The sequence below is a fragment of the Rhinolophus ferrumequinum genome, chromosome 22 (assembly GCF_004115265.2).
Source record: "Rhinolophus ferrumequinum isolate MPI-CBG mRhiFer1 chromosome 22, mRhiFer1_v1.p, whole genome shotgun sequence".
Classification (NCBI taxonomy): Eukaryota; Metazoa; Chordata; class Mammalia; order Chiroptera; family Rhinolophidae; genus Rhinolophus; species Rhinolophus ferrumequinum.
In genome coordinates, this window is record NC_046305.1 from 51,186,513 (window position 1) to 51,300,302 (window position 113,790).

General features: G+C 48.7%; 8 protein-coding genes and 1 pseudogene across 22 annotated transcripts; 4 read left to right on the top strand and 5 right to left on the bottom strand.

Moving 5' to 3' along the window:
* Positions 1-1,252: 1,252 nt before the first annotated feature.
* SEMA6C (semaphorin 6C) lies at positions 1,253-16,451 on the bottom strand. Of its 5 annotated transcripts, none has more exons than XM_033093765.1 (20): positions 16,186-16,451; positions 14,132-14,181; positions 12,297-12,468; positions 10,532-10,646; positions 10,184-10,247; positions 9,977-10,033; positions 9,523-9,624; positions 9,212-9,302; positions 8,885-9,004; positions 8,601-8,689; positions 8,065-8,282; positions 7,644-7,775; positions 7,222-7,374; positions 6,821-6,994; positions 6,381-6,527; positions 6,032-6,109; positions 5,850-5,905; positions 5,646-5,690; positions 5,208-5,303; positions 1,253-4,777 (listed from the first exon to the last, which is right to left on the bottom strand). In XM_033093765.1, exons 3-20 carry the CDS (start codon positions 12,412-12,414, stop codon positions 3,753-3,755), a joined length of 2,880 nt encoding a protein of 959 aa, XP_032949656.1. In that variant the 5' UTR covers positions 12,415-12,468; positions 14,132-14,181; positions 16,186-16,451; the 3' UTR covers positions 1,253-3,752. The 5 variants fall into 5 exon arrangements, with proteins under 5 accessions (XP_032949656.1, XP_032949655.1, XP_032949657.1 ...); XM_033093764.1 differs by having other exon boundaries at positions 16,041-16,451; XM_033093766.1 differs by lacking the exon at positions 16,186-16,451 and adding an exon at positions 15,888-16,026.
* Positions 16,452-23,214: 6,763 nt separating this feature from the next.
* On the bottom strand, positions 23,215-23,681 carry LOC117015088 (60S ribosomal protein L23a-like; annotated as a pseudogene).
* Positions 23,682-24,649: 968 nt separating this feature from the next.
* On the top strand, positions 24,650-27,437 carry TNFAIP8L2 (TNF alpha induced protein 8 like 2). 4 transcript variants are annotated; one of them, XM_033092927.1, is made up of 2 exons: positions 24,650-24,728; positions 26,364-27,437. In XM_033092927.1, exon 2 carries the CDS (start codon positions 26,369-26,371, stop codon positions 26,921-26,923), a length of 555 nt encoding a protein of 184 aa, XP_032948818.1. In that variant the 5' UTR covers positions 24,650-24,728; positions 26,364-26,368; the 3' UTR covers positions 26,924-27,437. The 4 variants fall into 4 exon arrangements, with proteins under 4 accessions (XP_032948818.1, XP_032948819.1, XP_032948816.1 ...); XM_033092928.1 differs by having other exon boundaries at positions 24,660-24,728; positions 26,340-27,437; XM_033092925.1 differs by lacking the exon at positions 24,650-24,728 and adding an exon at positions 24,802-25,309 and having other exon boundaries at positions 26,340-27,437.
* Positions 27,438-27,442: 5 nt separating this feature from the next.
* LYSMD1 (LysM domain containing 1) lies at positions 27,443-34,132 on the bottom strand. 5 transcript variants are annotated; one of them, XM_033092933.1, is made up of 4 exons: positions 33,832-34,132; positions 33,226-33,480; positions 29,056-29,420; positions 27,443-28,656 (listed from the first exon to the last, which is right to left on the bottom strand). In XM_033092933.1, exons 2-4 carry the CDS (start codon positions 33,403-33,405, stop codon positions 28,518-28,520), a joined length of 684 nt encoding a protein of 227 aa, XP_032948824.1. In that variant the 5' UTR covers positions 33,406-33,480; positions 33,832-34,132; the 3' UTR covers positions 27,443-28,517. The 5 variants fall into 5 exon arrangements, with proteins under 5 accessions (XP_032948824.1, XP_032948825.1, XP_032948823.1 ...); XM_033092934.1 differs by having other exon boundaries at positions 33,226-33,483; XM_033092932.1 differs by having other exon boundaries at positions 33,691-34,132.
* Positions 34,133-34,150: 18 nt separating this feature from the next.
* SCNM1 (sodium channel modifier 1) lies at positions 34,151-36,272 on the top strand. The gene is made up of 7 exons (XM_033092929.1): positions 34,151-34,314; positions 34,580-34,650; positions 34,862-34,950; positions 35,050-35,147; positions 35,248-35,336; positions 35,775-35,969; positions 36,113-36,272. Exons 1-7 carry the CDS (start codon positions 34,264-34,266, stop codon positions 36,210-36,212), a joined length of 693 nt encoding a protein of 230 aa, XP_032948820.1. The 5' UTR covers positions 34,151-34,263; the 3' UTR covers positions 36,213-36,272.
* A 518-nt stretch (positions 36,273-36,790) lies between these two features.
* Positions 36,791-41,281, bottom strand: TMOD4 (tropomodulin 4). The gene is made up of 10 exons (XM_033092924.1): positions 41,182-41,281; positions 39,974-40,138; positions 39,628-39,784; positions 39,234-39,350; positions 38,717-38,806; positions 38,405-38,535; positions 38,218-38,325; positions 37,693-37,836; positions 37,297-37,441; positions 36,791-36,895 (listed from the first exon to the last, which is right to left on the bottom strand). The coding sequence occupies exons 2-10, from the start codon at positions 40,094-40,096 to the stop codon at positions 36,873-36,875; spliced, it is 1,038 nt and encodes a 345-aa protein (XP_032948815.1). The 5' UTR covers positions 40,097-40,138; positions 41,182-41,281; the 3' UTR covers positions 36,791-36,872.
* Positions 41,282-41,682: 401 nt separating this feature from the next.
* VPS72 (vacuolar protein sorting 72 homolog) lies at positions 41,683-49,629 on the bottom strand. Its single transcript, XM_033094002.1, has 6 exons — positions 49,413-49,629; positions 46,003-46,155; positions 45,713-45,827; positions 45,128-45,304; positions 42,599-42,743; positions 41,683-42,244 (listed from the first exon to the last, which is right to left on the bottom strand). Exons 1-6 carry the CDS (start codon positions 49,527-49,529, stop codon positions 41,857-41,859), a joined length of 1,095 nt encoding a protein of 364 aa, XP_032949893.1. The 5' UTR covers positions 49,530-49,629; the 3' UTR covers positions 41,683-41,856.
* Positions 49,630-52,942: 3,313 nt separating this feature from the next.
* On the top strand, positions 52,943-85,536 carry PIP5K1A (phosphatidylinositol-4-phosphate 5-kinase type 1 alpha). Of its 4 annotated transcripts, none has more exons than XM_033092099.1 (15): positions 52,944-53,469; positions 68,494-68,525; positions 70,107-70,187; positions 72,000-72,130; positions 72,540-72,657; positions 72,840-72,992; positions 73,705-74,004; positions 76,647-76,852; positions 77,563-77,646; positions 78,464-78,512; positions 78,699-78,783; positions 79,801-79,947; positions 80,140-80,269; positions 83,371-83,419; positions 83,920-85,536. In XM_033092099.1, exons 1-15 carry the CDS (start codon positions 53,388-53,390, stop codon positions 83,920-83,922), a joined length of 1,650 nt encoding a protein of 549 aa, XP_032947990.1. In that variant the 5' UTR covers positions 52,944-53,387; the 3' UTR covers positions 83,923-85,536. The 4 variants fall into 4 exon arrangements, 3 of the variants coding, with proteins under 3 accessions (XP_032947992.1, XP_032947990.1, XP_032947991.1); XM_033092100.1 differs by lacking the exon at positions 52,944-53,469 and adding an exon at positions 66,606-66,627; XR_004421497.1 differs by lacking the exon at positions 83,920-85,536 and having other exon boundaries at positions 52,943-53,469; positions 79,806-79,947.
* Positions 85,537-91,095: 5,559 nt separating this feature from the next.
* PSMD4 (proteasome 26S subunit ubiquitin receptor, non-ATPase 4) lies at positions 91,096-98,884 on the top strand. The gene is made up of 10 exons (XM_033092102.1): positions 91,096-91,179; positions 94,652-94,792; positions 95,970-96,084; positions 96,422-96,508; positions 96,664-96,732; positions 96,890-97,105; positions 97,478-97,586; positions 97,748-97,879; positions 97,962-98,029; positions 98,597-98,884. The coding sequence occupies exons 1-10, from the start codon at positions 91,154-91,156 to the stop codon at positions 98,765-98,767; spliced, it is 1,134 nt and encodes a 377-aa protein (XP_032947993.1). The 5' UTR covers positions 91,096-91,153; the 3' UTR covers positions 98,768-98,884.
* The last annotated feature ends 14,906 nt before the right edge of the window (positions 98,885-113,790 follow it).

The following is a 113,790-nucleotide window of genomic DNA, read 5'->3' on the forward strand; positions in this document are numbered from 1 at the left end:
TCCTCTAAAACTACCGTTTCCACATAGAGTTTGAGTGTTCTTCCCTCTGCAGCTCATCCGTTAATCAGAGTGCTCGCTTACTGGGCTTTGGGCGGCTGAATTCATCTCCAGCTGCAGTTAAGAACCTGGGGGGAAGTAAATTCTCCAAGCAGCCTTTCCTGCAAACTCCCCAAAGTAAACTTTGCTCCAAAACGAATTCAGGAGGTATCTCCTTAAAGTTGCTGGCCACCAGTACTTAAGCAGGGAGAGTCAAAAATAACCTTGTGGGGCATGCATGGGGTTTTCATCTCGAGGTAATGCTGGGTATTTTCTCTTTCCTTCCAGATTACTCTCCTCTTTCCTGTATCTTATTCTCTATCCTGGGAGGCTGGTCTGCATGTATTTAATCAATGGGCTCCCTGCACTTTGACTTCCGGTGGGATCCAACAAATTGGGAGCTCTGGCAGGAGACTGGAGGGAGAGAAAAGACTGACTGACCCCTCCATTGGGGTCACCTGGGCCTCATTGTATCCTTTGAGTAAAGGTCACTGCTCCTCTCAAGGCAAACTCTCCTTCCAGGTCCCAGTAACCACTTCCTTTGTCCTCTCAGGCCTAAGGCTGTTACTAGCCTCCAGTTACTGGCCTAACCCTTGCCCACACTTTTCAAAAATAACCCTTGATTATTTTGAGCATGTCATCTATTTCCTGTTGGGACCCTAACACACCTGGTAAAGGTAGGTGATCTTTTGGATTCATAGACTTCATATTTTATCCCTGTACTTGAACTTTACTCTCATACTTGTAACTTTACATTCTTAGGAGTCCCCAGTATTGAAAGGTCAACTGCTGAGTTAAGTAGCAGTGAGTGACTCATAGCTGTGTGGCTCCCAAGTGTGGGGCAGTGGCATCGAGGAGACACAAATCTGAGAGACAGTAATAGCTCAGGCCCTTGTGACTTAGCCCCCAAAGAACCCATGAGGCTGAACAGCTTTTCAAGCTCTGTGGCTGTGAAACCTTCAGGTCCCCAAAGCCTTACACAAGCTGATGGACTCTGCCTACTGGGGCCCTGGTTTCTCCATAACCTCCCAAAATCCCTCTGAGAAATCAGCTTAGAATTCCCTCAGGATGACAGCTTCATACTCCTTTTGGCACATTCTGGTTTTTCTAAAAACAAAGTTTGAGTTAATATCCTAATTTTTTTTTTTTTTTGTAGAAAAAAGGACTATCAGCAGATGCCTTAATTGGGACCATGTTTATCTCTTTGTTGTCAGTGAAAATAATTTCTTTGAATTCACCGCCTTAATTTACTATTCACTGCTCTCTGTCAGGGTATTTCAGGTATTTCATGAGTACGAATGAATTGCATACTTGGGAGTAGTCGACTTTATTTTGAGCAAATAACCATTTCCCACGAAGCACTTAATTTAAACCCATAATTTCTATGGTGCTTTATAAACTCCTGTTGGGCATATGTTCTTTCCATATTTACAAAAGAAACTGAGATTCAGAGAGGGCAACTGAATTGGCAAGGTCACACACAAAACTATTAAGTGGCAGAGTCCAAGGACTGTTACTCTCACTGCAATATAGTTGTTTTCAGTAGCCCTCAGAAGGTTCTGAGAGTCCAGCTTAGGCACTCTCCGTTAGAGAAGTGGCCATACTTTATAAATACTGAGAAATGAACACCTTTCACAATTAAACGGCAACCAGGACTTTAACCTGTAAATTGCTGCTGCCTGCAAAGTCACAAGGTTAAATTTCTATTGTACTTCTCTTTTGGGTCTATATTTAAACCTGAGGATCATTTACCCCTTTCCTTGTGACCACCTTAGAGCAAGGACTAAGTATTTGTGAGACTTGGCCCTCGAGAGGACAGTAAAAGGCTGCAGCTTTAAAATCTTTTCTTTGTCCTGGCTTTCTTACTTTGGTTTGAAGAGGATTCTCTACTCCTAGCTCTCTCTCCTCTACCATCTAGGAAACGATCAATGCTTTCAAATCATCTTGGTTTAAGAAAGGCATCCGAGGAGGGGGAAACAGACTGAAAGGACCTCTCCAACCTGGTGAAACAAGCTCAGATGTGGCGATCAAGCTGAAGTGGGAGGAATGTTCAGAGGGCATTTCAAACCCTTGAGGGTAAAATCCGTAAAGGAAGCTTACGAGGACACACAGGGAAACGGATTGCTTAGAAGATCGCAAAGTGAGGAACAGCCTAAGCCTGAGTTTGGAGGAACCACCAGCTCCCAAGCTACCATGCTTTCTCCTTTAGAAAGTGTTTTTACATATGTGATCCCACTTGAGTGTCTCAACCCCATTTTCCAGATAAGGGAACGCAAACAGGGTGGAGCTTTGACTTGTCAGGATCACAAGTAGTAAAGGGCGGAGTTAGAAACAATTCTAGGGTTCTTCAACAAATTGTTCTAAGTGGTTTCCCGCCCAAGGCATTTAGGCAGCGAACTGGGGGGCGACTGGGCAGTGGTCCTTATCTGCAGGGTTTGGTCCGGCCTCCAGGCGGTGCCAGCGGGAGGATGGCCTGGGGCCCCAACTGGGCGGACACGCGCCGGCAAAAAACCCGACTTGTAAATCCGCAAAAGCAGCCACAGCTGGCGCGAGGCCTTAAGTGTCCTCATTGCGAGGTAGTGGGCGGGGCATGCGGTCACGTTCGTCCCTCCCATTGGTCCCCGGCGTGACGGACAGGTATTTGCAGCCAGCCCCAGACAGAGGAACATCACGACGGCCGCACGCTTGCAGATCTTCGGCGCGCGGGGCTGAGTGCGACCCCGGGCGCCTCGAGGCCACGCATGCGCGCGATGACATGCCTTCTCGAACCCCCCCTCGCGCTCCGCGAAGGGGAACTTTTCCTTAGGGAACAGCTGGGGCCGACCCTTTCCACCAACAGGGCTGAATCCTTTCCTGTTTTGGTAGTCTACCCCTCATGCAACCCAAACACCCCTGATTCTCTTTAGGACAAGATTTCCTGATGTGAAACTTACGCTGCGGCTTCATTTTATTTCCCCTAAAGTACCCTCCCCCACCCCATGGAACAGGCTGTGGAAAAAAGTCCTTCTTCCCTCAATCGAGAAACGTGCTCCGAATGCCCCAACCCCTCCTAAACTCTACCGTGGGTCTCTTGGGCCCTGGTTCATCTCCACACCCTTTCTTCCCTCGTCTCCTTCAGGAAACCTTTCCTGATTAACCCCGGTGGGACTGCAGCCTTCCCAATTACTCAGGAGAGCTCAAGGCCAAGATGAAGGCAGAGATTCAGGGGCGAAGGCGCTGGGAGCTGGGCGACCGACTCCCGCCCCGCCCCGCCCCTGCACGAGTGAAGTCAGGCAGCGGTTCGGGGACACAGCTGTATTGGGAAGCAGAGGCTCCTACACAGTAGGAGGAGGCACGTCCCAGGAGGCCCGAGGACTCTGTACACACGCACGTGGCCCCAACCCCATCCGTCTGTCCGCCTGCGGCCCACCTGGGGCCCAGTCCAGGGAGGAAGCCCAGAGGGGCAAATTAAGGCAGCTTGGCTGAGGGAGGGGGGAGTGGGAGTGTGCCGGTCCCCCCCGAAAAGCTGGCTCACTGAGGGGGCAAGCTTCTCATCTCCCACTCCTCTCTCGAGGGACAGAGGGAAAGACAGTCAATAAATAAACCCGAGGCGGGCAGGGACCCCAGGAGACTCTCAGAGTCCAGGAAGGCTGGAGGTGTGGGACAAGGAGAGAGGGAGGTGACCTGTCCTTGGAGACGTGTCCCCACTCATGGCCAAGGTCGCGGAGCAGGTCCTTTTAAAAGTTAAAATGGCTGCCGTTGGGGACAGCCGGCTGGGAGGAGGGCCCGACCAGGGGGAGCTTCGGAGGCAGCTGGGGCTTTTCAACATCCACCCTCTTCAGGGAGCGGCCCCGGTAACCTTCAGGGCGGCCCAGGTACAGGAGGTGTCTCCCGGGCCCCCCGGAATACCTAGAGGGGCCTCCCGAGGGGACTCGAGTGAGCAGGGCGGGGGGCACACGGTGAGCGGAGAAAGGCAACCTCCGGCTGCCCCCGACCCCCAGGCGGGGAGCCGGGACCGGCCGGCCAGGGGCTGCCGGGAGCTTGTCTGGGGGTACGTCCAGGCGCAGCGGTGGGGCGCATTCCCGGGGCAGGAGGCTGGAGCCGGCCAAGAGGGCGGGGGGCGGGGCGGGCTCCGGGAGCGCCCGTGGGGTCAGGGGGCCCGAGGGCTCAGAGCCCCTCCGGGGCGGCTGGGGGGCGTGCAGGTAGCGCAGCAGTTCCTCCAGGGTGGTCACTTCCACAGCCTGCCCCGGACAGCCGGGGGGTGGCGGCCTCACCAGCACGCGCGGAACCGGGCCGCTCAGCGCGTTCCCACCACGTGCCCGGCCCGGGCCCTCCTTGGCGTTGTTCCCATTCTGGTTCCACTCCCAGGGACCCCCGGCGTTGCGGAGGTGCTTGACCGGCAGCTCTGGCGTGGACTCCGGGGTGGGCAAGCAGGCCAGCTCCGGCGGGGGCCCGGCCTCGGGTGGAGGCAGAAAGGTGGTGTAGAGCTGGGGCGTCTGTGCCGCGTCTGCGTCCTTGGACGGTGGCGGCGGCTCAGCGCTTGGCCCGTGCAACCGGGCCAAGCTGCGAAGAGAGAGAGGGCGTGGGAGCCCCGGGGTCTCGATGTCCTTGTTCCGACGTCGGTGGGCACGGCGACAAGCGCAGGAGACCAGGAGGCCAGAGACTGAGGCGCCCAGGGCGAAGGCTGCGGCCACACAGGCCAGGAGCAGTGGGATGGGGACGGAGCGGGAGGCTGAGGCTGCGGGGAGGTCCCGGCGCACGCCTGCCGACCGAGAGGGTGGAGGCTCAGCGAAGGCAGGGCAGGTCGGGATGGCGTGGGCTGGGATGTCAAGTTTCCGGAACCTTCCACTCTCGCCTCCTGCTGCTCAGCTTCTCTCCAGGACAGCCTTGACTCTCAGCTCCCCCCCCCTCCCCAGGTCCGCCCCACACACAGCCCATCACACCACCCCTCACACGCAGGCTAGAGCTTGGGCCTGGGGTGTCCCCATCCCAGCTCTGGCCCCTTGTAGCCAAGCCAAGAGCAATGGCCAAACTGCCTGGGCAGAAGGCTGGACTGGAATGCCTAACTCTGGGGAGGGGAGGCTCCAAACACGCATTAGTGAGCACCAAACACGGGTCAGTGAGGGCTTAGAATTCTTCCAGAACCAGCAGCCCCACACTTCACTCCTGTCCCTCCCAGCCAGCCCCCTTACCCTCAGTGTGAGCTCCAAGAGTGGAAGACTGGGGCCGGGGGTGGGCATCACTGGGGGGACTGGGGGTCTCAGGGGAAGGGCCAGGACCCAGAAGCACTGGTGACAGAGACCAGGTCAGGGCCAGTGAGGCTCCTGCTCTCCACCTCTGACACCCATTTAGTGGGTCCCCCCCACCCGCCCCTTTAGAACCCAAAGATCCAGAACTCCAGCCTCTACTTTCTTCTGGGTGTGGGGAAGGGCTCACCATGCAGGACATTCATTGATTTGTTCCAAAACTATTTATTAAGCACCCTCCAGTGTATATGCTGGCTATTTGGAAGATGGAACCCTGTTCTGAGACTCAGGGTATCCAGAGTGCTGCTCTGTTGCTGCCACGGGCACAGATTGGGTGAGTGTGGGATGAGCAACGGAAGGTGAAGTTAGGACGAGAGGACTCACCATAAGCAGAATTCCCTGTGCCAGACTGACTCCCGGTAGCTCCATCTGTGAAGAAGGGACAGAGGCTAAAGATGGGGGAAGAGGAAGCTTCATGAAGAACTGAGGAGGGTGACTGGGCCACAGAAGGAAGACAAAAATCCATGCCTGGGATGGCATCTGTGACCATCACAGCCATGTGCAGCTGCAGCCTCCCCTTCTGTTTACCTTGGCAGTCACCGTGCTCCATGGATTCCTGGTTCCCAGCGGGGTCCACGTCAGTCCTAGGAGGACACAGAGGGGGCTCGATGCACTTGTACACCTTGCCCCACCCCTAACCCGGCCCTCCGCTTCCTCTCTTAGTGGTGGGGAACTTTGTCCTCAGGAGATATGGGGTGCCCCTCACTTACCCACCAGGTCCCCTGATATCCACACAGCCTCTGGAGCTGTGCCATCCACAGTACGGGTCCTGAGAAGCCAGACAGCTCCTAGGGAAAACTGAGTCATGTGAGGCTGGGACACTCTCTGTTCTAATCACATTCCATTCCCGGCCTCTTCTACTCTCAGGAGACTCCTGGCCATCCTATGCACCCCAATCCCTATTCCAGACCCTGGTCACTGCCCACCAGCAGAACCCAGGAGGCAGCGCCCCACCAACCATCCCCTACCTTTTTTCCCCTGCCCCCCCAATGCCTGTGTCCCTGAGCTGCTGGCCCAGGGAGACGGCCCAGACAGGGCCTAGCCTCAGGCCCCTCTCACCTCCGACAGGCCCCATGGCGGGCACACCGACTGAGAGGGAGGTAGATGATGCAGCCAGAAAAAGCCACAAAGAGCCTGTGACCTTCCGTGTCCAGCTCCAGCCCTACGATGCGCCGCGCTGTTTGGGCTGCCCGCTTCCCACTGCACCTAGGGGGAGGCCAGAAGGAGTCAGAAGGGGCAGGCCTGGCGAGGTCCCTTTTTCCCTGGGTGGGTTAAAGAATGGAAGATGGGAGGCGCCCAAGCAACTGAGTATAGCTCATGGGGCAGGGGTTCCTGAGTGACCACGCTGCCCCACCACGCTGTCTGGCCTCTCATCAAGCCCCTCTCTCCATCCCATAGTTTCTGCCCTGCAGAAGCCAATGTTGGAGTTCCCATCCCATCCCCACACCCCATCCCTGCTCTGCAGGGGGACCTGCAGGACAAAGGCCTCCTGTTCTTACCGGGCGGGGTTGTAGGCATCGATCTCTTCCAACAGGATGGGCTCCTGTCCCCCAGCTTGCTCCCCCTGGGGCAGCACCTTCAGCACTGTCCCATCGTTGGAGCCGAGGAACAGGACAGTGGTGTTACTGTAGGGACCAGCCGTGCCATCCACAGCTACCTGGGTCAGTAGAGCCCTGGAGGGATAGGACTTGGGTCAGGGCAACCTGACTGGTGGAAGCTTGTGTATTTCAAGGACAGCCCATGTGCCATTCCCCCAGCCCAGAGTTTCCTTCTTAGCTCTCTCCCTTCCCCTTTCATTGGTTCTTCCTCCCACCAATATCATTTACCTTGGGGGGGGGGCGGTCAGAGAAGGAGGGTGGCAGAGAGGGGAGGGCAGTGGCCAGCGTTTTTTAGCGCATACCTGCTGGTGAGGGTGAGCAGAGGCTGGTGGGTGGCGGGTGGCACGGCGGGGTCCAGCAGTGGGTGAGCCTTGATGAAGGTCAGGACATCATCAGGGAGATCTCGGGAAGAGGGGAACAAGGCAGCTACCCCTACTCCTGCACAGGATCCTGGCCTGGGGGCACAGGGGAAGGGGCCGCCTTAGGGCAGGGAGCTGGGCTGAGTTAGGCTCTGGGCCTCACTCCCCAAACACGATCAGTAGCCCTTGCTCCCCTCCACACACACACTACTGCTTTCCTTCCCAAGGGCAGCTCCCCAGTCCCACTGCCACCCCAGGACGGCCCTCTCCCCAGGCCCGGACACATTTCTCTTTCCTTACAATCCCATCTTGGGAGCAGACACTGCTTGCTTCTGCCCCACACAATCCACCCCCATCCTGGGTACCTGGGGGAGGGGACCCTGTCCTCAGACACAGGGGTCCAGGCTCCATCCAGACTCCTCTGTTCCTTGAACTTGCCCTCAAACCCACGCTCAATATCATCCAGGTAGAAGGCGCAGACCGCAGAGCCAGGGATGCTGAGGGAGCCAGAAAGGGCTAGGTGTTGGAAGGCACAGCACAGCCCTCCCAGGTAAGACATGGCAGCTAGCCTTCATGCTCCATATTAGGTGGGTGAGGGGGAGCCTGAAAGGGTGGGGCTACGCCTGGGGGCTACGCTAGGAGAAAACAAGAAAAGGTGGGCAGAACAGCAAGTGGCTTTGAAAGGAGCTCCCCCGCACTGACCCCATCAGTAAACTTTGTGAGGAGAGCTTGGACGCTGCTGGGGCAGGGGACAGACTGGGCCACATTGGTTAGTCTGGTACCAACCTATTGGTCTGGGTGGTGAAGACTCCAAAGAGGGCAGAGCGGCCGTACAAGTTCACGGGCCCAGTCAAGGCCTGTAAGACGTCAAAATAGAAGGCAGAGTCCCCAGGGACGGAGCAGTTGAGCCGCAGCTTCAGGAAGGATGTCCAGTGCCGGTCCAAGGCCCGAGGTGAGCCGCCCATGTCACGCTTACACACACGGGCCACCCGGGAGAACTGCACCTGCCAGGGGAGACTCGGGGTAAGAACAGTGAGACAGCCTCCGGGCCAGCAGGGTGAGAGGAAGGCAGTGAGGTAAAGCACTGGACATAATGTTAGGGGCGCAGCAAAGAAAGGGTGTGGCATAGTGTGCTGGGTCAGTCTGAGTCAAGAAGAGGGTCATCGCAGGATGTGGGGGCAGAGGGCTGGGGGCTACTCCAAGTTGGGGGCTCCGAGTCAAGGGGATTGTGTTGTGGAGATTTGCGACCTGTCCCCTGACTCTGCCTCTGAAGGACCCAGCAGAAGCTCCCAGCTCCCCACCCCTGGTGCCCACCTCCTTACCCGCCCCAGCCGGGCATCTTCCACAGAGACCTCTCGGAAGAAGAAGTAGACATGGTCTCCATATTCCAAGGCATGGACAAAGTGTGGCTCTGCGTGGCAGTGACAGGAAAGCGTGTGGCAGAGTATGTGTACCTGCTCAGAAATTCCTGGCCCCACACGGCCTCTCCCCTTGGGATGCATGCACACCGCCACCACCGTCTGCCTGCTCCCAGCCACAGACCCCTCCCACCTGCCCCCCGCACCTCCACCCCAAGGGCAGCCGCCCTCCCCAGGCCAGCCCTGACCTCGGAGCCACTTGGAGTCGTACTTGGCGGAGCGGAGTGGGGGCTGAGGCCCAAGGCTTCTGTAAACTACAGCATCACTGGCCTGGAAATCTGCAGCTGTGGCCGAGTACAGGCTGCCCTCTGGAGGGGTGGCCGGTAGGGGTCAGGGGAGGGCTCAGGAATCTGTATCCTGACTCTTCTTGGGCCCCCCACACCCATACGTCAGCCTGACCCTACCCCTCCCTCAGCCCTCCACTCCGGAGCATGGGGGAAGACCAAACTGGGAGAGGGACTAAGATGGGGGCTCCCTCCAGCCACATGCCTGCTTCTCGCTACTCAGGTGCTCACCTGCAAAGACGGCCACATTAGACTGGGTGGTGTCAAAGGGGCATCGAGCCTGCCCGCTCAGCTCCTCACCCTCCTGCTCCAGCGAAGTGACCTGGAGGCAGAGGGAGCAGGTTCGTGGAATCCTTGGGGTCTGGGAGTCTGGTCCCATAGCCCACTTCCTGTGTCCTCTTGCTTCCTTCCCTCACCCCTCCTGGACCCTGTACTCTGGCCACTCCCAGTCCCCCACCCCTGCTGGTCTGTCCCCACCAAACCGTCCGCTTGGGCTCCCCTCCCACGCCTGGCCTGACTCCACACCCTTGCCTTCTTCATACCCCATAGCTGCGGCACACAGGGCTGAAAGAGTTGGTTCCACAGGCAAGGAGTGTCTGCGAGTCCCAGGGGACCAGAACACGAATGTAGTTGTAGCACTCGTCCTGGAGAACCCAAAGCTCAAGGTCAGCGCCACGGTCCCTGGGACTGGACGGGGGTCAGTCACAGGAAGTAAGGCTACTCCCCCTGAGCCAGTCAGAGCAATGGTGGGTAACACCCCAACTAAGCTACTTCTAACCCTGTGGCCTCGGGCAGGTTCTTTGGCCTCCTGTTGGAGCCCCACTTTTCTGTGACGCATGTTAAGGAAGCTAAAACTCATTCATTCCCTTTCCTGCACATTTTCCTCTGTGGCCTGAGATGAGAGAAGGGGGTGGGAAACTGGACACAGCAGAGGACAGCTTGGACAGAGCCTGGAGGTGCGTCATCTCCCCTTGAAATTCTCATTCCACTTCTCACCGTCAACTTCCCCCGCACAGCGCAGTTCTCCACGTCTTGGCTCCTCCATGTTAGATACTGAAGGGAGAAAGGGAAGAGGGAAAATCATGGGGCACCACCTAAGTAGTGCCCCTTTTGGATTCTGCTGCCCACCCCCTTTCACCCCGTTAGACCTTCCTTCCCCAGACTCGTCTCCATGCCTGAACCCCCTCCCACCCAGCCCCTCACCTTGTTGGGTACCAGCCCCTCCCCTTCTTCTTGAGCTTGAAGATCGAAGGAGAAAACGTGGTCCCTGAAGGGGCAGGTAAAGAGGGATCAGAGGCAGGCCAGGGCACCCCACCTGGGCTCCTTAGCCCCTGCCTTTCCCATGTTCAGCTGCTCAGGGACAAACAGTACAGACCTCTTGCCCCCTACCCTTCCCCTTATTCCATTTGTGCTCTGGGTGCCAGCATTTCCATGTCCCATGGCTCGGACACCTGCACATGTCCCCTGCAAGAACCTGCAGTGGCCCTGCAGGTCCCATGTCTATCCAGCAGCATGCATGTCAGCCCCACAACTGTGCCGTGGCCAGTTTACCGGGCAGCCACTAGCAAGGTCCGGTTCAAGGTCAGGAATCTCTGAAAGTCCAGCCCAAGTTCTGCAACCACAGCGTCATCCTCCAGGCCCCGGAACCAGGATAATGGGGAAGTACCTAGAAAGCACAGAGAGGGGATGCTGAGGGCCAGCCATGATACCTCCCTCAGCACCCTTTCCAACCAGAGGAAACCCAGCCCGGGACATCGTAGGACGTGAGATGAATGGTGAGGAATGAATGAAGCTGTTGATAAAAACGCTATTAGCTAACTCTGAGCACTGCGTTAACACCGTAGATGCATCGTCTCATTTCATACAACAACCCTAAGAGGTAGGTACTAATATTGGCCCATTTTACAGGCGAGAAGCCTGGGGCTTAAAGCCATTAAGCAATTTGCATCACTCATTTGGCTTAGATGCGCCAGGCCCCCGGATTCAGATCCGGATCTACCTGATTCCAGAGCTGAGCTGGTCTCTTCTTGGGGCTGCCTTGGGGCTGGCGATTCCCTTCTGCCCCCACAACGTACACTGTCCGCTCCCGGCCCTCTCCTTGCACCCTCCCCTCAAGGTTCTTCACAGGCCACCTCCACCTCCAAGGTTTCTGCCTCCTCTGACCCACTCCAGCACCTGCCCTGGCTGATCATGGAACCCAGATATCAGCGCTCAGAGGGAGCCCAGAGTTCGGGAGAGATGGTTTAACATTCGCACAGAACTTAGAACTGCGTCTGGCACATATGTTTGCTGTTCTTATCTACCCCCCAACAGTGACTCCCAATAACCCAACTGCAGTTCCTTCATCCCTAAAACTACCCTAAATCCTACATACCTCACAGGAACCTGCAAATCGATAAAATTCTTCTCAGAAAAAGTGGGTTCGTGATGTCCCTCCCGGTGGGACGTGGCTCAATAGCGGTGCAAGTAGAGAGGGAGGTAAGAGGCGCTGGGCACCAGTGAAGTAGCCCCACGCCTTCCTTTTGTCACTAACAATAACGGCAAACACATATAAAGCATTCGCGTTGGGCCAGTGTCCTCAGCACTTTTCCTGTATTACCTCACTTAAGCCCTAAATAAGTCCATGAGGTATTAGGTTGCTGCAAAAGTAATTGCGGTTTAAAAGGTTAAAAATAATTGCAAACCGCAATTACTTGTGCACCAACTTAATAGAATACTATGAAGATCTTTGTTTTGCAGATGAGGAGACTGAGGTAAAGAAAGAAAAAATGAGGGTGGCCGGATGGCTCTGTTGGTTGGAGGGCGAGCTCTCAACAAGGTTGCCGGTTCATATGGGATGGTGGGCTGCACTCCCTGCAACTAAGATTGAAAACGGCAACTGGACTTGGAGCTGAGCTGCGCCCTCCCCAACTAGATTGAAGGACAACGACTTGGGGCTGATGGGCCCTGGAGAAACACACTGTTCCCCAATATTAAAAAAAAAATAAAAACAGAAAGGGTACATGACCAGGCCAAGGTCACACTGCTAGTAAGCAGCTTCGCAGGGGTTCGCACCGGCTATGGTTCGGTCTGCTGAGTCCATGTTCTTACCACCACATGATGCTGCCTCGAAACGAAGGAAGTTGCCCCAGTGGTGAGAAGCGACTGACCTGAGGGGCCAGCTCTCTCCACCTGCCTGCTCCTTGGTCAGTCAGGCTCTGGACTTCCTCGAGGCTGAGCGCCTGCCTGCACCTTCCCTCCCTCACAGGGAGTCTGGTGTCTAATTGCTGAGGCTGGTGCTGAACTCACACACCGGGGCTCAGTGCTGGGCACTCACCTTGCAGGTCAGAGGTCAGCAGAGGGCGGGGGTCCCGGGGAAAGGCGGCCTGGGTTTGGGGAAGTGAGAGCAGCAGCAGCAGTAGCAGCAAGGGCAGGAAGTGGGGGGCGCGGGGCATTCTGTGCGGGGCAGCTCAGGCCCCAGGGGGTGCCCCCTCACCCATATGCTGGCCCTAAAAGAGGACACAGGAGAGTGGGAGAAGGGGCCAAATTCCATCCCCCCTTGAAGCAGGCAGGCTCCTCCCCTGTCTATCCCCAGAAGACCCTGTGGAGTGGGGGAAAGAACTTTCTCTCTCGGGTACTGCCTCGGTCTGGTCCCAACCAACTGTCAGTGTCACTCAAGGCCCTTCCCTCTCCAACTGGCCCAATCTGGCTGGTGTGAGGCCTGCTCGAATGACCCCAGGTAAGGACAGGCCACACCCGCTCCCCTCCCAGCCGTCTCCCTCAGCCTTTCCTCCTCTCTCCTGACTGGGCCTGAGACATTCGGTAGGTGACACCTCCTAGCCCCCCTCTTACTAACCCCTTCTCGGCTATAATTAGACACTGAAGCCTTAAAATTATAAATAGTGACTCCTTGGCACTGGGAGGAGGAAGAGGCCACGGTGTTTGCCTCCCCCTCCCTCTCAGACCCCCACGGCACCCAGGCAGAGGCAGGCGGCTGTGAGGCAGCCACCATCCTGGCTAGGGTTGAGGAAGAATGGGGAATCGGGGGAGGCAGCCTAGGGGTCATTGTCCTGGTCCAAGCTCATGCTTCAGGGGCCCTTCCTAGCGCTAGGGAGAAGCTGGGGGGGAGGGGTGCTGTCTTAGCCAAAAATGAATCTCATCAAAGCCAGATCAGAGGCTAAATTTAGCTCTGGCTGCAGCTGTCTGCCCGACCACTGTGCCCCCTCCCAGCCTCTCTAGCCCCCTGTTCCCTCCCTGGCTCCTAAGAACCAGTGCCTGTACTTGATGGGGGGGGGGGGGAAGCTGACCCACCCTCTATGAGGATCTGGAGATAGAAGGGGCGACAGTGGTGAGGAGAAATGGCTGCACATGTCCCTCTTTCCCTTCCTCGAAATGGAAATATAAATAATTTAATGACAGGCAGCAATCGTAGCCCAAAGTCCAGGAAAAGATGGGTATGGTGGAAGGGATGGTGAGACAGCCCTCCTTCTCACCGGCCCTCCCACCCCCCCAGGCTGGGACCCACAGTGGGAGGTGTACACCAGCTTCCCGCCTTCCTTCCCATGAAGTGAGGGCCTAAGCAGGCTCTGGAAAGCAGGTCAGAAAAGGGGGAGAATCCTTTCTGTGAACAAACAGCTAGCCTTCACCAATCCTTATTTGCCCATCCCACAGTAACCCCTGAAAAGGCCCTGGGCAATGAGGCTCAGCTCATTACATCTCCCCAACAATTCCACTCTTGGAGCCAGGACCCAAGTGTACTGCACCCCCAACCCAGCGTCACTGGTGGGGAGGCTGACGTCAGATGGGGTCTCAAGAGAGCTGGAGGAGGAGAGGGGTAAGATTGCCTAATGATGACCCCCGTCCCCAGGGGCAGAACAGTCAGCTAGCTAACGACCCTCTGGTACAGAAAGGCCAAGCCTCCCTCCCCCAATCCCCCACCCCCCACCATGTTTCCGGATGCTGATGCTCCCAGGGGAAGAGAAAGGGACACAGCTTGTCTCCTAACCTCCCCCTCCTACTCCCCCCTCCCAAGTTGCCCTGGGCAACTGGTATCTTCACCCAGGAAACATCTTTGGTCTCTGGCAAGTGGGGAGAACAGCCAGACCCTCTGCCTGCTCCCAGACCATGCCAACTTCAATCCCCTGCCCTCAGGAGCTGCTGCCCTTTCCTTACCTGGGGTGGTGACTCCGGTGGGGGTTTGAGGGGGATCGGAGACCTTTGACCTGATGGAAGGAGGGACAGAAGGAGGAAGAGACTGAGTTACACTTCCTTACCACATCGGTTAAAAGTAAATGTGAAAATTCAGGAGCAGTCTACTGAGGCTGGGGTAGGGGAGTGCTACCCTGGAGGGGAGTGTGTGCGTGCGTGTGTGTGTGTGTGTGTGTGTGTGTGTGTGTGTGTGTGTGTTGCCATTGAGCTTGGTTCCGAAGGTGCTGGCAGCTTCATGCCCAAAGAAGTGAGTGAGGGCAGGGCCTGGCACTGGCCCCTGGCCAGAAACTCCTGGAACTGCAGGACCAGTCTTGGGAAAACGGTGACTGGGAGAGTTTGTGGGGCATGAGGACCACTCCCACGTTAAAACCCTTAGAATCCGGTAGTCTTCTTAGCAAAAGCGTCCTAGCTGGGGACAATAGAGGCTAATTTGCATCTCATTTACATGCTCTTCATTTCTAGGCAAAACGCTGATAGCAAGAACCCCCCACCACCCCTTCCTTCATCCCTGAGAGAGCAGGCCCTGCATCCTTCTCACCCCATTTCTCTCCAGCCTGCCCCCCAGCTAGATGCAGCCTCTAAAAACACTTGGTTGGCCTTTGCATGGGCCCCCTATGACTTAACTGTGATATATCTTTAAGAGGGCTTCCATCGCTGTTTTGGGGGAGCAGCGGCTGAGCAGCCTGGGGAAAGGCTTACCCTCGTGGCCCAAACCCAGCTGCTCCATATGCCCCATCTGAAGCAAATGGGGAAGGCCTGGCCGGCTTTTTCTCCCCTTCCTAGGTTCCCCCCTCTCTGGGAAGAGGAAACATCTCTCTTCTCTCCTGGCCCTGCAACAACCTCTGGGGAGTGGCCAGGGTCATTGCCAGAGTCCAGCGGGGGCTGGGAAAAGGATGGAGAAGGGGAGACCAGGCTAGGGACAATAGCAGGAAGCCCTCTAGCTGGTCGCCCGCCCCAGTACACCTTCCTCCGGGGGAGCAGGGGGCGCGCCGAAGAGCCTCGCAGAACAGGCGCGTTCCCATCTCCAAGACGTTTCCCCCACCCTTAGCTCTCAGAGCCAGGTTCACACCTACCCTCCCTCCCACCCAGCCCCCAGCTAGGATAATCCAGGTGTCTAGAGCCTCGCATGAGATGGGCCCAGGGCCAGGGGCTCGACGTGTCTCCCCCTCACTGGATCCGGGGCTCCGAGAGGGGCGGGTAGCAGAGTCTGGGCCGGGACCGGGTCCCAGAGCCACGTTAGCGGGAGGAGGGGCTGGAGGGGCCTGCAGGCGCAGACCGAGTGGGGATGGGAGCGCGGGTGGGGGAGTGGAGGCGGGTCTCCGAGGCCAAGGAAACAGGGCCAGAGGCTGAGAACCGACGAGGGCGGGCCCGGGGCTAGCGCCGAGCGGGTTGGGGGGCTCGGGAGGCAGTCGCGGACTCGGCTCTCCTCCGTGGGAGACCTCGATCTAACAAAGCCCAGGGGAGAGTGGGGTGCGGGAAGGAGATGGACTCTGGGGCTGATGTTTCGCTGGGGGCCCCATTCCCCGACTCGGTGGCGGAGCCACCCCCCTGGGAGCTGCTCAGACTCCCTCTGGCACAAGGACTGAGGTGCAGCCGTGACACCAAAGTCCGAAACGACGCGTCCCTTCCCATCCCTGCAGGGTCATCGAGAGGGTCCTGTCTCTGTGGATCTCGGAGCCTTAGTTTCCTTGCTGGGGAGGCAAGGGACCAGGTTTTCTACCTTCTGTACGGTGCGCGCCTCAAATTATCCCCTTTCGCGCTCCTCAGTCCAGGGGACGTGACTCAGAGAAGCCCGATCAGCAGAGGTGCCCAGACCTTGCGCCCACCGTGCAGTGACCGGGCACGGTCACGGTCCCGTCCTCCCTCCGCGCACCTCAACTCCGCCGACCCTCTCGGCCAGCCAGGCACAGCGCGCGCTGGCACCTCCCGGGTCCCTCTCGCACATCGGAAGCTTGGCCCCAGCCTGCGGCGCCCTGTCTTCCCTGCCTCCCTGCAGCCCAGTCCCTGCTCCGGGGTACTTGCTCCGAGATCCGGGCCAGCGGGACCGAGATCGCAGCGGGCGGGCAGCGGCCCCGCACAGCGCCGACTTCGCAATCCGTGGTGGGGGGCTCTGGCGAGGTACGATGAGCGTCGGAGTTGGATGGAGCTTGGATCTGCACTGCCGGGCGCTGTCCAGTCGGGCGAGCCCAGGTCGAGTCGCAGACCCCACTCCCGCCGCGGCTCCGCGGAGGAAAACAATGCGACCGCCCGGAGCTCTGGGCCGGGCCCCAGCTGCCCCGCCCGCCTCCCAGCGGGACCCGCCTCCGGCCCGCCTCGGGGTCGCTGCAACTAATCCGGCTCTCGTAGGCCGGCTAGACCCCGCCTTCTTAACACCTCTCCGCCAATAGTCCTCTCGAGGGCGGGGCGTCGGGAGCACCGCCTACTGAGAGGCCAGGCTGGGAGGCTGAGCTGGAGACCAAAGCTAGGCGCGAGCTGGAGACATCCGCGGACAGTCGCAGAGACCCGAACAGAGGAGGGGTCACACGCTGTAACATGCAGAAGCCCTGGGAAGGAAGAGCAGCTGGGAGAAGAGACTGACAGGAAACCCGGGGACCTCAGTTGGGCTGGGCTGTCAGAGCTGACACGACCCACCCTCCTTCCTTTTCTCTCTCCAATGGCTTTGGCTACCCTACTCCCTGGGGAGTCTCCTGCCCACTCCCCAGCCCCCACCCCACGCCACCCACTCTGCCCCCAGGTGTCTGTTTCTCCTCTCTACTCTTTTTATTTCAACCCCCTCGTCTCTCCCCATGTGCCTCCTCGGGTTCATTCTGACCCCAATAAAGGAGGCCTAACAAGGCGGCTTGAGGCCTGGGAAAAGAAAGGAAAATGTCACCAGGAGGTTTGCCTTGTACCCATCATCTCCTCCCCTCCCACCGCTACTGTCAAAGCAGAATGGGCTTGGGCCACTAAGCCAGGAAGCCAGAGTGGCTGGCAGTCGGGCTGTTGGTTGATGGAAGAGGACAGGTGAGTGGGGCTGGAGCCAAAAGAGAGGTATGAAGATCAGGACAAACTGACTCAGAGAGTCACACAGAATGAGGAGCAACATGGAGACGTGGAAGAGGAAAAGTGAGCAGCTATCCCAACCCCACATAGCCTTACTGTCCCCCCAATGCAGGATTAGCGATGTCCCACCTTTCCTCAGGGGACCCTGGACATCCCTCCAAACAGCAAAACTCTTCCTTCTCCATTCTACCTTCCACAAAGACCCTTTGGTTCTGGGGAATGTCAGTGGGGAGGAAGAATGAGACTACTTTAGACAGCACTGATTGGCTCCCACCTTGGTATTGCCTGCTAAGATTCTTGCCTGTGTGGGGGTTGCGACAAAAGACAGACGTTCTCAAAATTCCCAGGATAGTGGGTGGCCTGGGAGACATTGGCATTCTTGGGTAGCTTTATCTGACTGGGCACTTCCTTCCCCCACACCCCCACACCCTGATCTCTAGACTGGCGGAAAGGAGAGACAGGGGTTTGCTACTTCTGGCCAGTCTTTACTGGGCTGAGATCAGGACAGGGAGCATCAAAGACGGGGCTAAATAAACCCCACTGTGAGGAAGCAAGAGACATAAACACACACACACACACACACACACACACACGGAGACAGAGATGGAGGTCAGGTGAACCAATGAGATAAACAGAATCATAAACAATGGAACAATACTTACACAAGGTTAATTGCCCAGGGTCTTGAGTCCAAGGCAGGTCAGTGGCCAGTTGGGACTGTTTTAAGGACTAGAAAGAGGTTTTGGGAGAATGAAACGTCAAAATATAGAGGTACTCAGAGGTTGAAAGAAATCTCCTCAGCTCCTAGCACAGGGCCTAAGTACTCAAAACTGTGCTCATTGAAACCTCCATGAATGGGGCCTAAGGTGTACTTCATTTAAAGTTTTAGGGACCAACTGAAATCTCAGTTCAATCCAACAAGTAGTAAGCATTTACTTCAGGTGCAATCCACAGTGGGATGTGGTCCCAGTCTTTAAGAAAATGCCCATCTATTTGAATGAAAACAAGACTTGTATGTACTAAATGATTAAAAAGCATTACCAAATCTCAAAAAAAAAAAAAAAAAGCTACATTGGACATAATTCTTAAATGAAAGAAAAGACAAGAAATTTTTTTTGTGATGACTACAGGAAAAAACGTTGGATACATTTTATCATGAAGGATGGAAGAACCTTGGTGGGAGCTGGTTTGGTGCAAAAGAAAGGAGAAAATGTTCCAGAGAAGAACAGAGCTTATGCATAAGGTTTTATTTGGTGAGCGTGGAGCCTGAAGCATGGATAGCAAAACAGTCCTGAGTGGCTGATAGGTTAAGTTAGGTACTAGTTAGAAGCAGAGGAAAGGGGATGAGGGAGAAAAATATGGACTGCCTGAAATGCCAAGGTGAGTAGGTTAAAATAATTTGATAGGGATAGGATGTCATTTGAAGTTCTTGAATTAGGGTTTTACTTTTCAAAATGCTTTATTGTAGCAAGAAGACAGGAGCAAGAAAATAGTTCAAGGATGAGGGGAGAGAGACAGTCAGACAGGATGGTGGTATTGGATGTGGAAAGAAATGGATGAATCTGAGAGCTATTTCCAAAGACAAGTTTAGATGACTCTGTCCCTACTCCCAGGGTCTTCTAGAGAAAATCACAGGCCCATAGATTGGCACCTTTAATACATTCAGGATCTCCAAGCTTGGAAATTTACCCTCTCCCAGTCTTTCTAAGTCATTATTTCAAATGTTTGCCTCTTTTCTCAAGTTCCTTTCACTTCCTTAGTCATCTAAGCAGAATCCAGAGCCATCTTCGGAGAAAAGAAAGGTCATAAAGTAAGAATTTCACCAACTCTGTGATCTCTACAGATGCATTTCACTGCCCCCTCACGTCCCCTTCAGCCAGTAGCTGAGGCATCCATATTGCCTGTCCACGGCTTATCTTTCCACTTTGCTGTAAGCTCCATGCAGGGCACAGCCGTGCCAGCCTCACTCACCACAGTAGGCTTTGCACTAACACTGTGCCTGGCACCCGGACTGACTATTCACACACCAAATCTGTACTCGGTATCTCCTACCAAGGAGCTTTATGCCACATGGCTTCAATCCTTTCTCCTGCCTTTATTTATTTATTTATTTTTAAAGATTTTATTGGGGAAGGGGAACAGGACTTTATTGGGAAACAATGTGTACTTCTAGACCTGTTTTCCAAGTCAAGTTGTTGTCCTTTCAATCTTAGTTGTGGAGGGTGCCGTTCAGCTTCAAGTTGTTGTCCTTTCAGTCTTATGCGCTCAGCTCCAGGTCCAGTTTCTAGTTGCAGGGGGCGCAGCCCACCACCATCCCTTGCGGGAGTCGAACCGGCAACCTTGTGGTTGAGAGGATGCACTCCAACCAACTGAGCCATCCGGGAGCTCAGCGGCAGCTCAGCTCAAGGTGCCGTGTTCAATCTTAGTTGCAGGGGGCGGAGCCCACCATCCCTTTCAGGGCTTGAGGAATTGAATTGGCAACCTTGAGGTTGAGAGCCCACTGGCCCATGTGGGAATCCAACCGGCAGCCTTCGGAGTTAGGAGCATGGAGCTCTAACCGCCTGAGCCACCGGGCCGGCCCCTCCTGCCTTTATTTTTAACCTTCCCTTTTCTACCGACATTTCCCCCTCAGCATGTACACATACTCAAGTATCTCCCATAATTAAAACAAAAAAAATTCTGAACTCTCCCTTGATCCTGGTCTGCATGTAGCCATCACTCGATTTCTTTCTTCCCTTCACAGCTAAATTTCTAGAGTCATCTATACTTGCTGACCCCGTTTCCCCCTTCTCATCCACCTCTCAATCATTTTAGTGTTTGCCCCCATCAATCCACTGAGATTGCGCTCATCAAGGCCACTATTCACCTCCTTGTCACATTCAATGAACAGCTCTTTAGTCTTCCTCCTTTTGCCCTCTTGATGGCATTTGACCTTGTTGACCTTCCTTCCTTGAACCGCTCTCCTCTTTTGGCTCCTGGGTCCCTCTTTCTCTTCACAGAGACGAGGGGCTTAATAAATATATATCTTGTAAATGCATGCATGGCTTCACTTCTGTTAACATGGCATCTCTTGCTCAGCCTTCTCTGACCTTTCTTTAAACGCCGGTGTCCCCTAGGGTCACGTCCTTAGCCATCTCCTCTTCTTCTACACATCTCATTGGTCAAGATAATCCACACCAACAGTTACAATAACTAGTTATGGACTGCTCACCGTAAAATCTAGCTAGTCGACCTGGGTCTTTCTCTTGCTTTCTAAGCTCACGCATGCAATTACCTATTGGATGCTTCCATTTGGGTTTTTCACAGGTATTTACCCCTTAGTCGAAAGACCGGAAGCTTGTCTCTTGTATCCCCAGCCCTTAGTCCCAAATAGCAAGTAGAGGAAGAAATAAATGCATCAAAGATGTGAACTACCTCCAGCGGTCAGGCTGAAGTCTTGCCTGACTGCTTCAAATCCGTGAACTTTCTCTTCCTGAACTGATTTTCTGATCCAAACCATGAGAGAGCCTCAGCTTGGTAGAAACATAGGAATGTTCCATTCTGAGTATTTTCGCAGATAACTGAAGTTTACTTAATTAAGTGCAAGACATTTTCATTTTAATTGTTTCAAATAGGGACTGTTAATAAAGCTCTTACTAATTTCCTGTGGCTTTTATAATGGAAAGAACACGACTAGGAGTCATGAAGACCCACACTGACCTCTGGAGTATGGCTTTGGATAAACCACTTACTTCACACTATACCTAAGGCTGAGTCTGTCATCTGGGAGTGGACACTTGACCTGCCTACTTACCTCCCAGGGCCAAATAAGAGAACATAAGTGAAATGTTTGTAAATCTGAAACTGTTGCGCACATTTAAGTTCCCATCATTTAACCAGTTTCTCGCTTACTCAGAAGTCCTGTGAACTTAATTGTCCAGGGAAACAGTGAGGACTCCAAAGCCTAGAATATGTCTGCTTAATACTGTTTGCTTCTCCTCGGCATGGCCAAAAAGGCTACAATTTTCAATTATCTGCTTTTTTTGTTTTCCTCGTCTTCCCTCGCTGTGTTAATTTTCACTGTTATCAGTGTGGCCTCTAAAAGCTCTTCTTTCCTCTTTTAATTTGCTGCTAATTATATGCTGTGGGTTCAGAGAAGATGACTAGAAATGGGTATAGATTAAAAGAAAACAAAAGAAAGACTTCCCACGAGTGAACTAAATGAACATCGTTACATGCGACTGTTATGTCACTACCATTTCCCCCTTCCATCCTGGTTCTCGGATATGTTTTGAATTTATTGTCTCAGCAAATATTTACTGAGCACAGTAGGGCCAGGTGCTGCGCGGGCACGAAAGCATAACCCCCTGCCCTCATGGAGTTTATAGTCTAGTAGGGAGGCAGGTAATAAAATCACAAATTACCATGCAGAGTGATTATTATAACGGAGGTATGAGGATCTGTAGGACTACGTAACAGATGGGTCTGATGTGACGTAGGGCGTCACGATGGCTTCACAGAAGACATGACTTTCCAGATGAATCCTGAATGGCGAGGAGGAATTTACCCGGCAGGGAGAGGTATGCGTGGGAAAAAGACTTTCAGACAGAGAGACAGGAAATGGAAAAGTCCAGAGCACAGGAAGAGTGGAAGGAGAGGGAGAGAGAGAAGCCCACTGAACTGAGTAATGAAGAAGCCGAATTACAGCAGAGGTGGAGAAGAGCACGGGGGTCAGACAAGGGGTGAAGCTGGAGGGTAAACAGGTCCGGAGTTGGTAGCAGAATTCTGGATTCAAAAGGCATCACTGATTTGCATCTTCTTGTATTTTCCCCTCCCCTTCTAATTTTCTGACTAGATTGGACATTTCCTTTCATTAAAAAGGACTCTTACTTTTCCTGTGATTTTGGTAGTGCTACCGATTCATGTCCCCAGTGTGATCAGTGAATTGATAGAGAAAACGGGAGTAGAATGCTGCCACATTCATGAAGGGGTTGAAGTTATTACCTCAAAACCTTGTGAGGTGATTCTCAGAAAAAGCAGAGGATGAGGTCCTCAGCCTGTCATTCACTAGCTCTCTAATTTGGGGACAGGTTATTTAACCTCGTTAAGGCTTAGTCTTTTTCACTAGCAAACAGGACATATCGAGGATTGATTAGATATTTACATAACATCTAGCAGAGAGCACCCAACAAATGCTAGCTCCCTTCTCTCCTCCCATTTCCCTTCCCTGAACTCCTACTCCATTCTTTTCCACCTGCCCCCACACTTTGCTCCACAAGCGTTTCCTCTCCTTTGCCATTTTCTAAACCTCCTTCCTCTCAGCCTACAAATGGCCTCCAATTCTTGGCTAAAAGTAGTCTCTCTCAGTCCAGCTCCCCATCCCCGAAAGCTACCTTTCCCTTTCTGTTCATCCCTTTACCACCACATTCCTTGAAGGAGTGAACCCTGCCCATCCACGTGGTGTCAAGGACCCTGGGCTCTGGACCCTGGGTTGAGAGAGGCGGGAGAAAGAAGCATATGGTCACCCAACCACTGTCCCCAAGGAGGATGACCAATGGTTTGGGAGTCAGTGTCGGCTGCCTGCCTCGACTTCTGAACTTCAATTTACTCTCCAGCTTTTCCCAACCAGCCAACTCTCCAATCCTTCCCCTTCTGCTAGTGCTAGAACTTTCTGGTAAAGTCACCAAATCCCAAGGTCTGTAATCAGTTCTCATCTTGTGCTTAAGCAAACTCTACCATTGATCACTTCCTTTTCAGCACACCCATTCCTCAGCTAAAAGTCTGTTGAAGCCTCTAACCTGTTCCCACCGAGCTAATGATTTCACTTTCCTGACCAAACACCTGTAGTGCCTCTCCACTGCCGTCAACAGTCTGAAGTCTTAAGCAACTTCTTTAAGGCCTTCCACGATCTGGTCTTTTTCCTTCTTCACTTCTCTCTGAAACAACGAAATCACCACTTCCCGAGCGTGGCTTGTACTATCTTTTTTGTTTGTTTATTTTACAGTGAAAATTTTTAGTATTTAGAATTAGCCAGCTGGGCTCAGTTTAGATGATCCCAAAGCATCATGGTCGGGAGCCAGTCAAACATATGCCTTCTTCTCTCCATCAGGCCTGATCAGGGTGCTGACCCTGGCCACGTCAATGTCATAGAGCTTCTTCACAGCTTGTTTGATCTGGCGCCAGGTGGCCTTGACATCCACAGTGAACACACGTGTACTGTTGTCTTCTGTCTTCTTCATGGCTGACTCGGCGTTAGAGGGAATTCGATGGCTTAGTGGGCAAGCTGGCTCTTCCTGGGGACGTTCCTCCCAGGATATCTGGGCTGCCTTCGGAGCTGCAGTGTCTTGAGCCTTCGGAAGGTGGGTGACGTGCGGATCTTTTTTTGTGTGTGGCCGTGGATACCTTTCAGCTCTGCTTTCTTTGCTTTCAGAGCCTTTGCTTCAGCTCCGGCTTTGGGAGGGGCCGGGGCTTCCTTCTTTGCTTTCGGCGCCATCTTTTTTTTTTTAATAAGATTTTATTTGAGCCAAACTGACAACAATGCTGGGAAACAAAGAGTTTCAATGCTCCCTGCCCTGTATGCTCTTCATGCACTGTCGGGGTTATGTGTCTCCCCATAATCTGAGAAGCACTTCTTCCTCATCTCTGCCTACTAAATAGTTAAATCCATCATCCTACGTCTACCTCTTCAGCCCTTTCTATCAAAAATAATGGAAACCTCTCTTTACTCTCATAATTCTTTAAACTTTTATTAAAGCTAATCACATCGTTTGACTCATCTCCCTGAGCAGGCTGTAAGATTCTTGATAGTTTTGCCTCATTCAGGAAGTCCAAGTGACCCTCATGCTTCTTTAGCAGCTAGGAAGCAGTCAGTAGGTGTTTCCTCTGTGCTCAATGCTGCGCTGACACCTGCTGGTCGCGTCTGGTCCAGCAGCTCTGGCCCCAGCGCCTTCCTTTCTCCAGTGTCAGGGCGGGCACAGCCTGTCCTGCCACCCTTGCCCAGCCAGGCACTGGAAGCATATGCTGGTGGTAACACTGCCCCACCGCACCACCCTTCCCTGGACACTCCCGTGACACATTGGGACCTGCCGGTCTCTGGCTTGCATCTGGCGTCTCCAGCCTAAGTTCAGTTCAGAGCACAGTTTTCCTCACTGGCCGCCACCCCGGCAATTTGTACTTTATATCCTTCCCAGTGCCAGAAGTAGAAGGAGAACAAGATCTCAAGGAATTGGGCAGCAAGGAAAGACAGACAGACAATCTGAGAGCAGGGGATTATGTGCGATCCCTCCTCCTCATCTCAAAGAATAAAGACGATTTCCTGGAGTCCAGACTATTTGCTATTCCTTTTGACCTTTGTATTTCTAGGAGGTTCTTGAGTCACAGACCTTCTGGGTGACAGCACGAAGAACCGGAGGTGGAGGAGAGTAGGTAGGCGGGGCTTGAGAGGTGGGGCCAGGCCAAAGGGCCTCTCACTTAGGAGCTTCTCCATTCTGTCAGCTCTCCCGGAACATCCAAGGCAAGACTGGCACCCAGTACACGGCAGGTGAGGGACCGGCAATGACAGAAGGGTAGGCTTTAGGGGTGATGGTGGCAGAAGAGTCCCAGCTCTGACTGCCTGAGCTCTCCATATTGTGAGACTCTCACTTGATAGCATTCTTGGGTGCCGAGTGGAGAGGTCCAGCTCAGTTTTCCCTGGGGCAAGGCAGCGTCAGTGAGACGGATGTGGTCTGGGGTCTGGGGTGCGGAGAGGGCACGGTTGAGGCCTGGAGGTGGAGATGGATGTGTGATCATGTCCTGAGAGGTGCAAGGGAATCTTAGGAGACATGAGATAGATGTGAGGGCCAGCGGGAGAGCATGGCCAGAGGACCATGGGCCAGGACCCAGCCAAGAGAAGGAAGGAGACTGAGGCATGGAGAGAGGGAGAGGACGGTGGACCGAGTTAGATGGCAATGGGGACAATGGAGAGCCAGGTAACAGGAAGGCCCAGGAGGAAGGAAGGCCCACATGGAGCAATCTGCTCTTCCGGCCCTGGAGCGACGTTCAGGAAGCCCCAGGCAAAGCCAGGAGCAAAGCAAGATTCCAGGCTCCCACTGGGCAGACGGAGCTGGGCAAGAAACCCCCCAGGTACCCCTGCTCCTGCCTCTTACACACCCATTTGGGTTTGGGGAAGAGGGTGAGGCTGCTCCTTGCTGGCTGCGGTCATAGCCACATCCTGCAGAGCTGGGGAGGGGGAAGTAAGAAGCAAAACAACCAGAACCACAGGCACAGACCATGGGCAGAGGATCCTGGATGTGTGTGTCCCACTGATGGGCCACCGGGAGGGTCCCCAGTTGGGCCCCGGCAGGAGACCTTAGACTTTAGTACTGCCTGCCCCCCGCCCCCACGACAGGTGCTTGTTTCTCACATTGAGAGCAATCCACGGAATGAGGTTTCTTTGGATTATTTGGTCTGAAGCCCATTTTTATCATTTGCTACTTATGACTTTGGCCAAGTTGCTTAATTTTTCTTTGCTTCAGTTTTCTCACTGCAAAATGGGGATACCTACCTCACAAAGGGCTGCGAAGACTGAGATAATTCACATAAAGCACTCGGCACGCAGCAGGTTCTCGAGGTTGGCTATTAGCTTTCTCAGGACTCTTGGGATCCCTGTATTTTTCACTTATTTAAAGGAAGTACATCACACTAGCTGACATGGGCTTTTGGAGTCAGAAACAGTCGTGTTTGACGTTGGCTGAACTATTTCACGTAAGCCTGTTTGCTCAGCTATAAAACAAGGATAGAAATATGTACACCTCACAGATGTATGGTACCTAGACAGTGTCCAAAAATGGTGCTGGGATAATCCCGTGCCAGGTCTTATCTTTTCTACTGTAGCAGCAATGGCGTTTTCTCCTTGAGACATAACTTGTGGAGGGCCAACCTCCCGTGTGCCCTCATTCCTCCAGCCAAAACCATGACTGCCCTTTGTGTGCACTGCTTTCTGCAGTACTGCAGGAAAAAAATAGGAACCAGGCATCGGGGGCTGAGGGACCCAGGGACAAAGAGATGACCAGCAAAAATGATGATGAGATAGAAACCAAAGAAGAGGTAGGAAGGGGAAAAGCCGTTCTTTCTAAGGAAACTTGTGGCCCTTCTGCTGTGACTGACCACACAGCTCCACCCCCGCCCCCTCCTCCAGGAACCATGGAGCCCTTCAGCTCGAAGAGTCTGGCCCTGCAAGCGGAGAAGAAGCTGCTGAGTAAGATGGCAGGACGGTCCGTGGCTCATCTCTTCATCGATGAGACAAGCAGCGCGGTGCTGGACGAGCTCTACCGTGTGTCCAAAGAATACACGCACAGCCGGCCCCAGGCCCAGCGGGTCATCAAGGACCTGATCAAGGTGGCCGTCAAGGTGGCCGTGCTACACCGCAGTGGCTGCTTTGGCCCCAGTGAGCTGGCCCTGGCCGCCCGCTTTCGCCAAAAGCTGCAGCAGGGCGCCATGACAGCGCTCAGCTTTGGCGAGGTGGACTTCACCTTCGAGGCCGCCGTGCTGACCGGGCTGCTGACCGAGTGCCGGGACATGCTGCTCGAGCTGGTGGAACACCACCTCACGCCCAAGTCACATAACCGCATCCGCCACGTGTTTGACCACTTCTCTGACCCAGGCCTGCTCACGGCCCTCTACGGGCCTGACTTCACTCAGCACCTTGGCAAGATCTGTGACGGGCTCAGGAAGATGCTGGACGAGGGGAAGCTCTGAGAGCCGGGCTGGCACACTCCACCTGGGCCCGATGGCCGACGGAGAGGCGAGAGCTAACGGGCTTTCTAACCCTGCTCCCTGCACTAACGCTTTCCAGTCCTCCGGCTTCAGTCTTTCCCTAGAGTGCTTGTGACTCTAAGACCACGCCACCCCCACACTGCTGGGGGAGGAGAAATGATGCTGGGACTTGAGGCCTCTCTCCCACTCCAGCCCCAGGACAGGAAACAAAACTGCCTGAAAAGATGAAGTGAAACTTGGATCTCTTATTTCCCCTATAAGGGATGTTTGAAGCAGGGAAGCCCCTTCCCATATGAACCAGGGGGAGAAGGCATAGTCCATTTAACCCCTTTGGGGACACTGCAGAAGACAGGGGGGGTCAGGGGGTTCTGACAGACATCCTGGATCTCCAGCTCTAGGCAGAGCCTACTTAGACTCCAGAGGCTCTGTCCCAGAGTGCAGGAAGAAGGGGCTAGGGCAGGGGAGAGTCTCACAGGGGAAATAAAACTACTAAAACACACACAGGGCTCAACGTTTAATGTCTCCAGCTTCTTGTATCTTATGATCACCACAGAGGAAAGAAGTATATAAACACCACTTATCTCACCACTCACCATTTCCATACAGGAGACTGTATGGAGGCATATCTGAGATATCACTGGCGTTCCCTTGCCTATGTCTGTTTAAGAAACTCAAAAAAAAAAAACCAACACAAAACACTGTACTGCAGATTAACACGCAGTGAGAGGCAAGGCAGAGCTGGACAGGCTGTGGAGAGGAAGGGTTCTAACAAAAAGACTCCCGCCACAAAAGGACCCCACAACTGTCCTCCTCTTCGCATTCCAAGGCAATTCTTCTCCCATCCCAAGGCTCACACAAGCTGCACAGAGGAGCAGCTTAGAAGGGTGAACTGGTGGCGTAGCGAGCTGCGGTGCCCATATCCCTGTTTTGTCTCAGAGCAAGAGCTGTGAGAAGCTTCCAGGGAACTGGTTAGTTAAGACTGAGCCCAAATTCTTTCCTTGGAGATTGGGGAACCGGCTTGGCACAGTCGGCCATTTCGGCAGTGGACTAGATCACCGACTGCCCGTCCACGTAACAGGCTTAGCTAAGAAGGCGGGGGAGACTGGCTCCTTGTTCCTGGGTTCCCCTCACCCCAGGGCTAGAGAAATCCCGTTCTTTAGCTAAGAGTGAGGAAGAATAAGATACAGCAAATAAATACGACTTCAATATAGCACCAAATAAATTAGGTAACATAGTTGGAGGTGGGGAGGAAGTTAGGGGCTGGGGGAGTCCCTGCCTCCCTGCTCTAAGGCCAAGGAATGGTGACAGGGAAGGGAAAGGCAGCGGGGATGTAAAGGGCCTTTGGAATCTAAGGGACAACTCTGGATTCAGCCCGAGAACTGAGGAGGGCTCTAGCCCCCATCCCCTACTCTTGCCGATAAAACTGCCCCAGGCCGAGGACCTCCTGACAGGCAGGCCGGGAAGACGGCAGGAGTGAGGCAGGTGGCAAGCCATTTCCTTGAGCCTCACCACAGGCTCCTCTCCCCTTCAAGTTGCTTCTTCAGCATCTTGCTTCTCTCAGTCAGTTCTGGGGACATCAGAGTTTGAAGATTTCATCCTCCTGGTCCCGAAGTGTCTGGGTTCGAGAGGTCCGGGTCAGCGGCACGGGACCTAGGACTGCTCGTTGCTGCATCTGAGGGGAGCTCAGGCGAAGCGCTGAATCCTCCCCAGGTACCCTGCAGGGGAGGAAAGGGGAGAAAGAGTGACAGGTCAAGGGGAGAACGCGAGAGGGGCCAGGTGAAGAGGAAGCTGCCCTCCTCTACTACACTCGAGCTGGGCGTTCTAAGGCGGAGCCTCAGTATTGTCTGGATAAATCCTAACCCACTGCTCCTTCACGGACCATCAGAGCAGTAAGAACAAGTCAAGTATTTTACTCCAGAGAGAACACAGAACCATTTCCCACTGCCCCTGCCCGTCCCGGCAGCGCCTGGCTCTGCTCCTTGTCTTGGGGCCACCTGGCAGAAAGCCTTCACCTGCTTCTGCTGACACTGAGCTTACCTGTGTGTCTGCTCAGGTAAAGCTGGAAGAACGGAGAAGTTTATGGAGGAGCTTAAAAGGAACCATGCAAGACTCACCCACTTTCCCCTTTTTTCAGCTTCTGGGCAGCCGCCTTCTTTGACAGGCTGATCTGTGAATCGAGCTTCTTAAGGAAATCAGAGGCAGAGAGATCATGGAGGGCAGTGGGGGGGTCCTGGCCAGGTGTGGGAGGGACCTCCCCATTGGCGCGGCCGGAACCTGTCTCTTCTTTCTTCCTCTCAGCTGAGCGTGGCCGAACTTTACCCTTACTTGGCTGTACCTCTTCCTCTCCATCTTTCTCTTCCTCAGAATCCAAACCATTGAACAAGTCTCTGGGCTCTGTCAGGATGGGGATGTAGAGGGTTTTCTTCAGGAAGATGGAGTCATTAGTATAAAGGCGGTTTGCACGCTTAATGTGTTCCATCTTTAAAAAAAAGTCACCAGGATTAATGACAGTAATAATGATAAATCTTATATTTGCACAGCATCTCATGCCTTTTAAAGTGATTGGACAGAGCCTTATCTGACCCTGTAACAACCAAGCTAAAGTACATAGGGCTGATATTATTCCTATTTTATTGACTTGGTCTTAGGGCCCTTTTACATTTTTAAAAATTATTGAGGACAAAAGCTTTTATTTATGTGGATGATAGCTATCAATATTTAAGGTATTATAAATTAAAGCTGAAAACAATTAAAACCATGTATTTGTTTAAAAACAACAAACCCATTACATGTTAACATAAATATTTTAATGAAAAATAACTGTATTTTCCAAAACAACAAAAAAATGTAGCAAGAAGAGAGGCACTGTTTTACATTTTTGCAAATCACATTAATGTGTGACTTAATAGAAGACAACAGGATTCTCGTATCTGCCCCTCCATTCAATCTGTTGCCATAACATGTGATTCAGCCTGTGGGAAACACAATCCACTCATGAGAATGAGAACGAACAAGGCAAATGAAGTCTTTATTACTTTACAATTACTATGAAAATAGTTTTGACTTTGTGGATTCCTGAAGAGTCTCAAGGACCCCTAGGCGCCCCTGGACGTCACTTTGGGAACTTCTGTTAAAGATGAAGGAACTGAGTTGCCTAAAATAATCTAGCAAATGAATGACAGAGCTAGGGCCTTTTCACTCCTCTGGGACTGCTTTCCACAGTACAGTAGTAATCATTTCATTGACCAAATGTTTATTTAGTAGCTACTTATTCATTACTGAACATGGTGACAGGTATCGCCATCTATCTACTTGCCTCCCAAGGTCGAAATATCAATGTCACCCTTAACTCATACTTTTCTGTCATCACCCAGACCCAAGTGGTCAACAAAAGTGCTGCAAAACTCTCCCTCATATGCGGTTTCATATTCACTCTACTGCCATTACCTTAGAACAACTCTTAATATGTCTCATCTGGGTATTACAAGTTTTTTAACTGGTCTTTCTCCATTCCTCTTCACCCTCCACCCTGCTGGTATCTATCTTTCTTAAAAAAATGAATCTGATCAACCCATTACCCTGCTTATAAACCCCCTGTGGCTTCCCATTGGCTGAGATAAAATGCAAATTAGCATTCGGGGCGTCCTCAATCCAGCGCCATCGGATGTCCAGCCTCATCTCTCTTCTTCTGCCGCCTATACATTTTGCCATCCTGAACTTACCATACCCTTCTCAGCCTGGAAAACTACTTATCAACTATCACTCCCGTTGTGTTACCTTCTTCAGGGCTCTCAAAGCATACTATAAATATTACCATAATAATGACCAACATATTATATTGTTATTCATCTGTTTGCATATCTGTCTTGCCCAAACTCTGTAAGTCCTTTAAGGGCAGGATGGTGACTTGCTGTCTCTATATCCCTAAGGCACACACTTGGCACACAGCAGAGGCTCATTAATGCTTTATGAATAAACAAACTAGATAATAAAATATAGAAACCATGGATATCGTATATCTGTATTTTATTGTCAGAGGCCAGGCAGCCAGTTTTTCTAAAAACTCACCCCATATTGTTATCAGTTTGGGAAATCCTATTTCTTACACCTATCGAGTATCAAAGGTGTTTCCATCCTGGGGCGAGACGATTAGAATAAACTTGACTAATAAAATATTATGCTATAAGGTGTTTAAAAATAAAACCAGATTACTGTGAACAATCAAAGAAGTTAAAACTGGCTTGTAGTTTTGCACTTTCACTTTGTCTAGATAACATCCTAAGTCCCTTTGAGCTCCAAGATACTATGAATTAATCTGTGACTTTTCTGTTGCCTTTGTTATTTCCTAGAAGTACCATATAGGAGGGGACATCGTTCCACTCCTAAAAATGAAGGACCCAAGGTCAAAGTCCAGAGGAGTCCTAGGCCACGGAGCCGATCTTTAAGAGCTAGAAAGGCCATTAGAATCTAGTTAGTTTAACACAGGAGTACAAAGTGAGGGTTTTAGAATGAGCCAGCCTGGTCTGAATCCTAGCTCTGCTGATTAGACTAGTTGTGTAGTCTATGGTAAGTTATCTCCCGAAGCCTCAGTTTCCTTATCTTTAAATGAGACTAGTTCCACCTACCTCATAAAATCTTACGAAGATAACATGAGATACCATATAGAGTTTGGCATACATTAAGTGCTCGTTGAATGATAGGTAGGTAATAACTTAGGTAATTATCATTATTTAATACATCTTCCTCATTTTACAAATGGTGAGGAAACTGAGGCCCCAGACAGGGGAAGTGACTAATGCAGCCACTCAGCTGGTAAGAGACAGAATGAGGCCAGAACGTGGAATTCTTCACTAGACTACAGAGCTTTTCTGTACTCAAAAAGGTACAGGGCTGTCAGAAATCCTCAATAAATAAATCTTGATTCACGAGTAGCACTGTTCCCTTCTCTGCGCAGTTCCTGAGTCTCTACTGCGATGGACGGTCTGCTCAGTACTTTCATATCCCCTTCCTTTGTTCAGACCATGCCCTCTACTTGAAATGTTCACTTTCCCATACTCCCAATCTCCATGTGTGAAAATCTTAGCCGTACTTTCATTCACTCACAAAACATCTATTAAGCTTCTGTGTGCTGAGGACTATACCAGACTCTAAGATATAAAATGGAAAGGAAATAGTTCCATCCCTGAAGAAGGGTATAGGCTATTGAAGACAAAGATGTAAAAGGTGTAAACAACTGGATTAAACCCTAGGTTTGTAGAGAGGAGCCTAGAGGAAGGAACTTCTAAGTCTTTCAAGGCCCTTCATGATGGCGCCCTTGAAATCTTCACTGATGTCCAACTTTGCTCCCTTCCAAATGAAAAGTCATCTTCTTGTCTGATGTCCCACCCTTTGTTAACACCTCTACAAACTCACCACGTTCTGTCACCTACAGTCACTATTTGTGTCCCTGTCCATTTCTCACTGGACTGGAAATTACATGAAGGCAACAACTATACATTTTATGTTTCTATCTCCCAAGATGGTTACCACAGTGCTTTAAACTTCCCAAGCATAACAGTGTAGGCCAAATTCAACAGGAGATGGAAAAAAGAAAAAAGAAAAAGAAAAAAACCTCATCAATTTTAGTGCAATATATTTTCACACCTGTTAAGTATACTCTATGCATGACCTGAAATACTTGGTGTACAGAGTACCTGTTTTGCACCAAAGAGGCCACCTTCCTGGAAAGAAGGCAGAGCATTGAGGGGGGAGAAAAGAATAAGAAGAAATTGGCACTTTAGGAACTTAGAACTGAAAACCAGCTCTCCATTATTTGCCGTAAATTTTTAATCATTCTCAATTAAATAGTTTCTATGTGGTTCATAGTACGGACTTTGGAATCAGACAGACCTGTTTGAATTTCCACTCTTACGCTCATTCGCTATTCGACCTTGGTCAAATTGATTAACCAATCTAAGTTTCAGTTTCTTCATCAGTGAAAAGGGGACAACAATTGTATGCTTATGGGGATGTGAGGATCAAATGTGCTAATGTATGTAAAGCTGCCAGCATCTTGACTGGTATAATAAATGGGAGCTGCCCCTTTCCACTGTGATAATGGGACACGATGTGTCCCCATCAGATAGTGCAACCCTGAGATGGGAAAAGAAAACGATAAAGGCAGATCAGACAACACAACACATTAGGGAAATTTCAGGGGAAATTGCCTAGAAGCGCCATGACATTCTCCAGAGGAATAAATCTCTTCTAACTAGTTGCCCACATCTCAATCCTGAAAAACTCACCGTCACCCCGTATTTGAGTGCTAGTCCAGCCAGGGTGTCTCCGGGCGCCAACTGATGCTCCAGGCGTCTTTCCCTCACTGGGGAGCAGGCCGACTGCACCAGGCTTCCATAAGAACGAGCTCGGCTCCCTTGAAGCAGTCCTGACCCCCCGAGGGGGGCCTGTCTGGAGGGAGAAGCCATCTCCACACACTGAGGGCAGCTGGGGTTGCAACTGCGGGAGGCCAGGCTAAGCGACCGATAGTGACTGGCCGGGCTCTGCTAACGACAACCAGGGATTCCTTTCACTTCTGTCTTCTCTCCCAAGTCTCCCCCAGCACTAGGCTCCCCCCTCTCCACCCTCACTTCTCCTCCCTCCAAGCTCCTTTCCCCCAGATCTATACCCTGAGTATTCAATCCCTACCTGAGTCTCCCGTTAGTACCCCTCCAACTTTCGACCTTCTACAACTCGCGGCATTGACCTCTGACCTTTGAACTCTAGACACCTTTCTCACACTCGGCTCAGTCGGCCCCCAGATCGGGCAGCCCTGCCTCCCGGCCCCCCCCGAACCCCGGCTCCGCCCCGTCCAGGGGTTGGTCTAAATGCGTGGTGATCAAATTAGGGCCCACCCAGGTGGGCTGTCACCGCCGACGAAGCGCGTGATGACTGCGAGAGTTTGAAGTACACTTTCCACTCAGAGGTCCTCAGAGGCTCCCTCCGCATCTCAAATTCGGGCTCCACATCTAGGTTCTTATCCCTCCAGACGCCTCGAATATGACAAGATGCAGGAGCCTGGATCCAGCTCTTCGAAAAAAGACTTCATTTCCCAAAAAGCTCCGCGTCTGCGGGGTCGCAGGGGACGATAGGAAATGCAGTCCCCCTCGCCGGGCTGGAGGCGGGCTTTCGGAGTCGCGCGGGGCATGCGTAGAAACGCATCCCCGGAAGTGAAGCCGACCGGAAAGAGACGGAAGGAAAGGAGACGCCCACCTTGCTACGGTGGCCGGAAAGGAGTGGCGAAGGCGGGGCGGTAGAATTCATTATTTCTGGGACTCACAGTCGTGATGTCTTTCAAGAGAGAAGGGGACGATTGGAGTCAACTCAATGTGCTCAAAGTAAGCGCGAGAGAAGAGCGTCTGGAGCAGCTTCCGCTGCCGTCTGAAGGCCGTGAAACACTTGTTTTGTTGCTCTGGCAACAGCTGGGGGGGGCGGGCCTGGAGGGAGTCAGGCGACTGGGGCTGGGTTGTGAGCCCTTCTCCCTATGATCTCTGCTCTCCCCGTGGTCCTCATTCTCTATAAGCCCTCGTCCCTGTCATCTCCCTTCCCCGCTTCCTCCTATCCCCTTGATGCCGTCCGGACTTCTTCCCCTACTCCCTGCAGAAGCGAAGAGTCGGGGACCTGCTGGCTAGTTATATCCCGGAGGATGAGGCGCTGATGCTACGGGATGGACGGTGAGGGCAAAGAGTGGATGAAGCCAGCGGGTTCTGCGATTAGAGGCTCAGTAAACTTATTAAGGAGGAGAGTGAGGGATAGGGAAGGGGGTGGTGGAGATTGGGGTACTTGGGAGTTGGGCTTCGGAAAGGACTGGCGGGTCAGGGTGGGATCTACCGCAGAGACCCGACTGCCCAGGGACAGTTTATCGTCTCCTCTCCTCTTATCCAGCTTTGCTTGTGCTATCTGTCCCCACCGACCTGTCCTGGACACGCTGGCCATGCTAACTGCCCACCGTGCAGGCAAGAAACATCTGTCCAGTAAGTTTGGGAGAAGACACAGGATGGAGAATAAAGCCTTAAAATGTCTTCAGACCACTCGTGGTGCTCTGCTTTTGATTCTCTTCCCTTTCTCCTCAGGCCTGCAACTTTTCTATGGCAAGAAGCAGCCAGGAAAGGGAATGGAGCAGAATCCAAGACCGCAGAATGAATTGGAGAGGGAAGAGACCAAAGCGGAGGTAATCGGGGAGAGGAGTGTGTGTTCCAGGCAGGACCTTAGGCTTGAAGGGCTCTGGCTTCTAGGAAGAAGCTCTGACTCTGTCTTGATCTCCATGCCAGGCTCCTCTGTTAACCCAGACGCGGCTGATCACCCAGAGCGCTTTGCACAGAGCCCCTCGTTACAACAGTTGCTGCCGCCGGAAGTGCAGGTCTGTGGGGTGGGAAAGCCAGCGGCGGGGAGGGACAAAAGGAGACAGATGGCTCGAAAGTGCTTGTTTTCCAGATTGTGCTCTGAGGAATACTAGGACTCTGGAGATGTTGACTGGTATTTCAGGAAAAAGAGAATTTTGTAATTAAAAAAAAAATGGGGGAAGAGGCGCGCTCGGTAGGATTACAAAGTAGGATACTTTTGAAGAAGAGTAACAGTATATTTTAAGGTCTCTAGAAAGTCTTAAGATAAAGAACTTAAAAAATTTTAACCTAAATCTTTCCTAAATTCATTTGATTCCAAAAGCTTTTTCAGGCAGCACACTTACTCATATCTTGAGGAACACCGTGTAGGAAACACTGCTTTAAGGGTTGGGAGTCATGGGAGAGATGGCTCTTTCCTTTACTGCTCTTACAGACTTTGATTCTTCTCTGCCCAGACCAGAAGCCTCTCGTCCCTCTGTCTCCCGCCCCCCTTTGCCACCCCCAGAGGTGGAACTCCCAAGTGGGCAGATCGGTAGGGACCCTGAGCCTGGGGCAGGTCCACAGGCTGAGGAGTCAGCCGCTGTCTCATCCCCTGCACCTGTGAGCCCCACAAGGAGACGAGCCCTGGACCGTTACCTCACCCTCCGGAGGTATGCACAGTCTACTTTCCTTAGCTTTTCCCTTTTCTCTCTGACCCTCCTTTTCCAAACCTTCTCAATTGTTTTTTCTCGTCCCACTGACTTCTCAATAAACCTCCTCTTGTGACTAGTTCTGTTTTCTCTGATGTTTCCAGCTCTGGATGGATCCCAGATGGACGAGGTCGATGGGTAAAAGATGAGAATGTTGAGTTTGACTCTGATGAGGAGGAACCCCCCGAACCCCCTTTGGTCTGACACCCACTTTTCCCATTTAGTTCACAAATAAACACAGTGGGCGCTGGGAGCCTAACTTGCCTCGAGTCTGGTTCCTTGTCCCACTTCAGGATTTCAGATGTGTTCGTTCTCAGCCCGGCCAGTCCTTCCCGGCCATGTACACAGCTCCCCGTACTTCTGTCCCCTCCCCCACCTCTTACCAAAGCCATGCCAGGCGTCAGCTGCGTCAGCCCGGTGCCCTATTAATAAGTCTGTTAGAAGGAGGTCTTTGCCCTTCGTGTTGTCTGCCCTCCTCCCTACTCCACTCAAAGTCCTTTCCTCCTGCAGATCACATGAGGTTTGTGCATAGAAACTAGGGGGGCCTGGCCACATCGGGGAACAGGGCTGAGGCTAGGAATCCTGTGCAAGTAGACGAAAGGCGTTGGCAGGGTTATGGGGAGCACCAAGGGAGGGAGCTCCCCCACCTCGTCCTCGTAACTTGAACCTCCCTGCCTGCTGATCCCCAGAGTATAAATAATTCCCTGATGAGCTGGCAGTAACCCTTGGGGCTTAGCGCCAAGATTTCCACCCCAAAGCCCAACGAAGGAGGCAGGCTGAGCGGAGAGAAGGGCCTTTATTTACAGGAAAGGGGCATGGATGAGTTCGGGCTCCCAGCTCTGGTCGGTAAGGGGGAGGGTAGTGTTATCTCTTTTTTTGCTGGCGACCTGTAAAGGAGGAAGAGTAAACACAAGTCTTTGTTCCATCTCTTGCTTTCTGCAAAGGTGCTCTTCTTTCTAGTTCCTTCACCAGACTTGTAAAGAGGTAATGTCTTAGGCCACCAAATATGCCCACCCCACATTAATAAACCCAACGAAGAGATGACATGACAAAAATCCTGTACCTCCCAGCAGGTATGCCTAGCTTCCTTCCCACTTCTCTACAGGTTATGTATTTGAGGCAGGGCGGACTTTTCTGTCTACTTTCTGATCGCTTAGGGGATTTGAACTTCTCGTGTGAATATTGCTTTGGTAGCACCCCAGGTTTTAGTCTGTAAGTCGGCTTTCAGGAGGCTCTACCAGCTTCTGCACCTCCTTCTCCCCCACCCACCACATCTGCAGTTACTCACGTAGTTCGTTGTTCCGGGTCACGGCATGGGCTGCCCGAGCTCGGGGCCCCTGCTGTGTGAAGTGGTAACCAAAGCGGACGATGGAGGGACACTGTTCGAGCACGGTGGCCATTTCCATCTCCACCGCATCACCGGGCCACTGGCGCTGGGGGCGGGAGAGACGAAAGCTGTCAGCCCGTCTCTGGCTTGCTCACTGTCCCTGACCACCCACCCTTTGGGGGCTCTAAGAGGCTTGTTTCTGCAGAGTGGGTAACGAGAGGTGCTGCCTTGGCGGCCCTCATAGAAACACTAAGGAGGATTCAAACCCGATCAGATGAAATCCTGATCGAGGGGTGGCCTCGAGGAGGAGACTCCGAGCGTTCCCTGAGGGCAAAGCCCAGGGCAGGGGCTGCCCACCTGGTTGTCTACGCGCAGCTCAGTGAGTGTGGCGTTTTCTCGAACTGCCTTCAGCACAGCCATAAGCCCTGTGCTGCTGATGAAGTTGGATTCAATGTTCAGGCTCTGGAGGCTCCGATTCTCACGCAGCATGTCGGCGACCGCCTGCGTAGGAGGGACTGGAGTTAGGATTAGGGGCCAGTTTCACAGGTGACAGGAGCAGGAGGGAAACAACTCTGAGAAGAAGAGTCCTTGCGGGGCTGGGGGTGGGGCCACAGGGAGGCCGAGTGACGCTGGTAATGCGGGGAGCAGGCAGATTAAACACGTGTGCAGGTGGGGTGGTGGGGGGCTGGGGCTCTTGGGGAAGATGACCGAGGATCTCAGAGCTGTGAGCCGTAGGACAGAGGCCAGGAGTCCCCGTCGAGGCCACGCTAAGAGAGCATGATGGCCATAGCACCCCTAGCACGGCCCTTTATAACAGCCCTGCTATCATAGGGGTGCACGTCACGGGACAGGGAGACGGGTAGCGGTGTCAACTAGCCTTACGTTGGCAACGGGGTCACCACTTTTCGTGGCCACCAGACTGAAGCTCCGGATGTGGGTGTTTGTCTTCAGGGCCTCGCACAGCTCAGTTAGCATGGGTATGGGGATGTCCTGTCGGGAAGAGCAGGTGTTGGGCCCAGGGCCTCCATGTGAGTGCTGGTGTTATTCTTTGGAGGGGGCGGGCCCATACCTGTATGTTATTCAGGTTCACCTCCTCCAGCTCCTTATCATCGCTTCGGACTCTCTTTAGTATCTCCTCGATGTTTGTGGGATTTGGGGGCTCATCTGGCACTGGCTTATACTTGTCAGGCTGCACCACACCTGTGAGTGAGGTTAGGAGGGAAACCCAAAAGTGCCCCCCCCATCTCCTCCCTGTTGCTTCTCTTATCACGTGCGCACCACGTCCTCTCCCCTTTCACCTGTTTCACCCTTTGCTACCTTTCCTCAGACTCGGGGACTAACTGCCAAGAGCCCTGGGGGCCATGCTCCCAAACACACTCACTGCTGATGCCCTCGGTGTTGCAGATGTCACCACTGCAGATGGCGTCGTAGTATTGCTTGTTGCTCATCAGCGTGTACATGCCCAGAATTGCTGGAAAGAGGGGATGAGAAGAAGGGACTTGTTTCACGCCGCCCCCCCCTCTGAATCTGTTGCATTTCTAAAGCCTGACCTCTTCCGCTCTTCCAGAGAGGTTCCCACCCTCCCTGGGCCCCAGGGATCCCCTCCATGAATTGCTTAATGCAGTTTTTAAAACATTGACACAGGGGGCTAAGGGAGAGTCCCTAAGGAGCCACAGAGGGTTCCACTCTTATTTGCTTTATAACCCCTATAAATTGTCCTTAAGATGTTAACTTATTAAATTAAAAATGGATAAAAGAGTACATAAATAAGAAAAATAAAAAACCACTACCTGAGGCTTTCTCAAACATCCGTGTCCTGGTTCAGAGAATTCCCCGAGTCCCATGCCATGAATGGGACCCCTGTCCGATCTTCCCACTAATTTCCCACTGCTGCCCACCTGCAATGTCACACATTTCAGCATCTGTGGCGTGGGCCAGCGCTTCCTCTAGCTCAGGCTCCAGAGTGATCTGCTCCTCGGCTGGAATCTCCCTCTTGGGCTGAATATAGGGCTTCCCTGATGGGAGAGGGAGGATGGTTCAGGCAGAAGTCATTTCTAACATCCCGGCTTCCAGCTTCCTTTCCTTCTCCAGAAGGTGGAATGCTGGGGACCAAAGCCTGAGTCCTCAACAAGCTCAGAGTCCCTGGGTCCCCCAATCTAAGAGCTGAAGAGTCAAGCTGGCATGCAGGTATCACGGCAGCTAGGAGCCGGCAGGAGCGAGGGAAGCCGGAGGGGGACCTTTGAGAGACAGCCATTTGGGTTCCAGGAGGCGTGGATGTTGGGGTCTCCGTACCCTTCTTCTCGCCTGTGAAGGGCACTAAGTCATCACGCTCTTTGACCTCTAGTGCCTCCTGCTCCAGGTACTGCAAAAGGGCATCTCGGTCCAGGGGCCCCGTTGGGCTCTTCTTTGTCTGGTCACGTTGTCTTAGTCCAGCTGGCAGGAGCATGTTCTTAGGGATGAGTTTGGGGGAGCAAGTCAGAACTCCCCTCTGACCTGCGGCACCTCCAGGGCTCCCTAAAACATCTCAGACACCTTTTCCCTGGCCCTCTTGGGACTCCAGACCCTGTAGGTAGCCCTGGTCTCAGCCACCCAGGGCCCCACACCCCTCCTGGCCCGGTTCCCCACGTGGAGCCCCTACCTCGGGGTCCATCTCCTGTAGCTCGCAGTCCAGCTGCTCTAGCTCCTCAGGGCTCAAGGTCCTTAAGATCTCATCTTCATCTATGTCTCTGTATTTCTCCAGTTCCTTCTGATACGATGACATGATGGTCCCCACCCCCTCCCCACTGTGTGGCACTCACGGAGCCTGGGGGACATGGGGAAAGTGGTTGGACAATGGAAAGACGGACATGGAGACACAGTAGGGACAGGAAGAGACAAGCCAGGGGGCAGAAAAATGACCTGGACGCCTTGGCGGTTAGAAATCTAGCTGGGTGTGGGAAGATGGGGTTAGGGGAGGTGGTTTAGTTAGAACCAGCCTCCTTTGTCCTGCTCCCCAGCTTCCAGCCACTCTGGACCAGGATCCCAGGCATCCAAGCTGGATTAGTCTCCCCACTATATGACCGAGGTCCTGGCAGCACCCCTCCCCTATAACCTCTCCCGTCAGTACCTCCTGGCCTAGCACAGCTGCCGGGAGCCCTACCAACACCGCTGGCCCCATGCCCAGTTCCTATTGAAAGGAAGGGGGGCAGGCGGAGAGCTTCGGGGATATTCCTCCTCTCTTCCCCATAATCCGTTCTTTTTCCTAAACTGGTTTAAGAAAGCAAGGAGGATTCAGGGAAAAAGACAGTTCTCTTACCCCACCCTCAATTCTTCTTTTATTGTGGGGGATCAGGATTTCACTTTCTGTTTGCTACGATTCTAAATCCTAAGGGAAAGCAAGGGCTCAGAGGACGTGGGGTGGGGGGGCACTTCCAACTTAGGAAAAGGGTGGTATGGCCTCAGGAGGAAGGGCTGAGTCCCCAGAATTTTTCCTGGCTTTAGACGGGAAGATGACACCAGACCAATAGGTGGGGAATGACTTCTAAGTGGCATAAAGTTTCTTTAAAAACATTGGGAGGATTAAACTTGCACAATCTTTTACAATATCAAAAATAAACACAAGGCACACATACACACCATGCGAGTATGAAAGAGCCAGAAAATGTGTGATCCTTACATTGACAATGTCAACTACACAGTTCAGGGCTACAACGGACAGTGGCAGAGACATACACTGACAGACAGAGACACACTTCGGATCCTTCCCAGTAGAAGCCACTCTTCTCCTCCCATCTCCTGCCGGGGCTCTGGTCCAGAAGCCCCCTGCCGTCCCCACCTACCAGTCCTGGCCGCCACCTCCCTTCTCACCTCCCCTGTCGGTCGGTCTGTCTGTTCTACCGGGGCTCTGTCCAGGCAGCAGGACGAGCCCAGTGCCGGGGGAAAAGGGTGGGGGAACAGTGAGCTCAGCATTTTATTATTTTAGCTCTGGCCAGGTGGGGGGTAGTGGGAGATCACATATACACAGCCCCCATACCCTGCCCAGCCCTGAGAGCCTCTAGTGGCCACCGACGGCCATGACACCTCCTCCCTTTCCCTTCAGAGAAACTGGGGTTCGAGCAAGATCAGAGAGTTCCTACTTGTTTGGTGCCTGCTATATTCAAGGCAGTGACTATAAGGTGACATCAAGATGAGTATAAGGGTTTCATTTGATGTTTAATTTTAAGGTGTTTATAATCTAGTTGGAGGAATAAATACAATTTAAAAAGGGCAGCTCATAATAAATGCTGTTAAACAAATTTAAAGATCCAGATATGTGCAAGACATTCACAAACACTTGCTCCCAACCCTAGATGGGACACCAGACAAAAGGGATCTTTCTATTTTATTAGATTAAAAAACACAAACAAAACCAGTAGGAACTAGGGAAAGAAATACAGAAAACGGCTGGGAGAAGATCAGAGATGACAAAGGGAGATGCAGGGAGAGGAGCGAGGACATGGAGAGCCCCACGTCAGGGTAGGAACGGTCCGGAAGGACATCTCTTCACTTGATGACGATTTTCTGGCGCAGGGCTCGGGGCCCAGAGCCGGGGAGGGGCTCAGGAGGTGGAGGGCCCGGGCCCAGGGCCGAGGCCGTGGGCGGCAGTCCGTGGGCAGTGATGTACTTCTTGTAGGCCTCACGAATGATCTTGAAGGCTCGCGCAGTGGCGTAGGGTATGTCTGTGACAGGGTCCCGGTACAGGGCTGGGCGATGAGTCACTGGGCACACCTCCCGAACAGGGACCTTTGGGGGCCGCCCCTGGGGAAACCATTCCTCAAATGTCGCATCATCACTAAAAGTGATGAAGGTCCGTGAGCAGCGAGCAGGAGGGACGGCGGGTCCGGTCCCGGCACTGGGAGTCAATGCAGAGGCCGTGGGAGCAGGATCAAGTCTGAGGGCAAAGACAGAAATACACAGAGCTGAGGAGCGAAAACAACAGAGAGAGAAAGAAAGAGATCAGAGAGGTGGAGGAAGAGGAGGAGCAGGCAGAGCGCTGGCAGCATTCTGGGGGAACCTGTTCAGGGACAGACGGGAAAGAAAAGCTGGGCTGGATGGGAAAACAGAAGAGAGGGAGATGAGAGAGGCTAAAAGAGGAAAATAAGGAGCTGAACGGAAGCGGGATCTGAAAGACAGCCAAGTGTTAGCGCGAGCTGAGTGAGGAAAGCAGGTGAAATGGGGCTGGGGTGGAGAACGCAGCTGAAGGAAGGGAGGAACCTCCCTTCTCTTTTCCCCGAGAATCACTCACCCCTCCACATCCACGTTCTCTTCTTTAGGGCCTGGGTCCCCCACCAGCGGCACTGTCACTGAGTGATAGGTGATTATGGGCCCAGGGCACTTGCGCTTCTTATGAACCTGCTTTTTTTTGTCAGCCTCCAGCCGCTCGTACGTCTCTGTAGGGTCAAAGGAAGGAAGAGCGCATGGTCAGTTCTCCCTCTTCCCACACCCCAGGGCAGTCCTGGTCTCTCCATGATCTTCCTGGCCGTCCGTCTAGTCACGGCCTGCGCCCGCCCATTAGGAAGGTTCTCCCAGGCCCCCCAGCAACTCCCAATTCACAGCGGAGTTCTCTGCTGGCCTCTCTGCTCAGCTTTTCTCAAGCCCACTCGGCTCCACAGACACTTAGAGCTGTCGGACTTGGGAGCTGGAAGGGGCCCTTTCAGGAGGAGCCTGCCCGTTTCCCTGGACACCCCACAGCTGCCCTGGCAACGCCCTCCGCTCGTGGTCCCACACTCCAAGAGCCCCCCAACACCAGCAGCTAATCCCGTCTCTACCACTATGGCAAACACTCTTCACTCTCCTCAAGCTTCCATGTCTGTCCCCAACACTGGACAGATGAAAGCCTAAAAACCATCACAACCACTGCCGCGTCCTGCTCTGGATTTACAAACCTACAGCTAGAGGCCACCAACCCTTCCTTCCTCTTAACTTAGGCCAGTTCCTCCACCTGTGCTCGAGCTCCCACCGCCCTCCCTGCACCCACCTCCCGCTTCTCCAAAAACCTACACTGTTAGCTACCTGTGCTTTCTTCTCTACCAGTCAACTCTCTCAGTTGCTTCTCACAAAAGATAGAGCTTCCAATCTTTGAATAAAACAAGGACACCTCTATCTTAACTCCAGACCTCCCGTATCTTCTATTCCCTCTCCTACCCTTCACAGCCAAACCGAAGAAGTTTAGCTTCACAACTTCAAAATGGTTTGGTCCCAAAACGGTGCCCCTAAGGTCACTTCTGACCCCCATGTCACCAAACCCAGGCACTTCTCAGTCCTCTTTATTGGCATCTCAGCAGCGTTCAGCAGTTCCTCTGTCTTAAAACATTCTCCTTCCTTGGTGTTTTTAAGACAAACGCTCCTGGACTTCTCAACCTCTGGCCCCGCCCAGGTTGTTCTCTAAACCTCTCCTCTTGTACGACACCATCCATGTCAGCGTCCACAGGACTCTCTCGGGCCTTTCTTCTCTTCTCACGCTACACTTTCTCCCGGGCCAGATCCACTCCACTGCATGGTAATCACCATCCATATTCTAAAGACTTCCAAATTTGTATTTCCAGCCCAGATCTCTTGCCTGAGCACCCAATTTGTATATTTAACTGACCTCTCAGCACTGCATAAATTGCTCACAGACGTCTCCAATTCAACATATTTTGTCCCCTGCTGACCCTGCCCTCTGGAATCTCCTATGTCAGAAGCCTAGAAGTCACTCTGCTTCCAGTGGCCCGAGCTAATCAGCGTGGTCAAAGGATGCAGCTTGTAATTACAGTGACATCAAGGGGATCTCATTGTTTGTGATGGTTCTCAGTCCTTTACATTTTGAGGGGTAGCTACTGTTTTAAAGTACTGAATTGCCATTGCACAGGTAAAGATTATGTTTCGCATGTTAGAACCAATATAAACTTCCCATTTCAAAGCCAATAAAAAAAAGTCATGAGAATACATCTGGAAGATGTTGGAAAGGAACTAAATCTTTTTTCAATTATTGTGGTCTTTGGAGTTCAGTGATCTAAGTTTCGGAACTATCATTAAAACTGGAATGGGTTGGATCCCAGAAAGTCTGGATAAACAAACCTTCCATTCCACGGTGAACTCGCATTTTTGTTATGTGTACGTGTTCAAATAGATGTGCTTGTCAAAAAAGAGATTCAGAGAGAGAATAAATAAATTAATACTAGCGATTCTACCTGTTATTTCAATCAGAGCACGCCCCAGAGTGAGCATGTGATGGGAGGACTCACCCCTGCTGTCCCCTCAATTTTTCATGTACCTCTCATGATCTGAGATTCTCACCGCCCTATAAATAAATGTATGGGGTTTTTTTTTTTGCACAATGTATTACTGTACACGACTGTGTACCCAACAGCACATAAACTGAAGCGATTTAAAAACACTTTTTACTTCAAAGCAATTTATCTCATGAACTGACGGTACTGAATTTCTAATTCTGATCAATCATTAAAGTAGGCGTTCCCACCCCATTTTGTAAACAAGGAGAGCAAGATGCAAGTGGGTTAGGTAATCTGCCTGCCGTCTTACAGCAAATGAACAGCAGGCCTAGGATTTGCACTCAGTTCTCCACAACTCTTATTTCTCCCCAAAGCACCTCCATATAACTTGCCTTTCAGAGCCTTCATAACTGCCAAGTTCCTTGTTCCTCATCATCACTCACCCCGTTTTTTCCCCGATTCCCTGGTCCCAATCTCCACCTTCCCAGTTCTTTGGGGCTCCCGGGTTTCCCGTTTTTCTCAAGCCCCTACACCCACTGTTCTGCAGCCCACAGACTGACCCAGGGAACGTAAGTTGAGCTCCTCTGTGATCTTGGCCTCCCTGAGCAGCTCCTCCTGGGTCAGTGGCCGCTCACAGTGGGGCCCTTTCCGCCGCCGCGACTGGCCCTGCCTCTCCTGCACCCGAAGGAATGTCTGTCGTGTATGTTCAGCTGTAGACTGACGCATGGACTTCCGACCTGGGAAGGAAGTCAGAGAGGAAGAAATCTTTGAATTCACATGCACCTCCTTGATTTTTTTTAAATTTTAAAACTTTTCTCCATTTGAAATAATTTCAAACTTACAAAAAAGTTGCAAGAATATACAAAGAACACCCAGGTATTCTTTACCCAGATCACCTGTTAACCTTCTGCCCCATTTGCACTGTGTGTGTGTGCTATGTGTATCTTATTTTTTCTGAATAATCTGAGAGTTAAGTTGCACACATCATGGCTCTCTACCCCTAAATACTTAAGTGTATACGTCCTAGAAATAAGCATTTTCCTTAATATAATCATAGTACAGTTATCAATTTCAGTAAACACGACACTGATAAAATACTTTTATCGTATTCCAGTTTTGTCAATTGACCCAACGGCCCCACTCACTGTCAGAGCCGTCATCCTGTAGCTCTAGTGGTACCAGTGCCTTCTCTTCTCGGGTCTTCTGAGAGCTACCAGCTGGGGTGCTGACCTTTCGAGGCCTCAAGCTCTTGAGAGGCTCCTGGGGACAGATTGGAATCAGACACCGGGCACAGAGAGATAAGGAGAAAGAAGGTGAGAACCTTAAGAGAAAACTAGCACTGCAGGAAATGGGACTGGTGTGGGGAGTACTGGGACCTGATGGAAGGGAGAACAGGAATGAAGGAAATCCAGGAAAACCAGGACTTCCCCCGCACCTTGTAGGCTTTGGTGACCACCCGGCGCTTCCTTCTCGGCTCTTCCGCTTCTCCATCACTGGACGGTTCATCCCCTTCGTCAATGTCAAAGTCGGAATCCACCTCATCCTCTGTGTCTGACTGGTCCCCTTGATACTCGTCATCTCCTGATTCCTGAGGACACAGGGACGTGAGGCTCCCACTAGCAGCGGAGTCAATAACGCCCCTCCAGGAGGCACAGTCTCTTCGCTTTCTTGATAAGGGCTGCCCCTCTCTCCTTCCCAACCCAGCCCTCCATTTTCCTCAGGCAAGAAACCTTCCCAGCTGGTGGCCTCTGGCTCCAGCACTAAACCTGGCAACGTTAACAGACTGCCCCTTACCTGTCGCACACCATGTGAAGTGCTGGGGCACAAAAGGATATGCTTTGGTCTCTACCTTCTAGGGTCTTACAGTCTAGTAGAAGGCAGGACATAATTATAACAGGATGTTTTAACACAAGACAACAAATAAAGTACCAGATGGCAATAAAATGTTAGAGGCGTTCAAAGGAAGGCACAGTTGCTATGGACTGGCAGCCTGGGAAGGTTTAAATATCAGACTTTATTCCTTTAGACCGGGGATTGGCAAACTTTTTCTGTAAAGGGCCATATCAGAACAGGTAATGAGCCAGATCTGTCCAGTGGTGTGTCGTTTGCTGAACCCTGCATTAGAGTGTCAAGAATGAAGAGAGCTTGGGCCATGTTGTAAAATACTGGTAGTATTTAGACAGGCAAGAGGGAAGAGGGAACCGTGGGCAGATGGAATAGCGGCAACAAAGCAGGACTGTGGATGGCACGTTCACGGAATAAGCATTTAGACCCAAGTAAAGCAGCTTTATCTCTGGCAAGGAGTCTCCCTAGCTGACTGCCTTTGGCTTCAACACAGCCTCCTCTCAACATTAATAGATTGTCCTATAGGTCTGTAAGATTTGAAAGGAAGGTTGCACTCAATCTATAGAGAAACTTAAATGTCAGGCTAAGAAACATGATTTTAACTTGCAGGCCGGTGCTTCTCAATCCTCTCCCTCTCCTTACTTGTCCCAGCGTTGATAATCACTGTTGAAGCAAACTAAAGTCACTGACAAATATGTCTCATCACTGAGATACAGGTCTCATTCCTCAGGTGTGTTGGGACAAAAAAACAACAGTTGGGTACTACTACGATGTATAGTGGGGAACCACTGAAGATTTGAGGGCAGAGGGAAACTGTGGGTGCGGCGTGTTGTAGAAAGCTCTGGAGGTGATTAAATGGGCTGGAGTAGAGAACATGGAGTACAGCCTAGACTTGCGGTGATGCAGATTAGGGCTAGATGGCAGCCACGTTGGAAAGGAAAGCACAAGAAAACAGTGGGGGCAGGCAAGTCGACTGGGTGGGGCGGCACCTCAAACACGTGGCTCTCTCTTCAAACAGTGATGCAGGCTAATGGGCTAATCTTTGCACACACGCTGCCAAACCAAGCAAATAAGAGACAGCTGACACTCCAAGCCAGCCGGAGTTCTATCTTGCACGGATGACCATCATTTCCTCCCAAGTGATGTCTGGGGAACAGCCTGGGAACACGCTAATCCCCTCAGCTCTAACCTGGTATTAAGTCATCTCACCACAGTCTAGGAGGTCAACTACACATTAGCTTAGGGCCTAATGGAAATGCTTTCACTCGGTTACGGATTTACTACCGTTCCTTTGGCTTTCATCGAGGGTCATTAATAGACATGACTAGGTAAGACAATGTTTTTACATCACCTACCAAACCCGTTACTCTATACGTCTTATATAAGGATGCGATTCTCCCTAGGATTGAATGCTGAATAAATCTGTGTCTCTTAAAGAACTTATATGCTTCTTTCTTACTAAAAAAGAAATTCAGGGTTTGACTGCCAGGAAACTCACAGCTAAATTTAATATCAATTGCTAGGACCATTTCAGCAAAGGCTCCTGGTACAATTACTTCTGATGTGTCTCTATTTTTGCTGTTCCTACTTTTTGTTTATATCGTAAGCCTCCTTAAATCCTTTTTGGAAGCATGATGGGTACATATTAAATAACGACTCGTAAAATGACAGGAATAGGAAAATGGCTTTTGGAAGAGGGATGAGAAAGTTCTATTTTAAACTAGCTGGTTAGGGCTATGTACGTAATGACTCTCCATCAGTCACCAAGTCCTGTGGATTCTGTTGCCTTGATTTCTCTTGAACCCTCCTGTCCATGGGTCTCTGCTCACACTGCCTCTTTCAAACCATTCTCCTCATCACAGAGCAAGCTTCTAAAGTACCAATCTGATCATCTTCTCAGTCCTCTGATGAAGAGCAAAATTCCTTAACAGTCACAAGGCCCTACACAATTTGGCCTATGCCTCACCCTCCATTCTTGCCAATTTTATTCTCCTTCATGGTCTGGAGAATCAGAGTAGATGTGTAGGTTCCAGGCCAGTGCCACAAACATGTAACTCCCTGGACTAACCTTTCTCCTCCGGGCTCCCAGGCCTACTGCTCTTCCTCCAGCCACGGCCTACTTGTCACACTGTCCTCAGCTTAAACATCATGTCCCGCAGAGATACCCATCTCGACCAACAACTCTGGCTCACATGTGTTACCATGGCACCTTATGCTTCCCTTATCACACACTATTTTAACTGACTGTTAACCCAGCGAGGTCGCCCACTGGGGTCTGGAATACAGAAGGACAAAACCGTGTTTTTAATAGTTCCCAGAGGGTTTACCACAGCTGTAGGTACTCAGCACATATTTAAAGGACGGATAGGTTCAATCAATACAGATCTCACGAGTGCCAAGCCAATCCGGACACTGGGCCAGGCACTGGGTTGCATACTGTTGAACAAAACAGACTATCTCTAACCTCACAGCACTTACAAACTAATAGGAAAGTATAAACAAGCTAAGCAAACCTAATTACAAAGAGAAATACGTTCCATGAAGGAAATAAATGAGGACACTTTTTAGGGCAGTCAAGGAAGGATTATCTTAGGAGACGTTTACACTGAGGTTTGAAAGCTGGAAAAGGAATAGGCTAAGCCTACTTTGGGGGGAAGCTTCTTTCTATACTTCAGATGCAAAATCAGCAGTGGGCCGACGAGGATATACCGCATGTCTACGAAGTGCCTGTCGCGTGCCAGACAGCAGAAGCGCGCTGAGAGATGCCACTAGAGGAATAGGAACACAGTGGGTTTCTGCCATACTCCGGGGTGCCCCAGAGAGCTCCTCTCTTCCTGCCCCGTCTAGGACTCCTATGCATCCCCCCGACTCGCCCACTCCGTCTCGAGTATCAACTGACAAGGCTCCGGTCTATTCCCCGCCCCCTTCTTTGTCCGAGGTTTCTCCCTTCAAGACTCCTCTTAGCTTTCTTCCCTCCCTCTTCCTGGGCCCAGCTCTTGCCTCCGTGAAACCCCCATAAGTCGTCTGGTAGAACTCATCTTCCTCCTCTGCCTCCAGGAGCCCAGAAAGCCGGTTCCCCGCGGTCTTCCGAGGGGCCCGGCCCCCAGCCAAACTCATAACGCCTACCGAGACTGCGCCGCCACCAGCGGCCCCTCACCCAGCGCGGTTCTCGGGGCTCGGCGCTCGACACCACTACCTGCGGGGGGCAGGCGGCGGCGGCGGAAATCGGTCGTCTGCAGGCAGAAGCAGCAGAGCGTCGAGGGGCTCCTAGTCCCGCCCCCTAGGCCAGCCCCGCCCACTCCTGCTCATACACCGCCCCCAAGCTCCCTGACCTGCGCGCAGACCTTGCCTATGGAATGATTCGACTCGGTGACACCAAGAGCCCCACTACTCTAAGTCCAAATTTGGGAGTCAACAAATTTTCATTTAGAAGAGGTCAGTCTCATTCTGCTCCAGTCCGTTTTCCACTCTGCTAGTAGGAACCTTTCTAAAAACCGAGATTTTGTCACTCTTCTGCTCAAACGTCTTTAATGGACGTTATATACAGGATAAAGTCCTTAAGGCGGAATAGTAGTGTGGTTAAAGGTAGAGCCTTAGAATCAGCCGGACCTGAGTATGAGTTTGAACTTAGGTCTTCTAGCTGTGTGACTTTGGACAAGTTGCTTTATCCCTCTGAATGTCAGTTTTTTCATCTGTAAAGTAGGACTAGTAATAATAACACCTACTTTGGAATGTTGTTAAGAAGATTAAGAGATATAATCCTTTTAAACTGCTTGGCACTGTATTTAGTGAGCTCATAGGTGTTTAGTAGGTGATAACTATGGCAAATATGGCATTTAAGAGCCTTCATAATTTGTTAATAGCATCTTCCTGCCTTTCTAGCCTCATCTCCTGACACATCATCCTATTCTAGCTTCACTTCCCTAACACCCAATTCTCTGCCATGTCTCCTGCTTTTCCTTCTTCTTAGAATCCCTTTCTTTTCCTGTCTATCTGGCAAAATTCTAATTGTACAGACCAGTGAAGTCTTCTTGCACACTCATTCCTTTTCCTAGAACAGTTCTCATAATCATGGAGATCATACCTCCTTGATTCTCTAGAATAGTTCCAATCTCAAAGAGTCTGTGGTATTGTCTAAGCCTCTGTATCAACTTCTCTTCCCATTTTTTTATTCTGAAAGTATGGTTGTCAAACCATAGCACATGCACACACTCCAAGACGGCACCTATTACATTTTATTCTAATGATTTATGTTTCTGTCTCTCTCATTAGTCTATGATCTTTTTGAGGGTAGGGACTTTATCTTCATCTGTGTATGCCAGGAAACTCTCATAGTGGGACTAAATAATTTTAACGAATGAATTAATGAAGGGCTGTTTGAATAAATTAGGTAACCATCCTCTTATTTTGCCTCTGTGTTGATCTTGGCAGCCCCTAGCCCATCCATTCTGACCTTAGGAACTGTTCAAAGATATGAAGGTCACTTTAATAAAGCTGGTGTGTGAGTGTGTGTGTGTGCTCTATTTCCTTCAAATCTGTATTCGTAGCCATATTTTGAGATCACGAAATTGTCCCCCTTTTCCAAAGTATATATTGGTGAACTCCCTTTTCCGTTTCCTTGGAGGCAGCAAGCCAACATGTCCTGCTCTGCCCCTCCTTCCACACCCTGCCACATCATTGAAGACCTGCTATGCCCGGAATGTTACTGGGCAGAGTGGCTCCATGACTCAGAGCATCCTGGGGATTGAGTGGGAGTGGGGGCAGAGACAAGGTTTGGGGAGAAAAGATGGGAGACACCCCTAGCCCAACTTTAAATGTTGCCTTCATTCATTCATATAGTCAAGAGACATGTGTTGGGCACCTACTCTGTGCCAGGCACTACTCTAGATCCTTGAGATATAAAAATAGATAAGATGTAGTCTTTGCCCTGAAATGTTCACAGTGTTATGAGGGAAACCAACAAGTTAACAGACTGACATAATACAAGGTGGTAGAAGTAACAGTAGCCATTTTCTGGTATAGAAAGGAGAAACAAAGACCCCTAAGAAGCTGCAAAATAAGGATGGATCTCTTTTTTCCGGAAGGCTGAAATAAATTTCATAGATCCAATCCCAGGGAGAAAACCCCATTTGACCTCCTGGTAAGTCAATTATTTGACTATTTCCAATTTAAAAATCAGAAACAGCTTTATCTCTACACCGGCTGATTTCTAAAATAACTCCAGAAATGATAGCAACTCCATGCCTTTTATGGAAACAAGGATAATTTATTCAACAAATATTTATTGAATGCCTATTAGCCAAATCGTATGCTAGATGGTGTGCCCACACCTGTCTATTTTTTGTACTGTTTAATTGGGTGGGGGGTATAGATGTAGGCAATCATAAAATACTTCAACACTACACAATTCCTCTGCTTTGGAATTACAAATGGCAATCCAATCATCTCAGTACCCAAAGGAGAATGAATAATCCAGCAGGTGGCAGCAGGGAAACAATTATTTTACATCTTGACGCTGGAGGGGTAGAAGGTAGAAAGGTCAATGCCTGGGGATAGTCTCTGCCTGGTCAGGTCCTAGGTTCCCTTTTGAAGACCCAGAATATATCCGGATAGAGGATAAACCAGGCCATCTTAGGGTCTACCAAACCTAGGATTTTTTTTCCATTTTCCTTCATTTATTCATTCCACAATAATGAAAGAGCCCCTACTATATGTACAGAGCCACATCAAGAGAGGAGCTGAAGATACAAGGGTAAATCAAACTGGTTGCTCTCCAGCAGTTTAATCTCTTCAGAGAGACACAGTCAGGTCTTCAATCTCCAACCGAGTTCACATCCTCCAGGGCACTTTGTTAAAACTGAGTAGGTACGAAGACTAAAATGGGGATATGCTCTGTGTATCTTCCATCCCTTTTGGAGCACAGATAAACGAGAGTTAGAGGCCAAGGGCTCAGAGCACGGGAAGATTGTGATATGGTTTGATCACTTTCCTTTTTGACAGGTCATCATTTATCATATTTACTGAACTCTGTCACTGTGCCCAGCATTGCGTTTGAGGCCAACGAAGTGTAAGATCTGTTTCGAAAGTCATTCAGAGGAAGGCAGGACACGACATGCACGCACGTTAAACTAAATAGTAAACAAAGCAGTAAAGCTGAAAGAATGCTTGGTGGCATGTGATATTTTGCGATAGTCGACTGCTTAACCTCTCCGACTTGCCCCTGGCGCTTCTATCGGGAGTTCTTCCCTGGGCTGTGAAATTGACAGGGCCCGCCAAGCCGACTCTCATCCCTATCTCAGGCGACGCAACCCAGTCCTTTCAAAGAGCCGAATGGAAATGGACCCACCGAGCCACCGTCGGGGCAGTCTGCGCCCCGGGGCGCGCACGTCTTCAATCCTTGGATTCGTTAGGGCCCGAGGGACCTGCGTCACGTAACTAGTCGCGGCCTCCGGATTGGCTGTGACCCTCTCGGGTCCTCCCTCCCCCCCCACTGAGTGGGCTGGAACGCTGGGAAGGCTGGGCGCATGCGCAGTGCCTGGATTTCACTGGCCGCCCGGAGCGGTGGAGTTGGGCGATAAACAGGCTGTGTGACTAGGGAGGAGGGGGAAGGGGCGCTCGCTCCGCGGGGACTTCTCACGCCCCCTTATTCCTTTACGTGTGATTTGGTCGGGACGTGTGGTCCCGGCCGCCGGCTTGAGCCTACTCTCTTGTGAAAGGGTAAAGTAGCTCTGGCGGAAAGCGGTTCAAGTTGCCGAGAGGGTGCGAGACGCGGGTCGTCCCCCATGCCCGCGGAATGGTGTGTCCCTGAGCTGGTCCAGGAGCCGGCCCGACGTGTCTGAGAGAGGCCCGGGAGGGGGCGGGAGGGGGCCCGCAGAACGCGGGTTCTGTGAAGAGACGTGGGGAAGATTCGACTCCGAGAAGAGGAAGAACCGGATTGAAGGGGAGCGAGGCCGTGAGGGGGAGGGGGCTGCCAAGATGGCGTCGGCCTCCTCTGGGCCGTCGTCGGGCGGGTTTTCGTCGGTGGATTCCGGGGTTCCTGGCTGCACCTCGTCCTCAGGTAATCAGGGCGGGGCGTGGGCAGGGGGCGGATGACGGCTGTGCGGTGGGAGCAAAGAGCGAGGTGTGGGAGGGCACCTGTAGCTGGGGATGTCCGAGGAGGTGCCGGTTAGGAGGACAGATGGCTGGGCTTTTCCCGTGGCTGGGCTTTCAAATAGCAGGGCTTTCTGAGCGGGCCGGGGAGTCCGAGGAAAGGATGGATTGGACTGGGCAAACGGAGGCCGTCGACAACGCTGGCTGTCTTCGAGGAGGCCGAGTTGAGGACTCGAAGGAATAGGGTCAGGAAGGGCTGGAGATGGACGGCGAGGGTTAGGGAGGAAACAGCAGGGAAACCGAAGGGAGTTGAGAAAAGTCAACGGAGGCCTCCTAAGCGGGGAGGAATCAGTGTGAGAGGCCAGCTGATTGTGTGTGGGGTGAATGGGATAAAAATATGGAAGAAAAGCCACGGGACTTAACAGATATGGAAGAGTGATGACACGCTTTCGATTGCTGGGGAGTTGAGGGAATTGGGAATTTTGTTGAGGGTGGGAGTTGCTGGAGACGTCCTTTTCCTCGGAGGCTCCCCCTAATGCGTCATTCCTTTGCGCTTGGTGCCCCCATCCTCCCACATACCCCGGCGTGTGCTCGCACAGACACGTTTTACCAAACATCCAGCCTTGACGACTCCTCTCTCTCCACTCACCGAGTTTGGGAAGGAATGAGAAGTTTTGAAGGGAGCCTGAGGGACGTGGAAAATGAGGGTTAAAGGAGCCTACTAACAGACGGAGAAGGTGGAATGATGCAGTAGAGGCTGAGAGAGGTGGTGTTGTGAAGCAGGTGTGAGGAGGACGGAGTTGGGGGGGGCTCTGAGTGCTGTGGGGAAATACTGGATTATATAATAGGAAATGGACTGCAAGAATGCTTAGGCTCTGTGAGGAAATGGGCCCTTGGAGAATGGAGCCAGGGACGACCGCGCAAAGTAGTTAGAAGCTATGGAAGATTGAGGGAGGGCTGAGGAACCCACAAGAAAAGCAACAGATTGTGTGTAGGAGGGAAAATGTGTGGTGTTGGGATGTGCATGTGTGGGGGGAGTTTGAGTCAGAAACTGTTCTAGAGCTTCCACCAGAAATGTCTGGTGTTCCACCGTGACTGCTGCCTCTACACTGTAAACAGGACAGGCGACCAGGTGTAGGGTGCTTAGCTTGAGATGTTGACATTCCTTAAGCCTGGGATTGGATCCCTGCCATTTTGAGTTGGCTAAATAGACGGTTCCACCTTTCATATTCAGCTCAGATGAGCTCATAAATGGTCACAAATATCTTCTTCATAAGACGCAGTTTTATTTATGTACATACTATTTTTAGTTTCTTGAGAGGTGATTTTTTTTTTGGTCTTTCCTATAAAAGCAGTAGGGGGCCAGAACAACTCATGTTGCATCCTAAGCGTGAAGAAGGAGAAAGTAAAAATGACCAGTTTTTTTAATATAGTAGCTCTTAATTTAAAATCTGTTTTTCCCCCTGCTCCAGTGCAAGAAAGAAGAATGGTCATGTGTGCTCTTTACACATCTTAACTATCAAGCCAGGTATTCTCTCTGTTAGAATCCAGGTTAATCTTAAAAACCACTTGTTTATATCCCAAAATTTGACTCGGCCTCTAACTCATGAAAGTATTGGCCAGGTGGACAGATTTAAGAGTAAAAGGAAATATTTCTTTGTCACTTACTGATGCGTCTTCCTCCTCTTCCATCTACTCCTGTTTCACCCAGTCCTATCTTTTTGAGATGTTACTATTTGATATTTTTGTATATTTTTATGTTTTCTGCCAGATCTTAGGGCCAGCAGTTAGTAAAATTCAGATTGTATAAATGTTTTTTCTGTTGTTTTTACCAGAAAGTCACATGTTAGTTTTCAGTGGACTTTGCATGTTCTTGACTCTACTGTCTTCATATCCGAAGTCAAGGTGTAAAGATGTCAAAAAATAAATAGCTTTAGATTCCTTTTGGTAGCTTTGTTTCTTACACCCTCCTTCTCTGCTGCTTTTTTTTTTTTTTTTGGCAGTTATAGCACTTTCTTCCACAATCAGCAGTTCTTACCACATTAACTATTTGTAGATCTTTGAAAGTGGTAACAGGTACAGAGGTAACCAACGTGTATAGAGCTTATTTGGCGAGTCTTCACTCTTACTACGTTTTCTGGACAACCCCACTTAGATACAGTATGGGACATTCCTTACTCCTTTGGCCCAGATCTTTGCTGAGTCTGGTGTCATGCGCACATCTGGAGTTCCCATCTCCGTCACGGCAAATTTCCAGGTTTCTTTGAGAGCCCAAGGGGCACACTTCTCAAAACCCGCTTCACGAATGCGCTTTGAATGCTAATGGTGGAATCTCTGGTCACTACCTCACTGATGGCAGAATGGCCGTTCTTATCGCCACCCTTCACTGCGGGAGCCATTCTGCCGGGCCCACGTGGGAAAGCCCTCCTTCTCTGCTTCTTTGGCAAATATTGAAATAGTTGGATTAAGAAAAATGGGGAGCATTTGAGATCTTGTTCCCCGGCATATGTCATCATTTTGGCTCAAATAAACTTATAAAAATTCTCAAAAAAGAAAGAAAGAAAGAAAAATTCTGTTCGTAAGTATTCCTGAAAACATTATGGGATTATGGTGTGTAAATACGCAATACTGACTTTTTTCTGTATCTGCATGTTCACTTAGGTTTGGGCTTAGTAAATGCAAAAAAAAAGGCTATTAAGGATGGCTTTTATTTGTGATTGGTGGAGAGCAGTGCTCCGGATGGATGGGACGTGGAGAATTAGGCATCGTCAGGAATAAGCGATGGTTCATGATTTCCTAAATTGGTAAAGGCTAGGCGGCTAGCCTTACAGACATTCAAGGTAGGGTGTGTGTCTACCTTTTAACCATCCTAAGACTAATTTATTGTTCTTAGATGTTTAGCTGAACTCAAATTTTGGTGAAACTCGGAAATACTAAAAGCAAGATTCCCTGGCAGTGTTGAAAATGGATACAAAATAAGAACGTCAGGATTCAGGGCAGATTGATGTTTTAAATAAGCCACTCATAACCTTTGGAGGCTCAGAATCTTCTGGCATGCAAATAGGAAGGACAGGTTGTTTAGAACATTTGTTCCCTGCCAGTGTTAAACTCCGGTCTAGATTATTTCACCGTTAAACCAGAGCTGGTCTTTTATGCTGCTGACAAGTGAAATACAGAGGGTAGCACAAACCATATGCTCTGAGAGATGTTTGACATCTTTTCCCATTGGAGTAATTTGGGGGAGGCAATTATAAATAAATATCAGCTTACAGCAGCCATCAGTTTACAGCAGCCAAGAATAAGAATAAGTGGCTTATTCTTACACTTTGGTTGTTAATAAAAGGTGATGCAGTTTGCTGGCTGGTATCAGCTGCTTCGTGGGTAAAGGAAATGTAGTCCATCTCTTCCTTTCTCCCCCATCATCGTTATTTGGACACTGGTAGCATGACTTAAAAAATAAAATCAGCCCTGATCAAGTGCTGTTGACAGTGTAACCATCTGTCACAGTAACGTTCAGAGAGCACATTTCCCTATTTGTGGTTTGACTAGTCCAGCAAGAGCTTGAAATTTGGCTGCTGAATCCCCTTTTCACTACCAAGAAGGCAGTGGAAAGGGGGCAGCGTTTTGGAGACTTGATTTGAAGTTAATGGAGGAGTTAGAAAGTAAAGTTAGAATGCTACGGTGTACACTGCTCCCCTGAAATTAGAGCTGTGTGATAAAATCACGTATGACTCCCCCAAGAAAAAGAACTTGAAACCTTAGCTGATCTGAACCGGCAGCTCCTTTTGCTTCAGGCCAGAACATTGCTGAAATTACCACCCTTCACCTGTATGATTTTATCATAAGCATAATGCTTTAGAGATAAATGTACAGCTCTTCTCCCCACCCCCACCCCCCTACTTTTTTCCCCCTTAACTACGGACGGAACCCCAGAGGACACAGGCATTTTTGCTTGGGACCTTTATAGTAGGGCACCCTCATCAGTCCTTGATTTTGGTGGCTTTGTTCTTCCCAGCAGAGCCCTACCAGTAAATGAGGCTGTAGTCTGATAACTCCAAGTGATAGGGATTTTGTTGAGGGTTGTCGTCTGTGTTCTTTGTATACAGTGTAAGCCATTTGTCGGTTGATCCCCTTACCTTTCAATTCTTCCATACTACTGAAAAGTCATGTAACTTAAATCACTTTACTGGAGCGAGAAACTGAAATTTGGAAAGTCATGTAGTCAGAATATCACCAGGTACCATTTTGGTTTGATACTTTGTAAGTAGGGAGAGATTTTTCTGTTTGCTTTCTTTTCAGGGGGTTTTGACACCCCTCCCCTCCTTTCGCTTTTGTCGCCTTGATAGATTCTGCCAGAGAACTGATATCAGAATGTCCTTTTTTTGATTAACCATTTATTTCTGCCATGGCTGCTTAAGCTTTTGACTATCAGAATAGTATGTTTTGCTTGTTAATTTCTGTGTGCTGCTCTGGGTTGATATAAAACTCTTGTGATTAATAACTGCTCAAATACGTACTAACTAGTACATATTTTATCAACTATTTTTCTTTATAATGAAATCTGTAGCTTGTAAAGTGAACAACAGAGATAACACCAGGCCAGAGACAGCACTGGGGAGAAGGGAGGTGATTATTTGATCCTTGAAGCTGACTATTTTCTTGCAGAATTTTGAGATATTCTTGCCATAAGAAAGCAGTAAGACCAAAGTTGTCACTTTCTTCTCTCTCTCTCTCTTTCTCTCTCTCTCTCCTCTTTTTACTAGGTGTATTTTCTTGATCAAGGGTAAAAGTATACTTCAGAACGTGTGCTATTTTCTGATAGCCTGGCGGAGGGAATCTTTCTCTGTGTTCCAAACCCCAGCCCCCCATTCAGTCTCACAGTGTTTGGACTGGTGGTGTTTCCTAGAGGAAACTCCTGAACCCATTTCCTCTATTGCACTTCACTTCTCCACCCTTTCCTACCAAAAGAGAGCATTGTTCACTTTCTACCTATGTGTTGATCCTGTTTTGTTCATATCTTTTATGTGCCACTATTGTTTCTATTACTGTTTTTTGTTTGAAGTCAATTTTTTTCCTCAACTGTTCCATCTTTTTAAACTTTGTCTCCAATCATTTTTCTTTCTCTTCCTGTGAAATTCCAGTCCATTTATTTGTAATGTCTGTATTCAATAGGTATTGAAAAACCTCTGATTCTGGAAGTCTCCATATTGTTGGAGTCTGAGGAAGACTTTGGCAGAAAGGGGGGGGGCAAGTTCCTACCAGAGAGTTCAATACATTGTATTATTTGTCTTGTATCCTTTAGTGAGCGATTCGGAATTTTAGTGTATGTGCTGCGGAAGCGAGCACAGCAATGTGGAATTAAGCCAGAAAAGCACTGCCCCAGATGGTCAGTCGATGGGGAGTGGGCTAAGGAAAGGTAAGCAAGGGAAGTTGGGGGAGGGAATCAGAAGAGGTTTTGTAGGATAGACACACCATTAGCTAGAGTAGAGTGGATTGGCTTTCCTTTGCACAGTGGAGGTAAACAAGCCTGGGAAACGTCAAGTTTTCATCGACAAGAACCTATGTGAAAGGAATGGCAGAGAAGCGACTTGGCCGTGTATCTCTGATTTCCTTGCATTGGTGGGTAATTGGCTTGAAGTGCAAAGTTGGGGCAATTAAGGCTCATTGTGATATCATTAAAATTAGGCTTTCTCTGCTGAAACGTACATTCCAACCCAGCAAGATTCATTGGTGTTTCAAGATAGATAAAGCCAGGTTTGTACATTGCATTAGGAGGTGGCAATCTGCCAGAAATCTCAGCTACCTCTTGGTCAAGGATGGCTTATCCTGGAGACTCGGGTCTTTTAAAGAAGGACTCAGATTTTCTTCATGTTTTCAATCAAAGTTTTAGTGCCAAGAAATACATATTCGAGGCCTCCGAACCATAAAATTTGCCTTGTAAAACTAGAAGGAAAAGTTTATCACTAGAAGGAAATGTAGAGATCTTTCATTGCACTTTCTCATTTTCCAGTTTAGGAAACTGAGGTTGAGAGGTTGTTACCAGTGGCAAAGATGTTGCATAAAAGGCTGTGTGTGACCAAGATGAGTCTTAGTACCTTTGTGGCTCATTCTTTGCTGCTTAATTGGCTCTTAGCTGTGGTAGCTCAAGCTGCTTTCTAGCTTCTAGTTTCTAGGAGCGTCCTTGCTTTTCTGATTTTTTTCCTAGAAGATCCTTGAAAAACTGAAACTGATACCTGCTAGGAAACAAAATTTAGCTTTTCTCTGAGCTGTGGCTACCTTTTTTAAAAATAACACTCTCTCTTAGAGCTGTGTGCTCAGCAATACTTCTTGTGAGGCAGGCTGACATTTGAGACATATTTCTGAGTGTTTTCATTTGGAGAACATATCGTGCCTCCCCTCTGCAGGGGTGTGCAGTACCTCTGGCTCTCAATCTTATCAACCAAACACCCCCCCTAAGAGTTAGCATTTTGCTTCTGAAAAGCCTGTTTGTCTCTGTGCTCTGTGTAGTAGGAATTACTGGCCACACGTTTAGGTAGTAGCATTGGTAGGTCTCCGGGATTGCTTCTCTGTGACCTGTTGAGACACAACTCCACTTGTCTGAGGAATGCACATCCGGCCGGCCTCTACTGTCCCCAAATTATATGCATACTTCAGACACCGAAGTCAGTCACACACTGCCTCTTAGTTGCTCGTCTGGTGGATGATGTCATCCCATCTCCGACGGAAATGCTTCTGCTCTGAAAACACAGGGAGAGGCTCTGGTATTAAGGTCAGCTCTGTTTCGTTCCACGCGCCGCGGGGAAAACAACTCTGGTTTCTGAGCTCTTTACTACCTGAAAATGTCTTTGTTCAGTGATCTCCTCTTTGAGTCCAACTCATTTCCCCTCTGAAGTTTGCTCTTTTCACACTTTTCAGAATTATAGTGATGGGTTTTTCTCCTCTTCTCCATTTTCTCCTTCCTCGCAATCGTGAGTCTCAGTCTCCAGTGGCTTAGTAGTGGCACATTTATGGAGAGTCACAGTGGTGTTTGGCCAAGTGACAAGGACCAGCCCTTCCAGTCCCTCCATCACCACAAACATAAGTAGGGTGGGGCCCAGACCAAAATGGAATGCTTCCTTAAGGCGACCCGTTCAGGGTTACTCAAGAGGAATTTTTTGTGACATGATGTGATGATTCGGCTTTGTATGTTAGCAAGAATGGAGTTGTTTTAACTTTGGCACTTTGATTCAGCTGCTTTCAAATTATTTTAGTAACAGTAAAGATTATGAAAAAAATTATTTTCATAATTCAGAGGCTAGGTCTTTTAGATTTTTTCAAGTCTTGTCATCCTGGAGATACGCTGAAGTTAGGTACCCCTGTTTTATGGACAATATTGATATTCGGAAGGATATGAGAAATAAACCCCTTCTATGTGCTGATGTAGGTTTGTTTCAGGTTGAATAGGCCTCTCCAAGTAATATGTAGGAGAGAGAGTGAGTAGAGGGGTCAGGCTTATTTGTAGCTTGGGATTGTCGGCAGCATTCAAGGCATTTTCTTTTCATATTTTTCCTTCTAGTCTGTCCCTGTAGCAGCAGCATAAGAGAATTGTAATGACCTTGAGTTAATGTGTGGTGTGGCGAGTTATGTTGCTCTGTATGTGTGGGACTGTTGAGTGGTGGTTTACAGGGGAAAATGGGTTATACAACCAAAGAGAACACCCATAAAGCCACCTGGGTGTGTGTCTTTTCTTTAATTGTTAAATTGTCGGTGTAATTACTTGTTAATAGAAAATTTTTGGAGGTAAGGAAAAATAGAAATTTAAAGTTGCAAAATCAACCTAACCCCACCATTCAAGATAGTCATATTTTAACATTTTGGTATACGATCTTTTGGACCCCTTGCTACGTGTATAAATACATGTGAATTTAGAGGTGCATTTTTCAAAAATATTACGTAATTTTTTTACCTTTTCCAACAACTTATTGAGACATGCTATCCATGAATACACATAGAAATTATGGTTATATACTATTCCATTTTATGACTACACCACAATTTATATCACCAATCCCTTGTTCATTTGATTCTTTCCAGTTATTGTATCTATTATAGTTATTATATACAGTGCTGCATTAAATATCTTTGTATATTCATCTTTGTTCACTTGACTATTTCCTTAGGATAAATTCCCACTTCTGGGTCAAATTTTACATACTTGTTTTTAAGGCCTTTTGCTACGTATTGCCAAATTGCCTCCAAAAGTGGAAGATCCTCAAATAAAATGTGTACATGTTCTTTTTTTTTCTTTTTCTTAAAGATTAGAAGCCTGTGTGCAAAAGAGTTTTATACCTGACATTTTTTTGCCAACCTGAAATCACTCTGGAGTGAAATGATTTGGGTTACAAATTGTTTTTTTTGTTTTGTTTTTTTTTAATTTATTGGGGTGACAATTGTTAGTAAAATTATATAGATTTTAGGTGTACAATTCTGTATTACATCATCTATAAATCCCATTGTGTGTTCACCACCCAGAGTAGTTCTCCTTCCATCACCATATATTTTTGGGTTACAAATTTTGTGACTTGGTATTTTTCTACCAGAGCTTTTCCTTCTCTCATTTTTTGGACATTTATCTACAACTGCAAAAAATGCATCTCACATTTCACAATGTGGTGCTGGGGCTCAGGCCAGATCCTGTTCGTAATTTTGAACTTGAGAGTTTTTTAAAAAGCTATGCTTATTCTGCTATAAGCAAGTACAACCCAGAAGTAAGTGATAACTTTCTGTTTTTCCTCATTTAGGTTCCAATTTTCTGTGCTGTGGGGTCAAGCATGAGAGAGGTAGATCTGATGTGTATCTGCTGAAGAAGCATGAGCTCGCATTCATTGGCAGCCAAATCCTCTGCCGCGTAACAATTGCAGACCTGTAGTGTTAGTGCACGGTCTTCTTCTGCGAAGGCTGTGGCTGTCTTGTAAGCGCAATGTACTTCAGCTCCCATTTCCCTCTGCCCTCTCCAAAACAGATGCTATCTTCACACAGAAGTATCTTTTCTCATAGTTCCATGATACACACGAATCAATCCACTACCTTTTGTCTCCCTCGAAATCTTCCCATAGCTTCATTTCCTTTTGTTTCAGTAAATGAGTCTCCACTCTTTCCCTCTCTGCTGTACCTCTCTTGCCCCGACTTTCCCATCTTGTAGATGGAGTTTCATAATTCACAGGGATAATAATAATTGCTTGTTTTTATAGAGTATATATAAGTGCTGTGCATGACTTACTTAATTCTTATAACAGCCCTGTGAGATACATGGTATTATTTCTCCATTTTCGACATGAGGTAACCGAGGCCTGGAGAGTTTTACTAAACTTGTCCAAGGTTACCTGGTTAGTAAATGGTGGACCTCGTATTCACACCTAGGTGCTCTGACTTCAGAGCCCACATTCCTCCCTACTCTGTTGTAATTGCTTCCTCACTAACCTGAAAGTTTGTGTGTGAACTAACTTGACTTAACAAATTAAATATTTGTTGTTGAGTGGGTATTGACCGAACCAGTAATCCTTGGTGAAGGAGAGAACAGTACAGAAGGAAACGTACCCTTCTGATTGTATAACAACTCTCCTAAAAAAGCAACAAAATTCTGAGCTCCTCTGTGTGTAACATGTGGAGTCATGGATCATTCTTGCAGAAACTATTTTGAAGTTAATGTGGATTTATGCCAAGGATTGGTAATTGAGGCTGCAGTCAATTCCAAGATCCCTAAAACAAAACAAAAGCATTTGCCTGTCAGATGCCCTCTTTTTGTCCATTGCAGATTCAGTAATCAAGCCTTCTGCTTTTAATCAGAGCAAGTCATGGTCCCGCATGCACCAAAAAGAAAACTCTCGTCTGAGATGAAGGAGCCCTTTTTTTCCCCCCTCTGTTAAAATTGTTGCTGTCTTACTGCAAAGACAAAAGGTACTTTACACTGCTAGTGAGAACCTACTGCTAAGTGCCCTTGTGCTTTCTTGTCCCACCTAGACTCTCCTTGACCAGGAAGCTGAAGACAAAAGATGGTTCAGAAAAAAAGAGTTAAATTGGAGCTTAGGAATGTGGATTCCAGTTCTGGCTCTGTCGCTGCCTTTGAGCTCATCCCTGATGCTCTGTGCTTTTATTTATAAAACAGAGGGTTAGACTAAAAATCTCAAAGGCCCTTTATGAGTGATTTTTTTCATAATATAAATGGTTATTGATTTTTTAGCTTGAAAATGGACCAGCAGCTTCACTTGTGGCTGAAAGAGCTAAGTTTTCAACTTGTTATACTTAAAAATCAGTTCTCATTAACAGCTATAGATTTCAGCCAGACTGAGCACGCCCTGAGTAGAATGAAAAAGAAAAATTCCCAAAGTGAGTACACCATTGCTTCTCTAGGTCTTTCACATTATCTTCTTTCTGTAGAAGGACTACGCCTCAAAGTCACCATAGTTGGCTCTGTATCATCTGTTGACATACTCATAAATAAGTTACTTGAACTATTATTTTTTCTGATGCAGCCTGTTTGTCATGACTTTATTTTTTTCTTTCCCGTAGAGCAACACTAGCTAGTTGTTTAAATGCTTCTTGGTCCAAGGCCTGTTCGTAAGTAGGGGTCCCACAGTCATGAAGGAGGCAAATTGTGGACATGAATTAGGCCGTTAGTATAATATAAAAACAATTGCACTATTAGAACTTCCTCCCAAATGCTTGCTTTCGCTAGAGAAAACCTCTCAGAAAGAAGCCAGCTCCGATGGAGACGCTTATCTTATCCAGACTTGCTTTCTTTTATTCTGTGGTATTTTTTTCCCTAAATTTTTAATTATAAAACTTTTCAGACATGCACAAAATAGAGATAGTAGTATAATGAACTTCCACATACCCATCTGCTAGCTTCAGCAGCACCATTTGGCCAATCTTGTTGCATATATTCTTCTCCCGGCCGCGGCTGCTGCCGCCGCCACCAGCACAACCACCACCCCTCCCTGGGATGTTTTAAAGCAAACCCAGTCTTCATGTGATTTCAGCCATAAATACTTCAGAATGTATCTCTACAGTGAAGTACTCTATTTAGGGGGGGGGGGGAAGGGGTTGAAACAATACCCACAGATGCATTGGCACAGCTACAACACGAACAAGTTACTGAATTTCTCCTCTCAAGGACCCTGTGTCGGAAATCTTTGTAGCTTATTTTCTAATCAGCATCCAGACAAGTTTCACACATTACATTTGGTGGATATGTCTCCTAAGTCCTTAATTAAAAATTCCCACACCCTGTAGTATGGTTTTGAGGGCTAAACAAGATGTGTTTGTAAGCTTTTAAAGGGCCATAAAAATATAAATTGTTTGGTCAGTGGAGAGAAAGCCCTCCTAAGAACGTTTCAGCATTTCAGTTTAGTATCGTGGTCAGCATTAAAATGAAATAGGAGGATGTGGAGATCTCCAAGTGATGAAGAAAAAAGCAGAAATAGTGTGCGTTCCTCCAGGTCAGGAACATAAAACTTGTCCAGAGAGTCTAGCATAATTCCTGATGTATAACCGATGATCGATAAGTAGTTGAATAAATGAAAATGGGGAGGAGCAGAAATAATTCTGCATTGAACTGCTGCTGAGATGTGTTAGAATGGAGCCAGTGAGGAGAAGCCGGTCTCAGAGCTTCTCTATAGCATGTGTAGCCGAGCTGTCAGCCTCTGTACCCCCACCCTGGGATAATGTGCTCCCCTTTCTTGCAGCACACGCCACGTTGCTAGTGTGGACTGCTGGTACTGTGGCCATATTAAGTCATCCTTCCGAGTTTTGCCTTAGATGGGGAAAGGCAGGTCTCACATTTCTCAGGAGAAAGCTTTTTCCCCGAGAAAAGTAAACTTGAACATTGGAACCCTTTCGTCTATTCAGTTTCCCTACCCAAAAGAGAATGACATATAAGGATCGTCGATGTGGATTATAAAATGCTAACATCCTTATGAGAGTATTTTTCACAAAGATGCTAGAGAAACTTTCTGCTGATTAATATTCTGCTGATCTCTGTCTCTCTTCACTCCTCCTCCTCCCCTTCCCTCTGTTCCCCTCCTTGTTTTTTACCTTTTTCCCTTTTTCTGTACTGATAGAAGAGAAAGCTTGATTTTGAGGTGATCGGGTACCATGCTGGTGAGTCTTCAGTCTCATGGACTTCTCAGTAGACAGTTTCTCATTGGCAGAGCTGTGGACCACTTTGTTAGCCTTTAGCTGACGGTTCCCTGCAATGTCACTCTGCTCTTCATTGGGTTTCTGGACCAAGCTGGATGGTCTGGCAACATTGGTAAAATTCTTTAGGTATTTTTCTCCTCCCTTCCATTCTTCTTTGGTAGGTTGGAGCTCTGATCTGTGCCCGAGGGGCAAAACTTCAGGCAAGGAAGAGAGTGAGTCTTGGATCCTGATTCTCCTCCTCCCTGTGTTACTTGGTCTGATTATTATCATTAATATTTAAACCCCAGTATCTTTCTGACTGCCTCAGCTGGCGCTAATCCCTGCTTTACAGTTGCAGATAGGTAAGCAATTGGCACCAAAATCCCACTGATAAGTCCTCCGGCCCTCGGCCCTCGTTCTGGGTACTTTACAGGGGTTAGCAGCCCTAGAGCTACATGTTTGTGTGACAAAACTAGGAGAGGTAACAAAGTAAGAAAGCCCCACACCCACTCTGCTTTAAATCACTTACCTGCTTTTTCCCCCATTGCTTAACTTTGTCCAGTAACTCCTTGCAAACAGACAAGGTTATTTTCTAGGTGAGACTGTCAGACGAGGACTGGATGTTGGCTGTCCTTGGTTCTGCCAGATCCCTTCCACGCCTACCCTCTGAGTAAAAGAGGAAGGGATCGGCCAGGCCCTGACCAAGAAGTCCAGAGGCAGTGTTTGTCTTCTCAACTAAAAGCATCCGATTTCGTCACAGAGAATCACTGATTCTGGAGTTGTGTGTGTGCACTTTCGGGGGGTGGGGTGGGGAAGCTGAGGGGTTGGGGAGGAGCCAAGTACTTTGCGATACTAATTAGAATTTCACGAAGGCCTGGGTAATTGAACTTTACACCTTGCTGTGGGCCCAGCTTTGCTCTCGCATTAGCGATCACATATGACAACATATTTGTGTAGCACTTTACAGTCCGTAAAGTACTTTGATTTAGCTTAGCTCATTTAATCTTTGCATAACCTAATACAGCTTCCTCTTTTAGTGAAATATCCAGAACAGTTTGCCGGGTGTAACAGGAATTTGAACCCAGGCCTTCTGATTTTTAAATAGCTCAGCATGTTGACTTGCTCTTGGCTACAAGGTTGTAACGTATAAAAGGTTTGACTTATCTTTTTGTTGGTGGACGCCTCCAATTTTGCAGTAAGTCAGTAGCAGCATTAATTATAAATCTGAGTCATCCTGGCTTATTTGTTCCTTGGAAGCATTAGCTTAGGGTTCCCGTCCTAATTTTCCTGGTCTTTCACCAGCTCAAGTCGACCTTATTGACGCTGGACCTCCCTACAAACGGGCTAGATTATTGAGCTCTAGTGTTTGCCCCATTTTCTGGGTCATTTTATTTAGCATGTCTTCCTAACAGCGAGGTGACATTTCCTTGCCTCCTTTTTGGGGAGAGAAATGAAAGCCATCTGTTCCCCATTTTTTTCCACCCTGACTCAGCACGAGGAAGGAAATTTTGCTGCTCTGCTTGTTAGTACCAGAAATACTGGGTCTTCGGCCTTTGTACTACTAAGTGCTTTGTACTTCGGCCTTTGTACTGTTGAAGACTGTCACAGCCATTTCTCTGAGCCCAGTTAGATTCTGGAAGTCTCGGGGCACTTGCTTATTTGTCTTAAACAGTCATAATTAGGGATTTACCTGATTGTCCTTAATCCCATGTGTCTGTGTTGCTGCCTCACCATTAATCCTTATATGTGGATGGGAACTGGGGTCTTCACTCAGGTATTGACTTACAGGATTGAAGATTCATCCCGTTTGGACTCCCTTTTTTACTTTTCTTTGATATGGATGTTCTTTATTCCCTTTGAATTCTTTAGACCTAGAGTGAAGTGATATATCAGTAAGATAGAGTCCAACATTCTCCAATGTGAAAAGGGAAGGAAGTCTGTCGTCATGTGTCTCCGACGTGATAATGGAAGGTTATGGGGATGGCAAACCCCTAAGAATTGACTTAACCTGTCAGAGCAGATTTTTCTATAGATATGGTCTCTTAGTCACTTTCTACACATACTTATTCTTGAAATCTTTCCTAAGTTTAAATGGATAAAAGTCATAAATAATAATTATGAGATTTAACTACACACTTCTCTTACACATCTGCACTGGTTAAATATTTAGTAAGTAAAACTTAACATTAGTAAGTAAGTAAATGCCTACAAATTCCTGTTGAGTTTGCAGCAGAAATCAAGACGAGGCTATAGGGATGCAGAATCCGTTTCTGCCTGCACTGAATGCCTTTTCATTATTTTGACATTGCATTTTCTCCTCCTCAGCCTCCTCGTCTCCACAGATCAACGCTTTACCTTTTTTCTGAAATAATAGAGGACTAAAAGCTCCGTAATAAGCTCCGAAAGTTCTTAGCCTTTGAGTTCTAGAGGAAAAATGAATCAAAGCCCAGATTCTCCAGTGTCTTGGGGATGTCTTACGCCCTTTCTCTTTCAGCCGTGGGATCAGTGTGATCCTCTGACTCTGATGTTAGACGTATTAAGAACAGATATATTTCCCAGAACAAACGTGAATACTGGAGTAAGAAAAGGGACTAGAACAGAATGGAATGTACGTAAGGGCTCTGTGGGCACGAAGGAGGGAGAGGAAGGACATTTAAAAATCTCTCCAGAAGGATCTGGTATCACAGAGCAGGAGGCAGGAAGTTCATGGTCAGGTCTAGCTGGACTCAGACCCTGATTCTTTCAGTGTGCGTGGTGGAGACTGTGTGTGTGTGTGTGTGTGTGTGTGTGTGTACGTACACACACTTATGATTGTGTTTTGTTTATTTTTGAACAGCATCTGGAGTCAAGAGATCCACGACATCTGAGGTAAGTTGCATGTTGATATGACGGCTCTAAAACTTTAATTCTGCGATAGGAAGATAGCTCTTTACGACCTTTGTTTTCCCCCACTTGGGTCTTGAGAGCTAGACAGGGTTCTTACATCTCTTCGGTAAGCTAGAAATTACACAGCTCTCCTGTTGCAGTTTGGTATGGATATTAACACGAGCTCATTTATTGAGCATTTTGTAATGTAGCTAATGCAATGTACCAAGGAGTTAATAATGTGCCTGAGTGCCCTTTGAGGGAACCCTTAATCTAATCCTGCAGACAGCTTCCATGAGGGAAGAGCTGCTGTTATAATCCATGTTTTACACATGAAGGAAGTGAGGGTAGAGCTTCCATAGCTTGCTCAAGGTCCCACAGTTAAGTGGGATTAATGAGTGGGGGACTGAAACCCAGGCAGTGCAACACTAAAGCCCACTCGCGTGTTTCTGCTGTTACTGCCTCCTGGTTGCGTAGCTCCTGGGAATTGGAATAACTTCTTTTAACCATACAGAAGCTTTTCACTTCCAAAGTTTGTCTTTTCTGTGCAAAATAGTTTCCATTTGCTTAACTTTCTTCCCACAGAGTATTTTCCAACCCTCTGCTTCCTTCTTGCCTCTGCTGGGTTTTGTGATGGGGGCGGGACCTCAGAATGTGGGCCCTTTTTGCCTGTGATTTTATTTTAGGCTTTTCTCTGAGAACATCTTCCAGGATCTGTGAGGATATATACTGGGATTTTTCTGGCACTGCCGCCTTAGCGAGAAGAGGAGAGCTTGCCGATCAGACCCTAGGATCGCGACATCCTCCTTCCTCTTGTGTGTTTGCCTTCTGGCTTACTGACCGACTTAATGGGTGTTGACATCGTGACATGCTGAGGACCTGTCTGTTGTGCTGGCATCATGGCCGTGGGGAATAGCCCTGCAGGCTCTGCTCTACTGGTTTTACTCCCTCCTTATTTCAGGGGCTGTCCTGTGAGTGGGAAGCAAAGCCATGTCACGTTCTCAGGAATCTCTTCGAGGCTCTGAGGCCCCTATCTCAGGGCGGTCGTCTTACTGCCTCAGTCTTTTAATTCCTGGGTTTGCATACTTTCATTTGCCAGTGGCTGGGTCATTTCTGCTGGTGCTTTCCATCTGAGCAATTAGTGTTCAGACTGGGTTGAAGGTTAGAGGGGTAGTAATTTCTGAAAGGAAGCTGGTGAAAAAAGACAGGCTCTCTGGAACTCTACTTCTAACCTGTCTCACTTTTGTGAACTGAGGTTTATCCTTTTTTTCTGGGGCTATTGCTTACTTCTCTTGTTCCTTTCCTTTAATGATACTCATTGTCACTTTCTATGTCATCTTTCTGAGGACCCAATATGAAATATGTGTCCCTTGGAGTTTTTTTCTATGTCCTTTCAGCCAGTTAATTCACTGCGAAGCAACCCTATCGCCATGTATTTGCATGGGGTGGGTCTTCTGAAGATTTTGAAAATGTTCATAAGCTAAAAAAAGGGTGTGTTGGTTTGTTTTGTTTTGATGTACCATCATGGTAGCTGTTTGGTTTATTGTGTGGGGATTATATACTAATCTTGGCTCTTCTTTTCAGGTGTCGTACGCCTCTGGCATGCCCATTAAGAAAATAGGCCACCGAAGTGTTGATTCCTCAGGAGAGACAACATATAAGAAGGTATGTCTGGGTGGAACCCTTTTATCTTACTCCAGGAAGGGATAATAGTTCTGTCCCCTTGATATTCTCCATGTTCTGTCCCATTTCTTGCTATCCTAAGCCTTTGCACAATAGCTGTCATACAACTTGGACTTCAGACTTCACAAAGGGTGAAGTGAATTTTCTCCCATCTGTAGGTGTGTGTGCAAATGAGAATATGCTTAATGGACAAATCTAGTATTGAATACTGTTTATTTCACAGAGCTGGAGAAATTGGGTTTTCCTGTTACGTATAAACATGTAACAAGGCCCACAGGCCATTCTTCCCTCGCTACAGGGAACCAGGTCTCTTGAAGTCTTTCTGTCTTTCCTCCAGTGCCTGGTTGTGCATAAAATCAAGGCCAGACCCCACCCAGCCTGGTAATATAGCAGGTCGAATGTTTTTCTGTGTGTGTGTGTGTGTTTTGATAAATTGTAGTTTCAGCAAGTGACTAGGGCCTAGAACACCTGCTTTTTGAGCTTTTAAATGAGTTGGAAAGATAGTAGTAATAGCCAAGAACAGAAAATTGAACTGGTGAAGAGACAACAGGACAACAACAGCATGTTGGGGTGATCCTGATTCTTCAGTTCTGGACTAATTTGGAAATGCTCAGGCTTCCCAAGGGGCAGTGTGCAGAGCAGCCCACATAAATTTTCTTGTGTCTGTTCTCTGCCTATATTGCATTGTTCCCAGTAATTGAGGTGGCCTGACTCCTTCTCAGTCAGGGACCTGACTCCCCGGCAATGCGCTCTGAATGTCAATTTAACAGACATTTATTGAGCTCTTCTTATGTGCTGAACAATGAGACAAAAAGATGAGTTTCTAGTCTAATTGGAGAGGCAGACGCTTTAAAGAAAAATACTAGTTATAAGTTTAATGCCCAATGAGGACTAAGTAGAAATATGATAACTGGTGAGGGTTAGGGATGAGGGAAATCATTTAGAACAAAACTGTCCAATAGAACTTTCTACAGAGATCGAAGTGCTATATCTGTGTTACTCAAGATGGCAGCCACGAGTCATGAATGTGGCTAGTAAAACTGAAGAAGTGAACTTTTATTTGAATTTTAACTTAAAGTGAAACAGCCATTGTGGCCGGTGGCCACTGAATGGACTGCACAGATCTGAGTGATGCAATATTTTTCCGTGGGATTCAAAGGCTGGATAGTAAGATGGGGGCTCGTGCATTTGTGTTTTGACCACAGTATGATCATTTTAAGTCTAAGTACTTCTGTTAGGAATTGAGGCTTTTCAGGCTTTCTTCTTCAGTTAGGAGGGTTATTTTATTGTTCTTGTTTCTTTTCCTTCCACTGTATTGTCCTTAGGATACCGGTCAGGTGCTGCCTTAGAGAACTGAAGCTTATAGCCGGGTAGTCAAGTCAATCAGAATATCTGTTAATTTTAGCTACATTCTCTATCAGATGAATGAAATGTTTGGAGGGTCCCAGATACTTTGGGGGAAGGAACTGTTGGAGTGAGACCTACCATTGTTTTCTCAATACAATGTATCTTCCAAATATAGGTATGGGTAGCAGGGAACACCTTGGCTTGCTGGGGCTGGTTAGGACAGTCCCACCTTTGCTACTCTGTATCTTTGTGTCCTTCCATTCTTTGCCAGGCTAAACCGCAATGGAAAGCATGGGAAGGGGGAAAATGGATTGCCGCAGTTTAGTCTGACCTTCGACCAGAAGGGCATTTGCTTTGGAGTACTCCTGGCTCTTCCCTCCTGAGCTTTTATTGCTGTGATCAGATTTAATACTAGAAACTTCCCTCTCGTTTTTGTTTTGTTTTCAGACAACCTCATCAGCCTTGAAAGGTGCCATCCAGTTAGGCATTACTCACACCGTGGGGAGCCTGAGCACCAAACCAGAGCGGGATGTCCTCATGCAAGACTTCTACGTGGTGGAGAGTATCTTCTTCCCCAGGTACAGACACTCGTGTCCAGGCTCAGGGCCTGGAAAAGGGGGCTTTTTCATACCACCCGCGACAGTTGTAGGGCTTCAGGTCCAGTTTAGACATGTGTCCGGTCCTTAGCCTGGTCTTAATCAGGGTGATGTAGACTCTAGAATTTGGGGAGCAGACGCTGTCCTTGGATGCCTCTGCGAGCCTCTGGCCTGTGCAGTGAGCCCTAAACAACAATTCCATGCACTTGAGAAGAGGCAGTGTTATTCCCTGTGCCCATGTTTTAATCCCAATCTTGTGCCCCTGACCCACTAAGTAACTGACTCATCTGACCCCTCTGGTCCTCTCGGGGGGATGTATTGACCTGCCTCGGGGTGAGTGTTGAGTGTCTTCCCAGCGTGGGTAAGTTCTGGCTTCTATTTGTCCCCACAGTGAAGGGAGCAACCTGACCCCTGCCCATCACTACAACGACTTTCGGTTCAAGACCTACGCACCTGTTGCCTTCCGCTACTTTCGGGAGTTATTTGGTATCCGGCCTGATGATTACTTGGTAAGCTTCCGGTTCTCATGACCCTGTGACTCTAGTGTCAGAGGGATCTTCCCGAAGGAAGACCCTCTGTCTCCGTAGCCTGGCTCTGGTTTTCCTTTAGAACAGAATTGCACCTGAAGTTGGTTTCTGCATGGGCAGCCCCTGGTATTTCTGAACTTCTTGCTCTTCTCTCTGGGCCCCAGTACTCCCTCTGCAGTGAGCCGCTGATTGAACTCTGCAACTCTGGGGCCAGTGGTTCCCTCTTCTACGTCTCCAGTGACGACGAATTCATCATTAAAACCGTCCAGCATAAAGAGGCGGAGTTTCTGCAGAAGCTGCTTCCAGGATACTACATGGTGAGGAGAAGGGAAGTGGCCGCCTGTGCTCCCCACTGCTCTCCAGGACAGAGCTGGGGAGGCGGTCTTCAGGGGGCGAACAGCGGCAGCGCCTGTCTGCGGAATAGAGTTCATCTTTGTGCTTTCCCCCCATCTCTTTGCCTGTCTGTGGCTAAAGGGGGTTTTATTCACCTGTCCTATTTTAAGGGGGTTTTGTTCACCTGTCTTTAGCCTGTCCTACCCAACGGCAAGATTCAGTGAAAATTTTGATTTCTGTTCTTAGTGCAGCTCTTAGAGTGGAAGATGAGGTTGGTTACTTCTCTCGATAGTACTCTGTCCACTTTTACTCTGACCGATTGCTTTTGCAGGTTCTGGAGAAGTTAGGGAGCTTTCCTTGGCCTCCCATCACAGCCAGGAATACACTAACCCAAGGGCTAAGGGGTCCGACTTTTTCAGCGCTGGCTTCCCTTAAACCTCTCCGGAGGAATATATCATCATGCCTTCAGTATCCTGCCTGGTTACTGTATTGGAGGGTCTGTGGCTCGGGGTGCTGGCGATGCCCTCATGAGGCGCACTGGGAAATTGTAAACAAATGCGGTGTGGGCTTACGGGCAGACCAGCCGTACCTGAAGCCCAGGTTATGGACGTGGAAGGTAGGTGGCAACGTTTGCCCTTGAGTTTCCCTGAACATCATCTGACTTGCTCTCCTACTTCTTTATTTTCATGCCCTCAGAACCTCAACCAGAACCCCCGGACTCTGCTGCCTAAGTTCTACGGGCTGTACTGTGTGCAGGCGGGCGGCAAGAACATCCGAATCGTGGTCATGAACAACCTCCTGCCGCGCTCGGTGAAGATGCACATCAAATACGACCTCAAGGGCTCCACCTACAAACGGCGGGCTTCCCAGAAGGAGCGAGAGAAGCCTCTGCCCACCCTGAAGGACCTGGACTTCTTACAGGACATCCCCGACGGCCTCTTCCTGGACGCCGACATGTACAATGCTCTGTGTAAGACCCTGCAGCGCGACTGTCTGGTGAGTGTCACGTTTCCTCCCCTCCCTCAGTCACTGAAGCAGCTGGGTGGTTCTTAGGCATCAAACCTGTGGGAGATGGGTGCTGTTCCTTCGTGCCATATGCCCCAGACTTCAGTTAGAATAATTTTTACATTAGGGCATTGCGACACCTTTGCGTTTACTTCCTCCCTGTTTATCCTCCGCACCTGCCCTGGGCCTCAGAGTCCTACATTGTTCTTACAGCCATACCAGCAGCGTCGTTTCTCAGGTCTTGGTCCTACCTGCCAAAGGCGAATTTGTATCTTGGAAGCCAGGTGCTGGTGAAGGAAATCACACAATTGTGTGTGTGGGCATCTCTACCGATGTCTGATGGCCACCTCCCCCGGGCCCTCAGTGCTGTCGTCAGTCCAGTTCCTGTTTCTCAGAGATTTCAGATGATGGGCACTCCCTTCAAACCTTTTCTTTTTTTTAGTTATAAAAACCCCACTAAATTTATTGGGGTAACGTTAGTTAATAGCATTATGTAAATTTCATATTATATAACTATATAATGTGACATCTGTACACTATTATGTGCTCACCACACGAAGTCTCGTCTCCTTCCCTCACAGTGAATCTGACCCCCTTTACCCTCTCTGTCCTCCCCCACGCCACCTTCCCCTCTGATAACCACCATTCTGTTGTCTGGATCTGAGTTTTTGTTTGTTTCTTTTGTTTGTTTTGTCAAACCTTTTTTTTTTAACTCTCATCCCCCAGCCTTGTTTCTCAACAAACCATCTCAGCTTTCTGTTCCGTGCCACCCCTCTATTCCGTTCCTGACCCATTCACCAATTTATAAACATGTCTGACCCCAACCGTCCTTTATCTCCTTTCTTCCCGACTTGGTGGCTTACCCTAGGTCAGTCCCTTTGTCTTCTAGATCCATTTCCTTTTCTCTAGGATCCTGCTTCCTACCGTGTTTCCCCGAAAATAAGACCTAGCCGGACCATCAGCTCTAATGCGTCTTTTGGAGCAAAAATTGATAATAAGACCCAGTCTTATTTTAATATAACATAACACTGGGTTTTTAATAATATGATGTGATGTGATGTGATATAATATAAACCGTGTCTTATATTATTTTTGCTGCAAAAGACACATTAGAGCTGATGGTCCGGCTAAGTCTTTTTTTCGGGGAAACATGGTAACTTGCTTCCTTTCCCTGCTCTGGCTTCAGCCTTTACTGTTTTCTTTCTACATACAAACAAGTTTACCTCTTTTAAGTTTAGGAGGATTTTTTTCAGTGCTTCCGTTTCTCCTTTGCCTTTCTCTTCCTATTCCTGCCTTAGCCCGCTGTGCCTGGCTTCTGCTCACACCACTTCAGTTAAACCACTTTCCAGTGACTACCCAGAGGCCAAATAGGCCGCCTCAGTCCTTCCTTGAATTTTCTGAAGCGTTTGGCAGTTGATTATTTCCACTTAACATACATTCTTTTGTTTTTTGAGACACCTTTCCCTATTGATTTTTCTACATCTTTGATTGTTTTTCCTCGAACTGCTTTTGTAGGATCGTCTTCCTCTGTTCAGTCCGTGGGGTCCACCCTTGCCCTTCTTCACTTACTCTGGCTCTACTCCAGGATTATACCTATTTCACTTTGGTTCCTTCGGTTGTAAGGACCAGTGACATAGTGGAGCAGAGGCTTTTTCCCAAACTGTACAGAAGAATCAGTCATGCGCGCTCTTCATCCCTTTCTCCATCGACCCACCGAAATGGCTGAGCTGCAGCACCAGAGTGAGCTTCTGGAGCTGTGGGAGTAAACCCTTCGCCCCTGTTCTGGGGTGGAGAGAGGGTCGGGAACTACAGCATACCATCCCGGCTCCTTGCTGTGACAGTATACCTGTCCTTGTCCTGCCTCTGCCGACCTCGCACATTTGCCACCCTGTCCTTTGTGTTCTGTGTTCTCGCAATACCAGATTGTACCTCCCTGCACAGAAGGTGCTGGCTCGGGCCTCCAGCCTGGCGGTGTTCCTTCCTTCCTTATGCACTTGGCCTTATTTTCTCTCCAGTTTATCCTTCACAAACTTAGGTGTGTGTCACTTCTGGCCTCCATATTGCTGCTCAGTCATGGAAGCACTTCCATTGTTGCACATAGTGGACTGTGTTGTATTTATTTTTACATTTGTTTCTTTTCTTAAATTATAATATCCTTGAGGGCAGAAACTCTCTTAAGTATCTCTATGTCCCCAAAAGCACATGCTGGGGATCCAGTACAGACTGAACTGAATTGACGCTGGCCGTATAAGGTCCTGCCACAGATCTGCTGTCACGAAGTATACTTTTACAGACCCTCCTCAGGGATTCTTCACAGCACAAATATGTATTGTTCCCTTGAGAATGTAATGCTCTTTTCATGAAGAGAGACAAGGAAAGAACAAAGAGGATCTTACGAGCTAGGCAGTGGCCTAATTTGTGTTCCTCAAAGGAAAGAAAGCTGAGGGGACGTAGATGAAGGGCGACCAGAGGAGGCTGATACGCTCTTCTGCAAGGAGTGGGCGGGACAAGGGGGCTTCTGTGGTCAGCCCTGGAGGTTCGCTCTCAAGAAGAATTGGGTCAGGAAAGCTATGAGATCCTGGAAACAATCCTCCTACCTGCCAAGGCTCAGAGCCTGGTTTTCCTTCCATTAGGTGCTACAGAGCTTCAAGATAATGGACTACAGCCTCCTGATGTCCATCCATAACATAGATCACGCACAGCGAGAGCCCGCAAGCAGCGAGACTTGGTGCTCGGCTGACACGCGCAGACCGGCCCCCCAGAAGGCCCTCTACTCCACAGCCATGGAGTCCATCCAGGGCGAGGCCCGGCGAGGTGGCACCATGGAGACCCATGACCAGTGAGTGGGCTCGGGCACCAGGAGGCAGAGCGTCGGCTGGCAGCTCTCCTCCTGAGGAAGGGGGCAGCTTCTGGGAGGAGTAGCCTAGATTCAGAACTGTCGAGTGAGCTCTCATAAGGACGGAAAAGGGAAGGAAGTCAGAGTGGGCATTCGTGGTGCAGCGGGGCAGGAGGGCTGGGCGGAATGAGGACTTTGTTTGAAGTTCACGTAGTCTTAGACGCTGCCTGCAAATTGTATTAAACTTTCCTCAAAACAACTTGTTACAGGCCTCCCTCTGGAAGGCGTCTTTCTTACCAAGGGAGCGTAGTTACGGAAGGACCACAGAGGCCCTCTGGGCGGTGTCCTTTTTAAGCTGTCTTTTCGTATGACTCAGGAAGCGTGTCTGCGTGAGCGTAACTGTAAACGTGAACGTGCTGAGGGAGTTCAGAGTTCATGGGCGGCGTTCCCAGAAGTGCCGAGGAGGGGTGATGGTAGCTCCTCGGGGTGGAATTGCGGTGGGAGAGGCAGGCACGTGTGCTTCGTAGAGGCAGCGGGCATGACACACACGGCAGAGGGGTTCCTGGCGCTGGAGCGAGCACGCGCTCTTGCCCAGTGTTTGGAAGATGGGGCGGTTACACTGAGGTCTCAGCTCCATGTCCTGCTGCGGCTCGAGCGTGGGGGAGCCTGTCCCCGCCGGCCGCAGGTGTCCTCACCATGTCCTGTCTCCCCAGCATGGGCGGCATACCCGCCCGGAACAGTAAAGGGGAGAGGCTGCTGCTGTACGTCGGCATCATCGACGTTCTGCAGGCGTACAGGTGAGTGGGCGGCGTGCGGACCCCGCAGGCCCGGTGCGTGCCGGGCACCACGCGCACGTGCTCTTAGGCGGCTTCTCAGCGCCTTCTGCCCGAGACAGGAGCAGTGGCCACAATGGGCGGCTTGCCTCGCTGGCTTTCAAACGGTGGATTGTTTCCTTGATCTTGCCTGGCTGCTGGCTTTGCACAGCACCCCCAAACACAGCCTGTACCTCTGGGGAGCTGAGTTAGTCCTCGGCAGCAGCAGGGTAGCACACACCGTCTGTTTGGCGCTGAGAAACCTGAGATGAGTCGTGCTCCACATCGGGGTACAGCTGGAAATGTGTTCCCCTTTTCCGTGGAGGGAAAACAAGGGGGTCACTGTTCTGGGAGCTGAGAGGCAGGGAGTGGTGGCGAGGGTGGAGCTGGGGACGGAGGCGCCATGCCTGCGCCTGTGAGGTGTCGTGCTCCATGAGAATGGATACCCTGGTTCACTGGTTCAGTGTTGGCCTCAGCTGTCAGTCCCCTTCCAGGCTCGCCCATCTGTTCCTCCAGCTCTCCTTTTACGGTAGATGTTCTTGTCCCTCACTTGCCAGGGGCATGTTCACTACCTTTTCTCTGCGGGGGACAGTGGACCCGCTAGAAATACCTTTGGTCTCCATGCTGAGCTGGCACTGCCCTCTGTCCTCTGGAAAGCCGGTCTAACAGTGGGAGTGCTTCCCCGGCCGCTCTCCTTTTAAGTCTTTCTAGTACCATTGCCTCTTTAGCTCCCTAAAATAAAAACTGGAAGGTTATTCACCGAAAAACTGTGTGACTGCGTGATGCACATTTTTCTTGGCAGGTTTGTGAAGAAGCTGGAGCACTCTTGGAAAGCTCTGGTGCACGATGGGGTGAGTAGCTGCCAGCTCGGGGCTCCCCCCCCCCCCCCCCCCCCGCCTCCCTGACTTCTGAAGTGCCCTCTCAGTGTCTGTCAGTTCGCTCGCGGGCTCTGCCCCTGCAGGGCCTCTGCCCTTGGCCTCGAGGCCCTCTAGCCGGGCCTCCCGTCTTGACCTGCCGCCATCTCTCGTGCTCTGCAGGACACGGTGTCGGTGCACCGGCCCGGCTTCTACGCGGAACGGTTCCAGCGCTTCATGTGCAACACAGTGTTCAAGAAGGTCCCCTGTAAGTGGCTTCTGCCAGGTGGCCCCCAGTGGCTCCTTTACGCCCGGAGATGGGGGGCAGGGCACCTCTGTCCAGAGGCCTCTCCTGCTCTGCCCACGTCCCGTGAGAGCTGCTGTCCGTCCTTATGTCAGTCTCTGTCTGTCCCAGTCGTTTCCGAGTTGCTGCTTTCCCCTGGCTCTCCCTACGTGTGTCATTGAGGTGAGGGGCATTTCTGGGAAATTGGCGGGATTGCAACACGTGTAGTAGTGGGTGTAGGAGCCGTGCCGCAGGCTGAGCTAGGCAGAGCAGACTTCTCTAGACAGGGATTGCAAGGCTATCACGTGTTCTGTTTTCCGGTTACGTCTCCCGTGCCCAGGAGCTCTCAGACTAGGACCAAATGGCTGGAGAAGCACTTACTGATTTCTGCTTGGCAGCTGTGCTTGGTGTCTTCCCTCAGCTTTCTTTGTTGGGAAGTGCCAGTGTTCTTCTTTCCAAACCTTCCATGCTGCTGCCACGGGTAAACTGCAGCTCCTCCCTCCCGTTTCCTCCTCCTGGCCTCCCTCAGGGAGGCGCACAGCCCCAGGCGTGCCACCCAGTCTTAAGAAACATGGGAAAGTCCTTCGGAGTCTTTTCAGAGTGATACAGGGACAGTGTAAAGTATTGTAATAGTGCTGTGTGCATGCGTCCTGTGAGGACAGAGAGCGCAGGGATCGTCTGTGTCAGGCTGAGTGAAGGAGCCGCGAGTTACAGAAAAGTGACCATGGCCCTGGGGGAAGCAGGCCGCTGAGACGGCGTGTAGGTGGGGCCAGGCGTGTGTCTCCTCCTCTGGCTCTGCTTCTTCCAAACCAAAGGGAACTGAGATGCCCCTTCCTCCGCAGAGCAGCTTGTAGAGCCCGTCTTTGTGGACGTTAACCCTTCTTCCTGCTTTGCAGAAGAACAGCTTTGGGTTTGTGTGGGGGATGCTAGCAATCTGTATCTGTGTCTTGGTGATGGTGTCCGAGGTGAGTGCTAAGTAGGCTCTCTCTCTCCCTTTTGAAGTGAAGCCCTCTCCTTCCAAAAAGTTTCGATCTGGCTCATCTTTCTCTCGGCGAGGAGCCCCCAGCGGCAACTCCTGCATTACTTACCAGCCATCGGTCTCTGGGGAATACAAGGCACAAGTGACAACAAAGGCGGAAGTGGAGTCAGGTCAGAGCCAGGGCTGGGGTCCCCATGTGAATGGGCGCTCCTCCCTCCCTTCTGGTCCTCATCCGCCTAGAACCTCTGCTCTCCATTCCTATCAGGAAACGCCAAGTTGCTACATAGTTTTCACTATATTCCCCCTACCCCACTTTCTCTTCTCTGTTGTTTATTGATTTTCTTCCCCTTTCTTTTTTCCAGGCGTCCACTTGGGTCGTCCTGATGTTTTACCTCAGACTCCACCTTTGGAGAAAATCAGTGAGGTCTCGGCTATTCCTGACCCCTATTTCTCACCTGTAGTGGGAGAAACTTTGCAAATGCTATCTACAAGGTTGGTTCCTTGGCTCTTTCTCCATATAATCTTCTCATCTCTCTCTTCAGGTCCTTGGGAACCTCTGTAACTCTGTTTTTTCCCAGAGATTGTTGTTTGTCTTTGGCTCTTCACTAGATTTTTTCAGGTTCCCCTTCCTTAGAACTCATCTTTAGTGATTTAGAAAAGTGTGTCAACGTCTCTGCTTCCCCCAGGAAGCCTTCGTGTGTAGACTTTTCTGGTATTCAGTCAAAAGACCCCAACTAACCCTTCACGTCCTGGTGAGTTAGTAGGTGCGCGTTCCCAGTTTAGGATTTAAGGCTGGAGAGATTTCCTGGGCACTGAAGACAATGAACAGTTTTTCAAAAGAAGCCAGTGGAAAGATTGTGACATAATTTTGTTACCTGGTGTGTTAACCTAGTACATCATCATAAATAATCCCCATACTTAGAGGCTTAGAGTAATATACGTCATGGTTTCTGTGGGTCAGGAGACCGGCTGCAGCTCAGCCAGGCCCTGTGGCTAACGGGCTCTCAGAAGGTGGTGGTCAGGCTGTTGGCCAGGGCTACGGTCTCATCTGAAGGCTCAGCTGAGAGTCTTCATTTCTGAGCTCACTTACGTGGCAGGACTCAGTTCCTTGTGGGTTGCGGGCCCGAGAGCCCCAGCTCCTTGCTGGCCGTTGGCTGGGGCCTCCCTCAGTTCTTTGCCACGTGGGCATCTCCATAGGGCAGCTCAGTCAGCTGGCTTCCCTCAGTGAACAGGCAGGCGGGGGAGCTTGCACCTAAGCTGAAAGCACAGTCTTTTTCACCGAATCTCAGAATTGACATCTTACCACCTGCACTGCATTCTGTTCACTGAATCTAGCCCACACTCAAGAGGAACGCATTGGTTACATAGGGGTGCGAAGCAGGGCTCATTGGGGGCCATCTTAGATGTCGCCCAGCGCAGTCCACCCTCTGGTCCCCAGTGATCCACACCCTTTTATGTGCAGGAAATGTTCATTCCCTCCTGTGTCCTCCAAAGGTTGGATCCCATCACAGCGTCAGCTCGCAGTCCAGCATTTTGTCATCTAAATTAGCTCCAGGTTTGGGTGAGCCTCCCAGGTATTTTTCCTGGAGTGCCATTCCTCTCAATCTGTGGACCTATGAGACTAAAGAGACAAGCTGTCTTCTCACCATACACCCAGCAGACAGTGGTGTACAGACATCAGGTAACCACTGTACACAGTCCCGCATGAAACGGGGAGAATGGAGGCACAGAGGATTCACTGAGCCATAGCGACCCAGAGTAGAACAAATGTTTGGGGTTGGTTTGATCGGGCCTCAGCATGGGAATAATGCTCCAGGGCTCTTGGCTCTCCCCTTTGGACTCTTGGTTTTGCCTCCTGAGTCTTCCTTTTCCGTGAAAGCTAGAATGTGTGTGCAGCTGAGTATTCTCAGCCTGCTTATATTACTGCCAGTAGAATTGGGGGAGAGGGGGGTCCAATGGTCTTTCATTTTGCACTATTTCTGTTCCTTTCAGTCCAAGCTGGTAATGTTTCTGCTGATAGAATACTTTCAAAGATTTTGTGGGCTTCCTATGAATCTCATTGGGATTTATTCCATTACATGAAAGCCACACCCACAGATACCTTCTTGATAAGCCCTCTGCTTATGCTTCCTTAGAGACCCTGTTGCTGAGAGGATCTGTGAGACATACCCTTAATCTTTTTTAATATTTTGAATGGCCTTTTATTTTTTTCCTGACTGAACAGTGCTCTTAAGCACCAACTTTGATTTTTCTGAGGCCTTAAAAAAATGTTTTACAATCATACCCTTGGCTTCATCTTTAGACCACATTTTCCTGGCATTGCCCTGGATTTTATCCTCACTTAGAAGCCGTTGCTTAATTTTAACGTTGTTTGCTATGTGGAGAGGCTCAGAATTTTCAAAACCATCAAATCCTGGCTTCTTTTTGTTTAATAGTCCTTCCCTTAATTTATGATTTTTCTCTCATACTTTACTAGAAGCATTAAGAAACCAGGCAGCACTCTCAGGACTTGCCTTGGAAACCCAGTGTATTAGGCACATACGGTACTTTCCACACAACTGCAGGTGACATTGTTGCTAAACTTTGTTCCAGTACATCACAAGGATCCCCGTTCCTTCAATTTCTAATAAGATTTTTTTCTGTCTCACTTTCCTTTCAGTCCTCACGGGCAACCCCCTTAAAGTTCAAAATTCTACAGTATATTCAGGGCACTTTTAAAACTTTTCACTAAAACTCTCCTCAAGGTCCACTTCCCTCTTCCAAAGCCACTTCCACATTTTAGATTTTTATTACAGCAGCACTTCATTTCCAGGGACAAAAATCTATATTATCTGTTGTTGTGTGACAACTTACCCCAAACTTAGCAACTAAAAACGACAAATTGATCATCTCGTATTTTATGTGGCTTAAGAATCTAGGTGTGGCTGAGCTCGAGGTCTCGGGAAGTTACAGCGGGGGCAGGGGTCTAACCTGAAGGCTCGCCGAGAGGGTCAGCTTCCAGGCCCACGTCTGTGGCTGTTGGCAGGATTCAGCAACCTTCCTTGCAGGCTGTTGGACCCAGGGTGCAGTCCCCTGCTGGCTGTTGGCCAGTGGTACTCCCTCAGTTCCTTGTCACACGGTCCTCTCCATAAGGCAGCTCACAGCATGACAGCCGGCTTCCCTCGGAGCAAACGAGTGAGAGAGCATGTGCCTGCGGGGAAGCTGTGTCCGTCTGTCACCTGATCTCAGAATGGACATCCTATCGTCTGTACCGTACTCTGCTCACAGAAAGTCACGATAGGCAGCCCTCACCCAAGAGGAGGGAGTTACACAGCGGCGTGAATATCAGGCAGCAGTGGCCCTTGGGTGCCTGCCATGCCTTGAGATTGAAGACAGAAGAGGAGGGTATTAGGAAATATCTTACGGTGTTCAAGAAACTAAATAGTTAATTAAAACAATGTGCTTCTAAGTCTAGCAGCTTCTTAGCCTCTTCTTGCTGAATCCTGAATTGATTCTGAAGTGAAATACAGAGCAGCAGTATGATATTTGACTTGAGAGTCCTTTTTCATTTTTATCTTCTAATTCGTTTCTCTACCTCCATTTTTTTCTGTTAGTTCAACCCTCTTGGAAAAGCTTGAAATTGAAGAGTCAGAGTTCACCCATGTGAGTGGCGGGGGTATGGGGGCGGTGGGTGCTGTAAGGGTATAAAGAGGAGGCACTGAGGGGCTGGCACGAGGTGTTAATTGGCAAGGTTAGAGGGACTGGCTGCCTTCCAAGCCTTGCTTTTTTAAATTCTGTGTTTGGTACCTTGTACCATGTTTCCCCGAAAATAAGACCTAGCCGGACCATCAGCTCTAATGCGTCTTTTGGAGCAAAAATTAATTTAAGACCCGGCCTTGTATTATATTGTATTATATAAGACCCGGTCTTATATTACAGTAAAATAAGACCAGGTCTTATATTAATTTTTGCTCCAAAAGATGCATTAGAGCTGATGGTCCGGCTTAGTCTTATTTTTGGGGAAACATGGTACTTGGAAGTTGAGGCTAAAACAGAAGGACACGTCTTAACTCTGCCTGCCAGGGGGAAATGAACTTGACTTCCTTTCGTACCTCCTTGTCTCCTATTCGTCATCCTTAACTTTATACCCTGTCCCTTCTCAGTGAGCAGAAGCCCTCAGAAGACCTGGAACAAGATTCTGCCGTCTTTCTGACCCCAGGATGTCAGCCCTCACTACAGCAATGCTGACACTTCTTCTTGGTCATCAGACAGGATGTGAGGGAGGCTCGGGGAGCTGGCCCTCTCCTTCCTGAAGACGAGCATCTCCTCCTTCCCCGTTCGCATGCATGGGCATTGGTGCCTCGGGCAGCCTCGGACAGCAGCGTCCCCTCCCTCCGGAGTTGGGTGGCACGAGTTTTCTCAGCGGGCCAGCCTTGGTGCCCACAGTGAATTGTTTTCAACCCCCATTCTTCCTGCTGGAAGAGGGGTGGCTGGATTTGGTGGTTTTCTTCCCCCTCATCTACCTTTCACCGGGAGCTGGATTCTTAATTTCCTCAGGACAGACTGGCTGGCACATCCCCACCGTCGCTCAGCCCCCTGTAACCTTTGTAAAGGTTTTTGGGGGAGTGAGGGTGTTTAACTATCTCCCAACCTTCTTTCTTTCCTTAAAAAGGGAAAAAAAAGTAGTGCACAGCACACAGTTTTCAGCCAGGTTCACATTAAAACTCCACATGTTGGGGAGAAGCCTAGTCATAGGGTTCCCTCAGAAGAGCCCTGCTGTTTGAGAAACCAGTGTGGCGATCGCTCGGCCTGGAGCAGCTCCTCTTAACTCCTCCTGTCTCGATGAATTTCTTAGGGCTGAAGGAATGGAGAGAGTGGGGCATCGCCAATCTTCACCCCTTTTGTTAAAGCAGTGGGGCAGTCATAGGGCTAGGAGATGAGGGCCCTTCCTGGCACGACCCTCCTCACTGCCAGCCTATGACCACTCTTCCTGTTTTGCCTTTTGAAATGTATTCTGGTGGTTTTTCTATATGTGAAGACTTATCAAATGAATTTTCAATTCTTTTCCAAAGGAGATTTCTTCCTTGCTCTTGCCACCTTTTCCAGCGGTGTTCTGCTGTCTGTGGAACTCAGGTGGAGGGGGGACACCTGTTTGTGGAACGGGCGGCCCACATCTGTGAGGCCACAGACTGTCCTCGGAAGCGCACGGGAGCCAGCAGAGCTTTGCCTCGCCGAGGTCATTGCAGTGCCACATGCTCTGCCCTTCTCTTCGTGCAGAGAACTTGGAAATGGGGATGTCACCCCTCTCCCTCCATCTCCGAGAGCTGCAGTTCTCCATCTGATCTCCTCCTCTCCTGTTGGGAGGAAGGGGGCCTGGCTTCTCAGGCAGATTGTTGAATTCCTGTACTCCCCCCTCTTCGTCCCACCCTACCGTGATAGTAGGTTAGCCCGAACCCCAAGTAACTGTCTATATTAGACACCCCCAGCCAGTTTCTGGCTGCTTGTCTTTGCTGCCATGTTCTTTTTTACAAGAAGGAAAGAAACAATTCTTGCTATTTTTTTTCATAATTTACTATTTATGATGTATTTAAGTGTTTTATTCAGGACACAGTTCTGTACGGGGTGGGAGGGGACATTCGAGGGAGGCTGGGTCTTAGGGGAGGAAATGGGAAATCAACATTTTTATGAAATGTCACTATTTGCCTCTACTTTGTATTGTTCAGAAATGGCAAATGCAATATAAGTGATAAATGTATGATTTTAATGTATTAAACTTTCATCCGTTGTTTAGACCTCTCGTTTCCTCCTGGTTCTTTTTTTTCACATGCCATCTGCTCTGCCCTCCTACCCACCACCCAGGCTCAGTTTTGTTTTCCTCGCTCTGAACAAAACGCTGCATCCTTTCCGTTCCCCTTGCTCTGGCTCCAGCCTAACTCAGGCTGAGAGAAATGGTTTTGTTCCCTTCCAGCCACCCCCTTCATCTGAACTGAAACACACAGGAAAAGCTGTGCATGAATATGAAAGGAATTGCTGTAGGCCTGTTGCCTTGGTTGCAAGCCACCAAAACTGAGGGATTTGGGGGCCCAAAGCTCCAGAGGAAAGGAGAGGAACTGTGGGAAACGCCAGCTGGAGATTGGTTGGCCCTCGGACTCTCCCTTCCTGCCTTGGGGCCCTGGGTCTCCCTCAGAAAGGCAGAGAGACTGCTCCCCTCACCTGTTTCTCATGTGAGGTTGCAATTAGCACTTTTACCGTGATGGGAACTAGACAGAAAGGGATGGGGCGGGGCTGGTCTCAGGCTTGTGGGTGGGGGAACTTTGGAGAGAAACAAGTTAACTAAATACTGCTCCTTTGCACAGCACTCTTTTCTGTCTTGTTAAGGGCATTCTGCAAATACCCATGCAGCAGCTAATGAGCAATGCACTGGGCAGTCAAAACAAGTGATTGACTTGCAAGAGTTCACAGGGTCCAGGAGGAGCGTGTGTGACACGTCTGCCAAAATGACCTAGATGTGATCCAGTTAAGGGTTTCAGTTCCCTGAAAGAGAGATGCGGAACGTAAAGGTGGAAGAAAATTCAGGGTTGCCGTGGGCGGAGGTGTTGGGGAAAGTTGCACTTGAGCAGGAGGGCTTAGGGTAGAGCGGTCTGTTTTAAAGAACAAGGCGGAGCCCGCGGTGAGCACCATGGTGGGGGGAGACCTGCGTGCAAAGTTGATCAGAGTGGATAGAAAAGGCCGAGGGGTTAGGCTATGATAAACTAGGTGTATGGCGATGTGGGCCCAGGATGCTGGTGGCATCAGTTAGAGGCTAAGGGAGAACAGATAGTAATAAGCAAACAACTTGATGGGATGTCACTGGAGTGGGAGGAATTGGGGTTCTTAGAGTGTTGAGTTTGAGCCACAGGCTGAGCCCTACCTTAGGCTGCAGAAGGAGAAAGCTTCTTCCCTAATAGGAATTGAATCTGAACATCTTTTAGGCATAAATGGCCTTTCTGCTATCCTTGCCTTGTCATTCCCTCTTCAATATACTCATGTAGCTGCTGAGAGCAGTGGACACCCTCACGGTCAGAGGGCGCCTCTAGTGCTGAGAAGCAGCTACTACTTGTACTGTAGCTCCCCAGCAATCTGCCCGTGCAAGCAGGGCCTGTGAATTAAAACTTACGTAACTGAAAGTTAGGGAAATCAAAATGGTAGGATAATAAAGCTGGAAATCCTGGCCCAATGTTTTAAGCATGTCCATCCCAGCTGTTCTGAAAGTTCTTCACCAGAGTTGGCGTCTCCTTCATTCTTTAAGCGGAGATTTGCCAGTTAAAATAGTAGATTCCAGATGAAGCTGTGTATTCTTTAGTTTTTCAAGGACACAAGAAGCAGGCCAATATCGGCTGTAAAATTATCTTTTAAAAGTCCTTTGTCAAGCATCTGCTTGCTGTTCCTGAACTGTCCCTCCCCCCCCCTTTTTTTCCCACTTTTTACTATCGATATTTCCAAGCTAAAAGTAAGGTAGTATGGTAAACCACCGTGTACCCATCACCCAGCTTCAATCATCACGAATAAGGCCAGTCTGTTTCATTTATACTTTCTACCCACCCCCCTTCTCTCTCTGCCTCCAAAGAATTAAGTTAAAATAAATCCCAGATATAATATCCTTTCATCCATAAATACTTCAACATATAACTCGAGATAACATTATAACACCTTAAAAAATTAATAATTGCTTAATACCAAATATCCAGTTAGTGGTCAAAGTTAGCCAGCTGCCTAATGAATTTTTACAAACACACTATGCACAACATAGTGACGTTTCCGTCAAGGGCGAACTGCATATCCAACGATGATGGTCCCATAGGATTGTCACGGAGCTGAAACAGTCCTACCTAGTGCATCAGAGCTGTCATACTGTAGCGCGACGCATTACTCACGTGTTTGTGGTGACAACAGTGTAAACAGATCTGCACTGCCAACTGTATAAAAGGATAGCACATACAATTATGTACAGTCTGTAATACTTGGTAAGCAACTATATTATTGGTTTATGTATTTAGCTTTGTTGTTTCAGAATGAACTCTCTGCTTACTAAAAATAAGTTGGCTATAAAACAGTATGCCACGTTATGTCATCTGTACCCTCACTCACATCTCATGTTTACTGTGCCTCTTGATCCCATGGTTTTCTCTGGTGCCTGATTTCATCTCGTGTTGCTTTGTACGGTGACATGCTGTACAGGCGTGTAGCCCAGGCGCGGTAGGCTGTCCCATACAGCCTAGGTGTGCAGTAGGCGACACCATCTAGGTGTGTGTACGTGCACGCTGTGATGGTCGAACGACGAAATTGCCTAATGACGCATTTCTCAGAACGTATCCCCGTGACATAACTAGTGGTTTTGTTGTTTGTTTGTTTTTTAACCCCATTCTTGAACTCCAAGTTTTTGCCCCAACCACCCGACCAAAACATCTTTTATTAAGATCGCTGATGCCATCCATGTTGCTAATTATATCGGTTCTCATCTTACGTGGCATGCCAGCAGCATCTGTCAGGATGTTACTCCCTCCTCTTTGAAACATTTTCTTCACTTCGCTTCTGGGGCACTACTTTCTCCCTACTGTCCTTATCACGCTGTGCTGCTCCCTTTCCATCCTCTTTTCTGGTTAATCCTCTTCTCGCTAACATCTAAATATTGAAGTGGTCCAAGGCTCAATCATAGAACCCCTTCTTTTAGTCTACATTCACTAGGTAATTTTTTAAAGTCCTTAGTGGCCTTAAGACCCTGTATAATTTGTCCAACTGCCCTGTCACCTCAGGATCTAAATGCCATATAAGTGTCACAAAATTTCTTATCTGCAGCCCACACCTTGTTTTCTGAACTGCAAACTCATATCCACCTGCTTACTTGACATCTCCATCCAGCTGTCGAACAGGCATCTTGAACCACCATGTCCAAAGCTGAATTTCTGGTACCTGCCCCTTCCAACCCGTCTTGGGAAAGAGTGACTCCATTCTTCCAGTTCTTGCATCCTCCATCAAATACATTGGCAAATTCTATCAGTTTTATGCCTTATGATATACTCAAAATCCAACCACACGTCACCATTTTCACCTCTTGTTACCACCCTAGAATAAGCCACCATCATATTGTGTTGATTACTGAGGTAGTCTCCTACCTGATCTATCTCCCTCTGCTCTTTCCCCCCCCCACAGTCTGTTCTCAATGCAGCAGCCAGAGCGACCCTGTTAAAACATTAAGTCAGATCCTGTCACTCTTCTTGAAAACTTGCCAGCAGTTCCTTATCTCGCTCAGAGTCCTGGAAATGATCTATGAGGCTGTACATGATCCAACCTCTTTACTCCCTTTGCCTCTCTGGCCTCATCTCGCTCGCCCTCTCCCTTTACTCCAGCCTTTACTAGTTTCCTTTTTCTTAAAGTACAGTCCTGCCTCAGGGCATTTGCACTTGTTCTTTCCCCCAGGTAACCTTCAGGTTTCTGTTCAAATGTAAGCCTTCCTTAATATCCTGTTGATATAAAAAAGAAACCACACTCACCCTGGTTTCTTTTTTCCACAGGGCTTATCATTACTTGACTTACTGATTTATTGTCTGCCCTTTCCCAGACAATGTAAACTCCATGTGGGCAGGACTTTGTTTTGTTCCCTTGCAAGTACCCAGAACAGTGCCTGACCCACAGGTAAATGAATGGTTTTAGTTACTGCTTTTTTTAAATTTTTTATTAGAGAGCTCTTGTTTTACTGAAATGTGATCCAATCAGATTTCATCTTTTGTGTGCATGTTGCAACTCGCATATCTCCTAATTAAAAAGCTTCTGACATAGTAGTTCTAACAAGACATCTTCTCTATTTAAAGACTTAGTTCTCCATTCTGTAGGTTGAATCAAATCAATCTTATAGGACTTAATTTTCACTATCTCATTTTTTTTTACGGCCATTATATTTTGTATTCTTTGCAATATCTCCATGGACTTTTAAAAGTATAGTAACTAAAAACTGGTCACAATCTGTTAAATGACTAAAGCTGAGACAGTGACACCTCCCTGCATAGATATCATACATCATGTTTTCCCAGAACAGTGATGATGGTTTTCATTCAGTTGGGTTGAATGTTTATCTTCATTTACTTATCCATTTAGCATACTGGCTTGTAATTATCCCTGATGTTCAACTTATCTATGGAGTTGCTTCACCTGATTCACCTAGAGCATTTTTTTGTTGATGAATTTTGTATTTTATGAAATACTCTTCTCTTGACCTGAGTTTAGCTATTTGTGCTGATTTCTCTTTTATACATTAATCTAGCTACACATGCTTTCTTTTATTACTATTGCCTGATATATTGTTTTTTCCTGTTTTTATCTTTTGTCTCTTAGTGTGGCACAGCTCTAGTTATATTGGGTAGCTGTTTTTTCTTTTATTAAAACAACGAATTCTTGTTTTAAAAATATTTTGGTTATGTTTGAACTTGGCACTATTTTTTCTGTGCTTTCTCATTTTGTTTCCCCTTGCCTATCTATAGTTATATTGATGGTTTTTCTCCCCCCTTTAGTGATATGGATATTTTACTTACACAATCTCTAATGGTTACCAATAACTTTTGAACATATCCGTTGAAACGTTACCAACATCTAGGAAATATCTACAATACTCCTTTCCCCTGTCTCCAAGTTTGTAGTTCTGTAGCCATGCTTCCCTCCAAGACAGACACCTGGAATTTCCAGTTTTGCGTGTGTGTGTGTGTGTGTGTGTGTGTGTGTGTAGTAGAAGGTAGTCCAAAGCATTTTTAAATGTTATTCTCTTTTAACAAACCAAAATAGTTTACTAGTTTTGTCTCCCATTCTTTGGGAGATTAGTTAAAATCATTGTTTTGTCAAACTTTTTCAGGGCTTCTACGGTATTTCAGTACAGATATTGAGCTCAGGAAGCGCAGCTATCGACACCTTTCCTGCCCTAATTAAATGGGACAGATACACAAGTAAATGCAATTCAGAGAATTAAGGGCTCACTTAGATGAACAAAGTGCTATGGCAAACAGAGGGAGCTGGGAAAAGTGATCCCACCACATTTTGAAAATGACGGCACTGGAGCCGATGCATCCACAACACTTTCAAAGGCTCCTCCATAGCTTCTCTTAGATCCCGTCAGCTGAGAACTCCAGAGAACTTGAATGGCCTGCAAGGTGAAGAAGGGACCCTCCTTTTTGGGATTACTTCGGTTCCGTCGCCCCCACATGTCCTTTTATTTTGGCTGCGCCTACAACTCCCAGAATGCAACGCGGAGGACGTAGGCGGAACCAGCTGGCAGAACCGATGTCTATGATTGGCGAAGAGCGCTGGGCCAATCGGGGGAGTTGTTGTTTGGCGGTCCAGGAGAACCTGTCCCGGAGAGTGGAAAGTGGCAAGATGGTGTTGGAAAGCACTATGGTTTGGTGAGTAACTATCTCGGGGCCCCGTGAGAGGCGGCAGTGGGTCGGGGGCGCGTGTCGCGCGGAGGCCGGGCGGGCCTGGGGTGGGAGTGGGGGTTGATGCGAGAAATGCGGCCTTGGGCCGTGGAGAAAGGAGCCCCAAGGACTCCCTGAGTCATCCCGGGGCCGGAGAGGACAGGCCCGGGGTACCCAGGTTAACCTTCACCCCGCGGACAGTCATTGGCCGGCCGACCCCTGCTGCCTTTCTCTGTTCCAGCGTCGTCTTCTCTAGACCAGCCCCAGGTTTGTGTTTAGCCAGAGGCCTGCTTCTCGGATTCAGCGTGGTAGTCTTCTGCCCTCCTCGCCTCTTCTCAACATAATAGATGTTAGGAAGAGAGGTGATAAATCCCTTCCCGGCCTATTCACTCGTCTCTAACTCTCTTACCTGTCCCTGTGTCATCTTCAAAGATACTATTTACAGAGTGCTTTCTGTGTGTCAGGCACTAATTTACTTTATCTCACTTAAACCTTACGGCACTTGAAGGTAAACAGCTCTTCACTTTACAGATGAGAATACCGAGTCTCAGCAGTTTTCAATGGCTTACCCAAAGTCACACAGCTACTTAAGCGGTGGAGCCTAGATTTAAACCCAGGACTCTGGCTTATCTGGTGAGCTGGCCTGACTTCATCAGTCTCAGACTTGAGCTGAGTGTCTATTATGAGTTGGATTAGAAGCTGAGGACACAGGACTTGCACGGTTTCAAGAGTTTCTTCTAAGTGTGAGCATAGAATATAATACGGAATAGGACACACACACACAAATCTCCAGTGGGAGGGAACAGGGTTTTCTTTTGGGGGAGGATAGCATTGCCCGGGTAAAATACAAGTAGAGGATGCTCCCAGCTAAATTTGAATTTCAGGTCAATAATACTTTTGAATATAAAGATGGCTATACCTGTATCCCAAATATCGCGCAGGACGTACTTGTACGAAAATGTTATTTGTTGTGTATCTGAAATTCAAATTTAACTGGGAGTGCTGTGTTTTTGTTTGCTAAATCTGGCGATCTCTGGGAGAGAGCATCTTAGTGGAGAAAGGGGGACAGGGTTTGGAATCCAAAAACCTGTTTTTAGGTACTTAACCAGCTGCGTGTTCTTGAGAATGTGGAAAATCTACGTAGAAAATGGGAACAATAGTAATACGCACGTACCTTATAGCACAGGTGGGTGAAATATACGTGATGGTTCTCTGTCAGCTGTATAGCACTGTGCATATGTTAATCGCTGTGGTACGTGAGGAGTCCTCAAGAAGAATTTAGAGGGGGCTTGAAGGGACTTGGACAAATGTTGGGAAGGAGCAGCCTGTACAGTTAGGAGGAACGGGGGAGAGCTGCTGAGGTGTAAATGCTTGGCGACTAGGGACTTGACTAGTGTGACCTCATTATAAGGTTGTTGGTTTAAGTTTAAGATGTTCCTTTTTGTTTGGAAACGTAGGTGGGACCAGGTAGAAGACCACAAATGTGAAGTTGAAGGTGGTTGAACTCTGCCCCGTACCCTTCAGCAGAACTGTTGAAAAACTTCTGAGGGTGATGAAGGCAGAGCTGCATACAAAATAGTGTTTAGTAATATTGATCTGGTTTGGCATAGGAGGGAAGATTGGCCCAGAGGGATAGGTTGGTGGCCTACTGTGATAGCCTGGCACAGAATAAAGATGACAGCTGCTCCTTTTTCCTGTGGGGCCTCATGCTTTGCTTTCCTCAGGATTCTCTGGAGTTGATTGAAAATTGCAACTATTTGACTATTGTTGGGCTGCTTGAGTCAGACTCCCAGCCAGAGAACTCCAGGCATCTGTATTCTTTTTTAAAATGAAGGCTTTATAGAATGGCTGGATAATACGCTAAGCCCTTATTTTGATAGGTTTTTTGTTGGGAAAAAATTACATACTGTTGTGCAAAAGTAGTCACCAGAAATACATATATTAGTCTATTCATGTAAAGTTCAAAATCGGGGAAATGAAACAGTGTGTTGTAAGGATACATACATAGGTGTTAGAGTGTCTGTGTTTTTAACACCATCGACTACTTCTCCCTCCCAGTGGTTCTGACACAGGACAAAGGGGAGAACTACTGCCGTGCTCTCCATTGTCAGTCTCCCCATTTCTCAAGGACGCTTTCTTATGACATATGATTTTGTCATATGTGCTTTTCCTCCAGCCCTCCCTCGTCCATCTGCTGGTCTTGCTCATGATCCACACTTTTTGGATCCTCAGAGCCTCCATTGTTTTTTATATTTGGACTCACCCTGGTATGTGAAGCTACAGAGGCAGTTAGTTCCCTGCCTGGGGAATAATCTGAAACAATGTGTCAGGGACAAAAGAATAGTAGTGAATGGTCAGTAGAGCCAGCCCTAGATTGAGTTGCCACTGTTAGGACCAGTCTGTTTCATGCTTACTGTCAGGCATTGTGCTAACTTTCCATGCATTTAATCCTCGCAGCAGGCCTATAGGGTAGGTACCGTAAAACCCGGTTTAGAGATGACATAACTGCACCTTAGAGAAATGAAGTTGCTTCCTCAGGTAGCAGAGTCAGGACTTGAACCTGTGCCTGAACACTGCCCTTTACTCCCTTTTCTGCTTTGCCTTCCAGTAGCTTCTTAATTAGCGCTCTTCATCATTTTAGGTTTGTATTTACTGGCAGGCAAAGAATACTACAGAAGAAAAGTGCCGCCCGAGCCCATATTTTGCCTGCCCTATAAATGAGATGTCTTATCTAGGACACAGCTTCCTTGCAGCATCAGCTGGAATCGTTGATTGTTAGAGTTCTGAGGGCCCTCAGGTCATCAGGAATTGATCCTGTCCAGGGGCCTGCGGAACTGCTTCCCTCCCTGCCTTCTTTTGGTCTCTGGAAGCCTGGAGCTTGTATTTCGTATCATGTGGATCCATGTAGACTGTGAAAAGTTGCAGGGAAAGAAGAGGTCAGACCTCAAATCCATGAAACCGTTTTTTGCACTTCAGTCCAGCTGACGGAGCAGATGCTTTCCTGCACTCGATGCTACCAAGTGTGTGGTTTTATAAATAGTTTTAAGTTGCCTTCTTCATTTCCTACCTTTGGAATGCTCCCATTTTAATAGCGGACATAGAATCCATGGCGATGTTTAATAACCCTTCCATGCACCTTATAAAAAGGGGGTTGAGGCACCTCAGTAGATCACAACCCCGGGTGCTTATCAGAATCACTAGTGGAGTGGAGATTTAATCTCTTCTTCCTTCTTTGGTCATTTTGGTCATTGAGTCTGAGGTAGGGCTTGGTCATCTGTATATTTAAAAAAGGAAAACAAAAGTCTCAGGTGATTCTGAGTTCCGCAGTGACGGGGAGCCGCTTACCCCACAGTGCCCCTCCCAGGAGAGGTGTGGAAGGGGGTGGGGGCCCCGGAACTGGAGAGAATGCCGCGGACCCTACACACCGTGCCTTCTCTGTCTTTCACTCCTAATCTGACAGCGTGGACAACAGTGAGTACATGCGCAATGGGGACTTCTTACCCACGCGGCTGCAGGCCCAGCAGGACGCCGTCAACATAGTGTGTCACTCCAAGACCCGCAGCAACCCGGAGAACAACGTGGGGCTGATCACACTGGCCAAGTTCGTGGGGCCGAGGGGCGGGGCCTCAGTGGGTGGGCGGGGCTTCCCCCACCACGTGACCCACTGCGGCTTTTGCCCGTCGCTTTCCTGGGCTGCCGCCTTCACTTTTCAGTGTAAATATAAAGAGTAACTGTTTTTAAGATTCAGCTGAAGTTAATACAGTTATGAAGCTAAATCTGGGGTAAAATTTCACGGTGTATTTTAAAGTCAGTGAAAAATGATCAGAGCCCCAGAGCTTCTATCACACATCCTTTACCCCAAAAATGTTGCTTTAGGAATTGATAATCCTCAAATGAGTAACCGCCCGTCCCAGTGTGTTAGCTGGAAAACAGAGCTAGAAATAGGGAGGCTGAGCGAGTCGAGTCGAGTCCCACTGTTGTGGATGATTTTTGGCCTTGCGAGCAAGACAGTGGGAGAGGAGTGAGGAAGAGACACGGGGAGGACAAGGGCCTGTGTCTACAAAATTAAGCACCCTTTAGTTCTGGGCCTCACGTCTGCTAAACACCAGATGGTTTTTTCCAGTTTCCCTGAGAGATAATTGGATATGACACTGTATAAGGTGGACCACATAATGATTCTGTCATATGTGTACACATATGCACACCGCGGGTTGGAACTGCGCCGGTCCTCTTATACGCAGGTTTTTTTCAGTAAATATATAGTCAGTCGGCCCTCCGTATCCCCAGGTTTCTCATCCACGGACTCAAACAGTCATGGATCGAGAGTGGTATTTTCGATCCATCTTTGGGAATCCCAGATCTGGAGGGCGGACTATGTGCATTGTTCTAGGCCATTTTATTAGGGGACTTGAGCATCCGCGGATTTTGGTGGGTGCGGGAGTCATGGAAGCCGTCCCCCACAGATACCGAGGGGCTGTAGTTAAGGTTTTGAGGAGTCAAAGATTATACACGGACTTTGGACTGCACTGGGGGGTCAGCGCCCCTAACCCCTGTGTTGTTCAAGGGTCAACTGTATTGTGAAATGATGAGCACAGGACGTTTGGTTACATCCACATCTCACATAGTTATTTGTTTTTCCTGTGATGAGAGGAATTGTAAGATCTCTCTAAACATTGACGTTTGGTTAAGAAAAACAGAGATTACAGTTATGCTCCAAGTCTCTAAAGAAAAGATGCATCCTGACCTGACGTGTTGGAAATGCTTTCTCCTCATCGCAGTGATTGTGAGGTGCTGACCACGCTCACCCCTGACACCGGCCGCATCCTGTCCAAGCTCCACACGGTGCAGCCCAAGGGCAAGATCACCTTCTGCACTGGCATCCGCGTGGCCCACGTGAGTCCTGGGTCCCTGGGATTGTTCCTCCCGGGCCTGAGGGTCCGCCTCCAGCGCGTTTCGTTTTTCCTCTGGACTCCAGCTAGAACCAGAGCCAGGGCAGAGAGAAAGGAGTGGAAAGGAGGTGGTGGGGTGAAGCCCAGGGTGGGTGAGGATTGTGAAGGGAGGCCCCTAGAATGCAGAGGGAGCGCCCCTTCCTCGCCCACAGCCAGCGGGAGGGCAGAGGAGATGGTTAGGCAGTGTGTGAGCGTGGTGGTGGGCTGGAAACTCATGGAAACCGCGACGGCACAGAGCGCGGGGCCTCCGGCTGACGCCAGCCCGTCTTCCTCCTGCACAGCTGGCATTGAAGCACCGACAGGGCAAGAACCACAAGATGCGCATCATCGCCTTCGTGGGGAGCCCCGTGGAGGACCACGAGAAGGACGTGAGTCCCGCGGCATGCGCGGGGACGGGGCCCCCGGTGGAGGCAGTGGGTTCCTGCCTCGGGGGAAGGGGGAACGGGGAGGTCAGCTGACTTCTGTGAGGTGTGTCACCCCTGGGTTGGAAGAGCTTTCCTCAGCTTTCTCCCCTTCTTCCCAGCTGGTGAAACTGGCTAAACGCCTCAAGAAGGAGAAAGTAAATGTTGACATTATCAATTTTGGGGAAGAGGTGAGTAAGGATTGGGTGGGGGCGCGGATTGGTTATGGGCAGAGAGCAGTCCTTACGCCGAGGGCAGCCTGCACCGCGGGAGAGGCTGCGGACGAGGTCGGACGGCAGAGAATGGGGAGCGCGCGGCAGGACAGCCCTGTGTTCCTCCCGCCCCCAGGAGGTGAACACAGAAAAGCTGACAGCCTTTGTGAACACCTTGAATGGCAAAGATGGAACCGGCTCCCATCTGGTGACAGTGCCCCCTGGGCCCAGCCTGGCTGATGCCCTCATCAGCTCTCCAATTCTGGCTGGTGAAGGTGGTGCCATGCTGGGTCTCGGTGCCAGTGACTTTGAATTTGGAGTGGATCCCAGTGCCGATCCTGAGCTGGCCCTGGTGAGCAAACGTTGACCTCGGGTGGGGCCCAAGGGCCTTGCTTTGTCCTCTGCTGACATACGCACACGCCACATAGCCTCTCGAGGGCTAGGCAGCCCTCAGCACCCTCGCCCACCTTCTCAGACCCCCTGTGGTCCCTCGGCCCCATAATTCTGCCTGATCTCTAGGGCACCAGTGCCAGACTCTTGTTCGCTTCTCCTGGTCATTCCCCAGGCTTCTTGCAGGTCCTTCCTTTTGTCCTGTGTCACCTCCCGGGCCCCTTCCCCATATCCGTACAGCAGACGCTGCCCCCTGTGCTCCTTTGCCCGCCTCAGTGGACTTCCCCAGCACTGAGGGGGGGAGCCCGGCCGACCTTGCCCTGCCCTTTGCCAGGCCCTTCGTGTTTCCATGGAAGAGCAGCGGCAGCGGCAGGAGGAGGAGGCACGACGCGCAGCTGCGGCCTCTGCCGCCGAGGCCGGGATTGCTGCGACTGGCACTGAAGGTGATGGACTGGAGTCTGGGCTCCCAGGATTGCAGGGTGCTCGCTCAGTGGCGGTGGGGCATCTGCAGTGTGGGGAGAAGGGGCTGAGGGGATGGTTGGGGTGGGCGGGGGTCTGTGGAACATGGCACCAGTTCTGCCCTGCCGCCCTCTCCCTTTCCCAGACTCAGATGACGCCTTGCTAAAAATGACCATCAGCCAGCAGGAGTTTGGCCGCCCCGGGCTCCCGGACCTAAGCAGTATGACTGAGGAAGAGCAGATTGCTTACGCCATGCAGATGTCCCTGCAGGGTGCCGGTGAGTGGGCACAGGTGGCTGTGCTCGGGCCCGGGGCCTGGGCTGGGGACTGGCTCTCACCAGACTGACCTCTTCTCCTCAGAGTTCGGCCAGGCAGAGTCAGCCGACATTGATGCCAGCTCAGCCATGGACACATCTGAGCCCGCCAAGGTGAGGGCCGCTTAGAAGCCCCTGGTGTTCAGGCCTCAGCCCTCGGCCTGGGACGTTCGTCTCCCAGGTCCATAGATGAGCTCTGAGGAGCAGAAGGAAACAGACACCTGGGTGTGTGTTTCTTGTATGTAAACCTTGCAAAGGCAGCAGAAAGCTTGTGGTCAGAGTTGGGGACGTGTCCTAGTTTCTGTCATCGTCCTTGCTGGTGGGAACAGTCTGGACGGTCTGTAGGATATCATCCTCTTGGGAAAGTGGAAAGAGGGTCTAGGAAAAAGGAAACGGGGGAGCGGGTGTCTGGTAGAGGAAACCTGGACGTGATGGCATGTTTCTACCCTCTGAGCTCAGGAAGCAAAGCGCCCAGGCTTCTTCCTGCCTGGTCAGTAATCAGTGTTTGCGCTCGTACTGTATGTAGGCACTGGGTGTTTCCCGAGTCGTCCTTCCTGCCCTTGGCTGAGGTGCCCCAACCCCTAGACAGTCAGGTGGAGAGGGTCTCAGGCAGCCGTATGCGCACGGCTCTCACGCTTGCTCGCTCGCTCCCCCCCCACAGCTGACGTTGCCCTTTTTCAGGAGGAGGATGATTACGATGTGATGCAGGACCCCGAATTCCTTCAGAGCGTCCTGGAGAACCTTCCAGGCGTGGATCCCAACAATGAAGCCATTCGAAATGCCATGGGCTCCCTGGCCTCCCAGGCCACCAAGGATGGCAAGAAGGATAAGAAGGAGGAGGAGAAGAAATGAGACTGGAGGGAGAGAAAAGCTGAGCCTGCTCAGGCCTGGCTGGGCAGGCGGGACGTGGGGTAGATATGATATCTGTAACCATTAGAGCTAAATAAAGCTTGGCAACTTTTTGGGTTTTTTTTTTTTGTTTTTTGTTTTTCTTTTTTGATTCAAATGGTGGCTTTGTGTGAGAGAGGAGTACGTGGCGTGAAGGACAGAATCCCCCGTTGAGTTCTCTGTGTCTCCAGGACCTGGGCTCTGAATGTTGACTTGCTTACCTTCCCCTTCTCCATCACCATCTCCATCACCACAGTCCCGTCTCCATCACCGCAGTCCCTCATATTTCTCCTGCCCGGGGGCTATTTTACTTAGGCCTTAAGAGGAGCTTTGCTGAGAGTCACTGTGTTAGGCACTAGGGCCATAGAGGTGACTAGAAAACTGCTGGCCTTTGGGGATTCAGAGGCCATGCCAGGGCCAGCCCATAAAGGAGCGATGGCACACGCCTGCTAAGTACCCAGGAGCATGAGCGAGGGCCAAGGCTCACAGCCTCTCGGAAGCCTCCTGGAAGTGATATTTGAGCCCTCGAATGGAGAAAAGCTCATCAGCTGACAAGGAAGAGATGGGGGCCCTTCCAGCCAGTAGGAACAGTATGTGCTGATGGTTTGGAGGAACTGAGTGGCAGGAGACAGATGAGCAGGCAGCAGTCACCACCGATCAGGGATCCTCCAGACCCAACTGACAGTGGGGTCTGGAGCCTCAGAATAAACATGGTGCTTCTCCTTGGAGCACCAAATTTAGAGGAAGGATTTTTGTAGGATGTGGAGTAAATATAATTCCCCACCCCTTACCATATTTAAAGAGGTAAATAATATTTGACACTTTACCTGTATTCAAATCGTGAAGCATAAAAACAAAATGAACCTATTGAAGTCACTCAAATGTAATGACGATGTTTTCCCGCCATATGCGGATACCTCCACTTCCTCCTCAGGGAACTCACACCCTGAATTTTGTTTATTGTTTTGTTCCCTTCCCAGTTTGCTCATATACATACAGATTCCTGACAGAAATAGGATGAGTTTTGCTTGTTTTTGAGCTTTATGAAAAAAGTTTTTTACTGTGAAACTTCTGGGACTTTTTTTTTTTTTCTTTCAAGATTTTATTGGGGAAGGGGAACAAGACTTTATTGAGGAACAGTGTGTACTCCAGGGCTTTTTCCAAGTTGTCCTTTCAGTCTTAGTTGTGGAGGGCGCAGCTCAGCTCCAGGTCCAGTTGCCATTGCTAGTTGCAGGGGGCACAGCCCACCATCCCTTGCAGGAGTCGAACCAGCAACCTTGTGGTTGAGAGGTCTGGCTCCAACCAACTGAGCCATCCAGGAGCTCAGCAGCAGCTCAGCTCAAGGTGCTGTGTTCAACCTTAGTTGCAGGGGGCACTGCCCACCATCCCTTGCGGGACTCTAGGAGTCGAACCAGCAACCTTGTGGCTGAGAGCCCACTGGCCCATGTGGGAATCGAACCGGCAGCCTTCAGTGTTAGGAGCACGGAGCTCCCAATGCCTGAGCCACTGGGCCGGCCCTGGGACTTGCTTTTTTTTTAACAAACGTTTCATTTCTGAGCTTAATCAAAGTTGTCGCATGAAGGTGTTCCTCCATGTTCTGTGGTCGTATAGCATTGCGTTCTATGACTAGGCTACAATCTGCATTTCCCCATTGATGGCCATTTGCTTCGTGCCAGCTCCTTTTCTATTATCAACAGGGTTACAGTGGAGTTTTTTGTTTGTTTACATCTCTCTTGATACACCTATGCAAGAGTTTCTTTAGCATGCTTTACAGGATAATGCCACGTTGTTTTACAAAGTGGTCACACCCGTTTGCCCTCCTGCGGTATAAGAAGTCCTACTACCCCGTCCTTTCCAACCCTCAGTATTAAGTAAGGCTCCTTAATTCCTGCTCTTCTAGTGAGAATGAAAGGATAACTCAGAGTGGTCTTGACCTACATGTACCTCTTGATTACTGATGAGATTCATCATCTTTTCATGTATTTTTAAACAGGTCTTGGTATTTCCATTTTTGTGAAATGTCTCTTCCTGTCTTTTCGTCCGTATTTCTATTGGGTTGTCTCTTCATTGATGTTCTATACGAGTTCTTTATTTTTGATACTACGTCCTTATTGGTTCTATATGCTGCAAACATGTTCTCCCCGTTTATGACTTATCTTTTCACCTTCTAAAAGGTGTCCTTTAGTGAATGAAATTCTTAAAGTCAAATTTCTCAATATTTCCTGTCAAGGTTAATGATTCTTGTGTCCAGCAAATTCTTCCAGAGGTCAGAAAGATACTCTGTTTTCGTTTTAAAGTTTTATGGTTTTGTCTTTCTGTAATGGAAAAACTCAGATTTTTCCTTTGTGAGTAGGGAAAATCCCAGTTCTCCCCCCTGTTTCTCTCCCGTGGGTCCCTTGTACCACTCACACAGAACACTTCACTTCTGACACTTTTGGTCACCAAATGTGTGCGTTTTTTACCCCACACCAACAAGCAATTCTCAGACACCAGCTGTGTGTCCAAGAATTCAACTCAATTCTGACACTATGTACCTGGAGATAGTGTCAGATTCCACAGGTTAAGGGCTCAATCCCAGAAGACTGCCCCCTCCTTCACATGTCAATCACAAGATCAGGTTGCCACCTGTGCTTCTGACCAACTGCCGTTAGATGGGAGGTTCCAATGACCCCCTCCTTGGGTTTGATTCATTGGCTAGAATGGCTCATAGAACTCAGGGAAACAGCTTCACCAGTTTAGTAAAGGATGTGATAAAGGATACAGGTGAGTATCCAGAGGCAGAGATGCGTAGGGCAAGGTCTGAGGGAAGGGGGCAGAGCTTCCATGCAATCGCGGGGCCCACTCACCCCGCACCTCCATGTGTTCACCAACCTGCAGCCCGTACTTCTGGGATTTTAGGGAGACTTCCTCACAAAGGCATGTTCAATTATTAACTCCATTTCCAGCCCCGCTCCCCTCTGGAGAATGGGGTGGGAGGAGCTGAATATTCCAAGCTTCTAATCATGGTCTTTCAGCCCCAGTCAGGAGCCCACCCAGGGTCACTTCATTAGGATAAAGATTCTTCTAGTGCTGTTATCATTTAGGGAATTACAAGGGTTTCGGGAGCTCTGTGCCAGGAACCGGGGGCAGACACAAATATACGTAGAAATACATATATTTTCTATTATCACACACTTTTCACGTAGAAATTCCTTATTCTATCTAGAAGTGATTTTTACATACACTGAGATACGGATTCAATCTCAACTTTTTCATATGGAAAACCATTTGTTAAAGCACTGTTTACTGAGAAAGTGCGCCTTTTCTGCACTGTTACTTCTGCCTGGGCCAAGGTTCTGTGAATTTCATTTCCAGTATCCCAAAGCCCGAATGTAAACAAGGTTCCCCAGAAGGAAGCTAGAAACCTACTTGGGACTTCCATGATCTGGGTTCCATTTCTGAATGATGAATTTGTAGATCCTTGTGTCCAAATTTTTTAGGACACTAGTATATATTATTTTAATCAAATATTACTTGAAAGAAGTGGCCCATCCTTTGGGCTTGGGAATCTTTTGTAGGTGTTGGTTATAAAGATAGTGGTCACTTTGACTTTCCTGGGCCAGGATGTGGTTTCCTAAGCAAAATCAAGTTGTGGCAAAGCCTGCCCATCAAGTAATGACGGGACCTGTGTCCCAGTCTTCTGGTCCCCTGCATGCCAACTGGGTGACTTCAGTGTTCAGGAGGGTGACTCAGCCAGTGGCTTGGCCTCTTCCCGTTCAAGCCGTCACCACAGTTCACTCTGTCACACTCACAGCCACACCCTGGATCACATCCATCCTTAAATGCTCCCTGCTGAAGTCAAATACTTGGCTGTAGGCCCCTGTCTTCTCCGCTCTCCCCTTGGGATATTCCCTGTACACTTGCAAGAGTAACTGTGAAGAAACGTGTGTACAGTCATGCGCTACCTGACAATGTTTCGGGCAACAACAGACCACATTTACAGGGGTGGTGCCAGGAGGTCACCATGAAAAATTCCTGTTGCTATGACACTGTCGCCTTTGTGATGTCATAGTGCAACGAATTCCTTACGTGTGTGGTGACGCCAGTGTAAACAGACCTGCTGCGCTGCCAGTCACATAAAAGTACAGCGCATACAATTATGTACAGTACCTACTACTCGAAAATGATAATAAACAACTGTTACTGGTTTACATATTAACTATACATGCTATACTGTTTATTGTTATTTTAGAATGAACTATATCTACTTATACAAAAAAGTTGGCTATAAAACAGTATGCCACGTTATGTATCTCATGTTTACTGTGCCTCTTGATCCATTGTTTTCTCTGGCGCCTGATTTCATCTCGTGTTGCTTTGTACAGTGACATGCTGTACAGGCGTGTAGCCCAGGCGCGGTAGGCTGTCCCATACAGCCTAGGTGTGCAGTAGGCGACACCATCTAGGTGTGTGTACGTGCACGCTGTGATGGTCGAACGACGAAATTGCCTAATGACGCATTTCTCAGAACGCACCCATGTCGTTAGGTCGTGCGTAACTGTGGTAAAGTCTTATCTATAAGCATGTTGAAAAACATGGGAAACAACCTAATATCAATTATGTTACATTACTAGGGAATAATACACTCTCAACAAATTTATTTTGGAAAACACTTCATGACATTGGGTATCTGTTTGTAATATCAGCCAATGTTTACATACAATATGTGGCAGGGACCGTTCTAAATGCTTTCCATGTTTTAGATCATTTAGATTTCACAACAACCCTATGAGGTAGCGGGAGCATTATTAATCCTATTTTATAAATAAGGGCACTGAATCCCAGAAATGCAAGGTAGCTTACTCTATGATGACTGTTCTGACAATGTGATCCGTGAACCCCTGGAGGGTTCAGGGGGGTTGTGAAGTCCAAACTATTTTTATAATAATACTGTGACGTTATTTGTCTCTTGCACTGTGTTGTCGCTTGGGCTGACACAAAAGCTGTGGGGATAGAAGTGTTGGTGCCTTAGCACAAATCCGAGGCAGTGGCACCAAACCATACTAGTGGTCATTGTTTTCTCGAACCCCCTGTGCACATGGTTTTTAAAAAAACTGGCCTTGACGAAGCTGTAAAACATTAATTTTATTAAATCTCAACCCTCGAACATACATCTTTAACATTTTCTGAGCTGAAGTGGGAAACACACACTTTTGCTGCATCCTGGGTCCAAGGATTGTCTTGAGGAAAAGCACCTGGGCAATTGAGTTGTGAGATGAACTAGCTACTGTTTTCACAAAACATTTTTGCTTAAAAGAACAACTGCCAGACAAACTATGGTTATCCAGACTTGGGTGTTTGGAATTTTTTCCTCAGATTTTATTTTATATTCCAATATCATATTTTGACCAATACTTGTGACGTCTTCTTCTGCTCTTCCTGAGAATCAAATGGGGTTAAAATAGGAATAAAATAATAAGGCCATTATCGGATAAGTAAGGAGAGACTAATCAGAACACTACAACAAATGAATTAAGACTATTATGATAATGCAACAGATGAGGTATTGTTTGAAGTATGCACTTTATGCACCTCAGAGCTGAGAGAAGTTACGTCCTATCCTGAGAGAACAAATTTGATGCAAAATAAATTATTGTAATTGAAAACACTTGAGAGTAATCCAAGGTGTGTTTTTCTAATAGATTCCATTAGAACACCTAAAAATCACTGGGGATTCAGCCAGATGTCACTTCTGGTTCTAAGAGACATACTGATTCAGTGCTTCTTGGTCAGGGTAATTAATCTGCATTTTAAATCATCATCTCAGGTAAAAGTGACATAAAATATTTCAATGATCACACTTAATTTTCATATTATTTAAGAGAGGAATGGAGAATTTATATACTTTTAACAGTTGCTTTTACTGAATATAGAGACCGCTATGAAATGCTATTATAGGTAAGGTAAATAATACTAACAATTAATAAACAGAAAATTCCTACATTAAAAAAAAAGAAAACATAGCTCATCAGAAACAAAATAAATTTCATTTTGAAGGGTGTTTGCACTGGGTGTAGAATCTTAAATGGCAGTTACAGATGTCAGTTCACTGTCTTTTGGTTTCAAGACTTTTTACAAAGCTACAGTAATCAAGATGGTGTCGTGCTGGCATCAGGATAGACAGATCAATAGAACAGAATAGAGAGCCCAGATATACACCCACACAAATTCAGTCAATTGACTTTTGAAAAGATGCCAAGGCAATTCAATGAGGAAAGAAAAGATTTTTCAACAAGTGGTGCTGGCACAGCTGGATAAACATCTAGAAAAAGTGAACCTCAACCACTACCTGATATCATATACAAAAATTAATTAAAGATAGATCACAAGTTTGAACATAAATGCTAAAACTATAAAGACCTAAGAAAAAAATACATTTCTTATAAAACAAAAATGCACTAATCATAAAAGAAAAAAATTGATAAATTGTGCTTCATCAAAATTAAAACTTTCTGGTCATCAAAAGTGGGTAGAGAGTGTGAAAGTATGTCCCCCTCCCATTTCCACCAATCAACTCATTCCCCTCTTTAAAGATCATCAATTTTTCAGTTCCTCATGTATCCTTCTCAAAATATTCTTTGCGTTGGGGCGGCCAGATGGCTCAGTTGGTTAGAGCACTAGTTCTTAACGACAAGGTTGCCGGTTCATATTCCCACCATGGGATGGTGGGCTGCGCCCCCTGCAACTAAGATTGAAAACGGTGACTGGACTTGGAGCTGAGCTGTGCCCTCCACAACTAGATTGAAGGACAATGACTGATGGGTCTTGGAAAAGCCCAATATTCCCCAATAAAAATTTTTTAAAATAATAAAATAAGTAATCCATTAATTAAAAAAAAAATTCCTTGCATTAAGAAGCACATTCATTCTTTTATGGACACACGTGGTAATGTACCATGCCTACTGCTTTCATCTAGCTTGCTTTCTTAAATTTGATTTGTAAAATGCTTTGCCAAGTAATATATATTGTTTTAAAAGTCAAAGACTTTCTGCACTCTTGCTTCTACTTCTAGAAGCAATCAATGTTAATTGCTTTAGTGAATTCTTCCTGTATTTATTCTTTGTTATTAAGTAATAAACTTTTATGGCTATTTCTTATTTTTTCAATTTTCGCCACCATCTATACTTTTTACAATAGGAGATTAGGATTTAGCAATACTCCTAATACTCTACATGCGACACTTTTCCCTCTTTCAGGAGCAGACAGACCACCATTTTTGGATGAACGAGTATTTTTTTGTGTTTATAATTATGACTATGTAAATTTTGTTCACAGTTAAAGCCATATGAGTTTAAGGGTTAAATTTGCCCCTGCTGCACATTTTTGTTTTTCCTGGAATGTATAATTGCCTTGGGGTTGCTTTGTGTTGTTTTTATTCCCTCTGCCTGAAGTGCAAACCTCCTCTCAAATTGTTCCAACGCAGGAGGTAGTGTGTTGACCTCATGCAATGGCCCAATGCCAAGGTATCTTGGTCCCCTACACCTTCATCCAGGGGACCCCTTTGTTTCCTAGATACCATGTTTTGATTTTCCCTGGGTTCATGCTCTGTTTTAGTGGAATTCATCATCCATCAACTTCCTGAGGAAGAGAGCACAGAAATGAAATTTCTTGGGTTTGCACGCCTAAAAACATCTTTGCAGACTATAGAATTCTAGGTTTAAAATAATGGTTTTTAGAGCTTCGAAGGCATTGCCCCTTTGTTTTCTAGTTTTCAAGGGTGTTAAGAAGAAATCCAATGCCATTCTGAGTATGCTCCTGAGTACTCTTTGCATGCGACCTAGTTTTTTCTCTGGGAGCCTTTAGAAGTTCCTCTTACTAGTTACTCTGAAATTTCATGATAGACCTTCGAGGATGTGATTTTCACAAAATTTTTGTTTCTTTCTTTGTTGTTTTTAAATGTACTGTGTTGGGCATTTAATGGGCCCTCTCATTCTGGAAACTCGTGTCCTTCAGTTCAGGAAAATGTTATTGAGTTATTTCTTTAATAATTTTCCCACCAACTACTTTATTCTTTCTTTCCAGGACTCCTATTAGTTAGATATTCTATCTCCTAGATTGAATCTCTGAATTTCTTATATTTATTTCTTATTTTCCATTTCTTTGTAGTTTTATTCTACCCTGCAGGATATTTTCTCAACTTTATCTTAGAAGTCTTTTATTAAATTAGTTACTTCTCTTTCCACACTTTAAATTTCCAAGAAGTCTGTTATTTTCTGAATGTTCCTTTAGAAAATAGCATCTTATTCTTGTATTGTGGGTACGATACCTTCTCGTATTTTTCTGGGGAAATTAATTTGCAGTTTTTTGAGCATTTTCTTCTGTCTCTTTCATTATCTGTTACCGTCTATGTTCCTTTTCTTTTGGCTTCTGTCTTTTCTGTTTGGGTCTGATGCTCCGTGGCTGCTGTTCCTCCTTAAGCATGACACCCAAACGACTTTACTTGACAGAAAAAGGAACCCAACTCTCCGACAACGGTGGTGTCTACCGTCTTCATCAGCCCATATCCGATGAGAAATTGGACAAAGGGAATGAAGAGTTATAGACCTAGAGGTGTTGGTTTGTTCTGGAGTGCTTTCTTATTCCCCCTCCCTCATTCTTAGGAAGGCGAGTGAAGGCTACACCCCAAGTAAGAAGACTGAGGGTGCCTGCAAGGAACAGAGATGGGCGTCTCACTCCCATTTGCATGTTTCTTAGGAGGTGGAATTATTGTCCCCATGTTGCCAGAGAGCACCAGCAAAGCCCTGGGAGAGAGTTTTGGAAGAACTTAACCCGAGTTCCCGGTGTTTGGGAGATGTATATGAACACAGGGGAGTGTATGTGGATGGTTCGGTGAACGGGGCATATTGCAGGTGGGCTGGAGCCAGGGCCGAGGATGGCAGTGTCAGGCAATGGTCAGCATGTGGGAGTTTCCCATAGACCAAGAGGGCATCATGGAAAGTACTGGGCTTGACCCATCTGGATGGGACCCTGCCCAGGAGGGGCCCCTGCAGGGAAAGAACACCCTAATGGTGAGATGCCATTAGGGCTAGAAACTCACGGTACTGTGCATGACGTCAGCATTGCAAACACCGGAGAACCGTGAGGTGTGGAGGGCCCTGTAAGTCTCCTCAGATATACCCCCTCCCAAGAAAAGCCATCAGGTAGGCACCTGTCAGACAGAAGGCACTCACAGCCCCAGTGGTATAAAACTTGACCCCTTTTTCGTTCTCCCACCATTTCAACCCTGGAAAACCAAGAGGCAGGGGTTGGGGCGGGGAGGAGGGTAAAGAAGAATGAAGAAACAGGCTACCCCCTTTGCCACTGCAGGTCTCTGTGCTGTGGGTCCGGCATGAGATTTTTGCCTGGGTTGGATTCGATTTCCTGTATTCCACTGGGCTTCCTTGTTGGTTTGCTCTCTTGCTCCGGTTGACTAAAGCCTCCTGTTTTCTTTGAGAGCATTGTCCTGGTTCCACGGGCTTATTGGCCTGTGGCAGTGAGGGAGACCACAGACCAAGGGGACGGCAAGGCATCTCCCCAAACAAAGGAAGAGATGTGTGTGCCTCAGGATTTGGGGCAAGGGCGAAGCCGCAGTGACCTTTAAGTGAAGCAGTGTTCTCGTCGGCTGAGAGTAAACAGGGATCTGTGTAAAGAGGTTCATATCACGTCTAGACGGTGAAGCAAACGTTGTGCAGAATGCTGTGTCCAGAAACATGTTATCTGAAGCTCCGCAGGTGGCCTGTAAATCAAGGCTTCTCTGTGTCAGTGAGACTTGGATCCTTCAGGCAAAAGGAGAACGATTCATTCTTATGGATGTGATTTCCAACAGCAATGCTTCTTACCGTCTGAGAACAAAATGTCTCAGTGCGTAAGAAAGCAGTAGCCACAGAAGAGGGTTGTAGCGAACATTGCAGCTACAGGCCTTGGGAGAAACAGCGTTTCTTGTTAACGTTACTGGTTTTCTGTGTCTGTGATCCCAGCCTGATGAATGGCAAGGCAGAATTCTTCCTTAGTCAGAGCTCAGTTTCACTTTCTTGTGCTGTGCGGAAGACAGTATTTTTGAGCATTGGTGGGGAGCTGTGACCTATAAGGACGATTTGGCCAGGCCATTTCCCCGCCATTCCCTGATGTCAGTATCTTTAGGTCAGATTCTCCAAAGCAAACACATTCCTGTCTCCCACCTGGAGAATATTGTTCCGATCGCTTGTGTTCTGGGGATTGAGTTGGAGGGAAAAGGCTGGGGCTTTCAGAAGTTAGCATGCAAATGTTATTTTAGTCTTCCTGTCTTTAGGATAATATTTCTGCCCTCTCTGAAGCATAAACCTCCAGTTGTCTGCAATGGTGGAGGAGGGGCAGTCACAGAGCTGCGTGGGGTGGAGCAAGGGACCTGAGACACAAACCTTCTTAAACAGCTCTTCAAATAATTCTACTGATTTTCACCGCACGCTCATCCTTCCTTTTGGAGGAACCTGGGGTAGCTGATCCCTGGACATCGTGGGGGGGTCTACAGTGTAAGTGGCTTGTTTCTCAGCTTTTCCAACTGACTGGAATACTTTCGAAAACTGGTACCATCTATTACAGCTAAATATACATATCCCCTATAACTCCGCTCTATACTTAAGAAAAATTAGTGCACCTGTCCATCAAAATACAGGTACAAGAATGTTTGAAGTAGTTTCATTCACAACAGCCAAACACTAGCTACGACCAAAATGTCCATCAACATTACAATGGGTAATTGTGGCTTAGTCATAAAACGGTATTCTACATGGCAATAAAACAGAATAACCTATTGCTAGAACATGACTAGACGTTGCCAACAAAATGTTGAGAGAAAGAAGCTCGCTATAAAAAATTATACACAGGCAGACCTGGGAGACACTCTGGGTTTGTTTCCAGACCACCACAATCCAGCGAGTCCTAATCTTTTTGCTGGTGGAGGCACTTCTCTTCAATTTGTAAGAAACGAAACATCTGTGAAGCACCAATAAAACAAAGCGCAATGATGAGGTGTGCCTGTATTGTATGCTTTCATTTATCTGACCTTTGAGAACAGGCAAAATGAATCAGCGGTGATAGACGCAGAATAGCAGTAACTATTGCCTGGGAAAGGCTATGAGGGAGCTTGTGGGGAGCTAGAAATGTACACACACACACACACACACTCACACTCACACTCACACTCATGGAGCAGTACTTTCTGATTATACCACCTACCACCTCTCCTTGTTGCTGCCATCTACTGCCCCCACTCTGTCATGCTCTCCTACACAACTCCGATCATAATTCTTGACTTCAAAATCTTTGTAAACGACCCCTCCAACCCCGCGGCTTCTCAGCCCTTGATCTCTCCTAGTCAGCTCTTTTCTCCAGAATGCCTGTAGCCTGCCTTCTCTCTCCTCCAACCTCCAGTTCCTCGTCATCCTCACTCTTGTTTCTTCCACTGCGACAACAGAAGCAACTGGAGAGAACTTCCACTGCTCCAGCCACGTGCACTTACTGCCTTTGCTCCTGCTAATATGGGGGAACTATCGCCGTCCTTCCCTTTGTGAACGAGACCTCACCCCTCACCTTTGGAAGCACTTGGCTCCAGGAACATTTCTCTACTTCTCTGTTACAACATCAGTTTTTCCCTCTCTCCAGGACCTTTCCTACAAACACATTACAATTTCTTCATCTTGAAATTGTCCTTTCCTGACCCCTCTTTCTCCTCCAGTCCCTTTTTCTCCTTGCCTCCTTGGAAAGAATTGTCTCTATCTAGTCACTGTTTCCTTCTGCCCCCTCCCACCCGCATTCTTTTGAATGTGCTACATGCAAGGTTTCGTCACCGCCAATCCGCCAAATCTGTCCTTATCATGACCTCCATTTTGCTTAATCCATTGGTCAGCTCTCAGGCTTCATCTTAATTGATCTTTTAGGGGCATCTGACAGTTTGTCATTCTTTCCCCTCCTTGAAACATTTTTAGCTTCAAGGATACAACTGTACTCTCCTGATTCCCTTCTTCCTCTCTGCTATTCTTTCTCAATCTCCTTTACTGGGTTCTCTCACCTCCCTGACTTTTCAAATTTGGAGTTCCCGGTGGCTCAGTCCTTGGACTTTTCCTCTTTTCTATTCTCATACATTTCCTTGGTGATCTCATCCATTCTCACCTGGATTTTATATTCTATCTGTAAGCTGATGACACCTGAATGTAAATCTCCACTTAGATGTGTAACATGGCTGAACATGACCGAAACTGAGCTGCTGACCTTATTCCACAGCCTGCTTCTCCTGCAGTCTCCCGAGCTCAGGAAATGACAACATCATTCTTCGGCTTCCTCAGGCCCCAAGCTTTTGAGTTTCTTTCTTTCTCTCATACCCCACATCCAACCCTTTTAAAAGATTGGTCAGGCCACTATGCTATTTGTCTCCTTCCCATCCCACTCTGAGAAAAAAGCCGAAGTCCTTCCAATAGCCCCCAAAGTATTTCAGGACCTGACCCGCTCCTCCCACGCCCTTACCTTTGCAGAATACATCCTACCTCAGTGCCTTACATTTGTTCTCTCTTCTTGGAATGCTCTCATCCCGGATAGTTGCATGGCTCACTCGCCAGCTTTCAGCCTTTACTTAAATGCCACCTACTCAGAAAGGCTTGCACTGTCCACCCCATCTAAAATTGCAACCCTCCCCACACTTCCTCTCCTCCTTTCCAGCTTTATGTTTTCACATTAAAAAAAAATTAATAGATTTTATTTCTTAGAACAGTTTTAGGTTTGTAGGAAAATTGAGCAGAAATTACAAAGAATCCTCATATACTATCCTCTATTATTAACATCTTGTATTAGTGTGGTACACTTATTACAATTAATGAACCAATATTGATACATTATTAACTAAAGTCCATAGTTTAAGTTAGGGCTTTTGACAAATGCGTCATATCGTGTATCCACCATCAGAGTATCATCTGGAATAGTCTCACTGTCCTAAAAATCCCCTGTGGTCTACCTGTTCATTCCTCCCTCCAACTGAACACTTGGCAACCACTGATCTTTTCACTCTTCGTAGTTTTGCCTTCTCCAGAATGTCAGATACTTGGAATCGTACAGCATGCAGCCCTTTCAGGTTGGCTTCTTTCACTTGGCAATGTGAATGTAAAGTTCCTCCATGTCTTTTCGTGGCTTGATAATCCTCCTTTATTTTTCTCCCCTTGGCAATTATCATTTCTAACATATTTCCATATATTTTACGCATTTATCATATGTATTGTCTTTTCCACAGGAACGTATGTTTCACTAGCACAGGGATTCTTGTGTGCTTTGTTCACTTGCTGTATTCCCAGTGCCTACAAAGTGTTTTAATCATAGATGGTGCTCAAGAAATACTGGTTGAATTATTTCTTAAATGAATGCAGACTGCATCTAACTGAACAACAAATTTCTATCCAGACACTCCCTGGCAAGGGAATCTGTGAAAAATAGTGTTTAGCTTCCTGGATCCTTAGAATTTCAACTCCACTACCTTTGACCTTGGATAAGTCACCTAACAACTTGTCTGTGCCATCCGCAGTATCCTGAGTAAAATGGAGGTAGTAATAGCACCTCTCTCACTGGGTTGTGATAAGCCTGAAATGAATTTATATACATCAAGTTCTTATAATAGGTCCTACACGTGCATGTGAGTAGTAATTATCATTCTGCACAAAAAGACACAGAGGTGGGAATGGAATGCCGGATAGCTGCTCGGAGATGGAAGAGCTGGACTGCGGGCGACCTGGAGAAAAAAAGAGGCGGAGTGTATATGGGGAGTTACTGATCCCATTTGCCCATCACTTTACAAAGCACTTTTACATTCTAAACGCTTTTAATCCTCAAAAAAAAAAAAGATCATGTCAGGTGGATATTATAATCCCCACTTTACCCACGAGAAAACCGGTTCAGAGCGACTTGCCCGATAGAACCATATGGTAAGTGGTGGCTCCAAGATTCCCATCCAGAAACTCTGATTCACGCCTCAGTACAGTCGCTAGGACCTACGCAGACTCAGCGCGGGCGGGAGAGTCCTGGGTCCAGGGGTCCAGTGACGCTTTGCGCAGGATAACAGAACGATTTTTAATAACCACGCCCCGGTTGTGAGCGATCGTGTGTGCGGCCGGCTGCGGAAGCTCGCCCGCCGGCTGGAGTGTGCGCGAGGTGGCACCCCGGGCTTCCAGACGGATTCCCCCAGTGCGTGCCGATTAGAGAATCAAGGAAACTCTTTTACGGAGTATCTATCCCTCCCCTTCCCCCGCCTCTAGGGGGCGGGGCAACAAAGCGCGGGAAAACCGGCCTCGACTCCACCCCTACCCCGTGCTGGGGAAAGGGAAAGAGGGCTCGTCAATGGGATGTGTGTGTGTTGTCTTAGTCTCTCCCTCTCCCCACCCACTTCCCCGTGTTTAGGAAGCGTACCAATATGCCGCTTTAAGATCCCTTTGGAAATGGCCCAGGCCACGCCGGCACTCTAACGTCACCTCTCCCCCACTTCCGGCCTGCGAGCCCGTCCCCGGCTTCAGGTGCAGGTTCCTTCCACACTCCAAAACTCGCCCCGCTCCAAGCCCTCCCGCAGAGGGAGGAGCAATGGGTGACGCCATCGCCCAGGAGCTGGCCCGCGCAAGGACCCCATCCATCTAGATTATATGGTGATTTAGACAGTAGGAAAACCGCGAGGAAATGGTCAACCAAATGACGTAATGTTTTGGGTGACGTCCCATTTTGCGATTTCTGCACGGCATGACTGACATTGGGGTTTAGCTTCAGAAAGCGCAACGGAGCTACACATCCGGGGTCCATTCAGGGTCGTTGGGGTTCTCTTCAAAGTATTCACCAAATAGAAACTGAGCGTTCCTGAAATTTGCATAAGTGAACTGCAGGCTTCTAGGATCACGGCCAATAGGGAGTGAGTGGGGCGGAGACGCACCTGGAAAGTCACCGCCTCCAATGGGAAAACAGGGAATCAG

Bases quoted from the DNA above. Each gene is read 5' to 3' on its own strand.
- SEMA6C (XM_033093765.1), bottom strand. From the start codon at position 12,414: ATGCCCCGCGCCCCCCACTTCCTGCCCTTGCTGCTACTGCTGCTGCTG. The intron at 7,375-7,643 runs GTACCCAGGATG...CTGTGCCCCCAG, and splicing joins GACAGGGTCCCCTCCCCCAG to GCCAGGATCCTGTGCAGGAG. The intron at 6,995-7,221 runs GTATGCGCTAAA...CTATCCCTCCAG, and splicing joins CTGCTCACCCTCACCAGCAG to GGCTCTACTGACCCAGGTAG.
- TNFAIP8L2 (XM_033092925.1), top strand. From the start codon at position 25,129: ATGGCAATGGGGACAATGGAGAGCCAGGTAACAGGAAGGCCCAGGAGG. The intron at 25,310-26,339 runs GTACCCCTGCTC...CTGACCACACAG, and splicing joins CTGGGCAAGAAACCCCCCAG to CTCCACCCCCGCCCCCTCCT.
- LYSMD1 (XM_033092933.1), bottom strand. From the start codon at position 33,405: ATGGCTTCTCCCTCCAGACAGGCCCCCCTCGGGGGGTCAGGACTGCTT. The intron at 29,421-33,225 runs GTGAGTTTTTCA...TTTTTTTTAAAG, and splicing joins CACTCAAATACGGGGTGACG to ATGGAACACATTAAGCGTGC. The intron at 28,657-29,055 runs GTGAGTCTTGCA...CCTCCCCTGCAG, and splicing joins CTGAAAAAAGGGGAAAGTGG to GGTACCTGGGGAGGATTCAG.
- SCNM1 (XM_033092929.1), top strand. From the start codon at position 34,264: ATGTCTTTCAAGAGAGAAGGGGACGATTGGAGTCAACTCAATGTGCTC. The intron at 35,148-35,247 runs GTAATCGGGGAG...TCTCCATGCCAG, and splicing joins GGGAAGAGACCAAAGCGGAG to GCTCCTCTGTTAACCCAGAC. The intron at 35,970-36,112 runs GTATGCACAGTC...TGATGTTTCCAG, and splicing joins CGTTACCTCACCCTCCGGAG to CTCTGGATGGATCCCAGATG.
- TMOD4 (XM_033092924.1), bottom strand. From the start codon at position 40,096: ATGTCATCGTATCAGAAGGAACTGGAGAAATACAGAGACATAGATGAA. The intron at 38,326-38,404 runs GTATGGGCCCGC...TCTTCCCGACAG, and splicing joins TGAACCTGAATAACATACAG to GACATCCCCATACCCATGCT. The intron at 36,896-37,296 runs GTGAGTAACTGC...CCTCCTTTACAG, and splicing joins GACCCGGAACAACGAACTAC to GTCGCCAGCAAAAAAAGAGA.
- VPS72 (XM_033094002.1), bottom strand. From the start codon at position 49,529: ATGAGTTTGGCTGGGGGCCGGGCCCCTCGGAAGACCGCGGGGAACCGG. The intron at 45,305-45,712 runs GTGAGTGGGGCC...CTTCCTTCCCAG, and splicing joins ACAGGATGACGGCTCTGACA to GTCGGAAGTCCATGCGTCAG. The intron at 42,744-45,127 runs GTCAGTCTGTGG...TTGACCCTACAG, and splicing joins GCTCAACTTACGTTCCCTGG to AGACGTACGAGCGGCTGGAG.
- PIP5K1A (XM_033092099.1), top strand. From the start codon at position 53,388: ATGGCGTCGGCCTCCTCTGGGCCGTCGTCGGGCGGGTTTTCGTCGGTG. The intron at 76,853-77,562 runs GTGAGTGGGCTC...CTGTCTCCCCAG, and splicing joins ACCATGGAGACCCATGACCA to CATGGGCGGCATACCCGCCC. The intron at 80,270-83,370 runs GTTGGTTCCTTG...TTTTTCTGTTAG, and splicing joins TTGCAAATGCTATCTACAAG to TTCAACCCTCTTGGAAAAGC.
- PSMD4 (XM_033092102.1), top strand. From the start codon at position 91,154: ATGGTGTTGGAAAGCACTATGGTTTG. The intron at 94,793-95,969 runs GTTCGTGGGGCC...TCCTCATCGCAG, and splicing joins GGGCTGATCACACTGGCCAA to TGATTGTGAGGTGCTGACCA. The intron at 97,880-97,961 runs GTGAGTGGGCAC...TCTTCTCCTCAG, and splicing joins GATGTCCCTGCAGGGTGCCG to AGTTCGGCCAGGCAGAGTCA.